The 139444-nt window shown below is 37.1% G+C and overlaps 17 protein-coding genes, 1 long non-coding RNA gene, 1 other non-coding gene and 3 pseudogenes across 26 annotated transcripts in view; 12 read left to right on the top strand and 10 right to left on the bottom strand.

Moving 5' to 3' along the window:
• LOC137734729 (protein phosphatase inhibitor 2-like) overlaps nucleotides 1-1654 on the top strand; it is a 2273-nt gene extending 619 nt beyond the window's left edge. For 2 of the 3 annotated variants that reach the window (XM_068474000.1, XM_068474002.1), the window contains exons 2-5: nucleotides 1-34; nucleotides 217-335; nucleotides 552-734; nucleotides 1205-1654. The exon at nucleotides 1-34 is cut by the window's left edge and continues 39 nt beyond it. In XM_068474000.1, the coding sequence (XP_068330101.1) occupies nucleotides 30-34; nucleotides 217-335; nucleotides 552-734; nucleotides 1205-1452 (555 nt within the window). In that variant the 5' untranslated portion in view covers nucleotides 1-29 and the 3' untranslated portion in view covers nucleotides 1453-1654. Of the gene's footprint in view, nucleotides 35-210; nucleotides 336-551; nucleotides 735-1204 lie in introns of all 3 variants that reach the window. The other variant, XM_068473999.1, reaches the window with a different exon arrangement.
• A 57-nt stretch (nucleotides 1655-1711) lies between these two features.
• Nucleotides 1712-2398, top strand: LOC137734728 (uncharacterized). The gene has a single exon (XM_068473998.1). It carries the CDS (start codon nucleotides 1721-1723, stop codon nucleotides 2309-2311), a length of 591 nt encoding a protein of 196 aa, XP_068330099.1. The 5' UTR covers nucleotides 1712-1720; the 3' UTR covers nucleotides 2312-2398.
• A 1241-nt stretch (nucleotides 2399-3639) lies between these two features.
• Nucleotides 3640-6281, top strand: LOC137735199 (uncharacterized). Of its 2 annotated transcripts, none has more exons than XM_068474602.1 (3): nucleotides 3640-4187; nucleotides 5812-5888; nucleotides 5979-6281. In XM_068474602.1, the coding sequence occupies exons 1-3, from the start codon at nucleotides 3959-3961 to the stop codon at nucleotides 6069-6071; spliced, it is 399 nt and encodes a 132-aa protein (XP_068330703.1). In that variant the 5' UTR covers nucleotides 3640-3958; the 3' UTR covers nucleotides 6072-6281. The 2 variants fall into 2 exon arrangements, with proteins under 2 accessions (XP_068330703.1, XP_068330702.1); XM_068474601.1 differs by having other exon boundaries at nucleotides 3644-4187; nucleotides 5967-6281.
• A 1679-nt stretch (nucleotides 6282-7960) lies between these two features.
• On the top strand, nucleotides 7961-9709 carry LOC137735030 (uncharacterized). Its single transcript, XM_068474389.1, has one exon. The coding sequence runs from the start codon at nucleotides 8046-8048 to the stop codon at nucleotides 9414-9416; it is 1371 nt and encodes a 456-aa protein (XP_068330490.1). The 5' UTR covers nucleotides 7961-8045; the 3' UTR covers nucleotides 9417-9709.
• Nucleotides 9710-13472: 3763 nt separating this feature from the next.
• On the top strand, nucleotides 13473-14924 carry LOC137735305 (heat stress transcription factor B-2a-like). Its single transcript, XM_068474719.1, has 2 exons — nucleotides 13473-14003; nucleotides 14092-14924. The coding sequence occupies exons 1-2, from the start codon at nucleotides 13752-13754 to the stop codon at nucleotides 14731-14733; spliced, it is 894 nt and encodes a 297-aa protein (XP_068330820.1). The 5' UTR covers nucleotides 13473-13751; the 3' UTR covers nucleotides 14734-14924.
• Nucleotides 14925-15665: 741 nt separating this feature from the next.
• On the bottom strand, nucleotides 15666-19689 carry LOC137734528 (leucine-rich repeat receptor protein kinase EMS1-like). The gene has a single exon (XM_068473773.1). It carries the CDS (start codon nucleotides 19687-19689, stop codon nucleotides 15796-15798), a length of 3894 nt encoding a protein of 1297 aa, XP_068329874.1. The 3' UTR covers nucleotides 15666-15795.
• Nucleotides 19690-33086: 13397 nt separating this feature from the next.
• LOC137735111 (CEN-like protein 1) lies at nucleotides 33087-34378 on the top strand. Its single transcript, XM_068474488.1, has 4 exons — nucleotides 33087-33344; nucleotides 33466-33527; nucleotides 33640-33680; nucleotides 33809-34378. The coding sequence occupies exons 1-4, from the start codon at nucleotides 33144-33146 to the stop codon at nucleotides 34024-34026; spliced, it is 522 nt and encodes a 173-aa protein (XP_068330589.1). The 5' UTR covers nucleotides 33087-33143; the 3' UTR covers nucleotides 34027-34378.
• A 617-nt stretch (nucleotides 34379-34995) lies between these two features.
• On the bottom strand, nucleotides 34996-39444 carry LOC137734594 (E3 ubiquitin-protein ligase XBAT33-like). 2 transcript variants are annotated; one of them, XM_068473830.1, is made up of 10 exons: nucleotides 38990-39444; nucleotides 38797-38856; nucleotides 38373-38444; nucleotides 37998-38182; nucleotides 37482-37642; nucleotides 37331-37389; nucleotides 37200-37246; nucleotides 36983-37126; nucleotides 36703-36794; nucleotides 34996-35963 (listed from the first exon to the last, which is right to left on the bottom strand). In XM_068473830.1, exons 1-10 carry the CDS (start codon nucleotides 39164-39166, stop codon nucleotides 35425-35427), a joined length of 1536 nt encoding a protein of 511 aa, XP_068329931.1. In that variant the 5' UTR covers nucleotides 39167-39444; the 3' UTR covers nucleotides 34996-35424. The 2 variants fall into 2 exon arrangements, with proteins under 2 accessions (XP_068329931.1, XP_068329932.1); XM_068473831.1 differs by having other exon boundaries at nucleotides 38373-38440; nucleotides 38990-39061.
• A 13344-nt stretch (nucleotides 39445-52788) lies between these two features.
• On the bottom strand, nucleotides 52789-54134 carry LOC137733445 (protein ROOT PRIMORDIUM DEFECTIVE 1-like; annotated as a pseudogene).
• Nucleotides 54135-56262: 2128 nt separating this feature from the next.
• On the bottom strand, nucleotides 56263-61369 carry LOC137735270 (homeobox-leucine zipper protein ANTHOCYANINLESS 2-like). The gene is made up of 9 exons (XM_068474684.1): nucleotides 61079-61369; nucleotides 60694-60908; nucleotides 60456-60573; nucleotides 59663-60334; nucleotides 59330-59431; nucleotides 59032-59244; nucleotides 57638-57812; nucleotides 57184-57551; nucleotides 56263-57093 (listed from the first exon to the last, which is right to left on the bottom strand). The coding sequence occupies exons 1-9, from the start codon at nucleotides 61268-61270 to the stop codon at nucleotides 56725-56727; spliced, it is 2424 nt and encodes an 807-aa protein (XP_068330785.1). The 5' UTR covers nucleotides 61271-61369; the 3' UTR covers nucleotides 56263-56724.
• Nucleotides 61370-75741: 14372 nt separating this feature from the next.
• Nucleotides 75742-77984, top strand: LOC137733178 (RHOMBOID-like protein 2). The gene is made up of 4 exons (XM_068472337.1): nucleotides 75742-76034; nucleotides 77038-77201; nucleotides 77286-77449; nucleotides 77566-77984. The coding sequence occupies exons 1-4, from the start codon at nucleotides 75742-75744 to the stop codon at nucleotides 77932-77934; spliced, it is 990 nt and encodes a 329-aa protein (XP_068328438.1). The 3' UTR covers nucleotides 77935-77984.
• A 516-nt stretch (nucleotides 77985-78500) lies between these two features.
• On the bottom strand, nucleotides 78501-78574 carry TRNAV-AAC (transfer RNA valine (anticodon AAC)). The gene has a single exon. It is a non-coding gene; the product is annotated as a tRNA-Val (tRNA).
• A 1633-nt stretch (nucleotides 78575-80207) lies between these two features.
• On the bottom strand, nucleotides 80208-84129 carry LOC137735430 (protein IQ-DOMAIN 23-like). The gene is made up of 4 exons (XM_068474852.1): nucleotides 83613-84129; nucleotides 81818-82018; nucleotides 81480-81557; nucleotides 80208-81254 (listed from the first exon to the last, which is right to left on the bottom strand). The coding sequence occupies exons 1-4, from the start codon at nucleotides 83994-83996 to the stop codon at nucleotides 80499-80501; spliced, it is 1419 nt and encodes a 472-aa protein (XP_068330953.1). The 5' UTR covers nucleotides 83997-84129; the 3' UTR covers nucleotides 80208-80498.
• Nucleotides 84130-86996: 2867 nt separating this feature from the next.
• On the bottom strand, nucleotides 86997-87308 carry LOC137734526 (protein MEN-8-like; annotated as a pseudogene).
• Nucleotides 87309-87897: 589 nt separating this feature from the next.
• On the bottom strand, nucleotides 87898-93702 carry LOC137733217 (probable methyltransferase PMT16; annotated as a pseudogene).
• Nucleotides 93703-94065: 363 nt separating this feature from the next.
• LOC137735201 (F-box protein SKIP23-like) lies at nucleotides 94066-97421 on the top strand. Of its 2 annotated transcripts, none has more exons than XM_068474604.1 (3): nucleotides 94066-94308; nucleotides 95183-95359; nucleotides 96029-97421. In XM_068474604.1, the coding sequence occupies exon 3, from the start codon at nucleotides 96169-96171 to the stop codon at nucleotides 97306-97308; it is 1140 nt and encodes a 379-aa protein (XP_068330705.1). In that variant the 5' UTR covers nucleotides 94066-94308; nucleotides 95183-95359; nucleotides 96029-96168; the 3' UTR covers nucleotides 97309-97421. The 2 variants fall into 2 exon arrangements, with proteins under 2 accessions (XP_068330705.1, XP_068330704.1); XM_068474603.1 differs by having other exon boundaries at nucleotides 95111-95359.
• A 1438-nt stretch (nucleotides 97422-98859) lies between these two features.
• LOC137734525 (uncharacterized) lies at nucleotides 98860-99732 on the top strand. The gene has a single exon (XM_068473772.1). It carries the CDS (start codon nucleotides 98860-98862, stop codon nucleotides 99730-99732), a length of 873 nt encoding a protein of 290 aa, XP_068329873.1.
• A 4894-nt stretch (nucleotides 99733-104626) lies between these two features.
• On the bottom strand, nucleotides 104627-110876 carry LOC137735200 (uncharacterized). Of its 2 annotated transcripts, none has more exons than XR_011068617.1 (3): nucleotides 108906-110876; nucleotides 108718-108775; nucleotides 104627-105504 (listed from the first exon to the last, which is right to left on the bottom strand). It is a non-coding gene; the product is annotated as an uncharacterized lncRNA (long non-coding RNA). The 2 variants fall into 2 exon arrangements; XR_011068618.1 differs by lacking the exon at nucleotides 104627-105504 and adding an exon at nucleotides 108238-108587.
• Nucleotides 110877-112427: 1551 nt separating this feature from the next.
• On the top strand, nucleotides 112428-112910 carry LOC137734524 (uncharacterized). Its single transcript, XM_068473771.1, has one exon. It carries the CDS (start codon nucleotides 112428-112430, stop codon nucleotides 112908-112910), a length of 483 nt encoding a protein of 160 aa, XP_068329872.1.
• A 2228-nt stretch (nucleotides 112911-115138) lies between these two features.
• Nucleotides 115139-121098, top strand: LOC137734066 (probable transcriptional regulator SLK2). 2 transcript variants are annotated; one of them, XM_068473329.1, is made up of 11 exons: nucleotides 115139-115219; nucleotides 115864-115966; nucleotides 116118-117118; nucleotides 117300-117431; nucleotides 117625-117673; nucleotides 118027-118241; nucleotides 118331-118399; nucleotides 118920-119020; nucleotides 119119-119212; nucleotides 119322-119391; nucleotides 119943-121098. In XM_068473329.1, exons 3-11 carry the CDS (start codon nucleotides 116171-116173, stop codon nucleotides 120830-120832), a joined length of 2568 nt encoding a protein of 855 aa, XP_068329430.1. In that variant the 5' UTR covers nucleotides 115139-115219; nucleotides 115864-115966; nucleotides 116118-116170; the 3' UTR covers nucleotides 120833-121098. The 2 variants fall into 2 exon arrangements, with proteins under 2 accessions (XP_068329430.1, XP_068329431.1); XM_068473330.1 differs by lacking the exon at nucleotides 115864-115966.
• Nucleotides 121099-121976: 878 nt separating this feature from the next.
• Nucleotides 121977-124204, bottom strand: LOC137735664 (dihydrodipicolinate reductase-like protein CRR1, chloroplastic). Its single transcript, XM_068475113.1, has 9 exons — nucleotides 124045-124204; nucleotides 123837-123959; nucleotides 123684-123758; nucleotides 123528-123593; nucleotides 123341-123436; nucleotides 123100-123216; nucleotides 122814-122906; nucleotides 122535-122723; nucleotides 121977-122419 (listed from the first exon to the last, which is right to left on the bottom strand). Exons 1-9 carry the CDS (start codon nucleotides 124156-124158, stop codon nucleotides 122387-122389), a joined length of 906 nt encoding a protein of 301 aa, XP_068331214.1. The 5' UTR covers nucleotides 124159-124204; the 3' UTR covers nucleotides 121977-122386.
• Nucleotides 124205-132432: 8228 nt separating this feature from the next.
• Nucleotides 132433-134685, top strand: LOC137734812 (BAG family molecular chaperone regulator 1-like). The gene is made up of 4 exons (XM_068474095.1): nucleotides 132433-133270; nucleotides 133428-133684; nucleotides 133771-133917; nucleotides 134018-134685. The coding sequence occupies exons 1-4, from the start codon at nucleotides 133033-133035 to the stop codon at nucleotides 134390-134392; spliced, it is 1017 nt and encodes a 338-aa protein (XP_068330196.1). The 5' UTR covers nucleotides 132433-133032; the 3' UTR covers nucleotides 134393-134685.
• Nucleotides 134686-139444: the final 4759 nt, after the last annotated feature.

Below are 139444 nucleotides of genomic sequence, written 5' to 3'. Positions count from 1 at the left end.
GCTTGTGTGGAGATCAGCTGCTTAGCAAAATGAAGTAATTCAATCTGTCGCCTGTTGAATTCTTTATACTTTTCGGGTTTGGTTTGTGTTAAACTCTTAGAAATGTTGCGTTAAGTCATGCTTTAGGAGATGGTTTTGTTTTGTAGAAAGGTGCATACTTTCTGTTTATTATCATATGCTTGATACTGATTTTAGATTTTGCTTATTGAGTGGCAGAGGCCGAGTTAGATGGGACGAGGATAATATAGGAGAAATTGAAGCAAATAAACCTGTGAGACAGAAAATTACTGAGCCAAAGACGCCATACCACCCCATGATGACCGATGATGAGGATGGTATGTTGGGTTCTGTCTTACTTTTCTTTTTGTGCAGGCATGTCAACTGTATATGCATGAACACCGAAGTCTTTATCTTTATTGTATTTTTCTTAAAAACTTCATATGGTAATCTTTGGTTGTAGGTTTTCAACGCTTGTTTCCTGACAAAAAAAAAATTGTGTTTGTCTTACATGTGGAAACTTATCATTTTTTATGGCTCTATAATCTTTTCAGGATCTCTGTCTCCTATACGAGGGAGTGGTACCTTCGACGATTGTGTTGGTGATGCAGATCATGCAGAAGCAATACGAACTGCTTTGAGTGATGTGGCATCATCAAGTAGAAAGAACAAGCTACAATCTACTGGCTGGACATCTTCTGAAGATGAGGCAGAAGCTATGGAACAAGATGATGAAGGTTTTCATTCATATCCTTTTCCTTTTTCTCCTTAAGTTAACCCTTTCGATCGCCATTCGTTACACTTCTCACTATATTTCATTCCAGTCGGCTGATTAGTTTTATATTTTAGTCATCCACTGCTTGTTGATTAGAATATTTATACAACTGGACTGATACATGGATATGATTGAAGTTGCATCAGATGACATTACTTCATGTAAGACACATGAGAGTAGATCTCAATGAACATATTTAGGGGTTATTACTGCCTCTAAACTTGCCCTCATTATATTCTGTTAATGGTCGGAACTTTTGTTTCCGATATTGCTTAATCCTTGTCTTGTTCTCATTTTCCCCGTGCCCAGTTCAAAAAGTCCGGCATATTTTCAAATTCTTCTACCCCTCAGTTACATTTATACCATTCATCAACAATTCCTTTACTGACATGTGGCTGACTGTTCTGCCTTTTTGCTGTCGGACTTTGCCAGATTCTGAGAAAAGCAAGAATTTTAGGGAGCTCAGAAGAGCCCATTATGATGAATTCCAGAAAGTAAAAGAACTCAGGCGGAAAGGTTCTTTGCTCGACGATGAAGAAGAGGACGAGGATGTTAACATGGAGAAGGAGAAGAAATGTGGCTCCTCTTCGTTAACTGCCGGTGTCAAAGAAATAGATATCGATGAAGATGGTACCGCATCAACCAAAACCTCTTCCGGACCTCCGGCCAACGGAGCTTAGAAAATCAAGCCAAAGCTGGGACTTTCTTTGATCATTTCACTGACATTTGGATTACAGTTTTTGGGCTATGCTCATCTGATTGTAATTTGTATCTTTCTATTGTGTTTTTCGTTTGTAAATAGTTCAACTTTATTTCCTTATCAAAACAATGTCTGAGAACGAGAGATATTTTGTTTAATGCTGACGTGTCACTGATTGGCAACATCTCACTCACATTTATAGTTCACACTCATCGCTGCTCTCTTATGATTCATTGAGACTCAGAGCAATGGCTTCAGAGCTTGCTTCACAAATATGCAGCCACTTAGCCTCCATCTTCACCAAACCAACCCACCCCCACCCGCCGGTCCTCGACCTTTTGGTCACCGAGCTCTCTTCCACAGCGGCCCGAAAAGGCCGTGTCTTTCTCTACGGGGTGGGCCGAGAGGGCCTAATGCTGAAGGCGCTGTGTATGCGTCTTGCCCACTTAGGGCTCTCGGCCCACATGGTATTCGACATGACCACTCCCCCGATCGCAGTTGCCGATCTACTCATAGCCTCAGCCGGTCCGGGTGGATTTTCTACTGTGGATGCAATTTGCTCCGTGGCCCGATCAAACGGCGGTCGAGTCCTGCTGCTGACGGCGCAGCCGGAGAGTGGATCGTGTGCGAGGCACGCTAGCGTGGTTGGTTACGTGCCAGCACAGACCATGGCGGATGATGGTGGGGATGTGATGAAATCTCGGCCGTTGCTTCCGATGGGGAGCGTGTACGAGGGGGCTTTGTTTGTGTTGTTTGAGATGGTGGTCTATAAGTTGAGTGAGGTTTTGGGTCAGAGCCCTGAGGAAGCTATACGAGCTCGCCACGCCAATCTAGAATGACCGCGATTACCTGTTGAATGTGGGCCCACCATAGACCGTGAGATTAGAGAGATTTTTCATTGTAACCAGTACATGTGATAGTATATCACGTATCATTATATAAATAGTAGGATATGTGTGTTAAAAAGTTAATAATTTCAAAAATAAAATTTTTTATCACTTATATAAAAACACGTAATGCATCATTCGTGTTCTGTCATAATAAAAAATTTCTTGTTAAATTGTTAATTGCGTGCTCCACTTTCTATGCCTCCTCGACTGCGCAAAAGCTTTCGTACTCGCGCTACCCGCCCGGTCGACCCTTTGTTTTCCTTGTTCGACCCTTTGTTTTCCTTGTTGGATATTTGTTGGATGGTTATTTAGGCACTTTCTTGTTTTTGAAAATCTAGATGTTGTTGTGCACTTGAGGTAGGGTTAAATTGGTATTGTTGTGGTTTTAGAAAAAAATAATTTTTATCATGCTATGAAAATAAATAATTGTAAAATAAAGCAACTGTGTGTTTCGTAATTTTTTTTTTCTTGTAAAAGAGCTTTTAACAAAATATTTTAAAAAATAGTGTTTGAGTGTTCGATAAACTTTTATATAAAATTGAGGGTCTCCCCTAGCCCATACTGTCCATTTTTTATTTTGGTTCTTAGAATTTTAAATCATTTAAAGAATTAATTATTTTGTGTAATCCACGTGTTACCATTTAATTGGATTTGTGGGTCTGACATGTGTGCCACATCAACAAACTAATAGAATAGCTGATGAAATCTAAATGGAAAGACGAAATTGATTTGCAATAGTAAAATGTAAATGACGGCATTGATTGAATTTGAAAATGAGAGATTAAAATGATAAGTTTGATCAACTTCATAGATCATTGATGATAAACACCCACAAAACCTAGACATTTTTATTCCAAAACTTACATACAAATATTACCTTCATTCATCATCTTTCGAGTATTCCATAAAAATATCTTTTAGACGATTATTCTTTCTATGCATTAATTGAATAGAGTTATAACGAAACAATCTCGGTACTGTTCATTTTTAACGAAAAATCATATATTTTACTTTTTCCTGATATTATTCACTACACATTTATTTATCATTTTTCATTAAAATTAAAAAAATTTTGAACTTTTCGTTAATTTTCCTTTAATGGAATGGCAGACCACTAATTAATATACTAAATATCTTACTAAAGATTGATTAAGACAGAATGAAATGTACTTGTGTGTCTTTTCAATTTTGAAAGAGTAGATTGTCGTTACAAACGCACCAACTATTTCTTTTTAAAAATAAATATATAAAATATCTTAGCAAAGAAATATATCCTTCGGATCTCCACACAAAAAAATCTAAAATTTGCTACGATTAATATCTTTGGGAGGTCCAGTGAGTTGGGATATTTGGAAAGTGATAAATTCTGGTGAGCCAAACACATGTCGGTCGACGACAGCTAGTGCCATCCTCCCACAGCTCTTCCAAACTCCCTTCCAAAACCTCCAATTTGAAAATATATATATAGCCAACCTGCAACATACCGACCATCCCCTTCATAATTTTCAACCATCCATTAGCCGGGGGCTATAACCTAGCTACTTCCTCTCCAAACCACCGTAGGTGGCGGCCGAATTAAGATCGGAACTAGTGAGAATGGAGTTGTCCCCGGTTAACATGTCGTGGACGAACGAGAAGCACGTCAAGTTTTTGAACAGCATGGAGGAATCCTTCGTGCGTGCCATGTTTGAGAAGAAGAAGAACAAGGATCACCGTCATCTTCCTCATCTTCCTCGTCTCGACCGCTACTTGCCGGACAGCTCCGACTCAACCCTGGATCTCAAAACCAGCAGCAGAATCACCAAAAACCGTAACTCTTTACAAGGTAATTAATTACATGTTGTTATATTATTAATTAGTTAGGTCGGATCCGTTTTTACTGTACGCATTTTCCTCGTGGTGTATTTGAAGAAGAACAACACGGTTAATTTAAGGGTGTAGTCAAACTAAGATTTTAAAGGATTTTAAAAGTGATAGATTTGATAGGATTTAGGAGAATTTAAGATTCCTACAAAATTTATATGAATTTTAAAGAATTTGAATGGATTTAAGTTTGTAGATTTTAGTAGATTGTGGCGGATTTTCATATAATTTTTTTATTTATAAAAAAAAAAAAAAAAAAAAAAAAAAATCTTTCCCCTAACCCTACTATACTCAATAGCCACTTTATCCCCTCTCTTTTTGGGTTTCCTTTCACACAATTACAACTCTATCTCTTTCTCAATTGATAGATCAACGTAACTTTGGTGAGCTTTTGAACACTACACCACTAACAACCATCACCATCGTCCAAAAACCTAGCTCAAACTGTGTGCAATACTATGAAATGCTTACAAAAAGAGATTCCACCAAAGTATATGGTGGTTACCTGTGTGTGGTTGAGGTTGGTAGAGATTTGAGGATTGCTCAGATGGAAAAGGATTTGAAATCTTAGGGGGTGAGGTTGGATTCTTTTTAAACTTGGTTATATATACTTCTTACTCTCAAATCCCACAAAATCCACAACTTATTGAAATCCTCCAAAATCTTAATTTTTTTAATACACTTAGATTTGGATGGATTTTAAAATCATTTAAAATCTTTTAATTGACTACACCTAGATTTGAATAGGTTCTAAAATTCTTTAAAATATTTTAATTGACTATATTAAGATTTTAAAGTCTTTTAAAATCCTCTCAAATCCGAGTTTGATTATACTATGTCTTGAGTTTGAATTATTCGAATTTCTCTATGCCTTGTGCTTAACGTCTAAAAGTGTTAATATGTCATTTAGTACTACAATCTAGTGAGATTCCTCTTTATTTATAAGTGAAATGTCTTAGGTTCAATTCTCGCCAGGAATTTGTTAAAAATAATTTGTAAATAATATCGTTTATTAGAAAAAATTGCGTCTAAACAGCACCTAGAAAACCTAGTATACGTAAAATACTGATCAAATATACCTTGAGATATTGTGAGGTGTGGTTTTAGGTTGTTAGCAGTGTTTAAAATATCGATATATGTAGAATATCGACATGAAAATTTAATAAAAAAATATCAATATCAGTTGCCTTTAAAGAAAATTATGAAAATAGACATTGGGTGAGTATATCAACTCATTCAGATTTAGTAAAAATTAGAGAAAATTTTCTAAAAAATAAAAATAATAATAAAAGTTCAAAATCTGCCATGGATCCTAGGAAAATTTATGCAGTGAATCGGTAAATATAGTTGATATTATTGATTTTCCATATCTCGCTAATACAGGATGAAGTTTGGGTTTCATCCCATATTGATAATTGATTTTTCGAATATTTCAACGAAAATATCTATAATTTCGTAGATATTTTAAACATTGAGCACTATTTAGTAGTTATGTGATTTATTTTATTGTATTAATTTTCATTTAGTACTTTTTTTTGGCTAGTGGTAATAAAATGTACTTATTGTGTTATTGATATTCGGTCTAGGTGGCAGAATGGGCGGTAGAAGTGAAAAAAGATCGAGGACGGTATCATCTCAGCCTTCCAAAACATCACAAGATCAGGTTGGCAATTAACCCTATAACACAAAAGTTTAACTGATAAATACCATTTGCTTAATTAATTGCGGGTCCCCACCGCAGGTGGTACCACAGATTGAAATCAGAACGGCTGGTGATAAAGATGAGATAGAGCAACAAAATGTTAATGTACCAGATCAGCTGGCACTGGCTGCACCAATCAACTGATCAGATCAACCGGGCATCCATGGATATGATTAGATCTTGCTAACGTTAATCTTAGCATTAATAATTGAGTAATGATATTCTTACCACAATTCTATATAACATTTCTTTACCATCTTAAGTGGTAGATGAGTTGGACAAGCTATATCATTTAATTTCAATTTTCTTATTAATTAAAATACTTAAATAAGGAAAATTGCAGACTTGAAGATCTCCCTCTAGTGTTGGTAACTTAGTTGGGTATGAACCTTAATCTGATAGACAAATTTGATTTTGACTCCTAATTCGCATGAAAGCTAATAGGCATTACTAAATGAAATAATCAGATGAAATCCTTCCTTTAAACCACAAAAAAAATATTTTGAAAAGAACAAAAAAATTACGAGATGAACAACCATGGAGTACCAATGAAGATTGGAGATAGAAATACTTGAAGGGGAATGAGAATTGGGGCCACGGGGCATGAGTCTGGAGATAGAAATCAATGGTTATTTTGGTATATGAGTAAATTCTATAAAGCTTGACCATAATCATAGAAATCAATAAAAAAAAAAACTGGCGTGAAAAGGTAAAGGGAAGGAAGAAGAAGCATAATGGATAGAGGAAGTAAGAATGAGGCTCCTCGTATAACTCAATTATCATTTAATTAACAATCTTTTTATTAATTATTGTTTAACAGTTTGAAATTAAATGCTAATTAATTTAGATGATGTGATTGTCTACATCAGATGTCACCTAAGATGATATACAATTATAGTATAAAAATATGATAAAAATAACATTATTGTTAATAATTATTTCTAGGGTTTTCTTTTATTTGGCGGGTAAATGATAGCGATGTTTTAATTGATTTTTCAATGAAAGAAGAGAAAAAGGACAATAAGAAATGGATGAAGAAATAGTACCAAGCCTTGATCTTTAATTCCGGGAAAAAGCTTATCTTTTGGGATAGAGTATGATAACTTTGACTTGGACAGATATTTTTGTCATTGGATGTGTTTGTGTGGATTGATCAACACAAAATTATTGAAGGCGCATCCCATAATTCAAATTCTCCTTTTGTGTAGTCACAATCCAGATGTTTCATGAATCATGAATATTAATTATTTTTTTTCTTTAAAAAGGAATCAGCTGGTGATTTTGTCATGGAAATTCACTCTTTTGAAGTCGAAGAAAACTCACAAAGGCATTTCAGCCTTCCCTATCCATCATAGTGTGATTCACCAACGTTAAAATCGAACGATCCACCATATGCTAATCCAACCTTAAGAAAGATGAGGTTCTACAATAAGACCAATTGGCAAAATGAGACTTGCTTATGAGCATATACAAAATTTCTCCTCCCATTAATATGAAAATCATTCTAAACACGACTCGAATACCGGAGAGTATATTTGTGACTGTGATCGAATGAGCGACTTAGTCCACCAGTTTACCACCTCTAGGCTAACCGTGTGGGCTATTCTAATTGGATTGTCGTTGAAAAGAAAGCTATCCCCCTTCTACAGGCCCAAAGGTAAGGAGCCCAATTACCACAAAAACAAAGTATGACCTTGACAACAACGTAGAGTACAAAAAAAGCAACAAGAACGGAAAGAAATCCTCTGCGGATTCATTTTGTGGGGTATTAGGAATTCTTACATTTTAATCGTTCATTATATATCGTACGGTTATTTTTCGTCAAATATTATTTGTGTTTAATTTTAAATAAAAAAATAAAATAATTTTTAACCGCCGATACACGATGAATGATTAACATATGAGAATCTTAAAGTGGATCCGGATGACCAACAAGTACAAGCATGTAGAGGATCCCATTTCACTTCAACAACCTCAGAAGAAGTTTAGAAGCCAATCAATCTTAAGATCTCAAACTCCCACAGTGTCTCTCTCTCTCTCTCTCTCCAACGCCCAAAGCATTTGTCCCAACTCCACAGCACTCTCTGGTCTTTCAAAACCCAAACCAACAAGTAAACAATGGTCCAATTCTTGATCACCTACAAGAATCTGATACTCCAAATCTCACTCTCCCTCACTCTCACCCTCCTCCTCACCTTTCTCAAAATCCCCGTCTTCTTTCTCCGCGGCCTTCACACCTACATCCACCCCGACAACGTCCAGAGCGGCGTCCGGGCCGCCATTCGCCGCCCCGACGGCCCCGATTCCGCTTCTGGGCAGCCCTCCAAATCTAACCCCGAGCTCAGGAAGCGGTCAAAGTCAAAATCCAACCCCGAGTTCGATGAAAACAATGCTCAGATCTTCCGCCTCAAGCTCGACGAGGCCCACCTCCAAACCCGCCTATATTTCAATGAGTATTCCAATGCCTTCACTTTCTCTTTCGTTGCAATTTCATGTCTTTTGCTTCAGTTGTTGTACTTGAATAACGAATCGGACGATAAAAATTCTGGGTTTTTAGTTAATGGGGTTTTTGTTCCGGTTTTGTTGGGATTTGCCGGTGTTTCTAAGCTGTTGGTTTTGCTTGGTAAAGTTGCGTATGAGAAATCCGCTTCGAGGCGGTCCGAGAAGCAATTGAGTGTGATTTTGGGGGCTGTGGGGTTGGTTTTAGGCAATGCGATTTGCTTCACGTTTAGTCCTAAGTTTTTCGATTTCAATTTCGAGTCTATTGATGGGTTCGGGAAGATGTTTATTGCTGTTTTGATGGGATGCTTTTCGGGTTTTCTATTTATTCCGGCAGTGAAGAGTGCGAGGTGTTTTTGGCTTGGAACTGATCAGATTAGGTCTGATTTGGTAATGCTGTCATGTGATTGGTTTGGCAGAGCTGTTCTGTATGTGAATCATATGATGATTGTGTTCACCGTTTTGTTGTGGATTAATCCCTTGGCTGGAATGTTCGTGAACAAGAACATCGATCGCAAGAGTGGAAGTGCGGATATGTTGTTTGGAAATATCGGATTTTCACCTTCGGATTTTGCTAAATTTAGGGTTTGGTGCTTGCTGGCTACGAGTTTAGTACAGATTGTTGCTTTACGCCCAAACATACAAATGTATTTGAACGAGGCATTGCTGTCTTGGTATCAACGGTTGCATGCTAGCAGGGTTCCTGACTTGGATTTCAGTAGGGCTAAGGTGTTTTTGCACAATCACTACTTATGCCTTGTAGTTCTACAATTCCTTGGACCACCCGTTTTGTTGCTCCTCTTTCTTGGATTGTCTCAGATCGATGGTGTCTCTCCGGAAAATTACCCATACATTTGTAGTCTAGCTCCTTGCTCTGCGTTTGTGAAAGAAGTGGCTCTCTTTATGGCTTGGTGGATCCTCTTTGTTTGGACGATTTACAGTTCAGCAACCATTTTTCTTTATCGGCGCTGCATTTTGTACATGACTTGACGACTTTGATCTGCTGATTCAACCTTCAAATTAATCCTTGAGTTGGACTTTTCACGAATTTTGAGTGAGAGTGTTGTTGTGCTTTGTAACAGAATTTTGATTTGCTTGACCAGTGCAATTCTGCCTCCTGGAGGGAAGGGGTAAGGGAGGATCGAACGCATTATCTGGTATATACTTTGGCCTCCTCTGTTTATTTTGTTGTTACATTGATTCACACTCATTTACTACATGTTAGGGTTCTGCTATTGTATTTTCTTTTGTAAACGTCATAACTCGTGGCAAATTAGATTCAATTTTGAGCGTATAACTGAGTCCCGTACAACTTTGATTAACTGGCTGAGCATGTCCCTGGAAATTGTTTGCGAATATGTTTAGCTTCTCTTTGTATCTGTACTTATACACGTTTTTTTCCATCAAATGATCAACTGCAATTTGAACAAAACTTGGTAAAATCGAAGCGAATGCTAGGCAAGTTATATGTGTTTTGATGAGTTGGTTTCTTGATGCAATGTTTGTGACGAATCCTATGAAACATGTCCGGCTTGTACTTATTAAGCAAGGATGGTTGTAATTATCTTGGAAGTATGTTGTAGCTGTAAATGTATTAAGATTCTATGTATCTTTTGGAAGTTTGCAGGAATGTGATGTTATGGAAAACCATATTACAAACTAAAGTAGGGTAGATTTCCTCCCGGAACATTCTATATTATGACGGAAGTACTGTCATGATCAACTAGCCTAACTCGCATCTCGCATTGTGATAAGTTTCATAAGCGTGGATCTGATATGATGGGCCAAGATGGAGTGTTAGGATGTGAAAGATCCATCACGTTAGTTGCAGTAATGTTAGGGAGACTACATAATTATACCATGTGCTAATACTAAATCCACCAATCATATATCCCATAGACGGTAAATATTTGTGTAAGATCGCGATTTTTGCACTCCATTTTTGTCATTTGCAGTCAAAATTAAATGTTTTACATTGTTTCTGCTGTCCCAAATGACTAGATTTTGTTTATCTTGCTGATCAAAATTATTCTAGAGTTGTTTTCTTGATGTTTCTAGTCCTCGTGTTATGATATGAGTCGAAGACATGATTTCATGCTGTGAACTGGGGATACAAAATAAATTGATTGCCGCAAATGTTTAAATATGATGATGAGTATTGTACGAAAACCACAATTTGTATCACATACATTTATTGAAAAATAATAACTTACACAGCCCGAAAAATGATTTTTGCACATATTTTTGGTAACTTTGCACATCTTGTTCGAAGCCGACATTTGATTTGTCTTTGCTCTGTTAAATTTAAAGGTAGGTTAAAAGCAAAAATGCATGTGGAGGAAGAGAAAGGAGATGTAAAAACCATTTTTTTAAGAATAATGTTATTCACACACTCATTGTTACGTCTCACACTTTTGCTGGCTATTGATATTCTGCAATTCATTAGATTCAAAACGGCATTTTCCTTGATCAAAGCATATCGGCTCGCCTTTTTGTTATCCAAAAGTCGGTTGAATTTGGCGGGCCTCCGCCCCATAATGTCGAATGAAATAAGTGGACGGGTTCCCTTTCTACAACCCTTTTAATTGTGTGTGTGTGTGTGAGAAGACAAAATGAATGTGGATAACACTACCCTTTCTTAATACGTAAAGTGAGAAATGCGTAATGCATTTTCATTGGTAGGTTGCTTCACAATATTCATTTATCATTTGAAGAAGTTGAGGTTCCATTATAAAACTAATTGGTAATATGGGAAGTAGCGTAACTATTTATAAGCCTATGCAAGGTCCCTTCTCCCATCAATGTGGGATTCATTTTCAACACACCTCCTCAGGTGTGGCGAATTTTCAAGCCTAACATGTGGACAACGCAACGGGGTGATGTGGAGCACGTGTGGCCATTTAGCTTCTCACGTTCGTGAACTTCCTCTGATACTATAAAAAAGTTAGAATTCCATCGTTAAATCAATTAGCAATATAAGAAGTAATCCAATTATTTATAAATCCATATAAAATCTCTCCTCCCATCAACAATTTATTTTCAACATCATTATCGTAACAAGATTGGACTTAAGATAGATACATTGACCACACCAATTACCAAGGAAAAAGCATTTACATAAATTAATTAAATTAAAAAGTGGAGCGGCAGCCATAAGAGGAAGAAGATTGCAATTTGGTTGCTTTGCTTCATTAGTCCACTTTTTATCTTCTTTTTCCTCGCTTTTTCGCCCCACGCGTGACAGATTCAACCAGACCATGTGACCACACACTCTCTCTCTCTCTCTCTCTCTCTTTTTACCTTTGTTAAGATTAAGATCATTTCCAATCCAACGGTGACAAATGCACATCACCTAAATATAATGGTTAAAGAGGTTCTAAATCTTCGACAAAAAAAAAAAAAAAAACAGTTAACGAAAAGTTAAAAAAAAACTTTAGTTTTAATAAAAAGTGACAAATAAATGTATAGTGAATAACATCAGAAAAAAAAAAGTTAAAATATAATTTTTTGTTATAAGTGAACATTACCGAAGTATTTTGTTAAAACTCAAAACAAAAGAAAAAAAAAAAAGGTTCTAAGTCGAGAAAGTTGAAAAGATATGATTGAGAGATGTTTTTTTGTGTTAGACATTTAAACCATTACCTGAAGTTATCAACGTTATTATTTTAAATTTTGGAGACATAAATTTATAATAGTACATGACAATATGTCTATTTATATTATTTATTCAAATGGATCTAAAACCTGATTTTTTTAAGTACAGATTGTGGTTAACATTTTATAGTACTTTTGATTTCGTTTGGTTTTGAAAAGTTTAGCGAAGGGGAGGTTATCCCGTCTTAAAATATGGCATACCGAAATCTTCTTTGAAGATTTACAAAAAGAGTTTTAGCCCGTGTTTCGATTTTTACGTATAGCTCACCAAGAGATATGAACAATGTTTGACTGCTTAAGGATAAGTAAAAACTCCTACTCAAACTTCTTCATGTTCGAATCACAGAGCTTTGTGCTATGATCAAAATCGTTCATTTTATGAGCTACTTTGTAAAGATCATCTAGACAAAAAATAAATTAAACGTAGGTCATTTAGTCAATCTATTATTACAAATATTAGACGGTTTTACTTTTATTAATCATGTTTGATTGTTTTTATACAATTCAATGACGAAAATATCCTAATTTTAATAATTTTTTTACAAAGATGAACAATTCTGATCATAAATACAGTTCTATAAGAGCATCTCCAAAGAAGGTCTTAAATTCAAAACATCAAATTTCCATTTGATGGCTGACTTGACAATTAGATATATTGTTGATATTTTTCTTCCATCCGATATGCCAAAATTTATTGCTTCATTTATGTTTTTTTTTTTTAAAAAAAAAACAAGAAAAAAAAAGGTATTGATTGTTTAAAAATAATTAAAAAAAAAACTTAAATTTGTTAGCATTTAAGATAAGGCAAGTGAAATGCCTTTGAAAATAGCAAAATTGACATAAAAGACACTTAAATATGCTAGCATTTAATATCTGACATCTTGAAGCAATGGTGTCAATTTTGACATCTCATTTTTCATGTCAGCTTTGTCATCTCGATTGGAGTAAATAATACGTCATTTGTTACTGTTATATATCTATGTAACATTTTTTACATCTTCATTAAAGATGATCTAAGTCAACATGGAATAGTTTTTCTTTAAATAGTCAAGTATGATATTTTATCAAAACTCAAACCTAATTTAGAAATCATAAAAGCAATAATTTCGAAACCATATAAGCATGCCATTAATTTATTGAATGACACATATCCTCTGGGGATCTGAATTTAGGGATCAATAAATCTGGATCATTGAAATTTAATCCAATAGTTATAATTATTATAACTATTAAGAAGATCTTTTATTTATAACCGTTGGATTAAATTTCAATAATACAGATAGATCCGTAGAGGTTCTGTGTCCTTTATCGAAATGGACTACCATAAGGCAATTCTCACACAAACTTATTCCATCCCTACCAACCTCTCATAAGCCGCCACGTGCACGCAACCGAAGAAAATCTGACCCGGAAGTTTCTCGAAAATGGTAAGAGTTTCGTGTGGGTTCCCTCCGATTCTTCCCTCTCCCTCTCATCATCTTCCTAACCTCCCACCCTATAAATTCCCCCAAAGAACCTTCTAGAACCACCATAACCGATTCCCACCTTCGTCCCTCCAACCCAACTCTCTCTCCCTCTGGTTTCCTCTCTCTCTCTCTCTCACTCTCTCTCTCATCGTCTTCCAAATTTCCATTTCAATTTTCCTTTTCCGTTTGAGGCGCGGCTTTCGATATGGCTCCGACGCCGGTGGAGCCGACCGGCGAGTCCACGTCCGGCGAGTCGTCGCAGCGAGCTCTTCCAACTCCGTTTTTGACCAAGACGTATCAGCTCGTCGACGACCCCTCGATCGACGACGTCATCTCATGGAACGACGACGGATCCAGCTTCGTCGTCTGGAACCCCACCGTCTTCGCCAGAGATTTGCTCCCCAAGTACTTCAAGCACAACAACTTCTCCAGCTTCGTACGGCAGCTCAACACCTACGTAAGCATCTTGAATTCGATTCTTCAATTTCCGGCGATTTTCCGGTTGGAATTTATTAATTTCTGAATGTTTTGTGTTCGAATTTCAGGGATTTCGGAAGGTTGTGCCGGACCGATGGGAATTCTTAAACGATAGCTTTCGGAGAGGCGGGAAGCGGCTTCTCTGCGAAATACAACGCCGGAAAATCAACCCTCCGGCGCCGCCGGTGGCGTCGGTTTGGGCGGTTCCGACGGCAAAACCGATGATCTCCCCGTCGAACTCCGGCGACGAGCAGGTGATGTCTTCGAGTTCGTCGCCGATCAGAGCATCGTCGGAGATTATGGACGAGAACGAGAGGCTGAGGAAAGAGAACGTGCAGCTCACCAAGGAGCTGGCGGAGGTCAAGTCCCTCTGCAACAACATCTTCACCATGGTATCGAATTACGCTTGCGCCCAATCGGAGAACGGTTTCCCGGAGCTAAAACCGCTGGATTTGAAGCCGGGGAAGCGTTTCTCCGGAAAGAGGAAGAACGAAGAGGAAGAAGAGGCGAGTCCGAAGCTTTTCGGGGTGGTGATTGGGACCAAGCGCGCGAGAGAGGCCGGCGGCGACGGCGTAGAGAACGAAGAGACCGACTTGCGGCTTCAGCAACCGAGTGGTAGCGAGGTTAAATCAGAGCCGTCGGATATTGGTCATAAGGAAACGCCGTGGCTGAAGCAATGCCACATGGCTAATCAGAGGGTGTGCAACTGATCAGTAGTTAGAAGCAACGGTAGATATTAGATGGAGTTGTACTGGGAAGAACCAGGATTGAGGCACGTGTTAAAAATGGGTTCACGTGCGTCGTCAACCTCTAGGGGGGCCCATTCCCTTCAAGAAGTTTCTTAGACTGTCTACTCTTTTTGCTTTATGAATTTTAGAAATAACACTTTTGTTTTGTCTTCTGCCTTTTTGATTTTGCATGATATTCCGCATGGAATCTGATCAGACAAAGAAAAAGAAAAAGGTGAAATAATAAGCCTACAAGAAATTAAGTTGCGAAAGACCATACCAAAGCAACGAATCAATATGAAAGATTTAACGGCTCAAAATTCTTGTGTTTATCGGTAATATAAAATTATTTTATTTTTGCATCACCTTATTTTTCAACTTTTCATTGAGTTTCGTGTTTAAATATCTAACTGATTAAAAATTGTTGAATTTATGTCAATCTTGGTGTAACATCATAATTTAACTATAATTAGATATCAAACTCAATATAAACTTACAAGTAAAGACTAAATTGTGGTGTGTTGATTGAAGCCTACAAAATTTTGAGTTTGGGCAAATTCAACATAAAACGAGGAAACTCAAAATTGAGTAGTTCATCTTAATTGAAGATGGATTATAACATATTTTCGGTCCAGTGTTTAAAATATTAGTGTCAATAGAAATATTGATATTCAAATTGGCAAAATTTCGATAGATGAAAATTTGCTCAAAAACATGAAAATTTAAAATAAAACTTTAAGGATTTGTCATATAGTCGACAGTGAACCATTATGTCGGAAATATTAAAGAAATATGCCGTTTTTGGACGAAATTTAAAAGTTTCTTATATTTCTCTAAATTTTCCGATTTTGCTATGAAAAAATCAATGGATAGAAGAAACTCAAGCATCAAACACATGAAAACTAAATGGTGCTTAATTAAATAACTCCAGCTTTTGATTAGATTAGCAGACTAATTATACCATTAGTTGATAAGCCCTACGTCCCTTCCTAATTAGTTTAAATCATCATTGTTATCAAATTCTTTGCCATAAAACTCTACATTTTACTCATCATTAATCCCTTTGAGAAACTTCAGCACTTGAAGCATTGTAGGCCTCTGAGCTGGGTTATCAGAGACGCACACAGAGGCAATCTTCAACACTTGAACCATCGTGCGCTTCGAATCCGCGTCAAGCACCATCGGGTCAAGAACATCAGCAGCCTTCCCCTTCTTCAGCATCTGAAAAACCCACCCGACTAAATTCCCGCCTTCCAAATCTTTGAAATCGGGTCCGGTTGGCTCTTTCCCTGTCACCAACTCGAGCAGTATCACACCAAAGCTATAGACATCTCCCTTTGTGGTAGACCGCGCGCTCTGTCCATACTCAGGTGGAATGTAGCCAAATGTTCCGGCTATATCAGTACTAATGTGAGTCTCACAGGCATTGATCAATCTTGCAAGTCCAAAGTCTGCAACTTTGGGTTCGAAGTCTTCGTTGAGCAAGATGTTGCTGGCTTTGATATCCCTGTGGATGATATGGGGGCCGAATCCATGGTGAATAAAAGCCACGCCGCGGGCTGCACCCATTGCAATTTTGAAACGTCTGTCCCAGTCTAGGACATCAGGATCTCCAGTCCGATTTCTCAGCCAAATGTCGAGGCTCCCATTTACCATATACTCGTAAACAAGGAGCTTCTCCTCGCCAAGAGAACAGTACCCCAGTAATGGAACGAGATTTTGGTGGTTTACCTTCCCCAGGGTTTCCATTTCGGCAATGAATTCTCGATGTCCCTGAGCTTTATACTCATTTAGCTTCTTAACCGCAACAGTTTTCCCATCAGACAATGTGGCCTTGTACACAGTTCCAAAGCCTCCATCTCCTATTATGTTTGTCTTGCAGAAGTTGTTGGTGGCTGCAAGAATGTCAACTAAAGTTAGCTTGAGAAGCGGCTGCTGAGACATGGCAACGTTGATGCTCAGAAGCTCCTGTGATCTGCTGCTCCTGAGAAAATAATGTTCCATGAAACTAGTCAACCTGCTTTCTTCATCTTCTTCAGGATCATGCCGGCTGCTTCGGGTGATCCATCTTACTACAGCATAAGCTGCAACAATAAAGATTAGAGCACTTCCAACTACAATAGCAGCAACTCCCCGGGCATTAAACAATGCTGATTCATCAAAACTCTTGGCATGGCAATCCAAATCTTTACTTCTCCCACACAGTTTCTTGTTACCGGCAAGCGATTTTTCTGACAGGTTCCGGCAAATACCACTATTAGGAATTGGCCCTTCCAACCTATTTTCTGCCAAGTTCACGTAAAACAGATTGATGAGGCTGCATATTTTCTCTGGAACCTGTCCAGAGAGCTTGTTACTTGAAACATCAAAATACTCAAGTTGCATCAAATTCCCAAGGTCTGGAGGAATCTCTCCTTGGAACGAATTTGAATGAAGATCCAAATCCGTCAAGTATGACAGATTACCAAGAGAATGGGGCAGCACCCCATCAAAGAAATTATTGCTCAAGTTCATCTTTTCGATCCTCCAAGCTATGGTATTCGAGAACAGCTTATCAACACCACCTTTAAGCCGGTTCTCCTGAACATACAGCCCCACGAGATTCTGCATGCTTGACAGCGATGAAGGAAGCTCGCCATCTAGCTTGTTCGAGCTTAAATCCAAGTGAGTTAGCTCTTTCAATTCCCCAAAGCTCACGGGTACAGAACCAGATAACTTATTACCAGTCAAATTAAGCTTCACCAAGCTTCCTAAACGACCAAAGCTTCCAGGGATGGTACTCGTAAGCTGGTTATTTCCCAGATTCAAGCCTTGAAGCTTCGGCGAATCACCAAACTCAGGAGGAATGGAACCACTGAGCATGTTCCCAGACAAATCCAAAGTTGTAAGGTTAGTTAAACGAGCGAGGGACCTTGGAATTTCACCAGAGAGCAGGTTGTTGCTGATCAAAACATCCACCAGAATAACAGAGTCACCCAAATCTTCAGGTATTGCACCCGACAACCTATTGTAGGACAGATCAAACACTCCAACATGTTGCACAAAGCTCAAAACCGGGATATTTGCTTGTCGAAAATACAATGATTTTTTCAAAGGAATTGAACCAGATAGATTGTTGTGAGAAAGTACCAGACATTGCAATTGGCTTAGCTCTGATAGCTCCGTTGGGATAGAGCCGCTAAGCTGATTGCTTCCCAGATCCAATGTGGTAAGACCGGTGCACTTGCTAAGCTCCGCCGGAATGTTCCCTTCCAGAAGATTCGAATTCAATATTAGAACAGAAAGGCTGCTGACATTTCCGATCTCTTTAGGAAGTTTTCCTGTCAGCCGATTGTTACTAAGGACGAGCCTTTCCAAGACAGCTGCCCGACCAATCTCATTCGAAATTGAACCGCTCAGCTGATTGTTCGAAGCTGTGAACTCCATCAAATTCTCCGAATTCCAAAGACTTTTCGGTATTGTGCCCGTGAAGTTGTTCGAATCAAGGTCGATCACCATGAGTGGAAGCTCCGAAAGGTAATTAGGGATTGCGCCGGCAATCCGATTGTTCACCAAGTTGAGCTGCGTCAAGTTCTTGCACTTGACAAACGTGCTGTCAATTGTTCCCGAGAGGTAATTGCTATCGAGATCAATCTCCAAAAGCGAACCCGCATTGCAAATCTCTTCCGGAATCGGACCCGTCAACAAGTTATTGCTCAAGCCAAGTAACCTCAGCATAGAGCAGTTGCCAATCTCCGGTGGAAATTTCCCGGAAAACAGATTGCTCGAAAGCAGAAGCGATTCGACTTGCTTCAATTTTCCGAGCCAGGAAGGCAAGAGGCCCGAAAGCTGGTTCTTTTCAACGGAAAAAGTCATCAGTGGAAGCTCAGAGAGCTCTTGAGGCAACGGCCCGGAAAGCGAATTGAACGAAAGCATCAAAGTCGTCAAACTTTTACAGTTCCCTAGCTCTGCAGGAACAGAGCCATTAAGCTCTGTGAAAACCAAAGCCAAAAGACTCAGGTTCTGCAACTTCCCTACGCCTTTTGGGAACGAACACCTCAATGGGTTGTACGAGAGGTCAATTTTGGTCAACGATTCCAGCTTAGAAATCTCTTCCGGCAACGGCCCTGTTATGGAACAGGAAGCAGCGTCCAAAATTTCGAGCCGCGAAAGCTCCCCGATTTCGCGGGGCAACGGGCCGGATATATGATTGCTGCCAATGTAGAGGTCCGTGAGATTCTTCAGGCTACCAATTGACGGTGGAATTGCCCCAGAGAGTGAATTACGTGATACGTCCATGGAAGCCAAAGATTGAAGCTTTGGAAACAGGTCAGAGGGAAGAGAACCTGAGAGGGCGTTGTTGCCCAGGTCCAGGAATTTCAGCCGGGTCAAATTTCCCATCTGGGTCGGAATATCTCCATAGAAGTCATTACTGGAGAGCTCCAGGGTTTGAAGCAGAGATAAATATCCCAGCTCCGGCGGGATTTTCCCGGTGAAAAAGTTGGTTCCGAGCTTCAGGGTCTCCAGCTCAGTCAACTCCACGATTTGGGTCGGTACTTCGCCGGAGAGCTGGTTACCAGTGAGGCAGAGGTGGTTTAGGTGTTTGAGGTTGAGAATTTGAGGTGGAATTTTGCCGTGAAGTAGGTTGGAGGAGAGGTCCAGCACGGCGAGGTCGGAGAGGGAGAAGAGGGAGGGAGGGAGCGGGCCTTTGAGGGAGAGGGACGGGAGGGCGAGCTCGGTGACTCGGCCGAAATGGCAGGAAACGCCAACCCAGTCGCAGTGCGAGGCGGAGGACCGCCACGAGGAGAGCACTGCGGGGTTTCCGAGGGCGGTTTTGAAGGAAAGAAGGGCTTCCTGTTCTGGGTTTTGGTCGTTTTGGTGGGAAACGCCATTGGCGAGTAGACAGAGGGACTCAAAAACTATGAATATAACTAAAAACAGAGGCTTTTTCGACGCCATGAAAGGGCAATTTGAGAAGAAGAAAGAGGGGTCGGAACCTGTGTTTTGCAGAGAGAAATAGCGGTGGAGAGAGGGGCTAATAGGTCATTTCACAAACGTTGAGAAGAAGCTTGAACGCCACAGCTTTTCTCTGCGAGTTGTGTGTTTGCCAAGGAGGCCATAAAAGATCGAAGACGAGGACGACGGAGTGTTATTAATTCGGTCAGGAGAAGAAATGCACCGCTCACGTGACTTGTACTCTCGTAACGGCGATTCTGTTAAATTTGCAAATGAGCCCCTTTTGTGACCCACATATTTCTTGAATTTGGGTCTGACCTCAATATGTTTCCTAGATTTAACATATAGATCCACCAGTGCCCTACTTTGTGCTACTTCAGAGAATCCGGCTTTTGTCTCTTTTTAGCATATCTTTTGTATTTTCAAACGTGCAGGTGCTTCGGAAAATACGGGTTCTGTTTTTTTGCATGTCATGTGACATGTCTCCATCTTTTCCTTATTCTTAGCACCATGTAATGGATGTATTTGCAATGATTGATTAGAAATAAGTACTTTGTGTAATTTTTAAGGAAAATTAATGGAAATGACTTGAAAACTTTGAGTTTTAACGATAAGGACAAAATAAAAGGTAAAGTGAATAGTACCATGATTGACTTTTTAGTGTAAAAATATGGTTTTTCGTTAAACTGAACAGTACTGCGACCTTTTCGTTAAAACTCCCTAACTTTTATTGTTGTCCCATAATCACCGTTCTTCTCATTAAATCGAGTGGACGAAGCTATAACATAGAATATGACCATCTTAACGATCAGATATGGTGATTGTATCAAATAAGTGTAAATACTTTAGCCAAATTCAAATTTAACAATTGTGGACAAATTAGCATTTTGTAAGATTAAGGAGCTCATATACAACTTAAAAGTTGAGGGAGCAAATTGAAAGAAGATCATAAGTTGAGAAGACAATTGATAATTGTTTCCACTTATTTGTTATTGATGGGGTAAATTCACAATTATTTGTACCTTTGCCGCTCAACTCCATGAAAGTTCCAAGTTTACACAATGGATAAAATGTGACCCAACTTCTACTTTCTTTTCCTGTGCTTACTGAAATTTTGAAGAAATATAAAAATTGACAAATCCTAACCGAAATTAAAGCGTGCTCACGCTTTGATTTTGATCGGGGTGTTTCAAAAAGGGTTTGTAATTAATTACAATAATAACTAAGTCTTATTCTATTAAGTAATATCGGTCGAATTTGGTATCAACAATAAATTTAATTTTTTGGAAATACAAAATATTTTTGGAATACAGAAAAAAGAATTTCTGTAATTCCCAATATTGGTAAGCCCAGAAAATGGCTAAATTTACGATATTAGACAAACAGTGGTAAATAAATTGCATTGAAATCACAAGTGGTACAACTTGAACATTTATATCTAAAAATCATCACTCTCCATTTTTTGATTTCTAATTTTTTTTCTTGAAGATTTCTATAAAAATGGTGAGGATCAACACTTTTTTTTTTTTTTTTTTTGAAACAAAGTACAATATTCATTGATTGAGAACGAAACACATACAAGTAGTTTCCATGATGAGATTCATTGCATTTAGTTTTTATAAGCAACCATGGAGAATTTTTACAAAAAATTAAGTACGACTTTGAAAATGTTTAGCAATGCATCTTAAAGAAACAAATAATAAGTTCTTCTATTGTACATATGTTTTTCTATCAAACATAATTATAACAATAATAATACTTTTTGTTGTTTCAGAATTCAGAAATAGTCTTACACAGACCCTCAAATACTTTGGCTTAGGTTAGCATCCATATACAAACTTAATTACAATAATTTAATTATGACAATTCTCACATCAAATGACGCTGGAGTGAATTGTATAAGTCTAAAACAGCTTGTAATTTCGTAAGGGGTGCACAACAGTTGGCATTCTCCAATGTAGATTGAAACTCTCAATAAGCCCCCTCACTCGTGAGAATTTTCAAACCTAACACATAGACAACACCAAGTGAGTGATGTGATGCACGTGTGTTCGTTGAGTTTCACTCATGCTTTGATAACATGAAAAAAATTTGAAATTCCACAACAAACCAATTAATAATATCAAAAGAAACTCAACTTACTTTTAAGTTTCTTTTATCTTTTTCATATGGAATTGATTCCCAACTGTAACCTATTCCCCAAAAAAAATTTCTCCTCGACGCTAGAATCATAGGTGTGCAACCTCTAAGGTGAACTGACGCGGAAAGCCCTCGAGTCGATGGTGACGGAGAGCCAGAGGACTCGGGATAGTGATATTTGATGAGACATGAGAGTTTAAAGGGGGAGGGGAGGTAGAGGGGGGCTGCCCCTGCGGCTGATCTGTCCCTTCTTAGGAAGCAAACCATGAACATAAATTTTCTCTTTTTTGAGGCGCACCATGTCCCTGCCACATTTCATTTCATTTTATCCATAATCTTAACCTTAATTAGTTTGCTACTTCATATCTCAAAATTTCCTCGGTATATACAAACACTGAGGTCCTGTTTGGCACACCGTATAAGATACCAGATAATAATAATAATACAAAATAGGATATTTGGTGTTCATTTGGATTAAATTGATGGTCAGATTAAATAATTTGGTCCCACCTTTTTTATACGGTGTTTACCCTCTTCCTTATACCGTCCAAATCCACGGTATAATTTAGTCGGGCTTCTCTCGCTCCCTCCTTCCTCTCCAGATGCACTCTTCTCTCGTCTGAATCCCAGGTTTGTCTTCTCAAATTCTTCTTCTTCGTTTGCATCACAATTCGTCTTTTCATTTTTTATACGGTGTTTACCCTCTTCCTTATACCGTCCAAATCCATGGTATAATTTAGTCGGGCTTCTCTCGCTCCCTCCTTCCTCTCCAGATGCACTCCTCTCTCGTCTGAATCCCAGGTTCGTCTTCTCAAATTCTTCTTCTTCGTTTGCATCACAATTCGTCTTTTCATTTTTCTTCTTCTTCTTCTTCCCGGGCTTCTCTTGCTCTCTCCATTCTCTCCAGATGGAGGTCTCCAGACGCTCTCTCTTCCTCTCCAGAAGCTCACTCTCTTTCTCCCCTCACTCTCTCTCTCCTCGCCATTCGCCCCCAACTTTCTCCTCGCCTTTATCGTTACGCTGCTGCTTTTTTCCAGCTACCCAAAAATCGCAGCTTGCCCGGTATGCCTCTTCGATTTTGAGTATAAAGTTCCAATTTTTATTCATATGGGTTCTTATTTTTGCTGTGTATGTTTAAGATTTTGCATCCACCGGGATCAAATTTTGGTGGGTTTTGTGAATTGGGCATCGAGTTTCTAATGCTTTAAGAGAAATGGGTTGTCAGTGATGTTTTGATATCTCAATAGTTGGACTTGTGTTGCTACATGCGTTTTTTGATTTCTGCTGGGTTTAGCTAACTGGGTTGTGTGCTTAATCTGGTTGTTCTCCAACTTTCTTACGATTTAAGTGCTTTTAGGTGAAGTGCTTCCTATGCCTATTTGTTCTGTCTTAGTACTTAGTAGCTCGGAGGTATGAAATTTGATAGTATTTCGTGTTAATTTTTTATTGAACTTGAAGAATGAGGAATGCATTTGTGAAATTTGATACTATTTTTCTTTTTGTTATTTGAAAATTTATGTGGTTTTCAAAAGGTATAAATATTAGAAAAGTTCAACAAACAAACAAAGATTTGTCAAATTGTTTTTTCCTTGTCCTATCCAGTTCAATACCAAACACGGTATAAATAATACGGTCATTAGACCGCTACTGCACCAAAAGCCTGACTAAGTTAGTCAGTACTATCCGGTGACTATTTATCTTATCCGACAGAAATAGTTAGTACAGTCCGAGCTGCCAAACAAGGCTTGAGTGTCGACGTTTATGAAGTCATTAGATCATATTCAACGGTTGTTAGTCATTAATATTAAACCAGTTAATCAAACCAACGATCATCAATATTCAACCAGTTAATCAAACCAACGATCAATTGCGCTATGATACTCGGCGACTGCACTAAAAAATTATTCACAGCTTCAACAAAAGAAAAAGACAAAAGTATAGGAGCGTGGAATGTTGAAAAAAAAGTATAAAGATTTGAATAATTCTAGCAACCAAATTAAATTAAAAAGAAAAGAAGGTAGGGAGGGTATCAGTTTGTGTTTTTTGTCCACTGAAGAAAGCTGATATGGGCAGAAAGCTTTTACACAAAGGAGGGGGGCATCTGCCTTGTCCTATTGAAGCTGTATGGCATGAGTTGGTGGCGGTGGCCGTGCCAGTGGCCCAACAGAGAACAGATTTCAGGCAAAATTTTCAGGGATCTTATATCACCTGTGAAGATCTTCTGCCACCAAAAGTAGTATCAAACATTTGATCCCCCTTTTCTTTTGGACCAAAAAATTCAAAGCCAAATTTCCCAATAATATAAGAAAATGGATAGATGGCTCATCCTTGATTGCCTATAACTTAGATTTTTTTAACATGACTTAGGGATTCAACGTGAAAATGGAGTGGCGGCTGTTGATTACCTAACCTCTATCTGGCCTTGAAATCGGTAGCGTAAGATAAACTTACACAAGCGGAGTTAGATTTTAATATATATATGCTAAAAAATTTCACTTTGTAGTTGTAATGAGACATTTTGATATATGTTGTCAAGGAAGCTAAGGTTACATCATAAAACAATTGGTAATATGCGGAATAGACTAATTTACTTATAAGCTTATACATGGCTTCTCGTCAATATGAGATTCATCTCAACAGTTTGAAATCGTGACTAGTAGTTAATGAGGAATTGCTCATTGCATGTTTAAGCCAAGCAGTGTCCCACAATTTAGACTAGGTAGGTGACTTTCGGACTCATTTACACCCGCTATACACCGTTACTCATTTCTGTTTTGCAAATTGATTAAATCAAACTGAGGTTAAAAGACAAAAATAAACGAAGTTGTAACTAAGAAAAAAAGTGCCTGTCGAAATCATTTTATTTAAAACGTTTTATCATTCTTTTGTCAATTTTAAAACTTCTTGTTAAATAGTTTAGTTAATGATTAGAAGCGGCAGAAGCTGAGAGGAACAATACATCACATATATTGCATGAAAATTGAAACCCTAGCTAGGGTTCTTAAGAAAGTAAGCAAGCCATTGATGGCAGCAACAAGTGAAGGAAAGTTTCGGGATGACCACATGCCTAGTCTGCAGTGCACTAGTCCATTGAACAAGAACAGTAATCAGAAGAGCTGAAGCGTTCACGTTTCGAGAGAGCTGATTTAGATTAGAAGAAGGAACAAGAAGACGGATTTGTCGCTAGATTTTGGGAAAAATTAAGGGTTGGGTGGGAAAAAAAGAGGAGAAAAGCTTGTTTTGGTTTGCGTGAAGGAATTCCAAAAATGAAAGATTGAGAAGATTTCTGAAGTGACTCTGCGTGAGAAAAGCAGAAGCAGGTGAGAAACATCAATATGCATGGCTTTGCAACTTGGCATCATTTTATGTGCAAAAGCAGAGTGACTGGCAGTGCTGCGGCTAAAAGCTGCTTTTTCCCCAGCTGATGAGATGAGTCCTTACGTATCTGTGACTGTGAGACAACCGCAGATTTATTGATTCCCTCCAGTGGTTCTGGATGATGGATTGATGGAAGACTTTGATTTCTCACTGTTTCCGATGTCATGTTATTAGATGGTAGGTACATGTTTAAATTCGTATTATTGATGAGACAAGATTTCACTATTTCTCATGGGCCAAGAAATTAGGGCATGCACATCCAAGTTGGCTGCCCATTGAACCTCGCCAAAATCCTTTGTCAATGGACTCAACTTGTTCAAATTGGACTTTATAGGGAAACTATTAAATACTTTAATTCGAGTTGCAATTTCCTACCATGGAAAATATTGTAGCAACGAGTCGCATAAAGTAACAATTGCTGTAATTTTCCACCTACCTACTCAGTCGGGTAAGTTCGAAATAAGGAAAAATGTATGGGAGTATATTTCCGGTGTGTTTTGATCGGTGCCGGCTTTGAGGGAGAGCAACTTGTGCCTGATGTGTGGTTAGATTAATTAACTTTGCGATTTGATTACTTTGTTTCTTGTTTGGACTGAGAGAATGGAGTGCGAGATAAAGAGATTAAGAAAAGAATATGTAGATTTTCTTCAAATTTTTATATCATTTGTTGTTAAAGATCTGCCTTTGGATTTAGTGTATTACTATATTATTTATCGTTTTGTTTTGTTTCATGGCTTCTTTTAAATGTTTACTATTAATTTTGTTTATCGATCACATAAGATAATTTTTTATTGTTTTACTACATTTTGGTAAGATTATATAATAAGATACAAGAACAAAAAGATCGTTGATAATTTAAGAACAAAATCCGTAAAATCTCAAAGACGATCTTGATTTTGATGATCCTGTTGTATTTGGGACATTGATGTTTTTCATTTGGACAGAGAATTCAATTCCTCAAACACAACTCAAGATAAAAACGACGGTGAAAAACCGGATACCCTCAAACAAGGCCAATGGGATTCTATTCTTTCGTTTGTTCTACAGAATGCACACACTTCAACGTCCAAGAAACAGACACGTGGACCTAGTTGACCAGAAAAGTGAAGCTGCCCAAAAAGATGAGAAACGTGTCGAATATGGAGGAAAAGAAGTCTCGCAGATTTGCCCGTAATTGAAGGTGATGATCGGATAAGACTGTGAGTGAGGAAGACAGCAGTCAATTGCAGGAATAAAATGGAAAATATGGAAAGGTTTTTGACGGTTTCTAATCGAAAGAGGTGTCAAGTTTGGAATGGTTAATTCCCCATTCAGTGATTCGTAGACCATCCGGCAAGTGCTTGCATCCTCTCAAATTCCTTTGTTTTTTGTCTTTTGAGACCTTTCACATTTAAATATTTGTGCTTAAAGGAGGACACATCTTTCATATGTCAAAACATCACTATCGATAAAAATATCTTGGTAGAAATATTATTGGATGCTCAATATCCATGTTGATACCGGTTTCCTTTGATGTAAATTTGTTAAAAAACATGAAAATTAAATTAGAATTTCTTACAATTTTTTTTATATCATTTAGATTAAACATCGGTGATTTTTTAAAATTTAATTAAAGTGTTTTGACCGATAGTCATCTCTATTTTTAAAATTAAAATAATTTTTAAATCTATCATTTTATCTGCATGATGCACTTTTTCTTATTTAGTGAAGATATTAGTAATTAAACTATATTTTCTCTTCTTCCAAATATGTTTTCAATCACAGTTTTTTTTTTGTTTTTTTGGTTATGCAAACATTTAATATTATTTCTTTTTCCAAATGGTTTTTTCTTTTTCATTGGTGATCAACATAAAGCTCCGTGTAATTTTTTCAAATTTTTAGTGAAATTATAATTTTTTTGCTGTTTTTTTTTTATGTATAGTTGTTAACGAATTATTATTAGGTACAATGCATTACTTATATATTATCTACAAGTACATTTGAATTTACAAAAATCATTAATTGGTGCGTTTATTTGCAATTTTGGTACGTTTGATTTGATACATATTGTTAATATTGGTACATTAATTTTATTTTGTACACATTGTGTATTGGTACGTTTATATTATTCTCAATCCTATTTTCTCTCATAGTACTAAAAGAAAAACTTATTTCGATACGTTTGATTTTGGGGGATTTAAAAATATTTTAAACTATTTTGGAAAGAAATTATCTTAAATCGTAGATAATTATTGCTAAATTGTAGCATTATTGTGAAAATAAATTGAATCTAACCAATTTTTTTTTTTTTTTTTACAGTTATCTCTAACGGAGGAGAGCGTAATCAAAATGCTAGATTATAAGAAATGTATTACAATATAATGTGCATATAGCACCATAATTATGACAAAAAAAGTTTAATCAAACTACTAAAAAAACATGGATGTTTGATCTAGAAAATTCAAAATTGAGGCGCCTATATCAAAAAATCCCAAATTTAAAATGAAACTTTAGAGAATAGCAAAAACTGATTTAGACGAGTCACTCAGTACTATAGTCTAATAGTATTCATCTTCACTTGTAAGTGAGAGTTATAAGTTCGAACGCTACATGCAACTAAGTTTTAGTCGCCATCTTCCAATAAACGCTTGACATGTCCAGTGAATAGTATATCGACATGTGTTGAATTGGTGAGAGGACCTGACAGCAGCAGCCAGAGGTATAGAATTTGGAAAGGGGCCCGGTTCCCTCATATCTGGTGAGCATATGCGCAACCGAAAGTGAAGGCATTCGAGAGATGAGAGTACAGCAGCTGCATTGTTGAACATCCCATGCGGGCCATACCGTTGGTCGCCGGAGATTCTCAATTCATAGGCTCTTCTCTAGTTCCTTTCCATTCAGACTTTTTTGGTTGAATGATTTCATTTGTTATTTCTACTGATTAATGAAATTTTCTTTGTCAATCAAAAGATGATGAAAAGACAAATTAATTTTCTATCACTAAAAAAAAAATGATGGATAATATTGTAATTTCTTAGGTCCAAATTTTACTGTTTTTTATTAAAGCTTCACTTATAGGTGATGTTAAATACCTCTAATATTAAAAAAAAAACCAAATACAAAAACCTCTCACCAACCCCCCCCCCCCCCCCCACATTTTCTCTCTCTTTCTCATTTTCTAAAAAAATGTGATCATACACACAAAATGTGTATGTAAATACTAGTTTAAAATTAAGAAAATTGTTTATCGAAAAAAAAAAGATGGTGCTGTAGAATTATGAATTTATAATATCTTAATTTGTGTTATATGTGTGGAATAAACATTTTTTGTCAAGTGCAAAACTTTCTTTTTAATCAAATGAAATAAAAATTAGACAATATTAGCTATTTGGTAATAGTCGCGTGCCTACTTTCCCCCAAATGGGTAAAAGACCATTACACTTAGAAATCTTCCGTCCGTCCCTACTCCCCCAATTTTATTCATAATAAATGAAAGTAAAATGAGCAGAATAATCTTGTTCCCGCTTATAACATTACTAACTTCTTGCCACACATGTGTGACAATTTACTCTTTTACATGTTATTCTTTACTTGTAATTTTTATTCCTTTTATATTTGTTTAAAATATTTTTATTTAAAAAATTAATAAACTAAAAGAAAAAAAAACTGTCCACTTGCGTGGGTAATTTTTTCTGTTAGTCTGGATTGTTTTCAAATTATGTTGTTTTATTTTAAAATCCTAACTAAAAAAAAAGATATTTTTAAAATTGAGAATGATTCATCATTTTTTCCTTCAGGCTTTATATAGATATAGATATACATTTTTATCCTGAGAATATATAAACCAATTATTTTCCATGCCAGACCACCTTATTCCTAAATCAACCCGATTAAGATAAATTTCCCAATATTTACAGCCAGAATGCATGAATGATATAGGAAGTGATGTCATGTCAAAATCCATGCATTGTTGGAGTTTGACAATCGTGTTTCTCTAGATCGATGCCCTTCCACCTTTGAAGCTCTATGCGTGACGCAACATCTCAAGAGATTAATTGGTGGATCTCATATGTTAATTTCTAGGTAAAACCCACCGTTTTCTTCTAAAAATTAAAGTTAATCTCATTGCTTAATATTTTAAATTTGATTAGAAATTAAAGTTTTGTAGAGAACTATTTTTTTTTTTTTCTATCTGCAGTTGCATGTCGCTGTTACAAATAATAAAGTGATTTCAACATTTTTTTTCTCATTTCATGCACCTTTTTTTTTCTTTTTTTAAACCATTAGATTTAATAAATGAAACTAAGATCAAGAGACATAATTAAGAGGCTGAGTGCATAAGTAAAAAGAAGAGTGTGGAAATCACTCTTCTTAAAATAACACTATTTTAATAAGCTCGTGGAGTTTGTTTAAGTAGAGTAGGAATATGCATGGTAAATATGATTATAGTTTATTTCCTCAAGTGTCCAGAAGATAATGTTATGCCGGTTCTCCATCAAACAGGACCGGCCCTGAGGGTAGTTTTTCTATATATTCTGTGGATGTAATATAAATTAATAAGTAAGCCAAATTTAGCGAATGAGTTGTTGGCATGGTTGAAATAGAGTGTGTTTGCAGTTTGAAACTAGGTGGTGTTGCTTTACTTTGATTTTTCTTTTTCAAATTATATGCATACAAAATAAAAGGTCCAACTTGAACCCAAAACCAGCATATCCAAATATAATTAGGAAGGCCAAATAATTTAGGAAACGTGTTTTTTTTTGGTCTTTCCAACATCCAATAACAATTATGTGTTTCCCGAAGGATTAGCTACGTTATAGATTGAAAAGAGTTAACATATAACAATTAGGTGTTTCTCGATATATGCCCAATCGCTTTCTCTCTTCATTTTCGCAAAAAAAAAAAAAAAAAAACGAACAAACAAACTACTGCTCTTCGATTCGTCTTCACAAAACTGACAACCCGAATAAATTCTCCTGGAAAAAAATATTGGGGCTCTTCTTGGGTAATTCAGTGTTTCAGAATTTCCATCCTTGCAACAAAATAGGTTTGTTTGATTCTTTATCTTGATTGTTTGCCTCTGCTTTGTTTATATATGGGTGGAATTTGAGTTTTAGTTTGTTTCTTTGTCAATTTGTTGTTTGCTAATGTAAGGAACATTATAAATTTGAGGGTATGTATATATCAACGAGAACTCTATAAAGGTATATATGCTAATGAAGTACTGTTGGCTTATTTGAGTTTAGTTTTTTGTGTACTCTTTCATATTGGGATGTGTTGAACTATCTGAGACAAATGAATCATTCAATGGAAGTGTTGAATTATTTGAGACAAATGGATGGTTGTGGTGCGAATGCATGGGTTGCTTAGAGACTTTTGTTAACCTTACCACTTACAAGTGCTTATGCAAAGAAGTTTTTCAAAATTAAAGTTGAACAAATCTTACCTTCGATCAAGTATGTCACAAGAAAGATTGAATGGGTTAGCTATTTTATCAATTGACAAAGAATTGGTTGAAAAATTAGATTATTTAAACTTAATCAAGTATATTTGCGTTTTGACGGAAAAAAAAAATCAAGCATATTTGCGTCTAAAAACGCCAGACGTGTAATATTTAAGTAATGTGTGTATATAACACTTCTCCAAGCTTGTTGATAAAGAGGCTAGAGATGAGTGTACTTATAGTGAAAGTGGCTCAACTATTTGAATGCTAAACTCTGAAAGGCACCTATGAGTGACCCGTCATAGAACACCTCACTTTGCTGGGGAAGTGTCTTCTTTAGGCGAACGAATTGAAGACCCTTCACCAGCTGAGACTTGAAATAGATAACCAACCGAACTGGAAGTAGTGTAGTTTAACCAAACTAAAGGTACTCCTAGACCAAGTGATTTCACGGCTCCAATGATGAGTGATTCCATATGTGTTGAGTTTGTTAACGGAGGGGTATTTTCCTAGAGCATAAGGAGGTTTCCTATAAAGCATTTATTTATGCGTTGAGTTGAAGGTCATCCCTACGTTGCAAAACCACTTATATTCATGCCTTGCTTGAAAAGTTCCGGTACCAATTCGAATTCCATCATACTATTAGAACTCTTTCACTGCTCAAGCTTGTGCAAAGTGTTAATCATTATCGCTTCTCGACCATTACCAAACCGCCACACATGCTAGTCATCGTCCCATCTTTATATAATGATTATTTGGATCAAGAAGCCTAACAATCCATGACACATTATCCTTTGAGAAGCCTAACAATCCATGACACTGCATGCTGGCTACCAAGACCACATGGAAATTTGTTGGAATTGCATCCCTAATAATAGACCACACATGGATAAACACATGAATAAAGCTATCATCCCATTTGTTGATTACACCATCTAGACATTGGCTCAAGATAACCTCCGGAGTAATCATAATAATATCCACGCACACAAATTTTTTTTTAACAGTTCTTCCATCCAACAGTTAGAATTTTTGTTCATTCAACAGCCTTGATTGCACGAGATCAATGGTATAATATTAGGTCCTAACAATTTTAAAATCCTAATTGGAGAAGAATATTTTAGAATTGAGAATGATCCATCATTTTTGCCTTCCAACTTTATATATGAATATTTATAGATACACTTCTTTATCCTGAGAATATATATGCCAATTATTTTCCATGCCAGTCAACCTTGTTCCTAAATCAACACGATTAAGATATAATTTCCCAGCATTTACAGCCGGAATACATGAATAACAGGAAGTGATGTCATGTCAAACTCTAGGGTTCAATGTTCTGTACAGGTTTTTACTAAAGAAATTGATATCATGCATTGTGGGAATTTGACAATCGTGTTTCTCTAGATTGATACCTTCCCACCTTTGAAGCTCTATGCGTGACTCAAGAGACTAATTGGTGGATGTCAAATGTTTAATTTCTAGGGTAAAATCCATCATTTTCTTCTAAAAATTAAAATTAAAATTCATCTAATCTCCTTGCTTAAAACTTTGAATTTGTATATAAATCAAAGTTTTGTAGAGAAGTATTTTTTTTCCTATCTGCAGCTGCATGTTACTGTTACAAATAAGGAAGTGATTTCAACATTTTTTTATTCATTTCATGTAATTTTTTTTTAGTTATTGAATTGAATAAATGAATATACGATCAACATACAAAATTAAGAGGATGAGTGTATAAAGTAAAAAGAGAAAGAGTATGAAAATCACTCCTTAAAATAAAGCTATTTTAATTAACTCTTGGATTAAAAAGAGTTTGTTTAAACGATTGAGTACAGTAAAAATATGCATGATAAGTATAATTATGGTGGTCTCGGAAATAACATTGTGGCTCTCCATCAAGCTAAATTATAACACTTTTTCCAGACCTGCTGATAAGAGAATTATTTCCTTTCTAATGTTGGAAAGAAAGCCTGTGTGCACGTGGAGAATTATTAAGCACCTCTAAAAGATGAATTCCCATTTTCCCAAGATATTGTTTTTATAAGTAGAAAAAGTTATATTCTTCATTCTCGTTTACCCAATAAGGCAATGACATTAGATTCTACAGAGAGATACCAATATATCTTTATGCTTTTCAGAGGGATCTCTTTGCTCAAACTCAGCAAAGTAAGTACTCATCCTTCTTTTAGTGGCTTCTCACCACATCCAAAAGATAACTCGAATTTGAAATCTTACTTTAAATGTCCTTTCCCCAAATAGTAATTTTAATACAACGATATGGGAGGGGGAGAGTTGAACTTGGAACGTTGGGTAAATGCTTTTAGTCAACTTATCTACAAACTTCTTATTCCCTGAATGGTAATTAATTGAGTAATATTATTAATTTATGCTTTCTGGGCCTTTTTTGTGCCTATAAAAGCCAACATAGTCTCACTTCCAGTATACTGCATAATCAACTTTCAAGCACAAAGATATATAACATTTCTTCAACACTCTCTCACTCCATTTCTTTTGTATGTCAAGGATGATGGAGCCATTAACTCTTGGAAGAGTGATAGGAGAGGTTGTGGACATCTTCACCCCAACTGTGAACCTGAATGTAGTTTACAACCCAAACAGACAAGTTGCTAATGGACATGAGCTCATGCCTTCTGTCATTGCTGCTAAACCTCGCGTCGAGATCGGAGGTGAAGATATGAGGATTGCTTATACCTTAGTAAGTTAATTTCACCAATACTTTGTGATTACTTATTTGCTACATGAAGATAATATGATACATTGATAGTACTACTGTTATATAACTAACTTTTGTTTTCGGATGATTGCTTCTGATGAAGATAATGACAGACCCAGATTTTCCAAGCCCCAGCGAACCATACCTGAGAGAACATCTCCACTGGTTTGTATATATTTTACTTGTCACACAAACTCAAATGCTACAGTTTTAGAGATTGTACCTTAATTATTCATTTCAATAATTTAACTTTCACTAAACTATATATATATTTCAGGATGGTCACAGACATTCCTGGCACCACTGATGTCTCATTTGGTAAGTAATTAACTAGTCATTGCAGACAATACAGTGATACACACACACACACACACACAAAAGATTAGGGCTAAACGAAGATTTGTTCTTAGCTAAATATGAGATTTTGGGTTTTATATGATTAACAGGAAAAGAGATTGTCGAGTATGAAATTCCACGGCCGGTCGTAGGCATTCACAGGTACGTATTCCTGCTATTCAAGCAGAGAGGAAGACAAACAGTGAGAGCTCCAGCTTCCAGAGACAATTTCAATACCAGGATATTCTCGCAGGAGAATGGTCTCGGGCTGCCTGTGGCTGCCGTCTACTTCAATGCGCAACGGGCAACTGCAGCTAGAAGAAGATGATGATAAATAGGTACTGGATTAACATCAATAAAATTAAAAATATCATAAAAAGATTGAAGTTTTGTATCTCCTGCTGTGCTGGTCTTCCCTAAAGCGTGGAGAGAGAGAGATTATGCAACTATGCATATGATCGTACGTACTAGGGTTTGTTATTATGTACGTACGTTGGCAACCGTTTATTTTGTTGTACCAGGTATTTGGGACAGTGGTAGGTCCCATCGGTCGCTTCTTTTATTTTCTGTTGATTGTTGTTTGGTGTTTGGTGATACGGTTCATGTAGCTAGGCCTCATAGCTAAGTTACGTGTCACCGTGCTATTGCAACGTGGCATTCATATCTGAGAATATAATTCTTCCAGCGTTACTTAAAACCATCCCATCATGCGAAAGAGAATGCTGATTTGAACATGACCAGGTTGGTTAAACACAAAATAAGGACAACTCAAAGAGAGTGTCTAAAACATCCAAGAAAAACCTCAATTTTGCATGATAAATTACATTAAAAACGCATATAGCAACACACAAGTAAAAAAGAAATCTATATTTGAAAAATTAAAATAATCATCTCCGCTGTCACAAAGCTATCACTGCCTAGAATAAGGATCAACGAATCAAATGAATAAATAGAAAATGAGGGTAGACAAGCCACCCGAGCTACGAACACTCCCTCATCATACCAAAATAGTGTGAATTGCTCTTTAAAAGCTACAAACCACCAAAGTGTCACCGGAAGAGGTCCTTGGAGGAGACACCTGATGAGCTGAGAAGCAGGGACAAATGGTTGAGGATTTATGGTGAAGAACGATCTTTAGAGACGAAAAAGTTATAAAGGCCTTATCCGGACAAGCTTAGATCAAACTGAGACAACCCTTAGATAACACTGAGACACAAAAAGCTCATAGCAATGGCATCCGTGAGCTATAGGGCCATAAAAATGTAAGCAAAAGGGAGGAAAGATTGGGGAAGGAAAAGAGAAAAATTGCAATATTTAGATTAGTTATATTAGAACATCGCTATAATGCGAAAGAGCAAGAGTGCACTAATTTCACTTGCACTGTCGTTGTTTGGTGCACAATCTCTCAAGAAATGTAGTGAAACGAATTTTTTCTTTTCTTTTCTTTTCTTTGTTCACATTCAATTACAATCAATGTATATTCCAAACATACAAATTTTACAGCCGCCGGAAATACCATAAGAGAACATTACACTGTGATGCCAATACCGAGATCCACCATGTAGCCAGCCGAACAAAAACAGGAGGCAAATGCGGGTTTGCTTAATTTCATACACTCCACGGCCAGAAGGGATCAAACATACAGCACCCCACAACGCTGATGTAAAATCAAAAATTCCTTTTTGACTGGGACACATGAGAAGGCACGCCATCGCCATCAAACTAGTTAAGCATTTATTTCAGCATTGCACTGATGCTCCCTGGTGCAGCTTCTTCTGCTCCAAAACATGCTTGAGCATGTTTTTCCAAGTCTCGGCCCTTCCATCTTATCCTGGTCTGTTGATGTTGCTTGGGGATGTCTGGGCAATTCATCTCCGGTTTCTACCTCCCGGGATTCAAATGGTGGGCATGGACCATCATTGCAGGTGCACAAAGGAATGGTGACAGAAGGAAACGGACTGCAGGTGACTGCACAGAGCATATCTGAAGAAACTGAAGCCACACGGTTCTTTCGGATCTCTGGTGCACAAGCTGGAGATAGACGCTCTGGGTCACGAGGATGAAGCATACAAGGGGTACAAAGGCCAAGTGACATCTGTAGTCTATTTTCCTTTGCCGGGGAGCCAGGCAATTTGGCAAAGGAGATGATTCCATGCCTACAAAATGGGCACGGAATGGACCCAGGTGGGCCCACCGTTTCCGAAGGTATGTTGCTTGTTGAGCAAAGATATAGTGCGCATCTTACACAAAGCTCATGCTTACAGCCTGAAGGTACAAGTAAACGAAGGATGAGTATAATCTTGTACATAAGATAACTGAATTTCTATAATGTAGACACTTAACATAACAGCGGTTGAACACGATAATGGAATAACTCATAAGATTTCAATGTTAATCGAAGAGATATACAATATTTTAAAGGATGGCATATCACTATTAGAAAGAGAAAATGAAAAAAAAAAGTCATAGGGTTTTTATGAAATATCAAGCTCACCCATTAAGTAAGCAATGTATCACCACAAACTACATAATGCATATATACATGACTTTATCCCGAGTTGGCATTTCTTATTTTCAATATATTACTGGAATGCCTCATTTGTATTTATGCACATACTGGTTGAAAATATTGGGTTCTATGAATTTAAGACTGGGAGCATGAGAGGCCAAGAAACCATTTTGCCTCTTATCCGGTTCGTAACTTGGTAAAATCCTGCCCACCCATCTAAGACAATATTAAAACAAACAAATAGGACCAATGAATTAAACATGCAATCAGAATTATTATCGTGGTAACACCAGAAGGCTTTTACTCCAGTTAAATGAATCAAATCTAATGTCCTCCCAAGACTATTAAGGACCTCGGGAAAGGATTATCAGTAAGCAACTACAATAGTTATAGGACTAGCTAACAATGTTAGCATTCGGCTATACTATGGGAAAAGGTAGTTTGTAAAGTATCAGGAAAGCATAAGACATGAAAAATAACCACTGCAGGACAAACCTTCTGCCGCCACCAAACATGGTCTTTCCAGACAGACAGCACAAGTATCTGCGTCGTCCGCTGATGTTGTCACAGACTTAAATCCACATTCCCTGCAGTAAATTCCAAGGAACTTGAGTCTATGTGGTGACACTGATACACTCATTAAAATTTTCCTATGGATTTTAATGTGTCCATGAGTATGTGGCATCCTTTGCGTGAAACTTTCGACACCAAGCACTGGACATCCAGAAACTTGGTAAGTGTTAGTATCCATAGATGTACTTGGTTCAAGAGTTACCTTGCTATGTTCATTATGCTCATGAGAGGCAAAGATAGGTAACTTGATAGGGGGAACGCTGGTATTGATGAGTCAGAATTGGGTGCTAGAAGTGGTTCAAGCCAGCGGCGCCCCCACATTCGGGCAACATCAACTGGAAGCCACCTGAAAAAATATACTTCACATTAATCATTTAATAGTAACAGAACATTAATTGTTAAAACCAAAAGACCCATACCCATTGCAGTTTAAAGTCATCTTGCTGGCACCTCTTGCAAGGAGGATCTAAAAAATACGGACACCATCAGTTTAAATCCAAGAGAGAGAGAGAAACTAATTTACAAGCTGTCAAAACTAACAAGTTCTTGCCTGACAGCACTTTAAGTTACCCCCACAAGCAGCATAATGCAGTGGAGAACTTCCAGCACCTACAAAGAATAAACTTCCACTTCAGTTTGAAGCAGGATGGGAAAGCAACATTCCTTCGGTTAACATACTAGTTACTAAACAAAAAGCAAACCTATCAAATCCATAGAAGTCCCGTAATGAAACGTCACAGCAGACACATTTGCTTGAAGATCAAGTAGGAGTTGTACACAACCAAAAGATCCATTCAATGCAGCCATATGGAGAGCAGTAATACCACAATCTGCTACCTTATTTACAAGTTTGGATAGAGCACTGCACTGGAATAGAATGAATAAATAGCAAGAAAGATATGTGTAGATCAAATGCTTCTGTACAATCTAAAAGCATAACCTATCCGATAACGGTTTATTCAAAACCTAAACAAATATAAATATCTTGGCGATATAACACCAGCAAAAATTTGAATGGGCTAAACAGTGTTTGCATCTATTTACATAGTGCACGGAAAACTTCATGCAGAAAATGAATTTAGTGACTTAGCCACTTTGAATCTGTAGAAATGGAAAGCAATCCCACATCGCTACTCTTTTCATTATTGCTCCAATCGTGGGAGAATTTACATTCATAAAAATCTCCTTGACAAATAAAACAGAAGCTACCCAAATACCTTTGCTCATTTTTGTTCACGACCTTTGCACTATCACCTCTGTCGCACTCTGTCTGAGCAGTTAGAGATTCATAGGGAGCACTTGGAACAAAGTCAGCCACGACAAGTCTTATACATCTTACATGCCCATTTATAGCAGCAAAATGAAGAGCAGTCCTACCAGTAAGATAGTCTGCTCTTGTGACCTAGTATAAAGAAAAATACTATGATTAAATATTGTGTGTTCGAATCAATATTTTTTTCTAAGTGGAAAAAAAAACTACAGTATTTCAAAGCATAACTGATGTATCTAGCTTCACTATGAAAGATTCATTACTCAAATATTACAATCCAGTTAAATAGCAATAAAAATACAATGAGACAATCAAAACTTACATTGGATCTGAAGAGCAAGAGGGTCTGTACAACTTCCCAATGTCCATATCGGCATGCTTGCATCAATGCTGTCTTTAAAGTTAAACACAGAAATCAAATAACTTAATCAACATTCGTATCAAACACAGAACAACAATTTCGTTGAACATAAAGGAAAATATACCAGCTGCATTTCCCTAACTACATCCGCTAGAATGAAATCTATGGCCCTTAAGCATGAAATTAGTTCAATCCCCTCGTGAGCTTCAATTTTTTCGATAAGAGGGTTCGATTTATGTGACAAAGCAAACAAATCACTAAACTTTCTAACCAGATCAATACCCAAATGCCAAAATTTACTCTAATGGGGATTCTGAAACACAAATTAAATTACTGTCTGACAAACAATCATAATCTAGATGAGAAAAAGCACCAACTTTCGTACCTGCCCGCAGTAATTCCTGGAATTGGCATCAGCTCCATTCTCCAGCAGCAAAGAAACAATCTGAATCAAACCCAGAAAAGAAAACCCACAACAAAAATCGAAAATCCGATCAAAAAGAACAATCCCAATCTAAAAAATTGAAAACAAGAACCAACCCAGAAAAGAAAAGGGGAAGAGAGGACGGACAAAGCACCTCGTTGTGGCCTTTAGCGGCGGCGAAATGGAGAGGGGAGTTAAGGCCGCCGAAGGTGGAGTATTTGGAGAGGCAGGGATTGCAATCCAAGAGCATTTTGGCCTCGATTACATCCCCGTCTCTCGCCGCCGAAACCAGCCGTTCGCCGGAGGCGGAGCAACCGAATGAATTGCCCATTTCCTTCCTCTCTCCCTCTCTCTCTACCCCCGTCCCGCTTTCTCTGTCTCTACCTATAAATACGAAAGCTTGTGGAATTTGGAAAATAAATTGAAAAAGAAAAGGATAATTTAGGTCCACCGTCGTGGAAGGCTTACAGCCTAAATATGACAGAAAAGGGGAGTGAGGTCGAAGAATGACAAATGGGATAAGAAAATGGAGGATTTTTGGATTTGGGGGTTTGACTTTGTCGGGCAGGAGCGTGCTGGTTTTTGACAGACAGTGGAGAAGAGGGATCAGGATCCTCACCTGATCCAAGGATCCTCATGATCAAAGAGTGTGGACCGTTGGATGAAAATTCAACGGTTATAATTATTATAACTTTAAAATGACCCCCTAACTGAAAAATATAATAATGCGATTTTATTTTTAATAATTTTATTTTCAATCTAGTAATCAACAACGAGCCAAATATCTTCCATCAATGCCACTGGATAAAGTGATCTGACCTTTGAAATTTTATCCAACGGTCCACCTGTTTTGAAATTTCATCCAACGGGTCAAAACAGGTGGCCATTAGATGAAATTTCAAATGCTCGAATCACTTGATCCGGTGACCTTAGTGGAAGAGATCCGAAGATGATCTATTCTAGTCAACAACGGTTGTCGTTTATGAGATTTAGATCCATAATTTCCTCTGATAGAGTGGAGATTGTGTTTCATAAGTATCTGCATATCCTTTTTTTATTTCTTACACACTATTTTCAATCTTTAGCCCTCGGATCAAGTGAATTGAAGAAGATCAATGACAAAAAATTAACAAGAATGTGTGGAAGGTAAAATAGGTGTGTGAATAACATTATCAATGATATCATACATTATTACTAATAAAAGTGAACTCGTCAATCTAATGATTAAAAATGTTTGAATACGAATTCGTGGTTTTTTTTTTTTCTTTTTTTTTTCTTTTTTTTTTTTCTGTTCCGTTCGATTAGGGTCCACTTTTCAAAATGTTTCCAATTCCAAGAAGAATTCGCAAACTCCATTTGCATCGAGAATTGAATGAAGTTTTCCCGTAAAACTTTATTTCACTCGATTCATGACTTTCTTAACGTTAGCGTGATTCAATTTGAGCAATGAATCCTAACGTAATACATCTTTATAATGAAAATTGAGTGGAAACATGAGTCAGTTTTTACAATAAGAAAAGTATTTCCCCTTTCAAGTTGGCAATATCATGATTTTTATAAAAAGAAAATTACTTCCAAACAACTATTTAATGCTTAAAATTCCCACAATTTGGATTAGATGACAATTCACCAAACTAGCAATGTACGCGATACATCCATGTATTTCAGGATTTTTGAACAAAGTAAGTGGCGGAAGAGATCAGGTGGTCCGCAGACCACGATAATCATGCGTGCAGAACGCGACCAAAAAGAGAAAGTGAACGCACAGCCAATCATCATGCCAACTAGATGATTTTTTGCAGAAAACGGACAGGTGGGATATACTCAGTCGCCGACGATTGCCAATGATGTCATTAAAAATCGATCACCGGAGATCGGACGGTTGAGGAATGGGGATCACTCACACTACTTATAGAGGGTGGGGGACCGCTTTCACGTGAGAAAGGTTTGAGTGCGGTTTGAGTGCAAGACTTGAAGATTTTTCTCATCGATTAAAGTACACCTGTACGCAAAGAATTAGGTGAAAGTTTAGCATGGCTGTGGGCCTGTTAGGGCTGTGGGTCTCTATATCTGAAAAAGAACTTGCAAGACACAGGTACATTATCATGCGTTGTATCATAATCCAATGCTACGATTAGAGCAGTTCAAGAGTGGAAACCCTCCCTCTAGGTAATACACTATGTTATCCACCCAGTGAATAGTAACTGTCTTTTGTATTTCTACCGTTGCACTTCAATAGCCTTGGCAATAAGCAAAAAAATATTAATATTTTTTGTATTTATAAAATAATACAAAATAATTTTATTTGTAATTTCAGATTGGAATTTTTAATCGTTCTCGTTGCGCCACGTGTCATTATCTGAAAAGTTATAAAATAATACGAAATAATTTTATTTGTAATTTCGGGCCGACAAATTTTTAATCGTTCTCGTTGCGCCACGTGTCGTAACCCGAAAAAGACAATTATTGGTGATGGATTTCCGATAAGATTTTTTTTAAAAAAAATTCAATTTTTTTATGTGTAAGATAAATAATAATGAGAAGGTATTTATAGAAAAGTAAAAATATATATTTTTTTTAATTTTTCAATCTTTTTTCCGGATTTTTTACAATTTTTTAAAAAATTTTATTCAACTAATTAATTTCTGCCGTTGGATTTAAAAAAAAAATTGAATTTCAACACTCCAACGGTAACATTTATGATTTTTAAAACTGGTTTTTTATTTTTATTTATAAAGGCTAATAATATCAACCGTTGATCTCAGATCCAACGGTTGATATTAAAGAAGGTTTTTTTTTTTTTTATTACCGTTGCAAATCAGACGGTCCAAAATTTTTTGCCGTTGAGATCAAACGGACCATGGGAAGCCACGTGGCTTCCCAATGGTAACAATTTTCAATGGGTTGCGGACCCCAATTCCTGAAATCCTGTCGGCCCATACGCACGCTTAAGGGCCACGCGCCTGACAAAAAAAAAAAAAAGTGGCTGACATTTGGGTGACGTCAGCCGTGCGTCATAAAACCCTCAGGCTCTCAGGCTGGCAACTCATGCCAGGCCCCTCCCTCGGGTTGGGCCTGTCCCTCGGGCTGCCACACAGTGGACTCTCTCACTTGGGCTCTACGGCCTTGTTCACCAGCCTTTCCCCCGAGCACCAGCCAACACTGGAACTGCTCTTAGGGATAGGCAAATACTCATTGGTTATGGGTAACCGCGGTTATCCGCCCATTTAAATTTGACGGTTACAGTTATGGGTAACCGTTTAGATAAATAAACAGTTATGGGTATAACCGTTTACCCATGAAATTTAAATGGACGGTTATGGGTATTACCCGTGATTATAAACGGGTATCCATTTAACCGTTTATTTTAATATATGTAAAACTAAAAAATATATATAATTAGTTTCTAACTAGGTTTAGTATCCCAAGATATATTTGGTTATAAAGGCCCATATAATATATATATATATATATATATATATGCCTCACTTGAGAGAAAAATATAGTTGATAGAACAGACTAATGTTTAATATATGTGATTGAATGTGCTAAAGCATTAGAATGTTCGACAGTTTTGTTTTGGAGTCTTTTAGGGTTTTGTTTTGTTTTGGAGTCTTATAGTTGACAAAAAGAGTTTCATTAATATGTGGTTTAAATTAACTTCTTCCTTACAAATATGTTATGTGTAAATAAACTGACTTGAAATAGGTCCAATTTTATTGGAAAGAGATCCTCTCCAGATCCCTTCCACCAAATCCACTCAATCAATCAATCAATCTAGGTCCTTGAAATTTGATACAACGGCTACAAACAAGAGACCTCTTTAAAAGTTATAATAACTTTAGCCGTTGGACTAAATTTCAAGGGTCCGAATTAGGTGATTGGATGGATTTGGTGGAAGAGATCCAGAAAGGATCCCTTTCCCAATTTTATGGCCTAACAATTAGATTAGTCCAATTTTTATTTAGGTCCATGAATAGGACTCCATGTGTCAGCACTTTTTGTTGTTAGGTTGATACTTTGCATTGTGATTATTATTTTATTCTACTATAGCTATTCAATGGAAAAACAAAAAAAAAATATAAAAAAATAAAAAACGATACGATCGGTACTTTGATAGCGATTGTTTCTCATATTAATCGCTAAAATAATAGCGATCTATACCGGAAACAGTCGCTATATTCATACCGATTCCTTCCTTTTCATCCCTGCCTTTTCAATTTTTTTTTTCAGTTTTTTATTTTTTTTTATTTTGTTAATGTTTCTTTTATTTCTCTCACAATAACAACAAACTATCATATTCATGATTTTCAAAATATATTTTTTCCATGCAAAATATATTATAATTCATTTTTAAACACTTGTAATCAATGATTTAAAACCTAAATTTAAAGATATTTTTCTATTTTCTCACTTTAAGAATCAATAAAAAAATAGTTTCAGGACCTAATAATCGGTAGGATCACATCCAAAGATTTTTCAATATTTTCTTTAACTCCAGCGCAAAATATTTCTTAAAGCTAAAAATTTTAATTTTTTTTTTCACAAAAAACTGTGTGCTATAAGCCAAAGTTAGAGTCATTTTATTCGCACCACATATTTCCTAAAATTAATTTAGGACATTTCCAAAATTTCGAACACCTATAAATCTCTTGGGGGGGCCTCACTATTAGTTATATTATTTTTCTATTGTTTTTTTTTTCAACTCAGGTACCCTATTAGTCGGCATAAACCCAGATTTCAACTGATCTTTTACAATCTAAACTACCTATAATATAAGTATTTTTACAGTCTAAACTACATGTCATATAAGTACTTGTACAAGCTAAACTACCTATCATATTATAATATTAGTCGGCATAAACTTAGATTTCAACTGATATTTTATAATCTAAACTACCTATTATATAAGTACTTTTACAGTCTGAACTACCTGCCATATAGGTACTTGTACAAGCTAAACTACCTATCATGGTGGAATAAATAATTTTACATGATTCGAACAGTAAGACGTAGTCCTCCATCATGGTAATGTTAAAAGCCCCCGAAGCTAACACAATCAATGTCAAAAGCCTCTTGAGCAATTACTTACATAAGACAATCAATGTATAATGCTCGCGAATCATGTAACAAATACCAGCAAAAATGAAGCTTACTGTTGTAAACGACTCAACGAAAACATGTAAAATTACTTGTAGTTCTCATAGCTTCATGCGAATTCAAATTCAAATTTGGATACTAATCTGCATGAATCGTGAGGAAAATTCAAAACAAGAGTCGGATAGAATTTTTGATGAAACAATGAGATTTGATGAGTAACTTTTTTTTTTTTTTTTTAATACAACGATATATTTTACACTAAAAAAGATGAGAGTTTTTTTCAATGACATGATGAGATTTGATGTGTAACTAAAAAGTTCCATGTTAATTCTGGAAGAGTCATGATAAAACATTCAACGACAGTTAGTGCAATTTTGTTTTCAAATTATGGACACTTTAATTGCTCTACTTATTAGACCATACCTATGATTGTGCAATACATTCGACTCATATCAAAACATGCGGATTAGGATCCTCTCCTAAGCAAAGGGTAAGGATCATCCTGACCAATCCCATCGGGCCGTTGAAATTTTATCCAACTGCTACAAATAGGGATCCCCTCTAAAATTTATAATAATTGTAGCCGTTGGATAAAATTTCAACGGCCCGATGGGTTTGGTCAGGAGGATCCTCAATAGGGATGGGAAAATACCCATTAGTTATGGATAACCGCGGTTATCCGCCCATTTAAATTTGACGGTTAAGGTTATAGGTAACAGTTTAGATAAATAAATGATTATGGGTATAACTGTTTACCTGTGAAATTTAAATTGGTGGTTATGGGTATTAGCCGCGGTTATAAACGAGTACCCATTTAAACGTTTATTTTAATATATGTAAAACTAAAAAAAAAAAAAAAAAAAAAAAAGGTTTCTAACTAGGTTTAGTATCCCAAGATATATTTGGTTACAAGGGGCCATAATATATATATGCCTCACTTGAGAGAAAAATATAGTGATAGAACGGGCTAATGTTTAATATATGTGATTGAATGTTCTAAAGCATTAGTGTTCGACAGTTTTGTTTTGGAGCTTTGACCAATTCAAGATAATGATTACTTTGAGCATTTAGAAACATGTTATTATTAGATGATGTGTACCTATAAATATATAATTGGCCTCGAGTTTTCAATAAATATTTGACCCCAAAATTATAAATCGATTAAATGGCTTGGATCGATGAACATATGTTTCTAAATAAAAATCCAAATATTTATCAAATTAACCTATTAGCAGACTGATGCATACTTACACACACACACACACACACATATATATACAAGAATATTAATTAACCTACAACTATGCATGATTCTTGTAATAGATTGACCGTCAAATAATTGGGAGACATCGCATATATTCATAAATAATATTGCCATTAATATAAAAGTACATGTTAAATGTACTTATAACAGTATGTAATAGTTAGAAAGAAGAAAATTATGACAAATTTATTTTTAATTTTCAAGTTGTTAAAAAAATAGGTAGACGGGTAAGAAAAAAAAAAAGTAAACGGGTACGCGGTTATGGGTAAATGGGTATGCGGTTATAGGTATGGTTAATCATTTATAAACAATTATGGGTATGAGTATACCCGTTTATGTAAATACCCAACGGGTAAACGGTTATGTGGGTACAAGCTTAAACGGTTATGGGTAAATATCCGCGGTTACTCGCCTGCCATAATCATTGCCCATCCCTAGCTATAATACTAAGTGTTAAGTTTTCTCTGCATGTCATTGTATCTTTGATACTATAATGTCACCATGATGTCATGTGCAACCAAAGCAATACCAGGTGTTAATTTTTCTCTACATGTCGTTATATCCTTGGCATTGTCACACTGAACGTCACGGTGGCGATATATCCATTTACCATAGAAGTTCCATCAATGCCACTGGATAAAGTGATCTGACCTTTGAAATTTTATCCAACAGTCCACCTGTTTTGAAATTTCATCCAACGGGTCAAAACAGGTGGCCATTAGATGAAATTTCAAATGCTCGAATCACTTGATCCGGTAACCTTAGTGGAAGAGATCCGAAGATGATCTATTCTAGTCAACAACGGTTGTCATTTATGAGATTTAGATCCATAATTTCCTCTGGTAGAGTGGAGATTGTGTTCCATAAGTATCTACATATCTTTTTTTTATTTCTCACACTATTTTCAATTTTTAGCCCTCGGATCAAGTGAATTGAAGAAGATCAATGACAAAAAATTAGCAAGAATGCGTGGAAGGTAAAATAGGTGTGTGAATAGCATTATCAATGATATCTTACATTATTACTAATAAAAGTAAACTCGTCAATCTAATGATTAAAAATGTTTGAATACGAATTTGTGCTCTTTTTTTTTCCTGTTCGATTAGGGTCCACTTTCCAAAATGTTTCCAATTCCAAGAAGAATTTGCAAACTCCATTTGCATCGAGAATTGAATGAAGTTTTCCCGTAAAACTCTTATTTCACTCGATTCATGACTCTCTTAACGTTAGCGTGATTCATTTTGAGCAACGAATACTAACGTAATACATCTTTATAATAAAAATTGAGTGGAAACATGAGTCGGTTTTTACAATAAGAAAAGTATTTCCCCTTTCAAGTTGGCAATATCATGATTTTTATAAAAAGAAAATTACTTCCAAACAACTATTTAATGCTTAAAATTCCCACAATTTGGATTAGATGACAATTCACCAAACCAGCAATGTATGCGATACATCCATGTATTTTAGGACTTTTGAACAAAGTAAGTGGCAGAAGGGATCAGGTGGTCCACAGACCACGATAATCATGCGTGCAGAACTCGACCAAAAAGAGAGAGTGAATGCATAGCCGATCATCATGCCAACTAGATGATTTTTTGCAGAAAACGGACACGTGGGATATACTCAGTCACCGACGACTGCCAATGATGTCAGTAAAAATCGATCACCGGAGATCGGACGGTTGAGGAATGGGGATCACTCACACTACTTATAGAGGGTGGGGGATCGCTTTCATGTGAGAAAGGTTTGAGTGCAAGACTAGAAGATTTTTCTCATCGATTAAAGTCCACCTGTACGCAAAGAATTAGGTGAAAGTTTAGCGTGGCTGTGGGCCCGTTAGGGCTGTGGGCCTCTATATCCGAAAAAGAACTTGCAAGACACAGGTACATTATCATGTGTTCTATCCTAATCCAATGCTACGATTAGAGCAGTTTAAGCGTGGGAACCCTCCCTCTAGGTAATACATTATGTTATCCACCCAGTTAACAGTAACTGCCTTTTGTATCTCTACCGTTGCACTTCAATAGCCCTGGCAATAGGCAATAGGCAATAGACAATAAAATATTAGTATTTTTTTATATTTATAAAATAATACAAAATAATTTTATTTGTAATTTCGGATTGGAATTTTTAATCGTTCTCGTTGCGTCACGTGTCATTATCTAAAAAGCTATAAAATAATACGAAATCATTTTATTTGTAATTTCGGACCGACAGATTTTTAATCGTTCTCGTTGCGCCACGTGTCATAATCCGAAAAAGACAATTATTGGTGATGGATTTTCGATAAGATTTTTTTTAAAAATTTTTCAATTTTTTTATGTGTAAGGTAGATGATAATGAGAAGGTATTTATAGAAAAGTAAAAATAATTTTTTTTTAAATTTTTCAATTTTTTTTTCTGATTTTTTATAATTTTTTTAAAATTTTTATTCAACTAATTAATCTCTGCCGTTGGATTTAAAAAAAAAAATTGAATTCCAACACTTCAACGGTAACATTTATGATTTTTAAAACTGTTTTTTTATTTTTATTTATAAAGGCTAATAATATCAACCGTTGATCTCAGATCCAACGGTTGATATTAAACAAGGTTTTTTTATTTTTATTACGGTTGCAAATCAGACGGTCCAAAATTTTTTGCTGTTGAGATTGAACGGACCGTGGGAAGCCACGTGGCTTCCCAACGGTAACAATTTTCAATGGGTTACGGGCCCCAATTCCTGAAATCCTGTCGGCCCATACGCTCGCTTGAGGGCCACGCGCTTGACAAAAAAAAAAAAAAAAGTGGCTGACGTCTGGTGACGTCAGCCGTGCGTCATAAAGCCCTCGAGCTCTCAGGCTAGCAACTCATGTCAGGCCCCTCCCTTGGGTTGGACCTGTCCCTTGGGCTGCCACACGGTGGACTTTCTCACTCGGGCTCTACGGCCTTGTTCACCAGCCTTTCCCTCGAGTACCAGCCAACACTGGAACTGCTCTTAGGGATAGACAAATACTCATTGGTTATGGGTAACCGCGATTATCCGCCCATTTAAATTTGACGGTTACGGTTATCGGTAACCGTTTACCCGTGAAATTTAAATGGGCGGTTATGGGTATTACCCGCGATTATAAACGGGTATCCATTTAACCGTTTATTTTAATATATGTAAAACTAAAAAATATATATATAATTAGTTTCTAACTAGGTTTAGTAGCCCGAGATATATTTGGTTATAAGGGCCCATATAATATATATATGCCTCACTTGAGAGAAAAATATAGTTGATAGAACAGACTAATGTTTAATATATGTGATTGAATGTGCTAAAGCATTAGAGTGTTCGACAGTTTTGTTTTGGAGTCTTTTAGGGTTTTGTTTTGTTTTGGAGTCTTATAGTTGACAAAAAGAGTTTCATTAATATGTGGTTTAAATTAACTTCTTCCTTACAAATATGTTATGTGTAAATAAACTAACTTGAAATAGGTCCAATTTTATTGGAAAAAGATCCTCTCCAAATCCCTTCCACCAAATCCACTCAATCAATCAATCTAGGCCCTTGAATTTTGATACAATGGCTACAAACAGGGAACCCCTTTAAAAGTTATAATAACTTTAGCCGTTGGACTAAATTTCAAGAGTCCGAATTAGGTGATTGGGTGGATTTGGTGTAAGAGATCCGGAAAGGATCCATTTCCCAATTTTATGGCCTAACAATTAGATTAGTCCAATTTTTATTTTGGTCCATGAATAGGACTCCATGTGTCAACACTTTTTGTTGTTAGGTTGATACTTTGCATTGTGATTACTATTTTATTCTACTATAGCTATTCAATGGAAAAAGAAAAAAAAAAGAAAAAAAAAATGAAACGATCGGTACTTTGCTAGCTATTCTCCTTGAATATAATCGCTAAAAAGATAGCGACTTATAGCCAAAAAAGTCGCTATCTTCATACCGATCCTTCCCTTTTCAATTTTTTTTTCAGTTTTTTATTTTTATTTTTTATTTTTTTAATGTTTCTTTTATTTATCTTACCATAACAATAAACTATCATATTCGTGTTTTTCAAAATATATTTTTTCCATGCAAAATATATTATAATTCATTTTTAAACACTTGTAATCAATGATTTAAAACCTAAATTTAAAGATATTTTTCTATTTTCTCACTTTAAGAATCAATAAAAAAATAGTTTCAGGACCTAATAATCGGTAGGATCACATCCAAAGGTTTTGCAATATTTTCCTTAACTCCAGTGCAAAATATTTCTTAAAGCTAAAAATTTCAATTTTTTTTTCACAAAAAACTGTGCTCTATAAGCCAAAGTTAGAGTCATTTTATTCGCACCACATATTTCCTAAAATTAATTTAGGACATTTCCAAAATTTCGAACACCTATAAATCTCTTGGGGGAGGGGGGGCCTCGCTATTAGTTATATTATTTTTCTATTTTTTTTTTCAACTCAGGTACCCTATTAGTCGGCATAAACCCAGATTTCAACTGATCTTTTACAATCTAAACTACCTATAATATAAGTACTTTTACAGTCTAAACTACATGTCATATAAGTACTTGTACAAGCTAAACTACCTATCATATTATAATATTAGTCGGCATAAACTTAGATTTCAACTGATCTTTTATAATCTAAACTACCTATTATATAAGTACTTTTACAATCTGAACTACCTGCCATATAGGTACTTGTACAAGCTAAACTACCTATCATGGTGGAATAAGTAATTTTACATGATTCTAACATTAAGATGTAGTCCTCCATCTTGGTAATGTTAAAAGCCCCTGAAGTTAACACAATCAATGTCAAAAGCCTCTTGAGCAATTACTTACATAAGACAATCAATGTATAATGCTCGCGAATCATGTAGACTAGAATCATGTAACAAATACCATCAAAAATGAAGCTTACTGTTGTAAACGACTCAACGAAAACATGTAAAATTACTTGTAGTTCTCATAGCTTCATGCAAATTCAAATTCAAATTTGGATACTAATTTGTAGGAATCGTGAGGAAAATTCAAAACAAGAGTCGGATAGAATTTTTGATGAAACAACGAGATTTGATGAGTAACTTTTTATTTTTTTAATTTTTAATACAACGATATATTTTACACTAAAAAAGATGAGATTTTTTTTTAATGACATGATGAGATTTGATGTGTAACTTAAAGTTCCATGTTAATTCTAGAAGTGTCATGATAAAACATTCAACGACAGTCAGTGCAATTTTGTTTTCAAATTATGGACACTTTAATTGCTCTACTTATTAGACCATACCTATGATTGTGCAATACATTAGACTCATATCAAAACATGCAGATCAGGATCCTCTCCTAAGCAAAGGGCGAGGATCCTCCTGACCAATCCCATTGGGTTGTTGAAATTTTATCCAACAGCTACAAACAGGGGTCCCCTCTAAAATTTATAATAATTGTAGCCGTTGGATAAAATTTCAACGGCCCGATGGGTTTGGTCAGGAGGATCCTCACTAGGGATGGGCAAATACCCATTGGTTATGGATAACCGCGGTTATCCGCCCATTTGAATTTGACGGTTACGGTTATGGGTAACAGTTTAGATAAATAAATGATTATGGGTATAACTGTTTACCCGTGAAATTTAAATGGGTGGTTATGAGTATTAGCCACGGTTATAAACGAGTACCCATTTAAACATTTATTTTAATATATGTAAAACTAAAAAAAAAAAAAAAGTTTCTAACTAGGTTTAGTATCCCAAGATATATTTGGTTACAAGGGACCATAATATATATATATATATATATATATATATATATATATATATATGCCTCACTTGAGAGAAAAATATAGTTGATAGAACGAGCTAATGTTTAATATATGTGATTGAATGTTCTAAAGCATTAGTGTTCGACAATTTTGTTTTGGAGCTTTGACCAATTCAAGATAATAATTACCTTGAGCATTTAGAAACATGTTATTATTAGATGATGCGTACCTCTATATATATATTATATATAATTGGCCTCGAGTTTTCAATAAATATTTGACCCCAAAATTAGAAATCGATTAAATAGCTTGGATCGATGAACATACGTTTCTAAATAAAAATCCAAATATTTATCAAATTAGCCTATTAGCAGACTGATGCATACTTACATATATATATATATATATATATATATATATACAAGAATATTAATTAACCTACAACCATGCATGATTCTTGTAATAGATTGACCGTCAAATAATTGGAAGACATCGCATATATTCATAAATAATATTGCCGTTAATATAAAAATACATGTTAAATGTACTTATAACAGTATTTAATAGTTAGAAAGAAGAAAATTATGACAAATTTCTTTTTAATTTTCAAGTTGTTAAAAAAATAGGTAGACGGGTAAGAAAAAAAAAAAGTAAACAGGTACGCGGTTATGGGTAAATGGATATGCGGTTATAGGTATGGTTAATCGTTTATAAACGGTTATGAGTATATGTATACCCGTTTATGTAAATACCCAACGGGTGAACGGTTATGTGAGTAAAAGCTTAAACGGTTATGGTAAATAACCGCGGTTACCCGTCCGCCATAATCATTGCCCATCCCTAACTACGATAATAAGTGTTAAGTTTTCTCCGCATGTCATTGTATCCTTGACACTATAATGTCACCATGATGTCATGTGCCACCAAAACAATACTAGGTGTTAATTTTTCTCTACATGTCGTTATATCCTTGGCATTGTCATACTGAACGTCACGGTGGCAATATATCCATTTACCATAGAAGTTCCTCCCTTGTCTTCTGGACCAATTGGCCAAGACCATCAATGTTTCTTGTTTGGCATTTAAACTACAACAATCGATGGTGAGAGGATTTGAACTAGGATGCAGTGGGACGGGCATACCCATTGTGCCTTGATCAATTGGCCTAACCAATGTACAGGAGGATGTGAATGTTTTCAGTTCACCTAGCCACATATTCTCCTGAAATTTCGAATTTTGAGGATCCATTTGAATGCAATAATGCTTGACCTCAGGATCAAAGGTATGTTCAGTAATATATTACACATCAGTGGTGATAGTCTCGGTTAATTTCAGAAACCTTCAAGAATAATCTCCGAAAGTAAATCTCGTCCAATTATTCGTGCTCAAGTTCAATGTCTTCAAATGCTTCAAAAATGGTTTCTTTCGAATTCAAAAGGTAAAGAGGCAATGGTAGTGAAAAGATAACCACAACCAAAGTTTTAACTCACCTCAAAAACTTCAATTTCAGGATCCCTTCAAGTTGTGCAAAAGCCTAAAAGGCTACTGGCATTGAAACTTTGCCCTCCACCAATCTTCAAAAATCCAGCTCCGTATGAGGTGCTGCCCATGATGAAGCAATTCTGCTTCATATAAATGCCACCCTCGATCAGCAACCACTCATCATGTTTCAAAGACACTTAAGTTAGATGATATAGTAGTCGATTATTCTTCTTCCTGCCGAAACTTCCACAACTGTCAACTGTGAAGATTCAAGTAGCAAATACGAGTTCTATCTCACTCACTCGGCTTCATGGCAAACCTTCTTATCCATAGTTTCACCACAATCGATCATCCTCATCAATCAGAGTCATAATCACCACCACTATCTGAGTTCGTACCATCCTTCACATCCTTCTCCCGCCTATCATCATTCCCGCCTTCTAAATCCTCAAAAGCATTCCCAACACGTTCTCTTCCAACATGCCCCGTCTCATTGTCTTCCCAATCTCTGTAGTAACTAACCAATTCACTATCTATTCTTGCCTTCCTAGGGCTAATCAAAACCAACTCAGCCAATTTCCTTCTCGCCAAACACAAATCATTTGGCTCTATCAACTCACCCTTCTTATAAGCCTCCCTAAGAAACACTGTATGAAGCTTCCCGTGATTCCTCTAGTCGAAATATAGAAAATCCCCTGATGTTGAAGCAGAAAGTCTTTCAACTTATTCGGCAAATTCATCGCCATTCTAAAATGGGCAATCCTCTCCAATGTAATCTTCTTCTCCACTGTCAACGGCCGCAATTCGTGAATCACAGCAACTGTTCTCTTCCCCATCCGCTTCTGCGCCTCAATCGACCTCAAGTCATAACCGGAAACATCCTCATACAGAGACCAATACAGAAATCTCTGCCATTTCCACACCGCAATCCTATAATACTTTCCAATCTTAAACCCGGTTGGAAAGTTCACAATGAACGAAAACCTTATATCCTCGGCATCAATCCCTCTCTCTCTATACTCAATCTCCCTAAGTTTTTCAATTACATAAACAGATAAACTACAATCTTTCTCAACAACCTCAATGTACTTGTTCCTAATTTCCTTAGCATCAAACAGTCTAAAGTATTCAGGTTGTTTGAGAATTACCGAGTATTCAAAGTCATCAGGCAGACCAAACTCCGCACTCGCAATCCGGACATGCTAGAGGCTGAGCCGCCCGGTGTTGGACATCATCAGGAGCTTCCTAAGGCGGGTGACGGCGTCGTGGATTTGTGCCACCATGGCCTGCTTCTCCTGCTCAATCTGGAGGTAGGCTTTTCGGGTCAGCCGGCAGTAGAGGATCTGCTGAACCGGGTGCTCATAAATCTCGAAAACGTGGGGGAATTTGAGCACGAAAACGCCGGCCTCATTCTGTTTGAAGCCGAAGCGGCGGGCGAGGAGGTCGAGGCAGGAGACTTGGATGATTTGGTTGGGTTGCGACATGATGAGGTCCTAAAATTTGAGGACTTTTTGGGTCTTTTTTTCGATTTCCATGTACTTGTCGTAGCCATGGTCGCGGATTCTGCCTTGTTTTTTGGGGATGGAGGTCGACTGCGATTTGGGTTTGGTCGGGGTGAGATTGCAGAGGGGGAATGTGATGGGGTTTAGGGATTTTGACTTGGGGTTGAAGAAATTGGATGAGTAGGTTAAGAATATGCACATTTTTGGTGTTCTGGGGTTTAGGGTTTTGCGTAGGGTTTTTGGGGATGACGATTCGAATGGGGAAACGATCGGTGAGACAAGTTAGTTGGACTCGCGCGGGTGTTAGTGTAAGAAAGTTTGAAATTTTGGAGCAAAATAATAATTATCGGACATTTTAAGGCTTGTGTATGAAACTATGTTACCAATGAATTTGAATGACTGCTTCCGAAAGTTTGGCAACAGTTACCCATTGGGCCAGCAAATTGTTTGGAAACTTTGGGCCTTCATTTGTCTACTAGTTCTCTTCTTTTGACTAGGAAAGTGACTTTCCTTTCCTAAACCCTCCGAGGCCGTGACGTTCCAAACAAATTAAATGTTAGGGCATCTTCAATTGAATGAGGGTTAAAAGGTTCCCTTTAGCCCTATAAGTCAGCAAGAGATTGTATTTTAATGAACAAGTTAGGTCATATTTTATACCATCTCCAATCGAGAGAGCTAAAGGATCATAGGCCAAACATAGCCCTTTGACAAAAAATTATCTCCAACTGAAGGGCCAAAGGGCTATAGACCAAATATAATTTATTATTTTAATTAAATTAATATAGTTAATTAAATTAAACTACCATATTAAAATAAGGTTTTCAGACATATTTTGGGTACCACTTGTCACCAAATGAATAAGCCTCTAGATTTCTTATTTTTATATAATCTCAATAATTTTTTAGATAGGATTTCGAGTAACACGTGTCTCTAACGTGAGTAACTCTCCAAATTTCTTATCTTTATGTAATCTCAATAATTTTAGGATACGATTTCAAGTTACACTTGTCACTAAAGTGAGCAACTCTCCAGATTTCTTATCTTTATGTAATCTTAATAATTTTTCCGATAGGATTTCGAGTGCAACGTGTCGGAATGTAATTGGTTGTGCAAATTTAAGATAAGATTCTTATCTACGTGGCACTTCTTATCTTCAGCTTTCAATGTTGTAGGAATGGTGTAGGTATTTATAGGAAACAAAATTAGAATTTTTTTTTTAATTCGTCCAAAAATAAAAAATAAAAAAAAAATCAAATTCCAACGTTAACCTGACGTTAGCTAGCCGTTGCTAGCTGGCGTCATGCTGACGCCAGGTAGCCGTTGGCATTCAAATTGGTTGGGCTGGAAAGCTGGCAAAATGTCAAGCTTGACATTCTGGCACTGGAGGGTTGAGCTGGAGGGCTGGTTGGCTGGAAATTGCCAGCCCGCTGGCCTGATTTGGGGGTTTGGGCCTGATGGGGCCCTTAAGCTCTTTGGCCTAGCCCTCGAATGAAAACGATTTTTGTGTCATTCTAAGCTATTTTTAGCCTTATGACCCTTTGGCCGGGTCGGTTGGAGATGGTCTTACATGTTTTAACTTGTGCACGTGTCAAATGACACTGCATAATAGACCGTTATGTCACGGTGACATCTCAGAGGGTGCAAGTAAATCCTTCCATTTGGATAAGATATATTTTGTTTTTGTTTTTTTCTTTTTTATTCCTTCTCATTTAGGACTTGGCCAGCCTCTGAGTGAGTCGTGCATAAATCATGATTTATTGTTCCTCTTTAAGTATTTTTTATTTAAAGTTTGGAAAGTTGTTCTAAGACAAAAATATGATACATGTAAAAAAGTTTGTTTTTAACAAGTAAATGTACCATTTCTATTGTTTGTTAAACAAAAATGTTGCCCTAACAATTTCTTGCACGATTCATTAATCCAATACAAAATTAAAAGAAAATGATAGGTTTCTGGTTAACCTATCATTCGTTAAGAACACGTTAACAAGTCGGGTCATTATTTGACAACTCGATAAGATAACAGGTATGACACTAACACAACCTATGTGTCATGTCTATTAGGTATGATAATTTCTTGCATGATCTGTTAACTCGATAGGAAACGATATGACCGTTAATGAATCAAATTGTTATCAAGTCACGTGTTAAAAACAATTAAGACAATAGATTTTACACGACACAACCATTAAGATAACAAATATGACACGAAGATAACACGAACACAACAAACATGACTCGTTTGCCATCGTTTGTCAGGTCTAAAAAATGTATACGAGTATCACTCCTTTTCATAACTAAGGGAAAAAGAGACCCAACGAGATTAGCTTTCAACGTTCAAATTAAACATAAAACTAGCAGCAACATTAAACATCCAAAATCCAAAATATAACCATTAGCAAAAGAAAAGGTTTCTTCCAACAATGTCACAATAATTCTGTATGCTAAATATCGATAACAATTAACAAAACGCAACCAGACCGAGCTGAGGGTACCCCTTTCCCTACAGGTCCACAAAGTCAATACCCGAACCAACGAACTCTGTGTTCTTCCAAGTTCAAAACCACACCAGAAAACCATTTAAGCAATCTACCACACAGAGATTCTCCAAAAGCGGTTCGTTCTTGACTCAAAACCCCTGTTCGCGACACGTCTCAATCTCGAGTTCCTTCACTGTGTATCATCCTAATCTTCTATGGTTTCCCATCTATCATATACTTTCTCCCAAAACGCAAAAAGCAAAAACAAAAGCTAAGCAGGAAGGTATGCATGCATGGGCATGGTCTTCAAAACATTACGCTGCTAGAAGAGTCGATTTTATCCTCTGAATGGTGCAAGATATGAGAGTGCTAACCGTCTCAACCGACTCCATGTTGATTTTGGCCGTAGGAAGGCTGCTAACCAGAATTTGGAATGCAACAGTCAGCAAGCATCCGCCACTGCCATCATAGCCATTGCCTTCAGATTTGACCACTCCGTAGCCAGGCGAGCCACCAGGAAGGATTGCAAACCCTGATGGCAGAAGAGCTACATAGGCAGAATCTCCACCGCGCATCACAACATTTATTGATTCTGTGTCAACCGGTGCATACACTACAAGTGAGCCTGTAGGGTCAGTCCACGTCTCTTGCAATATCAGCATGTTACTGTTAGCATTTGGCGCCTGAAATCAGGAAAAATAACACACACAAAATAAGACAGCTGGTGTATATGGGAAGTAGAAAGAGTAGAAAAGTAACGAGAAGCCACTCACGTTAGCACGAAGAAGAGAAACACCATTGGCATCTCCTTGGCCCTTGCCAATTTGGACAATGCGTTGCATTGGAACACCGCTGGACAGAATGTCCCAGTCCTTCCTGAACTGTTCATCCCGCAAAAACTCAAACACCCTATGCCTTGATACCGGAAGCCAAACAGTTGTTGCGACACTCAACACAATCCCTGGTGGCTCGCCGGGGTCATTCATACTCTTCCGGGCCATAACCCTCACATCTTCACTAACATTTTCAAAGCAAAGTTTGTCCCACTTGCGCACAGACGAGGCAGAAATCCCAGCACAGAAGTTATCCACCATACGCTGTGCAAGCTTTAGCATGCTTTTCTTACCGCTGACATCTATCCCTGTTGAACATACGTATTTGTCAGAATACAGAATATGAAACATCGCGTATTTGTTAGAGAAATGTAATAGAAGGGAGTGGAGTGACCTGAGAGATCTTCATTGGAGTTGGCTGACGAAATGAGGAATGCCAGGCTCTCACCTTGCCTTTGCAGAGTGGCAAGCCATCTCTGCGCCCCAAAGCCCATACCCGAACGCAGTGTTTCCCGGAAGAGGTGGTGGACAATATTCTCATCATATTCAGTGTGCTCAATCCATGTTACCTACAAAAATAAAATGAAGAAAGCCAAAATATTTTAAAAGATAGCTCTTTTAATACCCAAAATTCAGTTTGTATCTTTTATTTTTGGTCAAGAAACTTGATTCATACGTAGAAGATAGCATTGCATAATTAGAAAAGACAAAAAGTACATCCAAAACTAAGCTTTAACCGCTCCCTATTTTATGATCAATCAGGCCATGCAGCCACCATATGAATTTACCAAAGTGACCCTTTTCGGCTTTCATGCTTAGCTAAGAAAAAAGTGCCCTATTTTGCCAAGTTCAAATGCAAACTAAAAAAAACATTGTCATGTGTATGGATGTGTGTCTGAGAGAGAGAGAGAGAGAGAGAGAGGGCACGATCGGAGAAAGACGATGAGGGTCGAGATAATATCACCTAGAGATGAGTTGACATGAATCGCGTACGGATTATAAACTAAATGTGCAGCAAACAAGTTTGAGGAAAACATAAAGCATAAAAAGTCAAAACTGCGGCTTGTGGAGAAGCGAACGATGTAGTAAAATAGTGCACAGAAAATCAGACTGCATGGAATTCAATATATAACACTATAAAACTGGATCCAGGTCACTCTGTCTCGTGGACGACAAAGAAAACACTGATGACAGAAAGAGAGATAGGAATAGAAGCATCAAATACTTGGTTTATGTTACAAAGATTGAAATTTCCAAGGGTTTTACTTCCACCTGCACATAAGGGTTTATGGATATATTATATTTGAGACGCGGAAACAGATACGACGGTGTTCTCTAGTATTAAACTGGGAGCATTCTTGATTTTCTCATCTCTTAGAGCAGCAGTAAGGTAATTAAATACAGACAATGAGCAACCCTGGCTTCGAAATTCGAAGACTATATATTAAGAACAAGGAAGAAGCATCTTCTTCAGTAAAATACTAATAAAGGGTACCGGTTTCCATGTGAAGTCCTGCGTGCATTACAATAAGAGCAATCTCATCAAAGAGAAAGCAGTTTTGTTGGGTGATATCGAGAGCGTAAATTCTTGGAATTTTACCACCCATAATTTCACCTTGTTGTGTTCTCAACAAACTCGAATTATGTAACTCAACAACCACAGTTATATCGTAGAAGGAAAATATACACAGCAAAGGCCAGCTCAATAATCTTGATTCATAAATAACCATAAGATTGCATGGAAAGTTAGATGTAACAAATAAGGAAATGGCATCGACTATAATTTACCTTGGAGCAATTGTTAGGCATATCTTGCACAACGCATCCAGAAGGAAGCCTCCGGTAGTCCACAAACGGGTTTGTGTTGGGAACTTCTTGATTGATGTCAATGGAAACATCAACCACAGCCCATACACCCTCTGCATGTTGCTTGCAAAAACGGAGGAACTTCAGCGGACGGACAGGGACCATAGGGGATAGCATTTGAAGCTCAGCATACATCTACAGAACAAGATCCTCGTGAGTTCCAAATTTGCATCATTATAAAGAGAAGGTGGATAAGAGTGAAGAGCAAAGAGACACATACCAGTTGAAGAGCACCATTTCTGGTCCCATCGATGCCGTTGGATATCATATCAATGGTGGAGGCTCGAGCGACCAAACACTGAAACATTTCTGCCCATCGATTCTATTCAAAGAAAATAAAATGGTTAACTTGAATTTCAAACACTTAGCTTAAAAAGTTATTCTATTTGTAGGATTATAGTCAAAATTAATCAAGGAACCAAATATATCATCTCAATCTACAAACTCCAATGTTCAAATATTAACGACATCAATATTTATCAATCCTCATGCTAACAGGTAAGTCGAGACAAATAATCAAAAGCTTCTTGAAACAAAGAGTAGGATAGCATACCGCATCCATCAATGTCTCAACGAGAGCCAAGCTGTTTACTATTACGACACAAGTGTCCCTTGTGGCTTCAGTTACAAGGCTGCTAGGTTTCATACCAATGCAAGAAAATGCCTGGTACTCCTCAATGTTCAATATATCTGTCCCATCTGAACTTTTGATCCACAGGGGGCTATCTACCTGAACCATCTTCACCAATTCATCCATAGCTGCCAATGCAAGATCTATGTACATAGATCTCTCAAATGGTACCTCATTCCCCATCATGCCCGACGAGGTCTTAACTGGAGGGATCATAGGGGAAGAGCTTGAAATCCCATCTCCTAAATCAAACCCCATTGGCAACCCAGCGCTCACAGCATTCATACCATCCATCCCATTCCTTCCAACCCCAAGTTCCAAACCGGAGGTTGCATTCAGAATAGAGCCAGGAATGCCCAAGGAGGAGATGGGCAACTTGTTCGCCATGGCACATATCCGGTTCAGTTCTTCCTTCAATCGAGCATTCTCAATCCTAAGCTGGTGTTCATCAAACGATATTTGACCAGGAATGGCCGGGCCACCACAATTGTTGCAAACTGGGTTTGAAATAGCATCCTTCATCACACCATTCTCAGCTATCAGCTTGTCATTCTCTTGCCTGAGAATTATATTCTCGTGGCGTTCGAGTTGTGTCTGATTCAAAATTACCAATTAACATTCCCATCATTCACAAAATCAACCACCAAATCTAACACATTACTAAATTAAATTGCCAACAAACAACAAAGTAGCCAAGTAAGTAATGTGACAATACCTTCATCTGAGTTCTTCTGTTCTGAAACCAGAACTTGACTTGCTTCGACTCTAAGCCGAGACGCCGGCTGAGCTCCGACCTTTGCTTCTCATCCGGATGAGGACACTCTTTGAAAAAACTACACAAAAACAAAACAACAGACAAACAAAACGGACCCCTCTTACAAATCAAGTCCCACAATCCCCAAAAAAACGTACTTTTTTATAAAATTAAGAATTTGAGAAGGAAAAAAACGTACTTTTCAAGTTCTTGGATTTGGTTAGGAGTGTGCCTATGGTACTTCTTCTTCCTCGGCGGTTGGTCGCCTCCGCCGCCCTCCTGATCATCCCCAGATGCGCCCTCAAAGTTATCACTCCCCGACTTGCTCTCGTGCTCATCATCCCTCAGCCTTCCGATGATCCCGGGGTCGAAATTCTCAGCGAAACCAAGTTCACTGTGACCGTCCATCTTCTGCTGCACAAACCAAACACCAACAGGAACAGCATCAACAACAACAGAACAGACGCAAACAAAAACATCATCAATAACATCTAAACCAAAAAACAGAAGAAACAAACAATGGGGTTTTAAGACATGAATCAGGGGGAAAGGTGATTGATTTTTAGAGAGAGAAGACAGCATACAATGGAGAGAGAGAGGGCAGCGGAGGAAGTCTGCATAGGATTGGGGATTGGGGAAGAGAGAAAGTGTGGGTGTGCAATGGTGCCACTAGGCATGAAGGATCGGGCATGTGGAGCAATTTCAGCCACAACTCTTCCTCTCCCACCTCCACTATTTCCACCCCCGCTGCTGCGGATCAAACCTCCCAAACTCATTAAAATTTGTCAAAAAACTGATTGAAAAGATTGAAAATTTGAAACCCCTTGGACTCTACAGACCCTAAAGCTTCTCTGAATTTGTTGACTAATTGACTCTCTCTTTCTCTTTCTCTCTCTCTCTCTCTCTCTCTCTCTAAGCTGGCTCTGCATGTTTTTATAGCCTAGAAAATAGGTAGTCACTATCACTTTCACAAGGGCATGCTGCTAATGAGTTTTTTATTCTATATCATTGACCTTTTACCCAAGCAATTGCCAGATTGAGCTAAAGACTGAAAAAGCAGGAATTGCATTCCAAGTAGAAACAGAAGAAAAAGCCGCTTCCTTTGTCAACGCCCACGCATGACTCTCTCTCTCTCTCTCTCTCTCTCTAGAAAATCTGTTTACAGATAAAGGAAAGAAGAGCAACGGGACAAGAAAAGTTAGAAAATCCCTTTATTTTCTGATTCCCAGTTCACACATACACAATCCCCTTTCGTCTCCCATCACTTCCCTTCCTTCCAAAACTATGAGAACAAACCCTAATTGTTTGGCAGGATTGAAATACCTCAATTTTATTTTTTTCAAAAGAAAGGGAAACTGAACTCCCAAAGGGTCTCTAAAATTATGGCAGAAGGAAAAGGAAAAGACAAACAAGCACAAAACTTTGAAGGGAAGAAAGACAAAGCTTATCTTATTCACACTATTATACTTACGACTTTTGGATTACATCATTAACCAAATCCAAGCAAAAAAATAGACTGTGGACCGACCTCTCTCTCCTCCCTCCCTCTCTCTCTCCCCACACCCCCACCCCCCCCCACCTCACTCTCCCGACACACCCGCGCCCCCCCCCCCCACCCCACTCTCCCCACCCCCCCCCCCCCCTCTCATATAGACTCGGTGGACCTCCCCTCCCCCCTCTCTCTCTCTCTACAACCTACAAAGTTACTGATAGATGGTTGGATGGCATGCAACCAACCCAGTACGGCGAAAAGGTTTACCTTTTAATTTTGACAGTGGGCAAAGTACTAAAAGCCTCCCTCCGTCTATGTCACGCAGTTAACCAGATGTTTCGATGGATTTTCACAACACCCCCACCGTCTCTCCTCTCCCTCTCCCTCCCTCCCTCTCTCTTATCTGTGGAAGAGAAAAGGACAGGCAAATACTACAAAAAAGAGTCAAAACCAATCAAAATCATATAAATTTCACAGAGTGAAAAAATCATGTCTTTTTTCACAAGTAAAACAGATATTAGCTTTTAGCAAAAAAAGATTTTTAAAATTTGGATAACTCCTAACTTGGGATCTTCACACTGAAAATTGATAGAAGTAATATCCGGAATTTGTCTATCTCAATCATTTTAATCATTTCGTGAAAATGTGCGTTAAATGAAAAACAAGATTGAGGGGTTGTTAGACAAAAATTCTCTCAATTTAACATAGATTCTCACATAATAACAAAAATGACTAACGGTAACAAACTCAAATACCATTTCTATAAATTTTCAACGTCAAAAACTAAAATGAAGAGTTACATCGTTTCAAAGAACATTTTGCCAAAGAAGCCACAGATAATTGACCACAAACAACAAAAACCGATAAACAAAAAATAATTAATGGCATTAAACAATGGGAGTTGAAGATTTGCAGCTGACTTACGAGTCTCTTTCTTTCTCCCAGAGAGGAAAAATTAAAATCCAAAAGAGTCAATGGACCCTTTCTTTGTTAAATAAATTTTGTTTGTTCTTTTTCTTCCTTCTCTCTCTAGCTCTACGCCTTGATTGAATCAAAATTTGGCATAAATTTTGCACCTTCCCTTCCCTTCCCTCTCACCTCCTCTCCTCGTCCTTGTTCGTGCACACCATATTTTCTCACTCTAAAACTTTCTCTCTCTGACTGTCACTGAACGCATGTTATTATATAGAGAAGTGAGAGAGAGAGAAAGAGAGGAGAGAGATAGACAGAAAAGGAAGGGGCGTAGGGGGCCCACACGGTTCGTAAAATCCGCCCAAATCTGCTTTCACGCGCGTGCGGTGCTCTTATTTTTGTGTACTTGCCTTTCGCGGGGTTTTGATTCGGTGTGTACGCCACATCGTTGTTGATGCGCTTTCTGAGGGTGTTATAGTCATTTGAGAAGATTCCTTAAATCTAAACGCCCACCTAGACTGTAGGGTTTGGTGAACTTTGGCTGCTGTATGACATCACTGCTTTTTTATTACCGGATATAGCTTCTTCATTTACAAAAATACCCTTCATTTTTCAAATATTACAATGTGCATGCATTGTCCAAATCCTTTCAATTTCTTTCACAAAATTACAATTAGTTATGATTTCCATTAGATTATTTTTATAAATTCAAAAATAATATGTACATTCGAATTTATTAAAGTTTGAAGAAAACTATGAACTTGAAATTTTTTAGCAAATACATTGAACTTTCTCTTATCTTTCTATTTTCTCAAATATGAATGGATGCGGTCATAATAAGATATGGAACTTTATTAAAAGGCCGTTACGTAAAAAGAATCACACAGTTGTTTTATTTTTAATTGGTTTCTATTTTACGATAATATATTCACGTGCATATCTAATTGACTTCATCTTCCTTTTTTGTACCTTAATTCTTATCCTACTGCACGTGTGTCGCAGGTGCATGTCCGTTTGGAAATTCTATAAATATGTCATCCATATCTATAACTTTGACCGCATAAGTTTTTTCTTTCACGCGAAGTTATTGAATATCATTATCGAACCATTTATAATTTTGATAAATCTTTTTTTGCTATTCATTATAAAAATAATCTTAACTCTATACTTACTTTACAAGTGGCATCATTGTTACAAGTTAACTTAGAGTAATGTTGTCACTTAGTTCTACGGTCTAGTGATATTATTCTTCGCTTGTAAGTAAAAGGTTTTAGGTTCAATTCTCGCCAAAGGCGAATTTGAACCATATTATTGCTAGTTCATTGTGAGGCTTAACCTACTCTCCTAACCAATGTAGATAATTGTTTGTTCCAAAAAAAAAAAAAAACTTAGAGTAATGCTATGTAGACCAATTTTCAAGATTAAACTTGCAAATCATGTGATGTGTCCCTAATAAAAAATAAGCATGCTAATCAAAACTTAAGTAATAATTAAATTATCAAAAACCATGCTACATGTTTTACAAAATTTAGTCTAAATAGTTGGTCGTGAACTTATGGTGAAGCATGAAGTTTGTATCCAAAAACTATGAATTATTGTTGTTCATACCAACTCTAACTCAATGGCTCCATTATTGATGGCATAAAGCTAAGTTCAACACTCAATGTAAACCTAACAAATAAAAACCACAAGTATTTATATTTATCTCAATTTGACTATAATAAATACGAGGAGTTTCTCCTTTATTTTTGCCAATAATGTTTGGAAATATCAACCTTAATCTTCTCTATTATAGCTTAATTTTTACCTAATATTATTATCAACTCATGCATTCACAGTTTTTTCAAAAATATTACATGCATACCAACGTATACAAAATATAGTTACCGAGGGTTGATGAATTGACGGTAATTAGCATGCCCTTGTCTATTTTTCAAAAATATTACATGCATACCAACGTATACAAAATATAGTTACCGAGGGTTGATGAATTGACGGTAATTAGCATGCCCTTGTCTATATGGAGTGTTCTTTTTACAAAAAGGAATTAACCGGTGATTTTGTCACGACATTTCACTCTTTTGGAGGTTAGAAAGACTCACTGAGGCATATTAGTCTCTCGTGTGATTCATCAGTGCCAAAAATTAAACTCAAAACGTACTGGAATACGAGCTTAGAAGTCGTTCCCAACAACTGAACCACCTTATAGTGGTTTATGGAGTGTTGAATATACATTAAAACAACTTATAACTATAGTAATGTTACGATGATTAGGTTTAGTGCATGAGTGCATGGTTTCCACGTAGTGGCCAACTTTGGTATATTATGATTCATGGGTGTCATAGATTATTTTATCGTGTGTTTATATATATCTCTGAATTAATGATTTTGTAGCATCATTATATTGGTGCAAAATAAATAGAAACTCTTTCATCTCTTTCACTACTTGAAGCTGAATATTAACATAAGGCTTCGTAATTATTCTTTAAAAGTGTACGATATGTTTACTGGTGTAAAAAAGAACTCGAACACGAGATCGGATTTTCAATATTTTCTTCTAATTTTTTTTAAAAGATTCACAAATCACAGCATTGGCCGTAATTGGGTTTAATTTGTGATGTTAAAAACTCGTAAGAACTATTTTTACATGATTTTAATTATTAAACTAGGTTTTTTTTTTTTTTTTTTTTTTTTTTTTTGGGATCAAAGATTAAACTAAGTTATAAAAATATGAATTCATTACCCATATTGGAAGGAAATTAAACATAAAATCTCGTACGCAGGTTCCCTTTTTTTTTTTTTTTTAACAAACAATATCATTTACACTAAGGGAGTCGATCCACACTAAGGGAGAGGGATCGACTTAGCCTCATAATAGGTCAGCAATAATGTGGTTTAATCCGCATTTGATGAGAATATAACCTAAAAACCTCTATCTTACAAGTAAAAATGAATACAACTAGATTGTAGTATTAAGTGACTTCCATATCTGTCCAGTTTAGTTTTTATTTAAGATTAAACTACACAAATACAGATTACCATAATCGAGTAAGATTTGATAAGCTGGTTTATTTCAAATATACCCTTATGTTTTTCTCTATTTAAAATTGAATATAACAATTTATTTTCCTCTGTTGGGTTCACAATTCGAACTTCTGACCATAAAGCCCAGCCCACTGTTTCAAAGTTGGCACCGCCTGGCCCATAAAATTCTTAGCATTTGAAAGTAATTACGTGGTCTTCTCTCCAGGTATGGCCCGCTCACAGCCATCCATATTTTTTTCTTGGTCAAAAGTCAAACAAAAATGTTATTCTTATCATGTAATTGTATTATTTTTCTAATAGAGATAGAACTCATATGCGTTGGCGGACTTTATCTTTATTAGGAAGATGATACAATTAGACGGTAAGTATATCATTACTCAAAGCCAAAACCCTCTGTCATATCTGAATCAAAAAATTTATAATGAGTAATCCTGTAGAGATCATCTATTTAATTATATTTTGCTCTATATGACATGATTTTTATTAACGTATTATTTTCTGTGAGTGACACATCACATGATTTACAAATTTGGTCTAAAAAGTTAGTTTACCTAACATTACTCTTTCATAAAATATTTGCTTATACTATTTTCAGGTATTAATATGCATGGCTTGTTTGAAAGTATTTTCAAAATGACTAAAAACGATTTTGATGAGTGTTTTTGAACCAATCATTAGTAAAAATGCAAGTTAATTCTGAAAAAACACTTAAGTGTTTTCTATGAGAAGCACCAATTATGTATTTCTTTTATATTTATATATGTATATATGTGTATATATGTTCTTGTATCCATGCAAGCAGAATGAACTGAGATATCTGCATTCGGTTATATGTTAATTCATGATGGTGGGTATTGGGTAAGAATTAGATGAAAATGTACGTTTGCATGTGCATTTTATTGATCGATTTGGTTGGTTGTTGAGAAAAATATGATGGACAAATAATTACAAACATTTATTTTGATAGGTTTGAGTGCATTGTATTTTCCATTTTCCACAAACATGTATTGTATTAATTAGGGTTTAATGTGTTGGTTGTTTCACTGAAGTTGTATTTTAAATTTTTGGTCGAAATCGGCATTTTTTTTCCATTAAAATTTGTTGTAATTAACGTAATTATTATTGTAAATGGGATTTCAGAATTGAACTGTATCATTTTAGTGGTTTTAAAATGTACCCTAGCAAGGGCATAAGATATGTTCGATCTGATTCCCAGGTAAAAACCATACTCAAGGTCCATAGTGGGAGCTGTTAGACCAAGTCCGAGTTACAAGAATCCAGCTCATGTTTAAACTCTAAAGTCTGTTATTCAGGAATGCAATCCTTATCCTTATCCGATAGTTCTAGATTAGTTTTAAAGGTTTGAAAGTTTGTTTTCACATATGTATTATTCAAATTCAAATAGTACCGTGTAAATAGGGTTGATAAACCTCTGATGTAATCTCAAAATGATTATAAATACATGCAACCCATCAGTTGAAGGGTATGCAGATTCTAAGCTGAAACTGAGAGTTTTACAGTTTTACATGGTATTGAGCCTTTCTGTCTAACGACAAAAGATCCTTGTTTTTTTTTCTTCCCCATCACTGTTTCCATGGCTGTAACTAATAATGTCAACCCTATTCTTCCCCCTCTTGCAACTTCATCTGTCAATCCCTTCTCCTCTTCCATGACTACCATAGTGAATATTAAGCTTGATCGTGCCAACTATCCTCTATGGTTGGCGTAGATTTTGCCAATACTGAAGAGTCGTGACCTGATGGGTTATGTCGACGGCTCTCTGGATTGTCCTCCGAAACACTTGGCTGGACATACTGCTGTCAATCCGGAGTATGTTACATGGGTGCAACGCGATCAAATGGTTCTGAGTTGGATCAATGGCTCGCTGACTGCCTCCGTTCTAGCAACTGTTACCAGCAAACGCACGTCTCGTGCGACATGGGAGGCTCTTGAGCAGCGTTACACATCCACTTCTCAGAATCGCATTCTCTTTCTACGCAATGAATTGCTCCTGACCAAAAAATGCGATCTTTCAGTAGCTGATTACTTGGATCGTGTCAATGCTATTTCCAATAATCTTGCCTTCGCCGGACAACCAGTAAGTGATAATGAACTGGTTCAAATTATTCTTAATAACCTTGGTCCTGCATTCGAGATGACTGTCAATGCAGCTCAGGCACGTGATATCCGATCACGTACCCAACCCTTGAAGCCTTCCTTTTGACCACGGAGATGCGCATGATGGAACAAACTGTACCTGTGGTGGAAGCTACTCCAGTCAATGCTTTTGTAGCTACAAGAGGACGTGGTGGACGTTCTCGTGGAAATGGACGTGGTGGCTTTCCGTCCAATCGAGGTGGTGCTTCTAATATCAACCAGCGAAGTTTCTTTCCCCGCAACAATAATCAGCGTAATCCTGCCGTCAATGGGGAACGCTTCAATACAAGTGGAGAGAGAATCACTTGTCAAATTTGTGGTAAGCCTGGACATCCTACTTTAGATTGTTATCAGCGCATGAATGGTGCTTATGAAGGACGTATTCCAACCAAACGTCTTACTGCTATGACCTCTTCACCAATTACTTTGAATCGACAACAAAATGGCACCTGGTTATTGGACACAGGAGCTAATGCCCATGTCACTCCTGATATTCAAAATCTGGCAAATCCAAAGGAGTACAATGGTAATGAGAATATTGGTGGTGTAGGTAATGATACTGGCTTTTCCATTACACATTCTGGTTCGAATAAAATCAGTACTAAGTCTTACTCATTTGAACTAAACAATATACTCCATTGTCCATCCGCCTCCACTAGCCTTATTTCTGCCCATAAATTCACTCTTGATAACCATTGCTACCTACTAATATTTCCTCATTTTTTCCTTGTCAAGGACCTCAAGAGCTAGAAGACGCTTTTCCGAGGGAGATGTGAGAATGGGTTATACCCATTTCCAGGTGGCGGTGGATTATCCAAGTATCCTATTTCAACGTTCTTAGGTGTTAGAGTCTCAGCCAAAAAATGGCACTCTCATCTTGGTTATCCTGCGTCTTCAATTATTAAGTTTTTAATTTCAAATAATCAAGTACCAAGTCATGGTACTGCCGATGTAATGTTTTGTGATTCTTGTCCTTTGGGCAAGAGTACCAAACTTCCCTTTAGCAAGTTCGAGTCTGTGTCTCAATCTTCTTTGGAACTTTAGCATTCCGATGTGTGGTGTTCACCAGTTATATCAATTGAAGGTTTTCGTTATTATGTTTTGTTTGTCGATGATTATTCTCGCTATTCTTGGATTTTTCCCCTGAAAAACAAATCTGAAGTATTTGGCATTTTTGTTACATTTAAGGCGCAGGTTGAAAAAATGTTTAACACATTCATTAAAACCCTTCAATGTGATGAAGGTGGTGAGTATAAGAGTCAAGCCTTTAAACAGTTTCTTACGACTCAAGGTATTTCCCAACGGTTTTCATGCCCTAAACACCCTGAGCAAAATGGAATGGCAGAACGAAAACATCGCCACATAGTCGAAACTAGTGTTGTCATGCTTTCCCATGCCCACATCCCTGACAAATATTGGTTTGATGCCTGTTTGACAGCCACATATCTCATTAATAGGTTACCAACTAAGGTTTTGTCAAACAAATCTCCATATGAAAAGCTATTTCATAGAACACCGATTTATGAATCCTTTAAAGTATTTGGGTGTAAATGTTTTCCTTGGTTGACACCCTATGCCAAACACAAACTTCAACCCAAGTCTAAGTCATGTGTTTTCTTAGGATATTCGTTGAATCACCAAGGATACAAGTGTTTGGATTTATCCACGAGACGAGTGTATTTGTCTCGCCATGTATTATTCGATGAGGACTCATTTCCCTTCCAGGAACTTACATTTCTTAAGGAAAACGTCTGCACAAAAGGTATCTCTCCAACCTCTGAGCTTATTTTTGATTTTCATATCATATCCCTGGTCCACCAACTAACCACAGTCTAGCCACACCCAATGTCCAACCCGCCACTACAAATAGGTTCCCAGATACTCAACCACTGAATGAACCACCTGCTCCTACTCCCAATTTTGCCCCCATTTCCAGTCCTAGTGAACCTCTCCCAAACCAAGATGAGCAAGAAATAGTTGCTGCTGTCCTTGTGAACCAGACTCAGTCACAACACTGTGATCCTGTGATGGTTCCTGACCCCCCTCTTATCCATCCTATGACCACTCGGTCTAAAGCTGGGATACAAAAGCCAAACCCGAAATATGCTTTGTATGTTAATACTAACACTATGGGTGACAGAACCAACATGTTTTAGTCAGGCCATAAAGCATAAAGAATGGAGGAATGCAATGGCTCAAGAATTCAGTGCCTTGCAGCGCTGTGGTACGTGGACTCTTGTGCCTTACCATCGTGCCATGAACTTATTGCCAAACAAGTGGGTTTTCAAGATAAAACGGCGTGCAGATGGCTCGATTGAGCGACATAAGGCTAGGCTTGTGGCTAATGGCTTTCATCAACAATCCGGGATCGACTATACGGAGACCTTTAGTCCAGTTGTCAAGCATAGTACCATTAGACTTGTGTTGAGTTTGGCAGTTTCAAAGATGTGGCATGTTCGACAATTGGACGTTCAGAATGCATTTCTACATGGGTATTTGAATGAGGATGTGTACATGAGGCAACCACCAGGTTTTGTTGATAACCAGTATCCTAACTATGTTTGTAAACTGCAACGTAGTTTATATGATTTAAAACAGGCGCCTAGGGCCTGGTTTCAACGATTTTCTGAGTTTCTCCTTCAGTTAGGGTTCCAAGAATCCATGTGTGACTATTCCTTGTTTGTTTTTAATCAAAGAGGAGTTTATTTGATTTTGCTTATTTATGTGGATGACATATTGCTCACAGGAAACAAAAATACTCAAATGGCATGGTTGATCACGAAGCTTAGCACTTTGTTTTCCATGAAAGACTTGGGTCCCCTTAGTTATTTCTAGGGCGTTGAAGCCACTTACGTTGGTCACAACATGCATTTGACTCAATCCAAGTATGCTCTGGACTTGCTTGAGCGAACGAAGTTTAAAGATGCCAAGCCAATTTCCACTCCAGTTTCTGCAGGCCAAAAATTGAGTGCTTATGTTGGTAAACCCTACAAGCATCCTGAACAATATCGCAGTGTCGTTGGTGCGTTGCAATATTTAACCGTCATGAGACCGGATCTCTCATATGCTGTTAACCAGGTGTGCCAATGTATGCACTCACCCAAGGACACTCATTGGATGGCAGTGAAACGTATCCTGCGATATTTAAAGGCCACGTATGATCATGGTCTTGTTTATAAACCTAGAGATATGCAACTGCATGCTTTTTCTGATCATGGTCTTGGAGCTCAAAGAAACAGAAGACTGTCTCTCGGTCAAGTACAGAAGCTGAATATAGGCAACTAGCCTACACTGCTGCTGAGCTATCTTGGTTCAGGTCATTATTCAAAGACCTTCATCTGCATCTTCTCCTTCCCCACATATGGTGCGACAATGTCTCTTCCATAACCTTAGCTTCCAATCCAGTATTTCATTCGCGGACAAAACACTTGGAGGTCGATTATCACTATGTCCGTGAGAGGGTGGTTCGAAAGCAGCTTCTGGTACATTTTATTTGTTCTCAAGATTAGCTCGCTGATTTGTTTACAAAGGGCTTGTCTTCCTCGCGTTTCAAGCTTTTGGTGTCCAAGCTTCCAGTTGTTTCTCGGCCTGTCAGCTTGCGGGGGGCTGTTAGACCAAGTCCGAGTTACAAGAATCCAGCTCATGTTTAAACTCTAAAGTCTGTTATTCAGGAATGCAATCCTTATCCTTATCCGATAGTTCTAGATTAGTTTTAAAGGTTTGAAAGTGTGTTTTCACAGATGTATTATTCAAATTCAAATAGTGCCGTGTAAATAGGGTTGATAAACCTCTTATGTAATCTCAAAATGATTATAAATACATGCAACCCATCAGTTGAAGGGTATGCAAATTCTAAGCTGAAACTGAGAGTTTTACACTTTTACAGGAGCTACATTGGAGATCGATCATATATAAAAGAAGAAGCGAGAAACTTGAGGTTCGAGATGCTACTTTTAGGTAGGTATATATTTTCCATGTTAAATTATGTCATCGTTAATAAATTTTATAAACAACGCTAGGCTTAATTAAGAAGCAATGAGTAGTAGTTTATAATTATATATATATATATATATATATATATATATATATATATATATATCACTTCATCATGTATGCATTGTGCAGTGAGATTAAGGAGAGAATTAAGGAAACCGAGGACGAAAAGAAGGCAAAGAAGGTAGAAGCAATGGCTAAGTCACAAACGTCTCAAGGCAAAGTGAACTTGCCAAAGGGTGCTGGACCCAAGGGCCCCAAGGCTGGTGGTAGTCGGGCCAAGGGCAGGCGCTGAACATGATCATCTCAGATTCTGCTCAATTTTTCTGTGAGTGGGTTGATGATTGATAATTGATTGTCCTGGATGTAATCTGGTTTGTTCTTTCATCGAACTTTTATCTTTGTTGCAGCTGAGTAAGTAAATAAAGGAGGATTGGCAATTTGTCTGCATTTTTAATTTTTTAGCAGTTTGTTAAAAAATGAATTCGCTTAAGAGTGTCGGATAGCATGAAAGCCCTTCTCTTGATTTTAAGATTTGTCGATCTGCAAGTATTCCAGTACCATGAAAGTTCTTCTTATGCTTTAAAATTGTTGATCTTGAAATGATTTAAGGGGTAAAAATAAAAGTAAAAGTTGATGTACAATGATTGGCATGCTTGCAAAGTAAAATTAGTTGGTGATTAGTGTTTGGGACACTTAATTTAGATGCGGTTCCTAACTATCAATATTTTTTTACTGAAACCTTGTTAGTTTTTAGTTTTTTATCGAAATCTTTAACATTAATGTAATAATGTAAGTTACTATATTTTAAAAATTAAAATTTGAAATTTGAAATTGTTTATATTAATGAGATTTTAAATAAAACCCATAATTTGTGGAATTAAAAATAATAAAATATAAATTATACTCTCTATTATATTGTCACATCCCGACCCGGGCGGGACCACTTCCCGGGCTCGACTCCACCGTAGCACGATATTGTCCGTTTTGGGCCCTGTCCGTTTTGGGCCCTCAACACACCCTGATTTCGGACGGGGTGTGTCAGTTTGGTATCAGGGCCTAACCCTGGTCGTGGTGTGCCGATGAGGATGTCGGGCCCCTAAGGGGTGGATTATGACATCCCACATCACCCAGGGGTGTGATCCTTATATGTATATTCCCATCCCTACTTAGCACGAGACCTTTAGGGAGCTCACTAGCTTCGGGTTCCATGGGAACTCCGAAGTTAAGTGAGTAGCGCGCGAGAGCATTCCCAAGATGGGTGACCCATCGGGAAGTTCTCATGTGAGTTCCCAGAAACAAAACTGTGAGGGCGTAGTCGGGGCCCAAAGCGGACAATATAGTGCTACGGTGGTTGAGCGGGCCCGGGAAGTGGTCCGCCTCGGGCCGGGATGTGACAATATTGTGTGTGTGTGTGTGTGTGTGCGCGTGCGTGCGTGCATGCGTGTGTGTGTGTGTGTGTACATACATATATATGGGTACATTCACCAAAATTAACAAAAAAAGTTATTGTACCAAAATATGGGTACATTAATCAAAACCATAGGAAAAAAAGAAGATATTAAGCTTAATAATATTAGTAAATTTTTTGGATCAAACTTGATATGGATACATTCTCAAATCAATGAAAAAGAATGTACCCATTTTATATTTTAAAAAATGATACATTTTACATATAACAAATGGTATATTTAAGAATGAGTACATTTAAGATTAAAAAAATGGAAAAATTATATGAAAGGGTACATTTAAGATTAAAAAATTGAGAATTTTTTATAAAAGAAAAAAACTAATAGGTACAAACTTAATCTAATTTTATTTTTTATTATTTTGGAAATATTTGAATTGAAAATTAATTATGAGTTTAATAGAGGTGTGAGTATTAAACCCTAAACTAATTACTAATTTTTATATTAAAAAATTATGTAATAAATATGTAAATTCATTATCACATTAATGCTATGGACTTCAATCAAAATTTAAAAACTAATAAGGTATTAGTCAATAAATATTAAGAACTAGGCCCTGGTACTAATTTTTCCTTAGTGTTTCGATCTTAGGCTTAGGGTTTCTTTTGTTGTGGACCCTTTTACAGAAGTCTGTGGAAGAATCAAGAGAGACAGGAAGAATTTCCCAACTGTAGGTATAAAATGTGATGATGGTAAGGGGGGAAGTAGGGTATACATAAGCAAGCAAAGCAACAAAAGAACCTCAGACCAACCCAACAAACTCCACCAGCACATCATTCTGATCGACCAACACAAAAGAAATGGTTAGCAGGATTCCTGCAGATTGATGTACCTGCTTCATCTTCCATCGTATGCTCTCGTTTTTAACAATCCTATTCTAATCGAGTTACTAAGATAACAATACTATTCAAGAATTTTTTGATATATTATCAAGTAACTACGACAATAATACCATTAAATTTTTTTTTCCTAATATATAACATAAGTATACTCGTACGTCATGAAACGAAAAGAGGAATCATGCAGCACTAGGTAGGGAATAAAGTGAAAAACTTTAGAACCGGCTAATTATAATGGTTTGATGAGATCATTTTCCAAGATAGAGCATATGTATAAGTTATAAATGGTAGGAAAATCATGAAACAACAAACAAGATTACTTTCTTTCCACAAATTTAGAGCATAAACTAATGTTTGAGACAAATATAAACAAAAGGTCAAGAGCTTGAGAAAATAATTCAGTCTTTTTCTAGAGTTGAAATCCTCTACGGATCACATTGTTTAGAGTTTAAGGACCAGCAAATCCGGACCACTCAAATTGAATCCAATGTACTTATTAACTCATTTCATTGGTCCACCTCACACAAATCAAGAGCCCGATCTCTCTTAAACGGTCCAGATTTGCTAGTCCTTAAGTTTCAAACAGTAAAGTCCAGAGAAGTCTCAATTCATTTTTCCAAATATTTTTCTTCTCTCTATTAAGTTTTTACTTGGAATTGGACCCCTAGAGGTATATACCATATTCATTTCCAGTTAAAATGCGTACAAGCAAGCCATTGCATTTAAAAGCAAAGAGGAGCCACTTAATACTACTGTCTAGTGGTATTTCTCTTCATTTAGAAGCGAGAGGTCTTAAGTTCAAATCTCATGAACGACGAATTCGATACCAAATTAGACTGCCCATTATGTGACTATGCTAAAGTCGTATTTCAAGAAAAAAAAGGAAAAGAAAAAAAGAAAGAGTATTCTGCGTCCGTTTCTTTTTTATATGAAAAAGCAAAACGAAATAGTAGGTGGAAAATTTTAATTTTTAAGTTATTAACCTTTTAACACACATAACCTACTATTTATATAGGAACATGAGATGGTGTACCATCTTGTGTGACGGTCACACTGGAAAATCTCTCGATATCAACGTGAGAGGGCACGTGACTATTGACGTGGAGACCACCGATTGACCCCGAAACATGTGCATGCACAGGGCTCAACAGCTTATGTAACAGTAACACCCAACGATGGAGACTGTGGCAGTTAGATACCAGAAAATGGCGAGCCCACCGTTTTCTTCCACTCTCCCACTCCATTAAAACACCTTCCCACCAACTCCATTAAAATCCCAGTTCCCAGAGAGTTTCAGAGAACAAAAAACTACCATTTTTTGTCGCAAAAAACCAAACAAAATGCCTGCAGCTTGTGAAGATGTGGAAAACAGGCGAGCGAAAAACAGAGCAAGACAGCAGAGCTACTCGTCGTCCTCGTACGGGGTCGATGATTCGGAAGCCCAGTGGACTTCTTGGTTGGTGCCAATGATTGTTGTCGCCAATCTTGGAGTCTTTCTGTTGGTCATGTACGTCAATAACTGTCCCAAGAACAATTATGCGGCCGCGCAGGGGAAGTGCACGGCAAGGTTTCTCGGGCGGTTGTCGTTTCAGCCTCTGAAGGAGAACCCTCTATTCGGTCCTTCTTCCTCCACGTAATTTTACTTTCTCTGGTTTTCTAATTTAGTAAATTCTTACCCACTTTCCAATTTTCTGTTTTTTGTCTGTTGGTGTTTCTGTTTTGGTGGTTGAAATTCTGGTATTTGCTCTTTTGAATCCACTTGAATTTTTGGTGATCAAATTTTGAATTTTTTGTGGCAATAAATTAGCTGGATTGGAAGAACTGCTTGTCAGCTTGAGAAAACTTTTGAGCATCTGGGGCATTTTTTTAATGATTTTTGGTGAAAATTGGGATCGTTACACAGAGAGTTGCTATTAACACTCGAGAAATGTTGTCCTGCTCTTGGAAGTACAATATGTTTTTATAAGATCGGAGTTCGGGACAACTTCTTTGTAGTGACAGTAACAACTTCACCGGCCTTTGAAAAACTCCGATTTCTGAATTTAAGAAGCTGGAGGCCGGTGTTTGTGCAAATTTTTCTTTTTAGATTCAATGTCAAGAATCCCCTATAGTATCCAAAATTCTTCAAGGGTTATCGCAAGTTTTAGCAAATTGTATATAAGGTCAAGGTTCTTTTTATTATTTTGGTCTCAAATTAGTAGCCATTGGATGCTCAACCTAGAGCTTGTGAAAGCCAACGGATACAAGATTTCAAGCATAAAAAAATGTCAGTTTCTTACAGCATGCATACTAATGTTGTCAGAAGTTTTTGGCTCCTCCAATAGAATTGAGATCCTCTGTGGATCTCTTGTTCGGTGTCAACGGATTCGGAGATTTGGAGCATTTATTTCAAATCATGCAGTTTTCATGAGTCTATTCTACTGATCACTTCACACAAACTAAGAGTCCGTATCTCTCTCTCTCTTTTCAGTGGTCCGAATCTCCAGGTCCTTTGGCTCCAGACTCCTTCCAATAGAGTTACTGACTAAGTTGCACATATTTCTAGAGCTTATTAGGTCTGTCTTGAATTTAATTTCATGGAACCAATTTACCTTATTATATATCTAATACATGATCTGTCTTACTTTTAAATGAAGATTAGAGAAGTTAGGGGCTTTGGAGTGGACCAAAGTTGTGCATAAGCATCAGGGATGGAGGCTGGTCACTTGCATTTGGTTGCATGCTGGCATAATCCACCTGGTTGCTAACATGCTCAGCCTTGTCTTCATCGGAATCCGCCTTGAGCAGCAATTCGGATTTGGTATAGCTCGTTTGGGAGTGTTTCCATATAAGTGAATTACTCACCTTATCAATTACTTGATCCTGTATAATCTTAATTTGGCAGTAAGAGTTGGAATTATATATCTGCTGTGTGGATTTGGAGGGAGCATACTTTCCTCGCTTTTTATTCGAAAGAACATCTCCGTTGGTGCCTCTGGTGCGCTTTTCGGGCTTCTCGGAGCAATGCTTTCAGAACTAATTACAAATTGGACCATCTACACCAACAAGGTTTATATGGCCTTGATATTGAATAAGAACGGAAATTGTTATTAGCACTTCAAAATAGTCTTGACGTTTAACTTTCATGTTCGCTAATTTACTCTATTTCGCTTTTGCTTCCGCAGGTTGCAGCCCTTCTCACACTTTTAATCATCGTTGTCATAAACCTTGCCGTTGGAATTTTACCACACGTAGATAACTTTGCTCACATTGGCGGTTTTCTTACGGGTTTCCTCATCGGCTTTGTCTTGATGCCCCGCCCTCGCTTTGGGTGGTTGGAGAACCCGAATCTTCCTGCCGGAGTCAAAGTCGTCAAGTCCAAGTACAAGGGATACCAATATGTGCTATGGATACTCTCTCTCGTTCTGCTCATCGTCGGATTCACATTTGCATTGTTGATGCTCCACCGCGGAGAGAACGGAAATGACCGTTGCCATTGGTGTCACTACCTCAGCTGTGTTCCCACATCTAGATGGCATTGTGAAGAAAATTAACACCGTTATGTAAATTTTAGTTTTTATTTTTTTGTTTGAAGGGGAATTATGTACAATGTTCATTAATAGTAGTTGAAAACGTACAAAACTGAATAAGGGTACATAAAATGGCCTCGATAAAAATATTGCTGGAAAAAATTTTAGTTGTTTTAGGAAGTGAAAAACTGATTTTCTACATACAATGTATTTGTTGTGGATTTGGACATTCATTTTTTTTCTTTCTTACTTTCTTTTCATATGGTCCTGTTTGTAATTGCAATTTGCCTTCATTAAATTGTTCTGAATTAATATTTCTAAATGTTAGTATAACAATCATAGAGCTCCGTTTTTGTTTGAATTTTGATTACCTAGAAATTAAGAGGGGTGGGACAGAGAATGATTCAGGCTAAAACAGAACTTTGTGATCTTGCATGTAGCCATCTAGATACCAATGATCTTTAAAGTGTTGTACACTGTCAAACTTTTACTACGGAAATCCGTAGAAATTCTAATACCAAATATAGATGAGCAAAAAATTTGCATTTAAAAAACAACTGTTCTGAAAAAATGTCAAAAACATATAGAAATGGCTTCGCCCGGGTTCGAACCGGAGACCTTCAGTGTGTTAGACTGACGTGATAACCAACTACACCACGAAACCATGTTGTCAATAATCCTCTAACATTTTAGTTTTACAGGATCCCGGTTTAACTGTTTGACTTTTTATTTTTGGTCAACAGTTGTATGGCTCATTGAAAATTCATGAAGATTCTTTATTACACCAATCCAACGCTTACATCAATATAAAAACGCACATGATGCTTTTGGCTACTTCAAACCTAGTGGAGTGAGGTGTAGGTTGATGGAATTGTGCAAAATGGGAGGCCAAAAATTGATGATGATCTGGACGACGTTAACGCTGTTGTTTCCTTCAATGACATTGAAGTCTAGCACCGAAGAATGCACCTCCATGACGTCACTGGTTGCCATGTGCTACACGTTCATCACCTACGGGATGCCGTTTTTGGGGTCTCCGTGCTGCAATGCTATGGCCAGTCTCAAGGTTATTGCTGACACCATTGAAAATCGGAGATTTGCATGTAGATGCTTGATGGCCCTCATCGCCACTTACAACCCAAATGTGCCCATGTCATCTCCACTTTGCCTGACTTTTGTCAAGTCTCTTTGGGCTTCAACATCGATCCTAATACTGATTAATTGCAACTTGTAAGTGTCTCCTGCCTAATTGTCAAGAAGAAATTCCCTGCAACTGAAATATTATTGTGACGGTATTTCAAGTTAGTCCAAATACTTCTATCCCTAGCTAATTAATTTGGTTGAGATGCCACCACCATGATATCCGGTGTATGCAAGTTTCTCTTCAACTTGTCGTTATGGTTTTGGTTTGTGATGGATGCCTAATGTGTTGGAAAAATTAAGGTCTAATTGCTATATTAAATCACATGAAAAATCAAGAAATAATTAATGCACTTATATATCAAAGTAATGCATGCACATGAGTAACCAATGTTAAATGAACATGATATAATGGATTAGAAAAACCTAGAAAATACAGTTGAGGCAAGTGTTGGACACTTTGTCCTTAAGAAAAGTTTACGCCCCATTACAATACTCATGGTTGTTCGGCGCATGTCTGCCAAGATACAACGACCACATCCTTATAATAGTAGCACTCCAAATCAAGGCTCCATGAACCACGATTGTGTTGAAAACTCTCTCATATGGACTCAATGAGACTCTCTAATATTTAGTGCACTCTATCTATGATTATGTAGATAATGATTTTTTTTTTTTTTTTTTTTTTTTGAGATTATAGGGGACTTCTCTATTTATAGAATGTGAAATATCTCTTTAGAAAGCATGTGACTATTCATAAAGAGTCAAAAGTTGCAACATTTCATTTAAATAGACATATCTTTCTATCAAAAAGCTCCGCTTCTAATTTCCATTCAATTAATAAATTTAATATAATAATATTATTATTAAATTTTCCAACGTAATGATGTATACATGATGGTGCAGCATACTACGAGTCACAAATTTGCACGAGTAGGTTCCGGAAACTATATAAATGGCAGACCAAAATAAAGAGTCGGGATTCAGCTGCAGAGGAGGGAGTTAGGTTCGATTTTTAGGTTGTCAAAGGAACACTTCTCCGTCATGGGGATATATCTTCACTCTCTCTACCTATCAAGTGATGAGTGACAGAGTGAGATGAGGAGAGCGTGATAAATCCCCGATGTAAGTTATTCTTTGGTGCAAGACAACCAAAATTGGTACGAGAAAACAAAAAGGTAATTGTTCTAAGGCTCAAGTGGTCTTACAAGCAATACTAGATTAAAAGTTTGATATGTATACAAGCACACAATCATAATTACATCGTAATGGAGTTTGAATCCGTGAAGGTACAGTCGCAGTTTCGGAAACTATGTTCATCTTTTGACATCCATAGTGCCAAAGTTTGATGGTAACAACAGTGTTTGTACATCTAAGGTCAAGTAATTAAACTCACAAACATCGCTACCATACAGAAATACGTATATAGGAAAAGAAGACACGCAACATCACCGTGGATTGGAGCTTCGGACTCTATTCAGGCGGCTAGGGCTGAAAAAGGCTCTATTTCGGAGGTCACCATCCTCAGCAAAACTCGTATCTGAATAAGTTCCTGCATCCCAAAACTCCGGAACAGACTTCTTGGACAAACCATATTTATCAAACTCAAGCCTTTGCCTAGGGGCACTTTGTGACCTGACCTTTGCGCGGAATGATTCCGTGTTAGCCATGTAGTTAGGGTAACCGGCATACCCATTAAAGAAACCCCACGAGCACTCACTCCTTGCCTGCGTGAAGGGATGACCTCTTCTACCACTGCTTCCAGGTCTAGAGGAGGCAGAAAATGCTTGTGGGCTGTTCTTGGTGGTCCTAAAAGCTGCTTCATCTGTTGCCAAGGGATATTTCAGAGATCGCAGTGAAACAACATCGATAGGAGCTTGAGGTGTGTTGAAGTTTGATCCTTTTGTCGAGCGTTTTGATGGAGAGTCATATGTCATAAAACCTGGGTTGTAACGATCTGAAGACAGAACGCGATGTGCTGTTTCACAGGTTTGGGGTCTACGCTGGGAGCCCAAGTGAGACTTCCAAGTATCTACTTCAAGAATTTTGTCAACCTTCACATCATCTGAATGCTCATATCTCAGTGAACCATCTCCGCGGTTGTCCCATGCACTTTCTTCCATCCACTGGTCTAACCAACCTGACGCCAGCCGTCGTCTGTCTAGATTTATGGCATCCCTTACAGTTGAATTTGAACCACATCTCTAAAAATAATGGCATGCGGTAATTTGATCAACATCCAAGTTTCATTTAAAGTTAACAAATGAAATCGAGATAAGTATCGAAGAAAGAAAGTTCAACAATGTCTCAAGATTGAATATCATTCAGAGGGGTTGGATTTGATAGAAGGGAATTCCAAAATTACATGAAAAACATCATGTAAGGTAGGAGGCCCGAATCAAATTCTACACAGCGATTGAAGTAAATACCTGCAGTATCGAGGGCCCGTCAACTTTGCTGCTATATACGCGGTGCTGGTATCCAATTTTGTCAGGGCTTTCTGGCAGCTGCAAGTAAACATCAAAGAAAATGAATACCAATTACGTCGCATTAAGCAAAGTTGGACTCGACATATAGTAATCAAATTTGCCCTTGGGATTATTCAATAAAACACTAAGCGCGGATTCATGATACGAGTATAAAATCTGAATCAAATTAAACTTGACAGTGCGGATTCATGATACGAGTATAAAATCTGAATCAAATTAAACTTGACAAAAAGAATCAGTAAATGGAATGTGGTCAAAGGAGAAGTAAGTCTGCTTACCGGGTGATACGATAGGGAGGATTTGCTGCTAGAATGTAGAGATTCAGACAAGAGCGATCGAGTTGCACGCGCTCGGGCTTGGACTCGGACCAGTGTCTGCATACGCCTGAGCATGTCTGCCGATTGCTTTCTCACAATGTGACCTCTCACCAAAGCTTGAAGCTTCACCAGTGATTTGAGTGCTCTTAGGGCCCTTCTTGCCTTTTCACAGTGCCACAAAGTTTCGGGCAATCAGACCATCGATATTGCAGCGTACTACTAATTAACAAAATACAGTACAAATCGAATGTATGAATGAAACAATTTCTTTAAGTTCTTAACCGTGACGTTATTTCCCGCTAATTTGAAAATTAGGTAGGACACACTGACAACTCAACTCTAGCATACAAATTTTACAAAGGGAGAGGCTTGTGGATGAAATCATGATCTCACTCACAAAGGTTCCCTACCAAACAATCAAACAAAATAAAGAACAAGATTATTAAAAAAAACACTCAATCATCTAAGTACAATAAAGTCACATACTACAGGCATGTTTGAGACTGACGCTAAAAAGTATAAAAACGTTGCTTTCAGGTCCAACATTTCTCATAAAGGTGCTTATTAGCAGAAGTAATTTAAATATAAATCGTCCCAAACGGGCTCTGAGTAAAAGCATCCCATTGCAATTTCATCAAGTTAACCCATGCTACTGACTCTATTAATTAATCAAAGGTTAAGTTAAATAAATCCCAACTTGATCAAATTCCCACTAGTCAGTTTGAATTTGAACGCAAGTGGAAAAAGGAAAGTATGGGAGCAGTTTTTCTCCAAGTGAAAGCCATCACCATACCACCAGAAAGGGGAGAATATATTATATGGCCATCATATCACCAGAAAGGGTACAATGGGCCCACCAGCCTAGCTGGAAGACCGTACCAAGGTTAAATTTCCACAAAATGACAGTTTTATCCTTCCGCATGCCATGTGGCAGTGGTAACATTAACAGCAGAAGAGAATCGGGGATCGTTCGGAAGAAGAAATTTTTAAGGCGGTCGGAATACGCAGTGGTATGTTATGAGTTATTATATAAGTAGAAGAAGTTTTTATTTTTATTTTTTTTTATTTTAAAATATCTTGCTATTTGTATAATAACGTATGTACTCGTGTTCCAAGCATATGAGAAAATTTCTTGTTTGGAACTGCTTTTAAACTGATATAAATACATTTCGATGAATATATTTTTGCAACGATTCTCTATGCAAAAACAATTGAATTTTGAAAAAAAAAAAAAACACTTCAAATAATTTAAAATTTTAAAAATATTTTTATTTTTTAAATCTACTTTCAAACAAGCCTCAGATTGTTGACGAAGAAGGATGGTTCTAACTCTCTAATCAGCTGCGCCCACGTCATCTGGGACATTCTAAATACAAGTGGAACGGACGATAGTAACCCTTATGTGACAAAGAAAGAAGAATACTCCAGAACAAGGTAAATACGGATTACGCGTACATTCGGTAAATGTACAGTAAACAACTCTGTGGATACCACAGAGAATCACTGCTTGAACACTCCGACAGTGACCCAGCGAGTTGACACGTCAACTGCAGCAGTGTCGGCGGAAATCTAAATTTGTATTTTTTTTTTTTTGTTTGTGAAAATCTATGTTATGAAGCTTCAAACTTCGAAATTGGGTTGTATAAGAGGAAAGGAAGATCCTTGGAAAAATGAAAAATTGCCATTTCCAAAGGTAATTTCAGCTACGGACAGGGGTAGAAACGGAAAAGAATTAAAAAAAGGCGAAGTCACTAACCAGATATCGCCGGAAAGTGGACTGTATCTTCACCGCGGCGAGATGGCGGCGGAAGGTTGAAGGCGCCGCCACGGGAAGGCTGACTTGCGAGGAGGTCCCTGGTGGAGCGCCATTAGTGAGGCGGACGACCTCAGCCGCCGCATGAGCCGCCGCGAGAGCAGCCTCAGCGACGGCGGCAGTAGCGGCTGCTACGGCTATGGCATGCTCGTTGGCGTCCAGGCCCGCCCATTCCTGAGCAGCAGGTGATGACGTGGAGGCGCCGGGCTTGTGCTTGTTAGACCCAGAAGTAGTCTTCTGACTCTTTTCCTTGGTGGTGTGCTTGTTCGTCGGAGACGGGATGTTTTTGGGCCGTTTGGGGCCGAAGAGTCGCCGGAAAAATCCCATTTCTCATTGCAGTGGGAAGAATAAGCACATGGAACGACGGAGTTGGGGAATTTGTGCCGGGGGGGGTGCGTGAGGGAGAAGCCAAAAGCCAAAAGCAGAAATAAGGAGTGTTGGAGTGACAAGGGAGTGAGCGATAGAGATGAAAGCGAAGATTGTGGACGAGTGTTTGGAGTTTTGGAGAATTTTAAGAGTGGTGGAGGTGGACAAGGATGGGCTTTGTCGCACAGTTAGGTGGGCCCGGCGCATTTAAAATGCAAATGCAAAAAACTTTGGGACTTGTTATATATTTGAAAGAAAAAAAATACAGTTGTAAGGAGTGTAGAATGAGATTTTTAGAGCGTCAATAACACTTTTCAAAACTTTTGGAGTATTTACAATTTGCATGTTGGGCTTTCCTCCTGGGTTTTACATCTCTAGTTGGGCTACAATATACACATTGATCCATTTGTTAAATGTTGAGCAAATTTCAACTCTGCCATCTAAAGGCAAAATGAGTTTTTAACAACAGAATTTTTACGATGCTTCGGAGTTTTTTTAATCATTATATCTTTGGTTAAAAATATAAAAATTAATATTTATTGGTTAAAATGTCCAAAATATCGGTTTGAGAGAATCGAGTGAGATCATGGGGGACGGGAGAAAAGGCAATACTAGGACATTCTCTCAGTGTTATCCAATAATCTGACACCACTTGATCACTTGCTTGACATGTAGGCTTTCTTTTTAAAAAATAGAGGGGATTGACTGATGGCTGAGTCACGACAGTCCACCTTTCTGGGGTCAGGATGACTCATAAAAGCATTTTAGCTGCCCTCTTATCACTATCGTATGATTCATTAGCACTAAAAATTGAACCCAGAACAAATCATGTGGAGGGACCACCCCATGGTGATTGCTTTACACAGACAAACATATCGACAACTATGTAGTTGAATTATGGTTAATCAATACAACGATAGTCAATGTACTTGTCGAAATTTGATGGTCAGACTAATCAGCTCTCAAGGTAGTCTGCCCCAAGTGTAATCTTCTGAAAACTTGCCGTTTTTAGTTGGAGAATTATGTTTTGCAGTTACCTTGGTTTGGAAAGGGAAAAACAAAAACAGAAAAATGAAAGGATAAATGGAGAAATGATCATATGATGGGTGCCCCTTCAAAATTACATTTAGAAACCAAAAATGGACATTTCAGACATTTGAGACTCTACACTATACAACAGACTTAGTTTAACAGAGGAAAGTCTGAAGTGCTCTATCTGCCATCATTAAAAAAAAAAAAAAAAAAAAAAAAAAAGAGCCCAAAGAACGATGGAGTTTGGACATCGAGATCCATAGCCTACAGAAAACCTCCAAAAAAACACATGAACAGTTGAGTGTCAGCAAGATCTTAGGGCAGAGTCAGAATTTTATTCTTGAGTAGGCTAATTGAAATTAGTACCATAAAATTATATTTGCTTATATAAAATTGTATAATTATCAATATAAAAGAACAACACAGAATATAAACTATTCTCAAAATCATAACCCTAATCCAGAAATTCCAGGACCATATAAATAGCTAACCTACTAATTAAACCAAGAATAAGTAAATAAAGAGATTAAGAGCATACCAAATGTGACATTTATTAGAAAATCGCAAAGGAAAGTAAGGAAATACGGAGATAGGGATCTAATTCTGGATTTAAGAAAAAAAATATTTTTCTTTTCTTGAGTAAGAAGCATAGAGGTTAAATTGCATATGATAAATGATCATTTTCTTTTACGAATAGGAAAAAGGAGGACGGAAGATAGGACTAAATCATAACTTTCAGCATAAAACGTATTATTTATTACCTATCCTCTGCTATACATACATTAAATAATGACTTGTATTGAATAGTGCTATTCACACAAAAGAGTAGTGTTATTTACATTCATTTTTACCTCCAACACACCCTTACTAATTTTTTTTCATTGACTATCTTCAATTCATTGGATCCGACAGCCAAAAATTGAAAAACATATGTGAGAAGTAAAAATAAGTGTATGTAAAAATACGTGTACGAATAACACTATTTTTACAGAAAACCTCCCTGAATTACAGCCCACCTTAACCTTGTGGGTGGCTCTGCCATCATCTACGTGCAGTAGTTGAGAATGACCACGTGGATCGTGTTCGTTCGAGAAGAATATGTTAGGATCAGTTTGTTGGTTTATCACCCGGTTTAGCTTGTTCGTGCATGCACTGAACCACCCGGTTCGTTTCAAAGTTGTACAAACCCTGTGTAATGAACATCGAAAGATCCAAACTGGCTAACAAGACATGAACATAAAAGCTTGAGCATACGATGGCGGATTTTTGTAGGGATACATCTATATTCTGAATTCTTAGTGCACTAGAGTACTCGCCATTTGCAGTCAGTGCTACTTGAAGTGAAAGCTTGAGCATCCTCAGGCTTTAATGAGATGATGTAAAAGGGCGACACTGAGTCAACAAGGTTCCTCGCATTACGAGGGTCAGGGAAATGTCTATTGTACGCAGTCTTACTTTTACTTTGCAAATAGACTATTTCTATAACTCAAAGACCTTCCGATAACAAAAAAGTGATATTTCCGTTACGTAAAGGCTCGCCCTTAGTTTCAAAATGATATACCCATGTAAGTAGACCTATAGTCATATCTTCTCGATAAGGTCATATCTTGTTGTCATTATTATCCGTGAAGAATTCAAAAACTTCCTGTTCCCCAAAGTTGAAACATTTTTTCCATTTTATTCAACAACTTTAAGTTCTCTCTCTGATCCCCATATCATCACAGATCAGAGCATACATTCGAGGGAAGAAAAAAACGAAAAAAGACAGCATAAGCAAAATGATGAAACTTGAACATTATTCCCTTGGCAGCGTCGTAGTAGCGCATCAGTTGATATCTGCAAAAGGGATTAAATTATAAAACGATCTTAATTAATCCTACAAATTGTAATTAATGTACGATGATCAATTAAACATATACTTTTAGTTGACTAACCACAAGTGAGGGGGGAGAGATTGCACTGGGCGGGGAGGCGAGCGGCGACCCTGACAGCGTTGCAAATGCATTCAGGATGGACGGCTTGGAGCGCGCTACAACAATCAGAGCTCGGGTTGGTGTTGGTGGAGCCAGGCACCACAAAAGGTGCACACACATTTAGGCTGCTCAGCTCGGCCGAGCAACTGCTGCCCTGAGCATCAGCCTTCTGAGTATGCACTCAGATGCTCAGGGCAATAAACAACACAAGGATTGTAGCAGCTTCGAAGCAGCTGAAAGAGTTGATAAGATACTTGAAGGATGCCATGATTACCACTCCACCGTTTGTGTTAGAAGGTAATTACTACTATTTGTATGGATTAAGATTTCTGATTAACTATGGATTATCTTGTAGGATAATCAAGTCCATTTATAGGTGGCAATTGGGCAAGGAAGAGGTGGCTTCATGTATGAATCACCTAATTACTGCTGGTTAGATGAACAATTTCGTGTAGGGGAAAATCATGTAGGTCTCATGACCCAGTTAAATTTTGTTATTTTTTAAGATACAAACGGGTGTTAAGTACGAAATTCACAAATGATGCATCAGGTGTTATGTATTAGACCAATTAGATAGTGTAGTAAACACTTGAAATCGTGCTACACCGCTCAATGTGTAAATGTGCCGCTTAATGGTCGACATTGATAGTTTTTTCATGTGTACGTATTATGTGTTTGCACAACATCTGAATGGTTAGATTGTAATATAAAATCAGCTGCTGGTGTGAGAAAATTGAGATTTGGATAGAACCCTTTCATTATATGAAAAATCAGCTGCCTTCGGCTGGAAGAGCAAATGCCTTGAAAAAAGAAACATGAATTTGAAGTACCAAGCAGAGCAAAACAAAATGCCAATGCTAGGAGGAAGATTCATCCTCAGCTGCAGCAGGAGCTGTCCAATACTTTTTCACGGTGAACAGCAGTTTTTCCCTCTCGTGAGGACCGTCTTCGTGGTCTACAATCTGACTGTCCCATTCCATGCCGTTGATGATGCTCTTGATTTTTACCAACACATCTACGTCATCTCGAATGATCACGCTCCCCTCTGGCCTCAGAATTCTGTCCATCTCCAGCAAAATGTCATCCGCATTGCATCTGCAACTCGAATGTGACATACATTGGTACATGTTACTAATTGTCACACACAAATTACTAATGCACGTAAACCGTAGCAAATGTTTTTTAAAATTTGAAGTATATTATGAGTTTCAGGTTTACCTATCCTGATACAGGCTAAACACTGAATCAGCATGAATGAAGCCATAAGTTCTTGGATATGTAGACATTGCTTCACACCTGCAAAATTAATACTACTCCGAGCGTGTTAGCCAGCCTTGAAATTTTTATATGTCATAAAAAATGTATGATAAAATGTTACTGGATTTACCAATTCTGATATGTTCCAATCAGTCCTCGTTCGTAGATGATTCCTAGTGTGTTAACCTTAACTTCCACCGGAACGACATTCATGACCCAGACAGGTAGATCAACTAGGGCAGCAGCAAATCCACCCGGCTGTGCATTCATGTCCAAAATGTTTCTGTACCTTCCAGGGTTTCCGAGCTGATTATTCACTGATTTATAGTACGAAACCCTCTTCTTCCACAGCTCCGAATCTTGCTTAAAAACGTCAGCCGTCACACCTTCCACAGTTCCCTTGCTAATCCTTAGCGGGATTGCATTGAGCCTATGTGGCCGGTTTGCCAATTTTCCTCCTGCAACTTCTTCATTGTCTGAAACTTCTGGCAATGGGGTCAAACAAGTCTCCAACTTTGTGTACCTGCAACATTTTGTACAAGAAAAAGAAGTAGATGAGTTTAAGGAAATAGTTCAGTTATGTTTTTCTTTCTAACCAAATCAACGAAATTCATTAAAAACGTGTGCACGACACTAATCTCAATAAGATCATAACATTTATGACTTTAAAAGGTAAAACTAAAGCGAACACATACCAAGCCGTATCAGGATCATTGGTGGGGCAGAAATTGCTAGCCTTACCGAGCTTACGGTTATTTTGGCAACTCAAATGGTTGGTTGGTTTTTGCCAAATGGCAATGTCGTCCTTCTTCACCAACTTTTTCCAGCAAAGGCTCTTGGCTACATCCTCTATGGAAGTCTGCTCCTCATTCAAATCCTCTTTGGTTCTTTCCCAACCCTTCCAATATTTTGCCCAGAGGATCGGTGGGCCCCATAGATTCCAGTACCTGTCCGGTCGTAGAACTTTGTCCACCTCTGTTAAGTAAACCCTGTCTGTACTTGTTCACCCTAAAAATTACAAAGCCTACGTGGCGCGCAGGTCGAGTAACTAACAAGCTAACTACGTCATTCGATTGAATGCGGGGCGTGCCAACTAGTTGGCCGAGCTTGGCCGAGGAGTAAAATTTGTTGATGTTGTGTTAAGCGCGTTGCTGACTTCTTTATCTTGCGACTGCAGCTGAGGAAGGAACAAATCTCGGCCTTTGGGTTCTCGAGCCTGAAGACAAGGCTGCTAGTTTTGCGAAGTTCACAAATCGTCGGCATCGAATTCGGTCACAGTGGTTATATTCGGGAGAGTATAAGCACGTCGAATCGACACCAGACTGTATGGACACAAGTATTCAAAGGTAATGTGTGTCTTGATGGTAAATGTGATTCGGCTCTCAGAATGCCGAACTCTGAAACTCACTTGGGAGTATCCAATCATAAAACCATTCGGCGTTTAATGTGTCGAATGTCGTAACTTGTAACACCTTACTTCGCCGAAAAGGCTAATAAGATGACCTCTGCTAATAAGGATTCGGAAACCCTTCTCGACCGAGACTTGGATAGGTAACCAGTCGGCCTCGACACAGTGCTGTTTATCCAAACTGAAGGTGCTCCTAGGTCGGCTGATTCTATGGCAACAATGCTGTTTATCCAAACTGAAGGTGTTCGCCGGTTACCTTTACAGTATTGTTTATCCAAACTGAAGATGTGTCGGCGGGAAAAAGAAAATAAAAAATCTCAAGATGTTTGAGAGGTTTTGCGCAGGGCAGTTGTGTGTTGAATTGGAGGTCCTTGAATTGCACCCTAATTTCTCTATTTATAGCAGCAAAACCCAGTCCTAACCATACTCGAACTAGGACTCCTTACCCCAATCCATCTTATCTCGGCCAATCCTACTTCTATTAAGACTTTGAACTCATCCCCTTTCGAGGCCATATTCATTGTTGGTTGAGAATCCAAATTGCACTAGGACTTCTTTGACCCATTTGCTCATCCAAACTACTCCTTCTTGCAATAGGACTCGACCATCCTTGCTGAATGGCCCGGGACCACCTGGTAGCCCATAGTATGTTTGAAACAGCTTTGGGCCGAATATAAACCTACACTCGGCCCAATAATATTATTTTAGGCCCAAACAGTACCAATTTAGAATGTGCAAAATTACGCAAATATGTAATGACTAATTCACACGTTATGATATAAGCAGATGACAAATGTGAATTTTGGAGTTGATATGAAGTTTACCATGTTGGCCCCAAGGAATGAGGCAGCGAGAGCAATGGGCCATGTCAAAGGCTCTAGAAAGGTAGGGAAGTCTTTTCGACGCAAGGACTCCGATGAGGGCGGGCACTCCTCACTCCAGAGCAAATTGGACTTGCGACACGTGCGTGACCCTCAGCGCAAACGACATGGTGAAGATGTCGGGGGACAACGGGTACACTCCCCAACTTGTGAGAAATTTTTAGTTATGACGGGAATACGAGTGATACACCACGTATTTTTATGTAAGTGGTGGAAAATTTTATTTTTTAAGTTATTAACTTTTTAATACACATATCCCACTATTTATATAGCGACACGTGGTGTACCATATCGTGTGACGATCACACTAAAAAATCTCTCCCAACTTGCAACCTGCATTGCATGCATGTAGAGGAAATAATAAATTAACATCACATGGCTGCCACGTGGACTGTGACCAAGTCAACAGCGTTGACTTTGTTAAAAATAAAAAAAAATATTTTCAATGTGCAGAATGAGAAATAAAGTGTGAAAAATTGTTTCTCGATAAAATTTGTGGCATGAGATCAACTTCAAAATAAGGTGCAGAAAATTATTTCTCGAAAAATATTATAACACATGATCAACTTGATGTCATGATTTGATGTTACAATTAGGTTACAATTAGATTATGTAAAATATAAATGTCATCATGACATTTGATATACAAATTCGTAACTATAGACATTGAAATTTCAGTGAAATAAATGTTAACCAATGCATTAAAATTACAACCTTTATTCATTGCACCTACATCACACACTCATTTTACCTACAAACTCCACTCATTTCACCTACAACAACCACTCACTTCACCAAAAAAAAATGGATGGTGGTGATTCATTCTCAAAGCCTATAAATAGGCTTCTCCATCAAGGGATAAAAAAAAAAAAGGAGACCAATTCATTTCACACCAAAACCTTGAAGCTTTGAAACTCTAAAGCTCTCAAGCAAATCCCGAAGGATCAAGAAAGCCCTATTTGTTCTTCGTCAAATCCACCTTCAAGATCAAGCCTCAGCGGCCCTTGAAGAAACTTCCCTCAATCTTCAAGTTCAAGGCTCGACGGCCCTTGAAGAAAGTGTTCGTCGTTCATCCTAAGATCAAGCCCCAAAGGCCCTTTGGATCAACAACATCAACAAATCCACACACCCATTCTTCAAGATCAAGCCCAAAAGCTCTTGAAGATCTGTTCATCAATCGTTCATCCTAAGATCAAGCCCCAACGGCCCTTTGGATCAACAACATCAACAAATCCACACAACTGTTCATCCTAAGATCAAGCCCCAACGGCCCTTTGGATCAACAACATCAATAAATCCACACAACTGTTCATCCCTAGATCAAGCCCCAAGGGCACTTTGGATCAACAACCCATCCACAGATCTACACTTACGAAGATAGAATCAGATGATCAAATTGTAAAAGAGATTGTAACCCTAAAATCAATACAAAATATATTTTGTACACGTGTTCTTGTTTCAGGAAAATTCATGTTTACAGTAGCTTTCTCTTAAAAATTAACTTGCCGTAAATTACAGATCATCAACACGGTAATTAAGATTTGATGAAATTATTTTCCAAATCGAAATGTTTTATTTCGGATAGAGGAACCAATAATTTAGCCTTCATCGTTGACCAAAATATGCATAGTTAACAATGTATCGTAAAATATTTGCACTTGATATTTGTGCGAGACTCCTTTCTCAAGTTTTGGGGTTAATTCGTAAATTTAAAAAGCAAAAAATTAAGAGGGAGGAAATGTCTTATTTTGGGAAATTAAATCGCCCCTCCCCTTCCTATTTAGTTGTAATCATCAACTACCACGAATTCACCAAAATACTACTTTTATGATCTATTTGTATTATCATGTGTATCATTTCTTTAATGAAGATGAGACTCATATGTATTGGCAGACCCTACCTCTATTAGAAAGATGATACAAATAAGTGATAAGTGTAACATTACTCCTAATCCACGAGAGATTTTGTAGTGTAACTGGTACACCAGTTGGTACACTACATGTCACTATACAAATGGTAGGATATGTGTGTTAAAAAGTTAATAACTTAAAAAATACAATTTCTCACCACTTATATAAAAACACGTGGTGTACTACTCGTGTTCCGGTCATAATGAAAAATTTCTCCTAATCCACGCCTAAGTTCATATTATATCGAAATTTGTCCTAATTCACACGCGGCCACCAATTTTCTTCTAAGAAATAACCATTCAATAATTCGAGTTAAAACTGAATTATTTACCCAAGTGTATATTAATTTAGACTAAACCAGTAATAACTTAGTGCACGATGGGGCCAACTAAGAGTATTAAAAACTAATTATGTTAACGAAGGATAAAATCTGATTATAATTAATTAGTAAATAAACAAATAAGGAAAATGCAAGCTTGCTTACCCCATAGCCTGTATCAATGGCGGTCCGAATCGAGCCATCTTTGAGATTGATCAATTTGCCAATATCATCAATGTACGCGTCCGCACCGTGAGGGAACATGGTGCCTCCCCCAAGGAATTTGAACGTGTCTCCTTCGTATATGATCCAATTCTGTGCAGCCTTCTCCACCGTCAACTCCTTGTGCGGCACATTGGCGTACCACGCCAGATCCCGGCTTCTCGGCCAGGAGAACACGTTTTTGTGGCCGTACGGTGCCGGGATGCGGCACTTAAGGAACTCGCTCTTCTCGGGGCAGTGCCTCTCTCTGTATATGAGCCTGTCCCGGTCGAACTTCAGCGACCTCTTGGAGTCCTCGCACGGCGTGTACTCGCTGTATTTCGCGTTGCAGCACGGGTACTCGTTGGTGGCGGCGGAGTGGGAGGACGTGGTGGCGGTGAAGTTGGGGCTATGGTGGGAGTTGAAATCTAGGGGTAACGTGATTGTTGTTGTGTTGTTTGGATTTCGTTGGAGGATTTGCATGGGAGATTGAAGGTTGGCGAGGTGACGGTTTTGGTGACTGCGGTGGTGTCGTCGTGTTGCCAGAGGCCGAAGAAGTAAAAACAGATGCATAGGAAGAGGATGACGGGTAAGGTGTAGACGTTGCGTTTTATCCAAGGGAATAGTGAGGGTTTGGAGGGCTTGGAGGTTGGGTGGTACGGAAGGCGGTCGCCGTTGGAAGCCATGGATGTATGGTGTGTGGTGGAAGTGCATGATGACTTTCTTTCTATTCCCTGGGAATTTAAAGGGGTTTATTTGAGGGAGGTGGAGGCAGTGAGGGGTTTAAAGAAATAGGGTTATGACGCACGTTGGGGTGGTGTTGTTTGTCTAATTTATATAGACATTGGAATTAAATTTTGAAATAGATCTGCAGGAGTGCTTATTTTATATTGATAATACATTATTTAATTTGTAAATTAAATTTAAAATTTGGTATACCTAACAATTCCTACCTAGTAATGCTACCAAATAACTTGCCGAGTATAGATAGACAAGCTAACCTGCTCTTCTTTCTTTCTTTCTTGGTTAAGCCTTCACCTCTGCACACCAATTCAATTGATCAAAACACCCAAGACTCACCTAGAATCATCTCAACCATACATTGACAACAAGGCTTGGACAGATGTGCATAGATAAAGATGAGCAAGAAAATATTCTTCTAGGGTTTCAAATGCAGCCATGTATATAAACACTACTGTTTTCACTCTTCATGTTTTTAAGTTTTAGTTTTGCCGTTTCTCTTGCTTTTCTCACTCTCTAAAATTGGCTGCAAATTTTTGGTCGAAAAAAAGGTAACGTTCCGCTTGTACAGCTCCCGATTCTTGAGGTCATTTGCGGCCGTGTATTTTTGCTTAAAGTTTTGCAGCTAGTTAGGATTATTCGTTTTGGTTATGTATATATATTAAGCTCTGATCGATCGATCTCTGGAATGCAAAGTGCTCACTGATTTTTTGTTCTACTTGGTCTTCAAAATTTTGTCTCTGCTGCTCGATCTTCTTGTTTTTCTGCTTGCTTAAGAGTTTGACTAGTTTAATTTCGTTAATATTTTGTTACTAGTCTGAAATCTCTGTCTCTCTGATAAGAATTTAGTTTATAATTTCTTTATTCCAGTTTTACTTTGTTAAAATTTCAGCTCAATTGAACTGGTTCTGTAGTAATTGGTGGGTTCAGGGTTGATAAGCTTATGTCATTTTTTCAAGCGTAGTTTGGTTACAAGTTAGGCCATCTCCAATGGGGAGGGCTAAAGGTCGTCCAAAAGCCAAACAATGACCTGATTTGCCAAAAAATTCATCTCAAACTAATAGCTGGGCTATAATTCTGTGGAGCCTTCCAGATCATTATTTGGCCAAAGCGGCATCATGCAGACCAAATGTAGCCCTCCACTTAGCCACTTTTTTAGGGGCCAACTTCTCCGTTGCAATAATTGATTCTAATTCAATGCTAGATTTGAAAACATCTGATTGTGTGTTTCGTGCTGGTTGTTAACGTTGAATTTACTTTCTGCCTAATGTTGGTTTGGAAACTAGTTCAATTTCTGTGTTTATTTTTTCTCGTTATGCTGCTGACAGTGTTGTTTCCTTCCTTTTATCTTAGATCCCCATCATAAATTGTTGAAAGCTCATACAGAATATAAACTCTCCACTTTCACGAATTCTCCATTTTCAGAAACGTGCTAGCATCAATACAGAGTTATACTTACGCTTACCAGCACCGGGCATGTAATGCTCTTCCAACAATATTAGCATGACCAGAACTCTCGACATATTCAGCAAAACCAGCAACACCAGAACCAATAGCGGCAAGGGGCATTCAGTGCTACTTCCTTAACAATGTCCCAGCCAGGTTTCATTTTTCTTCTCCTCGCTACATATTGATTTTTGTTTGTTTGTTAGTTATGTAAAACATATTGTAGAAGGATGATGTGTGTGATACAGTGGGCATTGTAGAGCCCTTGTTTCTATTACCTTTTTAACACGTCCTGTCTAGTACTATATCTGCCTCTGCTTACCGTTCAGTGTTCCTTTCATTAAAATTAATTAGTATAGCAGATCTACAATAAAACGCGAGGAAAATCTTGTTGATCCAAATTAATATACGGACTTCAACATGATTTAAGCTTATTGCATGAAATAGTAAACACAAGAGGGTTAATTAATCTTTCCATTTCGATAAAAAAAAATCTATGAATATCTTAACTTGTTAGAGATTAAGGAAAGTTTAGTTAAATAAGACTAATAGAGGGAAAGAGACATTATTTATTAGCTATTAGCTGTCATAAAGAGAGTGATTTCTACTGCTTTGTGTTGCATGCCTTTATTTATAAGAGGCAGCGGCAATTTATCTTTAGTTCGAAAAAAACTTTTGTTTGTGAGTAATTAATTTCCTTAATGCTATAGGAAATCCTGGTACTCCGAGCTATTTGTTTTGGGAAACAAGCATTAGGGACTTATTAGAGAATTGGGTAATTTATTGTTTCCTAGTCCTTAAAATCATCTTCTCCTACTCTTGCAGGGAGGGATTACGATGTTACCACTACCAGGAGGGAAAGAATTTAGTGTATATAAATAAACAGGAGGGGTACGGGTTTTGCTCACCCAAAAAAAAAAAAAAAAAAACGAGACAAAGCAAATTCGTGCTTGAAAGTCGAAGCTATGGCTTCAGTAGTTTGGCAAAGTTTGCATAAGCATCTTTTAGATTCCGTCTTGGAGAGATTGGAGTCGCCAAAGGATTATTTGCATTTCAGCATTGTTTGTAAGTGGTGGTATTCTGTGGCAAAGGATAACTACAATCCGCGTGCTAAGGTGACAACTCCAGTGCTCTTGCTGATTCAGACTGCAAAAAGAGGCACATGGTCGTTGTGCGATGTCATGCAGAATAAGGTCCTTGATTTTCACGTACAGGTTCCAAACGTGCGATTCTGCGGCTCTTCAAAGGGATGGTTGATATACGTGGACAAGGATTCTGTAGTAACCCTGGTTAATCCATTCTTTAGGGTTAAAAGGACGAGAAAGAAAGAAAATTCCATCATTCGCCTTCCTCCACTCATCAGCGGTGTTCCACCATTGAAGACTTGGGATTCATCTATCAGCTACTATTTTGCCTACAAAGCCATACTTTCAGCAGACCCTGTATTATGTGCAGACAATTACATTGTTGTGGTGATATGCGAGGTATACTGTCAATTGGCTTTTATTAGACCCGGTAAAGACACAACATGGACCTTTGTTGCTGATAGTCGGCATATAATTGAAGATGTTGTTCCTGTTGAAGATGAATTTTACGGTGTTGATCAAGGAAGACGCAAGCTTGTAGCTTTTGATACTAGTGCTCAGTACAAGTGCAATGTAATATTGGATGTAGGCAACACGGAAGAAGTGCCAGCCAAGAGATACCTTGTGGATTTAAATGAGAAAAGATTTTTAATGGTTGAAAGGTATGGGAATGTTATAGATGGGAGACGAATGACTTATCAGTTCAGAATTTTTGAAATGAAGTCTCACAAGTGTGAGTGGACTGAAATATACGACTTGGGTGATGTTGCTCTCTTCGTTGGTGATAACTCTTCGATAGCTTTGGCGGCTTCGAAATATTCAGGATGTCAACCCAACTGCATATACTTCTACCACGACAACATTAGTCAAGGAGCCTTCCAACCCATGAAATCTCATGATTTTGGTGTGTACACCGTGAAGGATCAAAGCTTTTCGCAACCTTACCCAGAAGATATTATGACCCTTATGCAGATGACCAGTCGACCTCCAATTTGGGTTGAGCGACCTTTTAAGCTCTAAAAGGCTTTACTTTTTTTTCTCATGTTTGCCATATCTTAACTCATGTTCTATCTTGAAAATGTCGCTGCAATTTTCTTTTCCTATTGGCTGTTGGCTCCTCCAATTTTAATGAGAAATGGTATTTTTTTTTTTGTTTTCTTAAACTAATGAATATGGTCATTCAAATTAAAACAACACACACACACACACACACACACACACACATATATATATATATATATATTAATTCTTGAGGATTTCACACACACACACACACACACACACACACACATATATATATATATTAATTCTTAAGGATTTCATACACACACACACAGACACACAGACACAATATCTCTCAATGCATTTTCATATTTTAAAAGTGTTGCATAACAACTTTATTACCAATATCATCCAATCTCTCTGTTATCATTCATCTACTGATCTCCTATTCAATTTCTTAATCGATTCTTCAAAAAATTTTTGATCAAAAATGCTCTATCACATGGAGTTACGATATATATGCAATATGTACATTTTTCCACCCAAAAAGCTTGGGGTACGGAAAAATCTAGTACCCTTACCACACCAAATTTTTGGTATACTGAACTTCGTTGTGCCATAAAATCCGATTGACATGGCATGGGTAATTGTATCACTTTGGTATTAGGCTATTGTTTTTTGGTCCAAAACATTTTTGCTTTGCTAAGCAAGTCGCAAACATATTAAGACGAAACTTAATATCAACGCTAATGTATACTTATAATCTATAATCAAAATTCATCATTTATCATTATTTTATGACGCATTTAGTAAGTCAAACCAAATCAATAAAAAGTACAAAGACTTCAAGTTGCAACTAAATGAATATATCTTCTTGTTTTAGGCCGATTTAACTGAGTAATATAAAAGACAGAGAGAGAGAGGGGGTTATAATTGAGTTAATTGAAAACATAAATAAGAAAACAGACCAAATTGTAAAGTCATTACAATTTAGTTAAGTGCCACAAGCACAAGACTTAGCCTCTATATGTGCATGTTCATTCCACTACACTTGTGCAATCAAATTATTTTGGAAGACAAAGTGGGCTTTTGCATTGTCCAACAGATGATATTAAGATAAGAGAATCTAATATTAAAAACCAAGACCGTATTATCTAATATTAAAAACCAAGACCGTATTTCGTTCAAAAAAAAAAAAAAAAAAAAAACCAAGACCATGTAGTCATACCATGTTGAATAAAAGAAACCACACCCCTTATTAATTACATGGAGATGATAAATACATACATTGTTATTCTTTCACACACCCTTGTAACCCTAGCTATTTGTTTTAGGAAACAAGCACTTATTAGAGAATTGGGTAATTTATTGTTTCCTAGTCCTTAAAATCATCATCTTCTCCTAGTCTTGCAGGGAGGGATTACGATGTTACCACTACCAGGAAGGAAGGAAGGAAAGAATTGTGTGTATATAAATAAACATGAAGGGTACGGGGTTTTTCTCACCAAAAAAAAAAAAAAGTTATAAAAAAAAAACAAACAAACAAATTCGTGCTTGAAAGTCGAAACTATGGCTTCTGTAGTTTGGCAGAATTTGCATAAGCACCTTTTAGATTCCGTCTTGGAGAGATTGGAGTCGCCAAAGGATTATTTCCGTTTCAGCATTGTTTGTAAGTGGTGGTATTCTGTAGCAAATCATAACTACGATGAACGTGCTAAGGTGACAACTCCAGTGCTCTTGATGATTCAGACTGCAAAAAGAGGAACATGGTCGTTGTGCGACGTCATGCAGAATAAGGTCCTTGCTTTTCACGTACAGGTTCCGAACGTGCGATTCTGCGGCTCTTCAAAGGGATGGTTGATATATGTGGACAAGGATTCTGTGGTAACCCTAGTCAATCCATTCTTTAGGGTTAAAGGGACGAGAAAGAAAGAAAATTCCATCATTCGCCTTCCTCCACTCATCGGCCCCGGCATTGTTCCAGGATTGAAAAAATGGAACTGGTCTTATAGCTACTATTTTGCCTACAAAGCTATAATTTCAGCAGACCCTGTATTATGTGCAGACAATTACATTGTTGCGGTGATATGCGAGGGATATTGTCACATGGCTTTTATTAGACCCAGCAAAGACACAACATGGACCTTTGTTGACGATAGTCGGCATATAATTGAAGTTGTTGTTCCTGTTAAAGATCAAGTTTATGGCGTTGATCAACGCAACCACAATCTTGTCGCTTTTGATACTACACTACAACAAAAATGGCCACTGCGCACAATAAATTATCAGTGCCCTTTGAGGCCAAAAAGCACCAATAATTTTGCCCATAGACCAATAGCAACAATGCAACAAATATATTTGTATCTGTGCCCTCTACGGGCGTCACCTTTGATTAGAGGGCACGATACGCGCATGTGTGCTCGAAAAGTTGAGCACAAATAAGGTTTATATTGTGCCCTGTTCTGACACCTGTGTCAGATGCCATTTCAGATTCATGTTAGCACAATTTTTGTAATTGTGCCCTATCAATTAAATATAAAAAAGAAATAAAAATAACAAATTCGAAATACCCTACAATCTGAAACAAAAATTTGAAAACGTATAATCATCCTTGAAAACGTATATTCACCCTTTCAGGCAGTCATCCTTTTGGTGGAGGCGCCTGTGCTCCACGCGCTATCCATAAAAATGCCACACACAGCGACAGTGCGACCTGTAGCCACGTCAGGGGTTTCAGAGTCCATTTTGGTCCAAATCACAACCATTTTCAACAATTCAAAAGCTAAAACAAAGCTACAAAGGTAAGTATTCGAATTTTACCTTCTTCAGAGCCATTGGGTGGCCGATGATATCTTAAAATCAGCCTGAAAATCATAGCCCTCGCTAGAAATCTGGGGAATTTGTCCTCTGAGTTGAAACTGCATCCAAACTTAACCAAATCAAGCATGCAGTGCAAAACGTCTCTAAACAACTTAAAGAACCTAACTAAGGTGTTTTCGAGACTCACTCATACTGGATTCGACGGAAAATCTCGCCGGGGAGTCAAGCCGCGACGAAGCTTGTCATTTTGTCGCGTCGGTTTCGATTTCGAGAAAGTAAAAGGTAATGGGGAGTCTGCGGTGAGGAAAGGAAGGTGACGCTGGTGGTTGCCTCGCCGGAGATCGCCAGCTCCACCGCCGTCATTGCTTATGTGCTTCACTGTGTCAAGGAAGAAGCTGAGAGGGAGAGATAGAAAGATTGTGAGAGTGCGAGGGTGGCAGTGTAGTGTTTGGGTGGTGGCAAGGTTTGCCGGAGTGGCTAGTTAGATGGAGATGGATGCTGCGGTTTTCTGTGCAATGAGCACATAGATGGTGAGGGAGATAACAGAGAAAAATGTAAAGAAGTAAAGAGAGAGGATTGCGTGAAGGAGGGAGACGGAAGAGTGATGGCATGTAGAGAGGAATAGAAGCACAGGGAAGAGTGAAGACCCACGTGGGTGGGTCCCACGGTACACAAAAACCCATCAAAAAATTTATAAACTAATTATATACATAATTAGGAGGGAGATGGAAGAACAAATAATTATATATACATGACCAGGTGGGAAGCGTGAAGACCCACGTGGGTGGGTCCCTGCTACATCAGCTTGCTGGGAAAGTAAAATGGGAGAAGCCTTTGGCTTCTAGAATACTCCCTCCCAAAATTACCATTTTGCCTTCTAACTTTAAAAATTTGTAACTTACTCGTTCTAACTCCGAATTCACATCCGTTTGTGACCACGCGTTAATTAAGATAAATATTATTTAAATAAAATATAATATTTATCACCAAGTGTCTTGAACTTGAAGGTCCCACAAAAGACGAAATTGCCCACCATCTTATTTGTTTTCCAACGAGTTCCACATAATCATATAAAAATGAATAACCAAATCATACATCTAAAAATACGTAAGGTATTACAAATAAATTACGTACATTTGTTTTATAGGTACTATGGGTACATTTTCATAATTTTGTTGACATTTGTACATTGATTTATATGGTAGGATGTGAGAATAAAATTGAAAAAAAAAGAGAGAAAATTGCATGAACAATATGTGACAACTATTAACATGTATGTACAAAACCAAACAAAACGTTCGAAAATATCGATGACTTAAGTAGTTAATTTCCAGAAATATAGAAATATCAATCACTGTTTTTCAAGAATTGTGGTCCATTTATTTAAATGCAATGGCGCCTAATGTAATTTTATAAAAAAAAGGGCTTATGATAATCTAAATGGTGCCACATTTTAAGGAGCTAGTTTGATCAAAGGTCTAAAACACACAAATGTTTAATAAAAGAAATAGTAAAATGAGACATCTCAATCTAAATGCCTCACTAATAATTCAAGTTGATTGCAACTAGATATTTTCACAAATTGTGAATAGGGAAAAATAGTTGGGAATAGGAAAAAGTAAATGTAAAGAACACTAAAACATATTTTTTTTATTTAAATATATTAAAATAGAGGGCACAAAAGCCTTTATTGTGTCTGTGTAAATTAATAAAAAAAAATTTCATCTCTGACATGCAAGCTGGACACAATGTTTTGTGTTCAAATTTTAATAGGCACAAATACCCGACACAAACTAATGTGCTTTTATGTTAGAGGGCACATTTGAGGTATTTTGGTGCTCAATGAAATTTAAAAAGCACAAATATATATTTGTGCTCAATGAAAATGAGAAGGGCACAAATCAATTGTGTTCTTAGCCCATTTCTTGTAATGCTACTGCTCAATACAAGTGCAATCTGATATTGGATGAACGCGAAAAGAATGGACTGCCAGCCAAGAGGTTCCTTGTGGATTTAAACGAGAAAAGATTTTTAATGGTCGAAAGGTATACGGATGATATAGATGGCAAACGCGTGACTGTTCAATTCAGACTTTTTGAACTCAAGTCTCACAAGTGTAAGTGGACTGAAATAGACGAATTGGATGATGTTGCTCTCTTCGTTGGTGATAACTCTTCGATAGCTTTGGTTGCTTAAAAAATTCAGATGTCAACCTAACTGCATATACTTCAACCATGATTACATGAGTCAAGGAGCTTTCCAAACCTTGAAATCACATGATTTTTGTGTGTATAACGTCAAGGATCAAGGCTTCACGCAACCTTACCCAGAAGATATTACGACTCTAATACAAATGACCAACCGACCTCCAATTTGGATTGAGCGATCTTTTAAGCTCTAAAAAGGCTTTATGTTGTTTCTAATGTTTGTCATATTTAACTCATGTTCGATGCCAAAAAATGTCGCTGCATTTTCCTTTCCCTAGTGTCTCATTGTCTGTTGTCTCCTTCAATTTTAATGAGAAATTGTATTCTTTTTTTTTCGAACTAATGAAATATGGTTATTCAATTTATGGACAATCAAGCAAAACAAAAAATAGAAAAATTTGACCTACATTTTGTTCCAAAAATATTCTTATCATGTGCTTCAAATTTCAAATAAATCTAACCCATACTATTTCAATCTCCCTATGGGGGAGTCGGCAGAGAGGTAATCTTCCTCTCCCATCCCATATTTTTTCTTTGATTTTCTAACTTGGATTTGGTTTCCCGACTTGCTTTCATTGGTTTATCTTTGATCCCCATGATTAATTGTTAAAAGGTGGTGATGAATATAAACTACCGAGTAATGCTACCAAATAACTTGCCAAGTATAGATAGACAAGTTAACCTGGCTCTTCTTTCTTTCTTTGTTGGTTAAGCCTTCACCTCCACACACCAATTCAATTGATCAACACACCCAAGACTCACCTAGAATCATCTCAACCGTGCATTGACAACAAGGTTTGGACAGATGTGCATAGATAAAGATGAGCAAGAAGAATATTATTCTAGGGTTTCAAATGCAACCATGTATATAAACACTACTGTTTTCACACTTCATGTTTTTAAGTTTTAGGTCTGCCGTTTCTCTTGCTTTTCTCACTCTCTCTAAAAGTTGTCTGCATATTTTTGGTCCAAAAAATGGTAACGTTCCGCTTGTACAGCTCCCGATTCTTGAGGTCATTTGCGGCCGTGTATTTTTGCTTAAATTTTTGCTGCTAGCTAAGATTATTCGTTTTGGTTATGTATATTACGCTCTGATCGATCGATCTCTGGAATGCAAAGAGCTCACTGATTTTTCGTTCTACTTGGTCTTCAAAATTTTGTCTCTGCTGCTCCATCTTCTTGTTTTTCTGCTTGCTTAAGAGTTTGACTAGTTTAATTTCGTTAATATTTTGTTACTAGTCTGAAATCTCTGTCTCTCTGATAAGGATTTAGTTTATAATTTCTTTATTCCAATTTTATTTTGTTAAATTTTCAGCTTAATTGAACTGGTTTTGTTTAGGTTCTCTAGTAATTGGTGGGTTCAGGGTTGATAAGCTTATGTCATTTTTTCAAGGGTAGTTTAGTTACAAGTTAGGCCATCTCCAATGGGGAGGGCTAAAGGTCATCCAAAAGGCAAACGATGACTTTATTTGTCAAAAAATCCATCTTCAACCGATAGCTCGGCTATAATTCTGTAGAGCTTACCAGACCATTATTTGGCCAAAGGGGTATGAGTCTGGCCAAATGTAGCCCTCCACTTAGCCCTTTTTTAGGGGTCAACTCCTCAATTGCAATAATTGGTTCAAATTTAATGGCTAGATTTGAAAACATCCAACAATATTTTAATTAAATTAACAAATAAATTTAAAATATAAACTTAAAACTAATAAATTATTGAGAATGCTATGTTTAAATTTAGGCATTTGGTTAGAGATAGTATATAAGTATGACCTAATAATATTCATTTAAAAATAATATTTTACGAGACTATAATTCTGGACAAGACTATATTTAGCCATTTTTCGGCTGAAGATGACCTAAGGCTTAGGTTTGGGCCCGATTGTGTGTTTCATGCTCGTTGTTAATGTTTAATTTACTTTCTGCCTGTTGTTGATTTGGAAACTAGTTCAATTTCTGTTTTTTATTTTTTCTCGTTATGCTGCTGATAGTATTGTTTCCTTCCTTTTATCTTAGATCCCCATCATAAATTGTTGAAAGCTCATACAGAATATAAACTCTCTACTTTTACGAAGTCTTCATTTTCAGAAAAGTGCAAGCATCAATACAGTAATACTTACGCTTAGCAGCGCCGGCCATGTCATCCTCTTCCAGCAATATTAGCATGGGGCCATCGGATGGAGCATGACCAGAACTCTCAACAAATTCAGCAAAACCAGCAACACCAGAACCAATAGCGGCAAGGGGCATTCAGTGCTACTTCCTTAACAATGTCCCGGCCAGGTTTCCTTTTTCTTCTCTTCTCGCTATATATTGATTTTTGTTTGTTTGTTAGTTATGTAAAACAAGAGTGAGGAAAACCTTGTTCACCACAATACGGACTTCAACTTCTTTAAACGGGTAATGATTTAAGCTAATTGTATGAAGGAATAGTAAACAGAAAAGGGTTAATTGATCTCTCCATTTGGATGATATAAAGAGAGTGATTTCTACTGCATGCGGGAATGTATGAGAGGCAACGCGGGAATGTATCCTTAGTTCGAAAACTCTAAACACTTAAAGCTTATGTTTAGTCTAATCGAAATCCCACAAGTTAAGGTGTATTTATATTATCTGCATTTCTGATCTTAGATCTTTTCTTTCCCCTTTTTCTCCCATGCCCTTTGTTTTGTTTTTGATAGTTTTCTTGCATATGTCTAGGTGCAACATTTGCAACCTTGTTTTTTCTACTGAAGAGAAATTGGAGAAGGACGATCATCTTACCCATCAAGACTTTGACATAATTGTGTACTTCAATTGCGGAATTTTTTTTCGAAAATAAAGTGTAGTTGATCATGCAGAAAAGCTTCATAAGAAATGGTACGAAGGAAAGTTTGTTTGCCCCACTTACATCCACGTATTCATCACGACTTAGGATCGCGACGCCCACGGTTTTAGCAACGAAAGTGCCATGGTTGCTACGATCTGAAGTCGTGATAACATGTGTTTGCAGGTGTCTCAAACAAATTTGCCCTCGTTCTCTTTTGTTGTGAAGCTTTTTTGCATTATCAACAACTCCATTTTTTTCCAAAAAACCTTTCCACGGTTAAAGCGCACAAAAGCGTCGAAGTCTTGGTGGACAAGACGATTGTGCTTAATCCAATTCCTCGTTGGTGGAAAAGGCAACGTCGCAAATGATGCACTCAGACATCTGCAACTTTAAGGAAAAAAATATCAGAAAAGAAACATAAAACAAAATGCGTGAGAGGGAAAAGAAATGGAGATCATATAAAGACAAACCACCTTAAACTTGTGGGATTTCTACCGTAAGTAAAAATAAACTCAGGTGTTTGGAGTTTTGGAAATAAAGATATAACGGAAATCACTCTCTTTCTTATAGGTAACAAATAATGTCCTTTACCCTCTTATTAAATTTGCTCAACTAAACTTTCCATATTGAGAGATTTTTATATATGAAAGGTGAAGAAAATATTAAAGCCAAAGACCGCTTATTATATACAGGGAAATGATAAATACATACATTTTTACTCTTTCACACAATCTTGTATAATCATGTTCATTGTATGCACTAGACTTGTTTAATCGATGGCCACATATAAAAAAGGGTGAGTGACTAGCAGCCGCCAAAAAAAAACTTAGGTTTGTGAGTAATTAATTTCCTTTATGTTATAGGAAATCCTTGTAATCCAAGCTATTTGTTTTACGAAACAAGCATTAGACTTAATGGAGAATTGGGTAATTTATTGTTTCCTAGTCCTTAAACTCATCTTCTCCCACTCTCAATAAGCTAGCCACACCGTGACCCTCAGGCAAAGGTGCTCTTAAATTTAGGGAAGACATGGGGATTCCACAAGAAAGAAACCACATCATGGACTGAATAACCATCATCAGGTGGAACTACGAGTTCCTTGTTTAATGCACTTCATTGGGCTTCTTTTCTTTTTTTATTCAGTCCCTTCTCAGCTGGGATAATAGACATGACTTCCTTTCTTTGAGAAATATATATTGTTTAGTTATTATCTTTTGCGTTACCTTTCTTGAACATGTCTTACTTAGTACAATTATCTTAATTAGTATAGATCTTTTAGACTAAATCACTAGAGGGAGAAAGAGTGAGGAAAGTTTTAGTGACCACTATCAATAAGTGGAGAATGACATCTCAAATTTTACTTTAATAATTTTAAGCATTGCTGCAGCAAATCCCAACATAAAAGGGGATTAGTTAATCACAACCTTGAACACTTCACTAGAGAGAGAAATGAAAGCTTAGGTGAATAAATTTAATAGATAGAAAGTGACTTTGTTTATTACCTCTTGGCTGATTTCATTATATTGGTAAAAAGATAATGATCTCTCAAAAACCTTGAACACTTCACTATTGGAGGGAGGATAGAGAGGGAAAGGAAAGCTTAGTTGAAGAAATTTAATAAATAGAAAGTGACTTTATTTATTAACTCTTGACTGATTTCACTATATTGGTTTACATGTCTGCCTATATAATAGGCAAGGCAGCAACATATCATTTATCCTTAGGTTCAAAACTCAAAACGTCTAGTTTCTTTTTACTTGAATACAAATTCCAAAAGTTCAAGATTGTTTATATGATATGCATTTATTTTCTTTTCCCTCTCCCTCTCATACATTTTATTTTGTTTTCCTTTTCTGATATTTACCTATTTGAACTTGCAAATAGCTGAGTGCATTGCATGTGGTCTTATGTTTTGGACGAGCACAATCGGCTTGTCCACGAAAATTTCGAGAAATTTGTGTGTTTCTGTTGTGGAAAAAAAATTTAATAAAGGCTATGGAATTGTAACTCATGCAAAGATGGTTCACAGGGAGGAGTATGAAGGCAAGTTTGTTTGTAACAGTTGCAAACACATCTTCATCACTACTACGGATTGGAGTGACCACGGCTGTTGCGGCAACCGGCCTATTTCTAAGCCTCTCAAAGGTCACCTCCCTCACATCTAGTGACCGATCTAGCAACCGGCGAAACTGCCGCAACAGCCGTGGTCACTATGATCCGCAGTAATGATGAAGATGTGTTTGCAACTGGTACAAACAAACTTTCCTTCATACTCCTCCCAGTGAGCCATCTTTGCATGAGTTACAATTCCACCGTCTTTATTAATATTTTTTTTTTCACAATGGAAACACACAAATTTCTCGAAATCTTCGCGGACAAGCAAATTGTGCTTGTTCAAATCATCTTTGGTTGAAAACATAAGACCACAAGTAGTCCACTCAGCCATCTGTAACTTCAAAGAGACAAATATCAAAAAAGGAAAACAAAATAAAATGCATGAGAGAGAGGGAAAAGAAAATAAATGCATATCATATAAACAAACAACCTTGAACTTTTGAAATTTGTATTCAAATAAAAAGAAACTAGACATTTAAGTTTTGAACCTAAGGATAAATGATATGTTGATGCCTTGCCTATTATATAGGCTGGCATGCAAACCAATATAGTGAAATCAGCCAAGAGGTAATAAATAAAGTCACTTACTATTTATTAAATTTCTTTACCTAAGCTTTCGTTTCTCTCTCCCTCCCTCCAGTGAAGTGTTCAAGGTTTATGAGAGATCTTTATCTTTTTACCAATATAGTGAAATCAGCCATGAGGTAATAAACAAAATCACTTTCTATCTATTAAATTTATTCACCTAAGCTTTTCTTTCTCCCTCTCCCTCCCTCTAGTGAAGTGTTCAAAGTTCTAATTAACTAATCTCTTTTATGTTTGTTGGGACTTGCTGCAGCAATGCTTAAAATCATTAACGTAAAATTTGAGATGTCATTCTCCACTTATTGATAGTGGTCACAAAAACTTTCCTCACTCTCTCTCTCCCTCTAGTGATTTAGTCTCAAAGACCAATACTAATTAAGATAATTGTACTAAGTAAGACATGTTCAAGAAAGGTAATGCAAAGGATAATAACTAAGAACGTCTAAACAATATATATATTTCTCAAAGAAAGGAAGCCATGTCTATTGTCACAGCTGAGAAGGGACTGAACAAAAAAAAGGAAAAGAAGCCCAATGAAGTGCATTATACAAGGAACTCACATAGCTTGTAGTTTCATGACTGACCATCTGATGGTGGTTATTCTTTTGGTTATTCAGTCCATGATGCGATGCCCGTAGCTTATTGAGAGTGTTCGCGTCAGTGGGCAAAGCAATCGCTGAGAACTTGCTAATTGATCCATTTCCTGCATCCTTTGCATTTGGAGCTTGCAGATAGTAGACTAAAATCATTGATGCATGAACGCACTGAAATCAGAAAGCACTACTTTATACAGATTTATGCGACATAACCTAATTCATATTTTAGGCATGCACAAGCAACACATTTACAGATCTGGCAAGTTCAGGCTCAAATAATTGCAATGATGAATTTTACCTTCGAGGGCGTGAGGATCTATGAAATTTTTGGCCTCTGCATCGCTTCTGGGTTGAACCTGTAAGCACAGCATATACAAGTATTAGATCAGAGAATTTCGTCATATCAATGAGCCCATGCATCAAGATCAGAATGGAGTTCATGTGACTTCTGGTCATGAAATCTGTTAGAAAAAGGGAGGTATTTACCTTGTTGTGCACTAGGAAATTGACTTGACGGATTGGACCTTCGTTTTGCAGAGATGGAGGTTCTTGGCGCTGGGCTCGAGGTTTTGGAGCTTAATGACAAATGCAAGCTGAAACCTGGATTAAACATAGCTGCGAGGGTTTGACACACGTGTGGTCTTACAGGTGTTGGTCAATGAGTCATGATGCTTCCAGGTCTCGAGTTCGACTCCAGGTCAGCTCGTTCTTTTTGTTTTTCTATTTTATTTGTTTTATTATATTTTCTGCTGTTTCGTTGCTTATTTTATGTTTTGGTTCATTTCGGTATTTCTTTTATTTATCTCGATTGATTTATGTTTGTGTCTTATTTTTATTTGTTTTCACACCTTGAGGGTAATGTGTGAAATAAGTTTGGGAGTGGGAAATCGAAATTTTAGACTTTTAATTTTTGTGTCAGTTTAAAATTTTCATTATTTTTAAGTTAATATTTATAAATTATTTTAAACGTTATAATAAATGGACATGGTGAAGGTTAATCCCACATTAGAATCTTTTCCATTTATCGTTACTTAGACACTAATTCATAAGTTATACTTTAAAAATTTGCGCATTCACATCAACATGGTTTGTAGGGAGTGAGATTGAAACACTTACTTTTAGTCTAAGTAATTTTTATTTTTTGTTCTAAATAAAGTAAAGTTAGTTATTATCCTATAAAAAGTAATAATTGTTCCACCCGAGACTTTGCTTAGTAACCGTGCCAGTCATGTCTGATCAACAGTGATTCTCGTGTAAAACATTAGAGTTTTGGCATGGGGCATAGTGGTTAGTTGGTTTCGTAGCCTTTTTAGCTCAAGTTAATAAGTCATTAGGGGTGTTATACACCTAGTGACCTAAAGCCTTTTGTGGTTTGGGAGTCATTGACCTGAAGCTCGCTACATGGGTTGGATCGAAAATTTAAGTGAACTAACATTACACGACTACTACTGTTACCAAAAACAAAAAAAATGAAAAAGAGCAAAAATCGGAGAAAGACAAAAAAAAGGTTATGTTTGAAGTTAGTATGTGTGAAATTAAAGGACGAGAGGTAAGAGTTTTAGTCGAGTCTCCTTAACTATGTTGGTTCACTTTACACCAAAGGAAGTTTGTGAATTCTTTTCTAATTGATTCTAAATGGCTTAAACTCTGTAGTGGGATTAGTTGGAACTTTGGAAAGATGTTCTAATTTTTAACGTTTTCTATGGATTGCAACTTCAAGATAAATTTTTTGTCTTAGTTGAGTTTTAATAAAGTTTTTTTTAGTTTGTTAGTTTTTAATTTGTTTTTGAGTTTTGTTTTGCTTTAGGACAAGCAAAAAGCTAAGTTTGGGAGTATTTGATGAGTCGATATTATACCATATATTTTACCCTAATCTTAGTATATTTTGGTAATTATCTTGGTAGAATTTTGATACTTAGCATTATATTTTCAACATAGGACATTCGACTTCCTCTGGAGCAAAAGATGATGAAACGGACGAATTTTGGAGTGATTCAAATTAGAGGACGTTCATATGTCTCTCAAATTATTCATGTCAAAATTTCAGCAATTTCTACCAAGCGGAAGCCGTTTATTTATGGCGATGAAATAAAGGAGCAGAGCGCGTTGCTGGAAAGTGACATTTTTGCGCTTTAGTGCAGTTTTTGGAGGCCAAGATGATCTTAGATGGGTTCGTGGCCTTCTGGAGAAGTGTTCAAAATAGTTCAAGCTTTAGATATAGCTATATTGGGCTAGTTTTGAAGCTGATATGGGTCCAAAACGTGGCTTTGAAGGATTTTGGGCGAATTTCCAAGTTAAATTAGGATTACGTTTCCTAATTTATTTCAATTTATTTGCTTTCCTAGTCTTATTCTAAGACCTTTTCTAGGTAGGGTTTTATTTTGTAGTAGTATAAATAAGGCTTTTTAGCTATTAGGGTTTAAGAGGGAGATAAGGAGGAGAACGCACACACTTTGGCTTTAGAGAGCTTTTGACGATTCAAGTTTATTTTCAAGATGTTTTCTATTCATGTTTTTAATAATATTTTGTTATATGATTGTTCGTAACTAATTTCCGTTTGCTAGGGCGAGGCCACGAGCCTTAGCAAGAATATGTAGTTTCTTTTTAATTTACTTATGATATTATGCATGCAGGTTTTGAATTATTAATTACCGGTTTAAACTATCTAATTGTCTTAATGATTGGCCACCATTAGGATATTTAGAAAAGTAATTTGATGTAATTTTGGCGGAGGGTTGTCCTTGAAATTGGCACTGGCTTCTTGTGGTTAATATGTGTAACTTCTTAGGATGGACTACACGTCTTAAAGGTTATATGGTTTTTCATAAAGTTTTCACAAAACTTAATGAGTCTTGCATGTTTACATTTGATCTGGATGCCACGGACGGGTTGCATGTTAGATATACGTTCTATGTTGGAGGTTCCAAGTAGGGCATATTTTAGGAAAACCTAACCTTCAAAATATGCATGCGTAAGTCATATATAATTAGGAGAATTATATAGAATTGTTAGGGTGAAAGCGGAACCCTACTACTTTCTTACTTGGAATTCTAAAAAATTGTTTCTTTCTTCTTCTTTAAAGTTGCAAAGTAATCTTTTTAATTAAATTCATTTTTCTTAATTTAGGTCATTAAACCACCTCTTTCAAAAACTTTGTTTTAATTAATTAGTTGAGAATTGATTTCGCTTTTATCTTTTTAAATTAATCACTGTGGAGAACGATCTTACTTGAGGCAATTATACTACAATAACATTATACTCTTGCAAGTATTTTTAAGTGTTCTTATCCCTGTAGGTGATAAAAATCCTATCAATTTGCATGCCTGATAAAAATCCTATCAGTTTACATGCCTGCCTATATAATAGGTAAGTTAGCAACATATCATTTATCCTTAGGTTCAAAACTTAAAACATCTAGTTTCTTTTTACTTGAATACAAATTCCAAAAGTTCAAGGTTGTTTGTTTATATGATATGCATTTATTTTCTTTTCCCTCTCTCTCATGCATTTTATTTTGTTTTCCTTTTCTAATATTTGTCTCTTTGAACTTGGCTGAGTGCACTATCTGTGGTCTTATATGTTCTCAACCAGAGATGATTTGGACAAACACAATCGGCTTGTCCACGAAGATTTTGAGAAATTAATGTGTTTCCATTGTGGAAAAAAATTTAATAAAGACGGTGGAATTGTAACTCATGCAAAGGTGGCTCACAGGAAGGAGTATGTAGGCAAGTTTGTTTGTATCAGTTGCAAACACATCTTCATGGTCACTCCGATCCGTAGTAATGATGAAAATTTTCTTTTGAATTTTCAATTGTGTTTCTTTCTTGTAATTTGTCTTTTGTATGAATTTACCTGGTTTCATCAAATTAGCGAGAGAAAAATGTGAACGTTAGTATTTCTCATACTCATCTCACACTCATATTTCTCATACTCAATCTTATACTCACATTTTGATTTGGATCAATTAAAAGATGTTAGATGTTCTTGTTTTCTAAAGCCGAAACTATGGCTTCGGTAGTTTGGCAGAATTTGCATAAGCACCTTTTAGATCCCGTCTTAGAGAGATTGGAGTCGCCAGAAGATTATTTGCGTTTCAGCATTGTTTGTAAGTGGTGGTATTCAGTAGCAAAGCATAACTACGATGAACGCGCTAAGGTGACAACTCCAGTGCTCTTGATGATTCAGACTGCAAAAAGAGGCACACGATCGTTGTGCGATTCCATGCAGAATAAGGTCCTTGATTTTCACGTACAGGTTCCGAACGTGCGATTCTGCGGCTCTTCAAAGGGATGGTTGATATATGTGGACAAGGATTCTGTAGTAACCCTGGTTAATCCCTTCTTTAGGGTTAAGGGGACGAGAAAGAAAGAAAATTCCATCATTCGCCTTCCTCCACTCATCGGCGGTGTTCCACCATTGAAGAATTGGGTTTCGTCTATCAGCTACTATTTTGCCTACAAAGCTATACTTTCAGCAGACCCTGTATGATGTGCAGACAATTACATTGTTGTGGTGATACGCGAGGTATGCTGTCAATTGGCTTTTATTAGACCTGGTAAAGATACAACATGGACCTTTGTCCCCGATGGTATGCATACAATTGGCTTTATCAATTCAGAATTTTTGAACTCAAGTATCACGAGTGTGAGGTGAGCGGACTGAAATATACGACTTGGATGATGTTGCTCTCTTCGTTGGTGATAACTCTTCAATAGCTTTGGCGGCTTCGAAATATTCAAGATGTCTGCCCAACTGCATATACTTCAACCATGATTACATGAGTCAAGGACCTTTCCAACCCTTGAAATCACATGATTTTGGTGTGTATAACGTCAAGGATCAAAGCTTTTCGCAACCTTACCAAGAAGATATTACGACCCTAATGCACATCGCCAATCGACCTACAATTTGGATTGAGCGACCTTTTAAGCTCTGAAAAGGCTTTATCCAATTTGTTTCTCATGTTTGCCATATTATGTTCTCCCGTCCACTGTATCTTAAGTCATGTTCTAGTCCTAAAAATGTCGATGCAATTTTCTTTTCCTATTGTGGCTGTTGGCTCCTTCAATTTTAACGAGAAATGATATTCTTTTTTTTTTTTTTTTTTTTTTTTTTTTTTTTTTCTAATGAAATATGGTTGTTCAATTTATGGAGAATCAACCAACACGAGAAACGTAGAAATTTGTTCCAAAAATATTCGTAGCTTGTGCTTCCGATTTCAAATATATTCAACATATACTCTTTGAAGGAGGGTTCAATTTTTGCTTATACTTTAACAAGTGATGTGATGTACTGGCTTGTTTTTCAAATAAAGATGAGTTCGTTACTGTTACAGTATCAAAACATTCGTGCCAACTTTTGATACGAAAAAAAATCTAGTATTGTTGTCATATACTATACCAAATATCTTTGGTTTGGTACAATTACCATAGTATTATTGTTTGGCTGAAAAAAAAAAACACAAAATCAATATGGTACGGTATGATAATGGTACAGTACGATAGAATGACAAAAAATTTCACACCTTTGAAACTCATAAAAAATTTCTCCTTACATCGGATTGGGCTTTATAATTGATGATTAGATAATAAGAACAAGTAATGTTTGTTGGGCTGATATTGGGCGCTCGTCTTGACTTTGTTGGGCCTTGAAAAAAGGACACCTCACCTACACTGTCTGGTTTCATTCTTTTTGCAATTACCATGATGTTGTGCAATACTACTCAGTAATACGGTCTAATAGTATTCTTCTTTATTAAGAAATAAGAGGTCTTATGTTCAAATCTCGTGGATGATAAATTCAATACCAAATTAGGATGTCAATTGTGTGTCTTAACTGAACTTCTCATTTCTTTGGTAAAAATATCTATGTAGTAAAAAAAATAATGATATTGTGCAAGAAACATCATCTTGAAACATCCTAAGATTTTTTGACAAAAAAAAAAAAAAAAATCCTAGGATTCATCATCGCATGTATTTCTGTCCGCGGGGTTAAATTAGTCAATGCATAATTTTTAACGAAATTAATCAGAACATAAGCCACACGAGGCCTTGTTCTATTGTGCGTGTCAGCCACACGTGGCAGAAGCAAATGGTCTGTCTCTATCCGTAGAAAAGTTTTATGTTGTGACGAGACGTATTTTTATGTAAGTAGTGGGAAATTTTATTTTTTAAGTTATTAATTTTTTAACACACATATCTACTATTTATATAGTCATACATAATAAATTACCCATGTAACGGTTACATTGAAAAATATTACCAAACCGTTAACCAATATGGTAAAATCACACACAACTGGAAAGGGAAAGATCCACCCAATTCGATTCGCACACGTGTCCCCAATTTCTTTAATTACCCTTCGAATTGTCGCATTTGCCCTCGTTTCCGTTACCGGGAAGGACAAAGACTGTAGACAAACTCACGCACAACCGGGTGCACCGCATCGGAGCTCAACAGGCTAATCCAGGTAATATCCTCATTGCCCTAGAAAACAACCAGTCGGGTTGCGCCACGTGTCTTAATCCTCGCGTTGACATCGCCCGATCTCTCACCGACCACAATTCTCAACCGATCACGAAACACGTGTTCCTTGATTCACCGAGCGTAGCCGGTGATGTAGGGCAGGGCACCGATGCAGCCGGTCACTGGTCCTCTGCGATTCCCGCTAGGTATATAACCAGCGCCCTCCGACGCCTTTCCTCTCTCTTTCTCACTCTAAAATTTCTCTGCAAATTTCGGGTTTTTGTTTCCAAAGTAAGGCAGCGTTTCGGATTTTTACAGCTCCCGATTCCTGAGGTCCGTAGCTGCCGTGCATTTATCTAATTCGATTACTTGTTCAAATTTTTGGTTTGATTTTTGCTTCTAGTTCAGATTAATTAATTTGGTTAATTAAATTATGCTCTGATCGATCTCTGGACTGGAAAAAGTTCACTGATTTTTTGTTCTACTTGGTCTTCGAAATTTCGTTTCTGCTGCTCGATCTTCTGTTTTTCTGCTTAATTATGAGTTTTACTAGTTTAATTTTGTTCAAAATTTGAGCTGGAGCTGCTTTAAGTTCGATCTTTAGTCTGTAATTATCATTTTAATTGATAAAGATTGAGCTAAATGTTTGATTGTTTCAATTGTGTTTTGTTAATTTTCGGTTCGGTTGAACTGGGTTGGGTTTAGATCATCTAGAAATTGCTGGGTTCGGGGCTGATAAGCTTATGTCATTGTTTCATGGGTAGCTTGGTTGGAAATTAGGGTTTTTGTGGGGCTCACTAGAAAATCAACATTTTGGAACCCTAGGGGGCTTTAGTTTGGGTTGGATTTCGTGTTTCTTGTTCGTTGTAAGTGTTTAATTTACTTATCTGGATGGTATTGGTTTGGAATTTAGTTTGGTTTATGTTTTTAGTTCTTGTTCTACTGCTGATAGTGTTGTTTCCTCTTGTTTATAGTAGATCCCATGAGAAATTGTTGAAAGGTTATACAGAAAATAAATATCGTGCACCTTTTTGGGTCGCATATTTATCGGATAACTGGTGAAATTACTGACACAGTGAGGTGAGGGTTCTGAAATTGTATGTATTTGTATTGTTGACTCTGCCCATATTGTATTTTTGAGATATTTTTTTTAAGAGGAGTTCCTTGTTTATTTTGTTTTTGTATCTATTGAGTGGGCTGAGCATATTAATTATTGTAAAAATACTATCAGGCCTGGCTCTGGAGAGCTACTTAGACTCTGGCCACCAAAGTGCGGTGCCTCCTATGGTGCCTTCTCGTGTGGCTGGAGGATTAGCTCAGTCTTCACCAAGTTCTGGAATTTTCTTCCAAGGGGATGGGCAGTCTCAGCTTGCAGTTAACTCACACTTGAGCTCATCTTTCGGGAACTCTTCTAATTCCATTCTTGGAACTGGGCGTTCAAATCTCGGTCTGGTTTCTGGGGACATGAATAATGCAGTTTTGAGCGGTGTGGCGAACTCAGGTCCGAGTGTTGGCGCAAGTTCTTTGGTCACAGATGCAAACTCTGTATTTTCTGGAGGTCCCCATTTGCAAAGAAGTGCAAGCATCAATAACGAGTCATACATGCGCTTACCAGCATCGCCCATGTCATTCTCTTCCAACAATATTAGCATGTCAGGGTCATCGATTATGGATGGGTCTTCTGTAGTGCAACAGAATTCTCAGCATGATCAGAATTCTCAACAAATGCAGCAGAATCAGCTGCACCAAAACCAACGGCAGCAAGGGGCTTCAAGTGCTACTTCTTTACCAACGTCCCAAACTGGCCAGGTTTCCCTTCCCATGGGAGCGCGAGTACCTGGAACTTTTATTCAGGATCCAAACAATTTGGCCCATGTCCAGAAAAAACCCCGTCTGGATATCAAGCAGGAAGATATTCTGCAGCAGCAAGTGATACAACAGTTACTGCAAAGACAGGATCCAATGCAATTCCAAGGCCGGAATCCCCAGCAGTTACAAGCCATGCTTCACCAGCAGAGATTACGGCAACAGCAACAGATTTTACAGTCAATGCCTCAACTGCAGAGAGCCCAGTTGCAGCAGCAGCAACAGCAACAACAACAGCAGCAGTTGAGACAACAGCAATTTCAACAATCAATGCAGCCAGTATCTTCCATTAAGCGTCCCTATGATAGTGGTGTATGTGCTCGTAGGCTGATGCAATATTTATATCATCAGCGGCAACGGCCTGCTGTGAGTTCCCTTGTTTAATGCACTTCATTGTACTGTTTCTTTTCTCTCTTCATTTCCATTTCAACTGGGTTTGTAGATATGCTTTTCTTTTCGTTACAAATATCTTATTTAGACGTTCCTATCCTTTGAGTATCTATCCGTCAGCATTGTTTATCTAATGATGTGTGAATTTTGTTGACAGGACAATAGTATTGCTTATTGGAGGAAGTTTGTTACAGAGTATTACTCTCCTCGTGCTAAGAAAAGATGGTGCTTGTCATTATATGATAATGTTGGGCATCACGCACTTGGTGTTTTCCCTCAGGCTGCTATGGTTAGTATACGTGTTAATTAACTCTTCTGTCCAGTTATTTAAATTGTTTCTCATATAATCATAAGTGACTCTGTCCCTACCAATGATACTCCTATTTTTATAACTTCATAGTTAATTTGTGTTTATATTATCTGCCTGATTGAACATATGTCAACGGTTCGTACATGTGAATATTTGCTTTCTTTTTGGTCAGGACGCGTGGCAATGCGACATTTGTGGTTCTAAATCTGGAAGGGGTTTTGGTAAGAAAACCTGAAGCTTTATTGATTTGTACTTTGTCAAGGGTTACAACACTAGACCAACGGTCTTAGGGGACAATTAGTTTTTGCTTTTTATTTGTCTTAAGGTGCTTCGTTCTCCAAGTTTTATGCTTTTTCCGTGTAGATGAACATTACCATCATTTTATTTTGAGGTTTCTACCCTCTAATGCCTCTTACAGTCTATCATTTTTTAATCAATAGTCTGCTGAAAAACTTTTTTGTGCCAAAGTAACTTAGAAATATATAGAAATCTCTGTGGTGTCACCTCCAATGTTTGATATATTTATAATTTGGTAAACTGAAACTAACCAACTAATTCCTTTTCATGGTTACAGAGGCAACATTTGAAGTGCTTCCCAGACTTAATGAGATCAAATTTGGCAGTGGAGTCATCGATGAGCTTTTATTCTTGGACTTGCCACGTGAAGGTAGATTTCCTTCTGGTGTGATGATGTTGGAGTATGGGAAAGCAGTTCAAGAGAGCGTATATGAGCAACTTCGTGTTGTTCGGGAGGGTCAGCTTCGTATCATATTTACACAAGATTTAAAGGTAAGAGAACAAATTCTTAATTTTGGCTTTTAGTTTCTGTGCCTTGGAAAATAACCTGCTTCTAACCTTTTACATTATGCTTTTACTAGATATTGTCTTGGGAATTCTGTGCAAGACGACATGAAGAACTTCTTCCTCGTAGGTTGGTTGCTCCACAGGTACTGGTTTATGTGTGCCTTAATTTAAGTTTTCCTCTTATTTGGTTGGTTGACTGATGCATTAAACTGGATAGATGCATTAGCTAGAAGCAATTTTCTCATTCTAATCGTTAATTTTGATTGTTACCTTACCTTTCAGTTTTGAGTTCGGTAATTGTGAGAATATGATGACTGGTAGTGATATCCAGTGATTTAATTCATGTATTATGAGAAATGTGCAATTCTGGAACCGTAGAAAGACAGTTTAACTCTTAGACTGTTATGTTTGTATAAAGGTTGCTTGGGAATCTACTAAGACACGTTAAATTGGTTGTACTGGTGTTATTCCTTGATCTGATTGTTTTCCAGTGAACCATCTTAGTTTGATTTTGGTAGTAGCGCTAACATTCCTAATATCTTTGTGTTCTTTTGGTCAGTGATTCAATTTAATTAAACAGACCAAAATTTTAGCAGAAAATAAAAGTAGGTTAAATTGGGCAGACTTTATGCCTTGCACTTATGAAGCATACTTTTTCTCCAGGTGAATCAGTTGGTTCAAGTTGCTCAGAAATGCCAAAGCACAATAGCTGAAAGTGGATCTGATGGGATTTCTCAGCAGGATCTACAAACAAACAGCAATATGTGAGTTTATGAATCTATCAGTGAACTGCTTTTGTTGAATTCTTGGGTATTAGACTTTGATTCTGAAGGGCTGCACTGATGTTGATTGCTTTCTCCAGGGTGCTGACAGCTGGACGGCAGCTAGCAAAGAGTTTGGAGTTGCAGTCGTTGAATGACTTGGGTTTTTCTAAAAGATATGTGAGGTGTTTGCAGGTATATGCTATTGCATTTATGGACATGAGTTTTGACCTAAGAAGTGAATTTAAGTTATATTCTCTTATTCCGAGTTCTGTCTTAGTTGCTGACTCTGAACTTTTGACAGATCTCAGAGGTTGTCAATAGCATGAAGGACTTGGTTGACTTCTGCAGGGAGAACAAAGTTGGGCCAATTGGTAAGTTTCCCTTTTTCCCATATTGTTATTTTCTAACTCTATGCTGCTGCTTTGCATGGATAGTTGATTGTTGGTACCATCTTCTGACTTACATCCCAGCACCACCTTAAGACAGCTTCTTAAACAAACCATGACACGATTACCCAACTGATCTACTACTTGCTACTGTTTGTATCTTTATCAAGTCATTCACTGAGTAAAGCATTATCTTGTGGAAGCTTCAGTTTTGGGCTAATATGCATCGACTATTATGGCTGATTATATTCATGGAGATGCAGCCTCTAACATTCTCCTGTCACTGGACCTGTGTGCTCCTGCCTATTTTTCCTGTAGGAAGTAGTTTCGTCATTGTTTCTTTAGTTCATTATGGCCTTTATTTTTTTAATTCAAGTCAATCTTTAATGTGGTGAAGAATTGGGTACTTGGCTTGTTTTTTGTTTTCTCGGTTGTTTCTTATCCATCCATTTGTTGCATATTAAACTATCTAGCAACTATTATGACAGTTTTTATAATGATTTGTTTTCTCGGTGAACTTATGTTGACAATTGCAGAGGGCTTGAAGGTTTATCCTCGGCATGCCACCGCAGCCAAGCTCCAGATGCAAAAGATGCAGGAAATGGAGCAGTTAGCAAGTGCTCAGGGTTTGCCCACTGACAGGAACACACTCAATAAGCTAATGGCATTGCATCCTGGACTGAATAACCAAATGAACAACCACCATCAGATGGTCGGTCGTGGAGCTATGAGCGGTTCAGCGCAAGCCGCTTACCAGAATCTGCTTTTGAGACAGAACTCTGTGAATTCAAATGCAAACTCTCTTCAACAGGAGGCATCTTCTTCCTTCAATAATTCCAACCACAGCCCATCATCAACATTCCAAGGTGCCGCCGCATTAATACCGGGATCCATGCAGAACTTACCTGGTAGTGCCTTGTCAAGTCCCCATCTACCCTCGCGACAGCCACAGCAGCTGCAGCAGCGGTCACTTAGTTCCAATAGCTTGCTACAACAAGCTCATTCAACTGGCTCCCAGGGTAATCAGGCCTTGCAGCAACAGATGATCCAGCAACTGCTACAGGAGATGTCCAATAACAGTGGGGGAGGAGGACAACAATCTCTTCCCAGTCCAAGTGCAAATGGGAGTGTTGGGAGGAATGGAGTGAGTTTTGGAGGCAACAATCCAGCGGCAGCACCATCCACCTCCAATGTGTCTGGTAGTCACGGCCCTGCTCCAAGCAGGAATAACAGCTTCAAAGCCACTGCAAACAGCGACAATTCCACAGGTGGTGGTGGTAACAACACATACAACCAAAGAGCCCCGGATTTACCCTCAAACCTTCACTTGCAAGAGGATCTGGTACAAGACATTGCCCGTGAATTCACAGAGAACGGTTTTTTTAACAGCAATCTTGACGATAACATGTATGGCTGGAAGGCATGACGGTAACATAATTTGGCCTAAATTGGCTCCCATTGGGTATGTGGCCGGGATTTATCTTTGTACAGGACAATTTAAAGGCTGTTTTCTACCCCCTTTCTTTTTCGCTTTGGTCTCAGTATCGTTGCGACATTGTGCACTTGTACTCTAGTAGTTCAGTTGAGTAGGAATTTTAGTGTTTCTTGAGGGTTTTATGTGTCTCCATGTCTTGCAAGTGTAATCTATTGGATTCAAAAGAAGTCTGAGAAGAGCTTTAAATTTCCCAGTTATATGATCTTTTACATGTTTTTCTTCTTGTTTCTCAAGTCTTCGACCATTTACGTTATGCTGAAGCGGTTTTTCTAGCGTATTCGTTGACCCCAAGTGCGATTACTCACAAATGTCCCGTCTCATTGTGCTACATCACTCCAGTAGACCGAATTGGTTTTACTTTTAGGCATCCGTATGATCCTATTCAATACATAATTTGGTGGACTTTGACGTGATGCCAAAAGATAGGTGGATAACTTATATGAAATAGATTCACTGTTTATGTGTCAGTGTCTTTACGTGACATTATATTATTGATTTAGAGCATCATGTTAAAGGCCAAGAGAATATGAAAAAGACATTTCGATGCGTTATTTTGGGGAAGCCCTTCACATTTAAACACGAAAGAATATGGAAAAGACAAATGCACACTACTTTGCTTCAAATGTAAACATGTTATCTGACCCACTTACCCACTAAATTAAGATGCCAAACACAACAAATTGCATGCTTTTGGTTAGGGTTGCTTCTCCAAATAAGATTTTTCAATGTGCTAGAAACACAGAATGGTTCGCCATACGTTATTATATGAGTGAACATTTTATTTTTTTTCAGGTACCCTCAATTTGTACAATGACATATAACGTATATGCCAGTGTTCAAGGCACACCGAAAAATCTCTCCAAATAATAGTTATCACATGTATGTATGTCATTCTCTCGACTTGTTAGGGGTTATTAACACCGAGTCCAAGCAGAGACCACCTTTGGTGTGTGTACAATCAACCTGGACCTTCGAAAATTTGATCTTGATTGGCATTTTAGGCTTGTCGACAACAAAATCACCCACATGGTAATTAACCCAGCTGCCTTGTTCATGCAAATAACATTCCCATAAAGCGTGCTGGCCGTCCGTGGACTTGATCAACGGTGCATACTCGCTGGCCAAATCTTTTCGGACAAGTTTTGCCTAGCTGAAGTCGGAAGTAGAGGCTGTTGCTCGATGGCAGCCTTGACTCCCAAACAAAATCAGCTGGTCATTTTACTCTTTCACATATTGGGCATTGCCTCGTGGTACTACGGTATCACACTATAACATCTCCGTCGTTCCAACTAGTTTTTATTTTTCTTGTCGATTTTGGCTAGTTTATAACTTCTCCGTTAGTTGTTCATGCTGACAGTCCCGATTTCTACGAGCGATGGAGCATAACGGAATAAAGATAGTTAACAAAATCGATCTTCATTCTTTTCTAAGTTACAAGGGAGTCGAAAGTATGTGGTTGAGTTTAACATCAATGAGACTGAAGGTTCATAAAAATTTCTCCAAGCCATACACCAGGTTCTGCAGTAAAGAAACAAAGACAGAAGAGATATTAATCGGTGATCCGGTTGAAGCAGGATATGTACTTGAAAATTTTTAAGAGATGCGATGCGATAGAAATGTATAAATTGGTTACCTTAATGCGCACAATCTTTCTGATTGCTAAGAGGAGGCCTGGCATCAGACATTGCACATCTGTGATGTCATGTTTCAGAGAGTAAACCTCTCCAAGACGAGAAAAATGGACTGTTGTGCTAGCCGGGAGCCCGGGAAGGACTAAGCTATGCACTCGAACTCCGTCGTCTCCCAGAACTTGGCCCCTTGCCTTATGCACGTACGATAAAAATATAGTAATGAGTTCCAGTCCATGGGATAAAACTAGAACCGATAGACTAAAAATTGTACTTGAGCTTACTCGAACATCGGTTGAAATATCTTCTCTGTTGTAGATTTGGCCAAGGTTAGACAGGTTGTTGGCTATTTGGGTTGCATCTGATGATGGAAAATCCTGTTTACCAAGGGCAACTTTAGCATATTATTTTCTTGTGTAGGATATCTAGGCTTCTGATGTTACATATTCAAGGGAAAACAGCGATCGGCACATTAAGATATATACATACATATATATATATGTAATATGGTTTCATACATATAAGATAGTGAGAGTTTGCCATTTTTAACGGATGAGGAACCAAATTTACCATTGCAGATGCTCTTGATTCCACAATTTCTACATTGTTGTAGTGGAAGGATGCTGAAATTGCAGCTTGTTGGAGGAGTATCGATCCAATGGACAGAGTTGGCGCAACAAGACAACCCTAAACACAGTTGCAGCTACACATCAGTGACAAATGTATGGTTTAATTCTGTGATAAAGGAGGAAGAAAAGCAAAAGAGCTTCTGAAAACTTATTGTATGAAGTACATCTCACCCTGTGCTCACCATGCTGGCTTTGTCACATAACGCAGATAATGCTGATACTGTATCTAATTTAATTTTCGGCACATAAACGACACTTCTCATGCCAAATGCTGTTGCCTGCTAGTAGGGAAATAATCAATCAAATTTGAAAACAGAATCAGGGATTTTAATGTATCATGTATACTACATGAATGTAGTTGAACATTACCTGTTTAACATTGTCATAGACTTTCGAAGGCTCAGTGAAATCAACAACTACTCCCAATGCTTTAGACTGCCAATTTTCTCGCAAGATTGAGAAGCGTTGACAGAATAATCACACGCATGTATATGCTTATTAATATTCAACCGTTGAGTTTGTTACCTGTGAAATGGAACCTAAGACCATCGTGAGATCGTTAGTTATCGGTATTTCCAGAGGCTCTTCCATGTCACACACCTAATTTTGTTACAAGGAAAAATCAAATATCCTCGTATGTTTAAAAAGTACAATGTAGTAAGAAATGAATGAAAATACCTTCCCAATATCTTCTCCTACTAGATAATTGTCCACTGCACCAGCCACCTCCATTCCTCTAGCTCTGGTCACTGCAACTACAGCCGCCCTTCCGATTTCCTTCGCTGCTCCGTTTATAATTACCTATTTCAAGACATGGAGATCAGGTATTAGCAAAAAAACATCGTTTAATTTTTAATATAATCCCGATTAATATATAATTAAACACCTTGATGTTGTTTTGCGACGGCTTCATTGAGCAAAAGATGGAGGGTTTTGCTTTGGCATGTCGATAATTCTTGCAGACCATAGGGTGATGAAATTTGCAGCTCAGCGCTGCCATGGCTACTTTCTCAGTTCGGCAATTCCCAAAGTAAAAGATAAGGATTTTGGCCTAGCCATTTTGTTTGGTTTCTCAAAGATAAGGTTTATGTTTTGTTGGATTGGTTTTGTCTGGAGGGAAATGTGTGACAAAAATTGCTACATTGACAGGCATGCAAGTTTTTTTTTTTTTTTCCGAAACAGGTATGCATGTTTCGATTTGTGCTTTTTTTTGGGGGCCATGCATGTTTGCGCATGTGTCTCTGGAACCAAGCAACATTTTATTTTTATGGTTCCCACGTGCTTCCGTTTTTATCTGCACATTTGCGGTATATTTGTCAAATTCTTTCCCCCTATTATCATATGGAAGATTTTTGTTTATGGTCCTATTTATCATCCTTTGATGAGTTTAAATTTTAAAATTTATACATAAATTTTAAAATTTAAATTTATTCAACAATGATAAATAAAAGTGGTAAGCATTATCCACCACCGGAGGACGGTGAGTAGAAATACACCCGTTATTATGTGTGCTGAGTTTTCCCAATTGCTCTCGCTAGCTTAGGATGAATATATTGGATGGGAAGTGCTGACCTGTAATAAACTAAGAATGCAACCATAGGGTCAATGATGTCACTATACATTATTTTTCAAACAGACTTATAAATTTGTAGGTTGAGTTGATTTAAGATTTTTTTAATAAATAAATAAATAAATAAAAATATATTATAACATTATGAAATTAACAACAATACGTAACATTATGACAGTTTTATAAAAATTAAAGCATGTTGGTTTTCTTAAAATATTAACCTAGACTTCCTAATTAATTTCTTAGCGTAGGATTAACTTATTAAGTTCTATTGATGTTACTAGAAATTCTTGTGACCCACTAAATAAATAAAAATATATTATAACATTATGAAATTAACAACAATACGTAACATTATGACAGTTTTACAAAAATTTACATTGCTTTGCATGTTGGTTTTCTTAAAATATTAACCTAGACTTCCGAATTAATTTCTTAGCGTAGGATTAACTTATTAAGTTCTATTGATATTACTAGAAATTCTTTTGACCCACTCCCACTGTAATAAATTAAAGAAAAAAAAAAGGCTCATTTGGTAATTCTGACCAGCGACTAAAGATAGGGACAGGTAATTCTTTCTTTCTTTCTTTTTTATTTTTTTACATTTTTGTGAGATATTTTAAAGTTTTGACTTTTTAACTAGAAACCAACACGTAGAATTGATTCGGGACGTGTGGATCAAAGATCCATCATAATTAACCTAATATTCAACCCAATTAAACAAAGAAGCAAATGATTTCCTAAAAGAGGTCTAATGAGGGACACAAGGCCTAAGCCCAATTGCACTTTCATTCTTCATTGATGATGTTCCTTAAAAAAAGATGACATTATACCAACATGATTATCTCCCACTTTACACTTTTTTATATCATAACATCCAAAAAAGTCAAATAAAATTATACTTTAGTGATATTTATTTTTATTTATAAATTACGAATGAGATATTTTAAGGTAATACTACTAAATGTGTAGATTAAATTTTGTAAACTAATAAAACATGGAAGTTGATAATTAAATTATTACTTAAGTGTTGATTAACATGCTTGTTTTTTATTGGTGACACATCATTTAGTTTACAAGTTTAGTCTACAAATTAATCTACGTAACATTACTCGAGATTTTAAGTTCAACTTTCATGAATAGTGAATTTGATACTAAATCTCATGTATGACTAACCTATCATATGGCTTCACCCAAATCTCAAACTTGTGTATATATATCATTAAATTAAGAAAACACCCAAAAAAAATGAAAATGTAGTCTTGAATTTTGAGGTGTTAGAATTTGATAGCTCACCACAAAACTTAACTTTCACACCGTCAAAATCAGGCCAATATGAAAATTAGTCAAAACTGGCAACTCATTGCGTGTAGCATCTCCAACAATATTAGCAAAATTTTTATTATCGTAGCAGTAAATGGATCTAAATATTAATTTGGCTAGCCACCACTTCCGAAAATACTAACTATTTTAACTTAAGTTAAAAGATTTAATATTATTTTTTCTTAAACTTAATAATCCAAGCCCTTTTTCTTCCCTTGAACCCTACAAACAATGCAATTTTATAATTTTTATTGTTTAGCAAAAATTTAACTTTCTCTCCTCCTAACTAAATTTAGCTAGTTGCTGTTTACAAAGTTAAAATAACTAATCATTTAGCTAGCATGTTGAAACTTGATTTATCAGCATTCTTTTGTTAAAGTAACCAAAATCCCTCATTTAACTAGACTTTTGGAGATGCTCAGTTGGCATGCAGGAAGGAGAGATTGCATTCTGTAGCAAGCATTTTAGGGCATGCCAATGCAAGCATTTTTGCTTGCTTGCGAGTGAGGTGCAAATCCAGTGCCCCATCATTTTCCAACACAATGCCATTATCCGGAACCAAAACCAAGGACGTTTCGAGCAGTCAATATAGAACAAGCCTGGCATTCAATTGTTTTATTTCTCAGTTGTTGGATTTCGTTTTCATATTGAGGCCTAACTAACCATTAAAGAGACCTTCCACCATCCTTTGATTTCCTGAAATCATCTCTCTTCATATATAACACAATTAGGGATCAGATGCTCTTTCTCTATACAAAAACTATGTTTTTATATTTAAAAAAATGAACCCTTTTGTTAGTAGTAGGAGAAAATTTTCAGTGAAACTTAGGGCGTACATCACATGTAATTATACGATTGGAGGAATTTTTTTAAAAAATATCCCTTTAATTATATAATAACATGTAGCGTACTGCTTCGTATCCAAAACACATTAAAAAATCTCTCAGGTAGTAGGGTTTAAGAAAAATGGAATTGCACTTAAAACGTAAGATTTACTTTAACTTCTCGTATTAGTAGGGTTTTATGAAACCCATATCATTCCAGTTAGTAAAAATGATGAGAGTTTAGACTTTAGACACATGCACTTTCCACGTGCCTCCATCTAATTTGGAACACCACCAACCTAGGGTTTCATGCGAGGCCTAATTTGGGCAGTTTGTTGCTGCTTGCACCTTGGTGTTTGAGTATGTCTCTTCGCGTCTTCATATTGAAGCTCTTGCGGCTCGTGAGGGGCTATTATTGTCAAAGCATATGGGTCCACAAAATTTTATACTGGAGAACGATTCACTCTTAAGATTATTTTAGCATCGCAAAAGGGTCCTACCAAAACGTCTCTGATCGGACGCACTGTGAAAGGCTCGAGGGCCTTGCTGTTTGATATCATTGAAGCTACTGCTGCCCATGCATTGCCAGATTATGAGGCTGCTCACCGTCTCACACGCTAAACTTGTTGGAAAATATTAGTATTATGATTATTTGAGTTTGCTTGTTAATTTAGTATATGGGCTCAGCCCATCCGAATTAGGGTTTCTAGGTTTTGATCTCTATAAGTATAACTTATAGTTTAGTATGAATAACAAATTAGTTATGATGTAGGCTTTTGATGTTCTGTGGCCGTTTTGGCATTCTTATTTGTTTAATAATATTATTCGAGTCTTGTAATCTTATTCGTTACGTACTCTGATATTCAACTATACCCTTTCTTGTTCAATTGTGAGTGTGGTTTGAAGAACCTCATAACGACCGCTTGGTGTCTTGTTATCAGATTGTAGCGTTTAAGTTTGCTGGTTCTGGCCCAGCCCTTTTGTGTACTGAGCTTTTGTTTATCTTTTCTCAATGAGTCTATGCTGTTGCTTTAAAAATGATTACTTGCTAGGTCATCCACGCCACAGATTTATACAGGTCGAAATATATATATAGCTACTTAATATGTTGCAAAAAGTAATTAATTACATAAATAATAAATAAAAAGTTTGTAGTTAAGTAAAATATTAAAGTAATTAATTGCTTAAATAATAAATAATAAGTTTAATAACGAGAAATTTACTATTACTTCACGCTGATGTAAATTAAACACTCTTAGAAATAATAGTTTGATAACATTTTTGAATCTACAAGTTGACCAACTATTTCCTCAAGAAGATCCAAATGTGGCCTCCCCATGTATCGAATTATTCTAGGGTTGGCTTCTGGTTACACATGTAACTGGGTGTTCTATGCTTTTAACTTTTTTGTTAACTTCTATCACTATTTAGGGTAGGTTTATGATCTTTTGCCTTTGTCCCTACTATTTGTCTATCTGGTCAATTGTCAAGATAAACCCTCTTTTAATTTACTTATTAAATTATGAGGTAGAACGTATTTACACTCCAAACATAAATTGTTATGTTGTTGATAATTTTTTTAAATAAAATGTTTTATTCAAATGTTGTAGGATAGTACCAACGATAGCCAAAGAAGCGTTCAAACTCAAACACAAAAATTAAGAACAAGAGTATAATCTTAGTTAAATATTCACAACTTGAAAATAATTAAGGAGCACATAAAAGACAAAAAGTAAAGAATACCCACGAAAACAAATTCTCACCATAAAATAAAAACTTCGACATATACTAATGGATATTTTATGCTCAAATCTCACTCAATTATATTCTTCTTATGTTAAAATTTCTCAAATCAGTGGACATAAAATCTTTTTCCAACGAAGCCATGCAAGTTAAAAATATAATTAACTCTTGTTTTAAAACACACACAAGCAACAATAACAAGAACAAGATGTCTGTGTCTGTCTGGATGTCACGTGCCTCACAAATTGACATCAGCCCCACAGAAAGTCTATAGAACCACTGCGAGGCCGTGCAAAAGGCAGTCCCTGACGGCCGATGACCCAAATTCCATACCCCAAATGGTCGGTATCCTGTCCCCAATCAAAGACAAGACTATGAATTAAAATTGAGTTTATTTATATTAAAAATACTCATTGGAAAGTTTATTCATATTAAAAATACTCCTTATTGGATGCTACTTCCAAAACCAAAAAATATAAAGAAAATTACAATAATTCAACTAATTATTATTTGTTTTAATTAGGATGGATGGTGTGGAAGAGTTTATGAGTATGTTGTGCAACTGTTGCATGCTACTAAAACTCAAGGGAAAAAAAAAATTATAGGACGATAATAAGGCCAACAATGTTTTATGGCACATAATGTTAGGGGATCAAAAACCAAGACATGGAGAAAACAATTGTATCCAAAATAAGAATGCTTTGATGGATATGTGGGGACACGAGAAATGATATGATTAAGAATGAGGATATTTGAGGTAAAGAAGAAGTGGCCGCCATTGAAGATAAGATGATAGAAAATTGGTTTAAATAGTTTGAACACGTGAACCGAAGACACATACAGATGTTTAGGTTAAAAGATGCGACTACGAGACGAAGGCTCATGGCAAAATGAGTAGATGAAGAGTTGGGAAGAGACTATAAGAAAAGATATGATGTGCTTGAAACTAACTAAAGATTTGACGTAAAACTGAATACGATGATGATTTGAGATTCATATAACTGACCTTACATAATAGAATAAGCTTTTGATAAAAAAAAAAAAAAAAAAACATAACATGATAAGGCACAGATGCTTTTTTTTTTTTTTTTGGGTTGTTGGTGTAGGGGCAGACAGATTAGTTAATGAGAGAGAGTTTTCAATCAGAAAAAAAGAGGGACAAAGTTTAAGATAATCGTGTAATTAGAGGGAGGTTATCTGTCGTAGGTTGCCCCGTCCCCATCGAGCCACGCATGCATAGACTCCCAACTTTAACAAATCGCACGGTTCATACTTGGCTTCGACTCTTTGTATGGCTTACAGTTCGCAACGTGTCATATAACTCCCTCGTGTTGGCTTGCATGTAGGGGAGTGTCGGTGCGACGGTAGCATTTCATTGTGGCGTAAATTATTATTATTATTATTTTAAGGTTTTTACTATTTTTGATACTTCTAAAATACAAAACATTTGCTTTTTATAACAATAATTAATGATATTTTTCTTTACTTGTAATTGAGAGATTTTAAATTCGATTCTCGTCAAATGCATATTTAAAGCAAATTATTGTGGCTCATAATGAGACTTATCTTAATTTTACACTCTCTTGATATAAATAGTATCGTTATTAAAAGAAATATACAATATTCAATATTCAACTTCTAGAAGAAAAATTTAGAAAAAGACTTTGACCTGGTCCGGTTTATTATTTTATGGTGATTATTCTTTGTCCATTTTCTTCCAAAGTTATGTGGAATTAGGTGTTTTATTGGGTTCAAAATTAAAAATGGCAAAAGAGATGCCCAAAGACTATTATATATGAAATTATATATCACACTGGGTTTCTCTATTTGCGTAATTAGTCAAGTGTATACTAAAAAAATACATATAATTTTAGGGAAGATAAGTCTTTTTCAGTTGTTCTCATATGATTTTTTTTTTTGGGTTCAAGTTCTCATATGAATTTGTTTTAGCTTTTACTCTGCTTAAAACTAGCTTAACTCAAATAACACTAGTAACAATTAAATTATATTTGTAATCAACTAAAGATTTTCCAAAAAAATGCCCCGAAATCTTTGTTTAATAACCTAAAATCACGTCTGGGTTGAAATCCAAGTAAAATATGACAAACAAAGGAACCAATATCAATATTTACACATCCTACTTCACGCGGAAAAAAATATGGAGATGTAAATGGTAATTTACGTGTTGTGGAAAATGCATGCTAAGGTTATTTATCTTGATTGATACCATAATTATGAGCATGACCCAACCTAGTTATGAAATGAGCATGAGCCAAGGTTGTCTACCACGCTAGTTATGGTGCTATTAAATCAATCTATACTCCAAAAATCATAAACTAAGTACCCTAAACTTCTGTTTGTTCGGGTGGATTATCTTATACTGAACTAGTTATAAAAATTAAACTAGACTGACTTTGCTTGGATTCATAAATATTAAAATTGTGAAATATTTGATGCATTGTCGAACAAAGTCACAAATTACTATTTATTTTGCCTTTAAAAACATATAAAAAAACCTCAACCCCTCCCCCTGCCAGCCACCACAATCACTTTTCTCTCACACAAATCACAACCACTTATGAAAGGGAAAGGGGTTTTTGTGGCTTAATTAGAGGGATTCTAATCCATTATATTAACAGTCTGAAGATGATTGAAAAAGTCATGGCTTTCTAAAGCAAATCACACCTGAGTTGTAGAGAAATTGAAACCCAAAATACAAATACCCATTTTGCGATGATAGTGAGATAGGTAACGATGAGCTTCGAATTGAACACGAGCTCCAAAAATACCATGTCGTAAAGCTGCACGATTTCCTCTATGTAGAAACACGAAGACAACGGAGACAAAGAAAAAAATTCGTTTAGATTCTGGTCTGATTTAAAATCCAACGAGAAAATTGACTAATTTGGTGATTGGAGAATGGGAGCCACAAATGCTGCAGATGTGAGAAGGGGAAGGAGAAGGTGGGATTTGAGGGCTCGTTAGCAATCCTCCGTTGACCAACAAGATTGTTAGCACCGTATCAATGACGTTCTTAGTTCGTGCGAATCCTGTTTAATATCATGAAACGTTAGTTCAACATGAAACGCTAATTCTAGCTAAGTTAGTTCTACTTAAAAAGGTGTAACAAACATAGTCTAATATCATAACAATTCTCGATTGCAATGGTGGAATATATATGTATATATTACTAGGCATAAGAACCGAGTTTTGGAAAAAACAAAAACATATTTCAGAAATGCACAACCAAAAATACAAAAATAAATAAACGGAAAGGTTGAAACACGTGTGCGGCAACCCTTAATTACTACGCACCCACGGTTTAACCCCAAAGTTAGTGCCGATCCTCCACGTTAATCTTCTACGTGTTGATTTTAAACCCACCAGAATTAGCAACACAATGATTACGTCGCCATTTAATTTCCAAAGTACCCCGATACAAACACGTGTCGAAACATAAAACAAAGTACGATTATTTTTTAAGAAATTGTTATTAGCACTCCTCGTAAATGTATTTTTCTTTTTAATTATAAAAAATTTAGAATGCTAAATGAAAATTTTAAAATGCTGATAACAATTCTCATTTTTTATCCAAAGTCTGCAGGTACAGGAAGACAACCCAGTTCGCTGTACCCAAATTTCGTTGCCGTGTTTTATTTTTACAGGAACTTTGGCGGCTTTTTTCACTTTCTTTTTTCGTATTTATTTTTTTACAATTATTTTTGCAAAATAAATTAAGTAAATTATTATTTACGCATAATTATATGTGCCTATAATTTGATCATATATACATACAGATGTAGAATAATGTGGTTCCAACAGCTCAGTAGGCTAGCTGGCTTCCTACTTGTTTCTTATACTCTTTTTTATTTATTTATTTATTTTTCCTCCTCTCCCTCTTCCTCCTCCTCGAGTTCTCCAGAACCAGAAGAAAAAAAAAAAGAGAACCAAAATTATCAGATTATTAGGTTCTGATTTCGCATTGATTTTCCCGGCACCACTTTGGGAAATCTCGGGGTTCAGCTTACTTGGTTCATTTTGTTTTCTCGGGAAAACTATTGTTTTCCGGGAAAATTTTCTCCTGTGTTTGAGTTTAGTCTGCATTTTTTGGCTGAAGATCTGAGTCCTGGTGGGTTCCGTGTTGGACCCGGTTCAGTCAACCTTTCCATGTTTCTATCTTCTAGCGCAAGGCTTGAACTTTACAGGTGAATGAGTTGTTGGGTTTATTTCTTTCTCAAGAAGCCATTAAAGCTATGGCTTTTCAGCGGTTGGTGTGATGCTTCTGGGGTCAGAGCCTGAGAATTCTGAAACAAGGGTTTTGTTCTACAAGCCTTTCTCTCAATTGGGTTGTTTCTAATTTTGTGAAGTAGATAAAAAACCTGAGAGATCTCTCGTGGAAAATTAGAGAGTAAAAATGATGAGGATGAAGACCAAGATTAGAGGGGTGTCACTGGCCGAGTTGAATGGAAGCTCAGGCGGCGGTGGAGCTGACTCGGGGCAGGGAGAGTGGGAGCTCAGACCGGGAGGAATGCTGGTTCAGAAACGGAATCCGGACTCTGATCGGAACTCGGTGCCTCCACCGACAATTCGGGTTCGGGTCAAATATGGGTCAATTTACCATGAAATCAGCATCAGCGCTCAATCTTCTTTTGGTAAATTTTATTCTCAATTTTGTAACTTTATTGTGTTTCTAAAATGGTATTTTTAGCATCATGCAAATTACACTTTGGAATTGGAATTGAGAAATTTATGTTTGAGTAGTTGTTAATTACTTATGGTGTGTAAAATTGTGTAATTTTTGTTATGCAGGGGATTTGAAGAAAATGTTGGTTGGACCGACTGGTTTGCACCATCAAGATCAGAAATTGATATTCAAAGACAAGGAGAGGGACTCGAAGGCTTTCCTCGACATGTCTGGGGTGAAGGACCGGTCGAAAATGGTGTTAGTTGAGGACCCTATTAGCCAAGAAAAGCGATATCTTGAGATGCGACGCAATGCCAAGATGGAAAGGGCTTCGAAGTCCATCTCCGAAATCAGCTTGGAAGTAGACAGGCTTGCTGGCCAGGTATTGTTAAAGAAGTGTTTGCAAAGATTTTGTGTAATTTAGAATCTTGTGTTTTGGAAATTGAAATTTGGCTTTGGGAAATGTAGGTGTCGGCTCTTGAATCAATTATCAGTAAAGGTAAAAAAGTTGCAGAGCAAGATGTGCTTGTTCTGATTGAGCAATTGATGAACCAGTTGCTTAAATTAGACGGGATCATGGGAGACGGAGATGTGAAACTACAGAGGAAAATGCAGGTAATTTCGATTACTAGTCATGTTAGTAATCACATTCCATGGGTTTTGCTCCACAATTTGAAGTGCAACTTTAAAATGCGATCACAAATTTGTTTTGAAGGTAAAACGCGTGCAGAAGTATGTCGAAACTCTAGATGTATTGAAAGTTAAAAACTCCTTGCCTAGCAGCAACGGAAGTCAGATTCCAAAGCAAGTTCAGCAGAGGCATTCAAATGGTCATTCCAATGGGAATGGACATAGACTAGCACCAATTCAAGAGCATCAACCAAGGAATTCAGTCGGCTATTCACCTACGCATAATCAGCAAGTGCAACAGCAAGAACAGCCATCAAGGCAGTCGGCATCAGGGCCGGTAGTTGTGACCACACAGTGGGAGACATTCGATTCTGCCCCTGCATTGATCCCAACCTCTTCGACATCCAAAGCCGCCAATCAATCTCCCTACCCTAAGTTTAACTGGGAATCGTTCGAGTAAGCCGCCATATACCATATATTGTTTGTGTGTGTGGATGTGTTTTGATATGGTCGTCTCCGATGGGTTTGCTATATCTTGTACATTCTTTTCTGTACTTTAGAAAATGTTTTCAACCCCTTTTAATCTGCCATTCAGGTCATCAGAAATAAATGGGGTTTACTACAATAAGGATTTATTATCAGTATGTTCTTTCTCGAATTCTGTTGTCCTCGAATTCGTTTTCCATTTTCTGTGGTTCTGGTTTTTCTTATACTCTATAAACTTGGATCTCTGTATATGTGTTACTAGAGGAATTAAGTGTCCAAACTTTCAGATGTAGATCTCTGTCCCTTAAATCCAATGATTTAAATTTGTGTTTCTCACAAGTCACAACTCACTCTCCCTCCCCATCCCCTAATGGCAGAGAAACTAACCTAACTCCTGATACCATGTGATTGGTTTGAGATACTGACACGGGAAATGGAGTTCTTTTTCCCTATCAAAGCTCAAAAGCACTTAAATACTTCGCACGAGAATTAGCAGTTATGTGTTTCTTGCATGAAGCAAAAAAATATTTTTCCAGAGTTCACTTGTTATTTTACCGAGAATTAGTTTCAAAAACATTTTTACCAAAAGTGTTTTTAGCTTTTTAAAATACTTCCAAACGAATCCTAACACTTTCGATTGCTTCCAAACGAAGCTAATGCAGAAGCTCCACTTTAGCTACACCACAGCAACTCCTGCAACTAAAATGAAAACCAAGAATTCAATGATGATGGACGTTGAGTTAAAAAATAATTCAATATATTGTCAGTTACTTTCCAGTGGATTCTCTTTGTTTTGCTTTTGGTGTCGGAGAGGGGTGGGAGAGCGTTTCGGATCTTATGGGAGGAAGGAGGCTGAATGAATGTAAAACGTGGAAGGCCTAGGCATGGGGTTCTATCATTTTCTGCGGAGGAAACAGTAACTGACATATTTCAGAATTCAAATTCTTCCACAAGTTGGGTTCCCATAAGGTCTTGGACTCCTTCGGCTGTGTGTGTTTGGGTTCAAGCAGGAAAGTTTACGTGTTAATAACTAGAAGACAGAAGTCATAAAAAAGAGTCTGTATTAGTTATGGCCTAGTCCATTTTGATCGGCAAATTGGCCTTGGAAACATGGGCCTCAACTGAAAATGATGACACTGCCTCCAATAGTCCAACCAAACTCGTTTGAGAATGTTTCTATTAAAAAAAGTGCTTCTGTTTATAAACATGTTGACGTCTGTGATTGCTTCTGAAATAAGTAAAATAATCTTTTACAGGGTAAAAGCGTTCTATCTAAATTTGACAGCAAAATTTAGAAATGCTTCTAGCTCATAGAATCCTTTTTTGAAAAAGTGCATGTCAAATGCTTTTATGTAGCATTTTCAATTGCAACAAGTTTATAATAAAAACACTTATAGCCAAATTTTACCCAAACATATCCAAGTGCTTTTTACAAAAGCATTTAAAAGTGCTTTTTGTAGTTATTCTCGCCTACGTATGATCAAAAGAATTTTTTTATTTATCAGAAGCACTTTCAACTCTTTCAAAAGCAATTCCCAATGTGCCTACGCGTTACTCCAATTGTTAAGGATTTCCATATATTTTTACCTACACCCCCTAGAACTTGATTTTGATCTCACTTTACTTCTGTAACTCAAAAGTTACCGCTTTACTTCTTGAAACTCAAAATTTGTCCCATTTTAACTTGTGGATTCTCTCTTATTCTCTGAAACTCATAGGTCGTCTCTTGAAGCATATATGGGACCCACCACTTAATAAGCTCATGCCACATGTGCAGTAAATTTGATTATAAGTCTCCATTATGCGTTAATATTCAACAATAAGAAAATATTAAGTTTAAAAGAAATTGAAAAGGTGAAAAAAAAAATTAGCATGGTAAACCTAAATCAAACCTAGATGAGAAGTTAATGGACTTAAGGTAATATGGAGCGAATTTTGAGTTTTATAGAGACGATTTTTTAGTTTTAGGGGGCAAAATGGGATCAAAATCGAGTTCCAACTGACAAAGTGGAGCGAATTTTGAGTTTCAAAGAGTAAAATGACGATTTTTAAATTACAGAAAGTAAATTGAGAATGAAATCAAATTCCAGGGAAAGAAGCTAAAAATAAGCTTAAGCCAAATAAGCCCAACTCTCGCATAAGAAAGAAGAAAGAACAAAAAAAAACCCAACCCTTGTGAAGTTCTTTTCATGGCGATTACATATTTCTTCACATATAATGTTCTTTCCTTTTTTTTTTTCAGGACAAAAAGAAATGTAACTTAGCATTTGTTTGTTGGGTGTCCATTTTTGGACTTGGAAATGCACAGAGACCGTGTTGAGAGAGAGAGAGAGAGAGAGAGAGAGAGAGAGAGAGGATATTTTAGTTGGTGGGTGTCCATTTTTGGACTTGAAGCTTGCATGAAGCTAATTTTAATTCACAGTTAAATTAATGTATTACTTTAATATTTCAAAATAAACCTCGTGAACATTGCAAGCATAGCTAATTAACTGTAGTTTTGTCTATTTTTAAATTAAAGTAACATGATCGTGATAGAATCTGATAGATCCATGCATTATCTCTTCCGTTTAAGATGGTGATAGAATCGTGAAAATTTCTCTTCCGTTTAAGATGGTGGTTTTGTCAGTAGCAGGGAACAATGACGTTTGGATAAGGTATACATGTATGTCTGCGCAGTTAATCTAGTAAAACTTAACGGAAAGTGAACGAACTTATCTTACTCAACGCAAACATATGTTGACACTTGTATGTCCCCAAATCTCCATGCAAATCCAGTTTCTCCCTCACTTTTGTACAACTTATACATGAGTGTGACAATTAAATTGTTCAACCTTTTGTCTTTAAAATACTGAATAAAACGAAATTAGGGTTTGGTTTTTACATGTACATAACACAATACATGTATTGTACTGATTAATTGAAAAGAATTGTTATTGTCATCAGTGGCGAAGCCAGGATTTGCCGAGAAGAGGGACAGAATTCAAAAGAGTGCAATGTTTAATCAAAGCGGTTGCTTTCATATTAGAGAGTGCAAAGTTTTGAGTCAATATTCATAACAGAAAACAATCTCTTTACTAAAGCGATTGTAAGCAGTAATATCAAAGTCATGTAAGAAACTTAAATAGGTTATGATTAGATTTTAAAAACGTTAGACATTAGTCAGGTAGCGGATTGGGGCCTAGCATCTAGGTGCCTGGGCAAGATTTAGGCAAGAGCCTAGATGGATTTAAATGAATTTTCTTTTATCGTAAAATAAGTGTTAAACAATATTTACATTATTTTTTAAAAATTAATACAATTTTTATAGATAATGTGAGAGTTTAAGATAAATATGCTTGGGATCTTAAAAAATGGAAACATACATACAAGAATAATAAACAAATAAATAAATAAAAGAGAAATAGTGTTAACAAACCACAAAAAAAGGTGGGGTTAGAAGAGAAAAAGAAAAAGAAAAAGTTGGGGGGGGGGGGGGGGGGGGGGGGGGGGGTGGGGTGGGGGACCGGGAAAGGACCATGCTACTGCCTATTCAGTACCCAATTTACTCATTTTATTAAGTGGCCCAATAAGATTGTAACATTTGTCCATTTATACTTTCTCAAATCAATGTAACCAAACACAAACATTTCCTTTAAACCTGTGACCAAACATAACCTTTCTTCTTCCTCCCTTCTTGCCAACGCCAGAGATCTCAGCCCCCAGCCCCTTTCTCCTTTGTCAAGCACACACACTCCTTCCTCCAACATTTCCATCGATTATAGTCCAAATCAAATATGACCTTATCACCACCAGCCTATATATGCGGCAAATCTCAGTGCCCTAGTATTTTCTAGATTTATCCTTTGTGACTCAGTATCCAAATTCAATTGAAGATCATGTTTAATTGAAAGCGGAGGGGCTGAACTAGCGTTCTTAGGCATGTTTTCCGGTGAAGGAAGGGGCGGCCGCTACTCCTCGCCCTCATGTAGCTTCGCCACTGACTGCCACTCAAAAAATCTCATTTCGCACTCTAAACTTTCTTAGAAAGAAAAATACACTTGTGAAGATGGTAGAAATAAATTTTGGAGTATTAATAACAGTTCTCTTAATTGAATTACCATATTGATTAGGCCAATATATAATTCTTGTAATTTGCGCAAAGTTCCATTTTAGTTATGTAGTCTATCGTAATTTAACTCATTCTTTTTAGTAATGTTTTCGTTTTACTATTTAGATTTTGTGATAAAAAAAATGGTTCATTCCTTCAAAATTTTAGACAAAAATTAGCACTTATTAGAGGTGTATTACACTTGTTTTTTTTTTTTTTTTTTTTTAACAAACAACGATGAAGTAATTTCATTAATGAGAACTAAACAAGTACACGAGGGCGCCACATGAGTACATATTCTCTAGTAACCAATTTCTTGATATGGAGATTAATTTGCACAACCACAAATAAAGTAAACCCCTACACGGCTACTACAAAACTACCACAAGAATAAAGTGCAACGGGTACATGTTTTCCACAAAGACGATAGAGGCAACAAATTTAGCACCAGAAACAGAGGTATGGGGAAGTAGGAGAGATGGTAGAGGGAGAGAAAGAAGGAATAAGCAAAGAGAGATGACCAGGTGAAAGGGAGAATGAAAGGAGGCAGGGAGGTCTGCCACCGGTCCCATCTTAGAGCAAGGGGTCGGTGGCAAAATTGAACCTAGATCTATTGTTTTTTGGCAAAAAGTTTTCTGGTCGGAATTATACAAGTATTAGATACAGAGCTTTATGTAACATCCCGTCCCGGGATTATTAAAACGTACGTGTGAATTTACGATTTTACCCCTAGATCGTTTTTGTCACGTTATTGGTTGTTGGTGTGGTGTGGAATGTATTGGATCACACCCACACACACACACTCACACTATCACTTTCCGGGATTCCCTCCCTCATTCCCTCACTCTGTCTCTTCTCTCTCTCTTTCTTCCTCTCCTTCCCCGAGTCCATCTTCTTCTTCTTCCTTCTGCAAACCTACGGACTACACACAAAACCTAC

The sequence above is a fragment of the Pyrus communis genome, chromosome 5 (assembly GCF_963583255.1).
Source record: "Pyrus communis chromosome 5, drPyrComm1.1, whole genome shotgun sequence".
NCBI classification, from domain to species: domain Eukaryota; kingdom Viridiplantae; phylum Streptophyta; class Magnoliopsida; order Rosales; family Rosaceae; genus Pyrus; species Pyrus communis.
Note: the sequence above shows the minus strand (reverse complement) of the source record. Positions and strands in the feature narration are given on the sequence as shown.

Excerpts from the sequence above, each read along its gene's own strand:
- LOC137734728 (XM_068473998.1), top strand. The coding sequence starts at position 1,721 with ATGGCTTCAGAGCTTGCTTCACAAATATGCAGCCACTTAGCCTCCATC.
- LOC137735199 (XM_068474601.1), top strand. The coding sequence starts at position 3,959 with ATGGAGTTGTCCCCGGTTAACATGTCGTGGACGAACGAGAAGCACGTC. Across the intron at positions 4,188-5,811 it reads AAACCGTAACTCTTTACAAG|GTGGCAGAATGGGCGGTAGA; the intron begins GTAATTAATTAC and ends TATTCGGTCTAG. Across the intron at positions 5,889-5,966 it reads CCAAAACATCACAAGATCAG|GTGGTACCACAGATTGAAAT; the intron begins GTTGGCAATTAA and ends TCCCCACCGCAG.
- LOC137735030 (XM_068474389.1), top strand. The coding sequence starts at position 8,046 with ATGGTCCAATTCTTGATCACCTACAAGAATCTGATACTCCAAATCTCA.
- LOC137735305 (XM_068474719.1), top strand. The coding sequence starts at position 13,752 with ATGGCTCCGACGCCGGTGGAGCCGACCGGCGAGTCCACGTCCGGCGAG. Across the intron at positions 14,004-14,091 it reads TACGGCAGCTCAACACCTAC|GGATTTCGGAAGGTTGTGCC; the intron begins GTAAGCATCTTG and ends TTCGAATTTCAG.
- LOC137734528 (XM_068473773.1), bottom strand. The coding sequence starts at position 19,689 with ATGGCGTCGAAAAAGCCTCTGTTTTTAGTTATATTCATAGTTTTTGAG.
- LOC137735111 (XM_068474488.1), top strand. The coding sequence starts at position 33,144 with ATGTCAAGGATGATGGAGCCATTAACTCTTGGAAGAGTGATAGGAGAG. Across the intron at positions 33,528-33,639 it reads CTGAGAGAACATCTCCACTG|GATGGTCACAGACATTCCTG; the intron begins GTTTGTATATAT and ends TATATATTTCAG. Across the intron at positions 33,681-33,808 it reads CACCACTGATGTCTCATTTG|GAAAAGAGATTGTCGAGTAT; the intron begins GTAAGTAATTAA and ends TATGATTAACAG.
- LOC137734594 (XM_068473830.1), bottom strand. The coding sequence starts at position 39,166 with ATGGGCAATTCATTCGGTTGCTCCGCCTCCGGCGAACGGCTGGTTTCG. Across the intron at positions 37,390-37,481 it reads GACTTCTATGGATTTGATAG|GTGCTGGAAGTTCTCCACTG; the intron begins GTTTGCTTTTTG and ends TATTCTTTGTAG. Across the intron at positions 35,964-36,702 it reads ATGTTTGGTGGCGGCAGAAG|GCTGTAAGCATGAGCTTTGT; the intron begins GTTTGTCCTGCA and ends TTGTACCTTCAG.
- LOC137735270 (XM_068474684.1), bottom strand. The coding sequence starts at position 61,270 with ATGAGTTTGGGAGGTTTGATCCGCAGCAGCGGGGGTGGAAATAGTGGA. Across the intron at positions 59,432-59,662 it reads TTGAGACATTGATGGATGCG|AATCGATGGGCAGAAATGTT; the intron begins GTATGCTATCCT and ends TTCTTTGAATAG. Across the intron at positions 57,552-57,637 it reads CTCCAATGAAGATCTCTCAG|GGATAGATGTCAGCGGTAAG; the intron begins GTCACTCCACTC and ends TATGTTCAACAG.
- LOC137733178 (XM_068472337.1), top strand. The coding sequence starts at position 75,742 with ATGCCTGCAGCTTGTGAAGATGTGGAAAACAGGCGAGCGAAAAACAGA. Across the intron at positions 76,035-77,037 it reads TTCGGTCCTTCTTCCTCCAC|ATTAGAGAAGTTAGGGGCTT; the intron begins GTAATTTTACTT and ends TTTTAAATGAAG. Across the intron at positions 77,450-77,565 it reads GGACCATCTACACCAACAAG|GTTGCAGCCCTTCTCACACT; the intron begins GTTTATATGGCC and ends TTGCTTCCGCAG.
- LOC137735430 (XM_068474852.1), bottom strand. The coding sequence starts at position 83,996 with ATGGGATTTTTCCGGCGACTCTTCGGCCCCAAACGGCCCAAAAACATC. Across the intron at positions 82,019-83,612 it reads CCACTTTCCGGCGATATCTG|GCAAGAAGGGCCCTAAGAGC; the intron begins GTTAGTGACTTC and ends CACTGTGAAAAG. Across the intron at positions 81,558-81,817 it reads CCTCCCTATCGTATCACCCG|CTGCCAGAAAGCCCTGACAA; the intron begins GTAAGCAGACTT and ends GTTTACTTGCAG.
- LOC137735201 (XM_068474604.1), top strand. The coding sequence starts at position 96,169 with ATGGCTTCAGTAGTTTGGCAAAGTTTGCATAAGCATCTTTTAGATTCC.
- LOC137734525 (XM_068473772.1), top strand. The coding sequence starts at position 98,860 with ATGGCTTCTGTAGTTTGGCAGAATTTGCATAAGCACCTTTTAGATTCC.
- LOC137734524 (XM_068473771.1), top strand. The coding sequence starts at position 112,428 with ATGGCTTCGGTAGTTTGGCAGAATTTGCATAAGCACCTTTTAGATCCC.
- LOC137734066 (XM_068473330.1), top strand. The coding sequence starts at position 116,171 with ATGGTGCCTTCTCGTGTGGCTGGAGGATTAGCTCAGTCTTCACCAAGT. Across the intron at positions 118,242-118,330 it reads TATTTACACAAGATTTAAAG|ATATTGTCTTGGGAATTCTG; the intron begins GTAAGAGAACAA and ends TGCTTTTACTAG. Across the intron at positions 119,213-119,321 it reads GATATGTGAGGTGTTTGCAG|ATCTCAGAGGTTGTCAATAG; the intron begins GTATATGCTATT and ends AACTTTTGACAG.
- LOC137735664 (XM_068475113.1), bottom strand. The coding sequence starts at position 124,158 with ATGGCAGCGCTGAGCTGCAAATTTCATCACCCTATGGTCTGCAAGAAT. Across the intron at positions 123,960-124,044 it reads CGTCGCAAAACAACATCAAG|GTAATTATAAACGGAGCAGC; the intron begins GTGTTTAATTAT and ends GTCTTGAAATAG. Across the intron at positions 122,907-123,099 it reads AATCAAGAGCATCTGCAATG|GATTTTCCATCATCAGATGC; the intron begins GTAAATTTGGTT and ends CTTGGTAAACAG.
- LOC137734812 (XM_068474095.1), top strand. The coding sequence starts at position 133,033 with ATGATGAGGATGAAGACCAAGATTAGAGGGGTGTCACTGGCCGAGTTG. Across the intron at positions 133,271-133,427 it reads CAGCGCTCAATCTTCTTTTG|GGGATTTGAAGAAAATGTTG; the intron begins GTAAATTTTATT and ends TTTGTTATGCAG. Across the intron at positions 133,918-134,017 it reads AACTACAGAGGAAAATGCAG|GTAAAACGCGTGCAGAAGTA; the intron begins GTAATTTCGATT and ends TTTGTTTTGAAG.